This window comes from Passer montanus, unplaced genomic scaffold (genome assembly GCF_014805655.1).
Source record: "Passer montanus isolate IOZ18808 unplaced genomic scaffold, ASM1480565v1 scaffold58, whole genome shotgun sequence".
NCBI lineage: Eukaryota > Metazoa > Chordata > Aves > Passeriformes > Passeridae > Passer > Passer montanus.
This window is the reverse complement of record NW_024370816.1, coordinates 1151057-1270885: the sequence shown is the minus strand read 5'-3', so window position 1 is coordinate 1270885 and position 119829 is coordinate 1151057. Positions and strand designations below refer to the sequence as shown.

The 119829-nt window shown below is 40.7% G+C and overlaps 4 protein-coding genes across 9 annotated transcripts; 2 read left to right on the top strand and 2 right to left on the bottom strand.

Annotated features, from left to right (window-relative positions):
• Positions 1–727: 727 nt before the first annotated feature.
• PRPF38B (pre-mRNA processing factor 38B) lies at positions 728–10050 on the bottom strand. Its single transcript, XM_039726314.1, has 6 exons — positions 9679–10050; positions 6404–6472; positions 5962–6113; positions 5818–5878; positions 3044–3267; positions 728–2794 (listed from the first exon to the last, which is right to left on the bottom strand). The coding sequence occupies exons 1-6, from the start codon at positions 9955–9957 to the stop codon at positions 1939–1941; spliced, it is 1641 nt and encodes a 546-aa protein (XP_039582248.1). The 5' UTR covers positions 9958–10050; the 3' UTR covers positions 728–1938.
• Positions 10051–12570: 2520 nt separating this feature from the next.
• HENMT1 (HEN methyltransferase 1) lies at positions 12571–29500 on the top strand. Of its 3 annotated transcripts, none has more exons than XM_039726337.1 (7): positions 12571–12749; positions 13399–13527; positions 14645–14757; positions 16490–16624; positions 17030–17212; positions 18371–18548; positions 28831–29500. In XM_039726337.1, the coding sequence occupies exons 2-7, from the start codon at positions 13414–13416 to the stop codon at positions 29179–29181; spliced, it is 1074 nt and encodes a 357-aa protein (XP_039582271.1). In that variant the 5' UTR covers positions 12571–12749; positions 13399–13413; the 3' UTR covers positions 29182–29500. The 3 variants fall into 3 exon arrangements, with proteins under 3 accessions (XP_039582271.1, XP_039582269.1, XP_039582270.1); XM_039726335.1 differs by lacking the exon at positions 28831–29500 and adding an exon at positions 19880–21143 and having other exon boundaries at positions 12576–12749; XM_039726336.1 differs by lacking the exons at positions 12571–12749; positions 28831–29500 and adding exons at positions 12870–13005; positions 19880–21143.
• Positions 21286–45249, bottom strand: FAM102B (family with sequence similarity 102 member B). Of its 2 annotated transcripts, none has more exons than XM_039726333.1 (11): positions 44249–45249; positions 32010–32130; positions 31366–31395; positions 30725–30841; positions 29518–29564; positions 27237–27343; positions 26615–26710; positions 25872–26088; positions 25662–25789; positions 25209–25278; positions 21286–23779 (listed from the first exon to the last, which is right to left on the bottom strand). In XM_039726333.1, exons 1-11 carry the CDS (start codon positions 44395–44397, stop codon positions 23737–23739), a joined length of 1125 nt encoding a protein of 374 aa, XP_039582267.1. In that variant the 5' UTR covers positions 44398–45249; the 3' UTR covers positions 21286–23736. The 2 variants fall into 2 exon arrangements, with proteins under 2 accessions (XP_039582267.1, XP_039582268.1); XM_039726334.1 differs by having other exon boundaries at positions 44293–45247.
• A 6174-nt stretch (positions 45250–51423) lies between these two features.
• Positions 51424–73470, top strand: SLC25A24 (solute carrier family 25 member 24). 3 transcript variants are annotated; one of them, XM_039726302.1, is made up of 11 exons: positions 51841–51975; positions 58398–62219; positions 62657–62783; positions 63259–63346; positions 63807–63918; positions 66508–66666; positions 67007–67159; positions 68265–68372; positions 70041–70208; positions 71276–71426; positions 72067–73470. In XM_039726302.1, exons 2-11 carry the CDS (start codon positions 62181–62183, stop codon positions 72243–72245), a joined length of 1284 nt encoding a protein of 427 aa, XP_039582236.1. In that variant the 5' UTR covers positions 51841–51975; positions 58398–62180; the 3' UTR covers positions 72246–73470. The 3 variants fall into 3 exon arrangements, with proteins under 3 accessions (XP_039582237.1, XP_039582235.1, XP_039582236.1); XM_039726301.1 differs by lacking the exon at positions 58398–62219 and having other exon boundaries at positions 51436–51975; XM_039726303.1 differs by lacking the exons at positions 58398–62219; positions 62657–62783; positions 63259–63346 and having other exon boundaries at positions 51424–51975.
• Positions 73471–119829: the final 46359 nt, after the last annotated feature.

Genomic DNA, 119829 nt, shown 5'->3' with positions numbered 1-119829 from the left:
AACATACTTGTTTCAGAGACTGAAGGTTAAAAACAAGGCCAGAAGAAGCCCTCTAGACACAAACAAGATAAATTAAAGTTGCCCTCACTGGACAGAATCCATGCAATCTCTTGGCAGACTGCAGAGACAATTCTAGTTATCTACTAGACAGGGCATTTTTTTTCTTCTCCCATCTTAAATGAAAGCTCAGTATTTTAGTTTGACACTGCAAGGGAATGAATTTGTTGAAGCTTAAGTTTTGTTTCAAGTTCAGACTTAAAATCAGGTAACACAAATACAAGCAGACAACCGTAACAACTTCAATATCAAAATGTTGATTACTAAAGATCATGGTGATAAAGACCATTACAGTTCTGAATACAGGACAAGCAGGAAGAAAAAGGTTGCTCCTTGGAATACTATGGAATGAAGTATACTGTTGGAAGTCAAAACACTCTTTTCGCTGGATGTTTAAAACGAAATATGCCTAATGACCTGCATCACACAGAAGCAAAAAAAAGGCAAAATACTGTATTTCTACCCTCAGGTTAATTAATGATTGATTCCCACTTCATATTCTTCCTATCTTGGGGCATTTATTTTGTTTGCTACATCTTCGTTGTAAGTTACTTATTACATAAAATCCCTTATTCACACAAAGTGTCACTTCATCTGAAAATAAAATGTGGAGGAACTGAAGCACTCTTTAACTGGCAATGAACGTGCAGGGAAAAGCTGACACTCAATACAAAGGAATTAATTGAGAGTTTATTCCAGATGGTTTTCCTCACTTAGTATACAAGTCATCAGAATAATCTATGAAATAGACTTGGACTTTAATGATATGATCTTTTTCTATAATGCATTTTGGTTTCTCCTTCTAACAACCTGTTTAAAAAAAAAGTCTGCCAGATGAAATGTTCAGCACAAACTGTGATCTTTACTATTTGTAGAAAATATGAATTAAAAAAGGACACTATCAGTTAATTCTTATTTTAAATGTTTACACTTATAAAATGCTTTGGAAGCTTGAAACTTAAATCCTTTGTGATATTTTTCTTCTTCCTACCTCCCTCTTCCCATCTTAAATGCCTTTATTAGCCCAGGATTATCATAAATGACAGAGTGCAGCTGCTTAAAAACATTAAAGGACCACAAATGGATAAACTGTGTTTTTTTTAAAAAAAAGGAAGCTTACATGGATTTTCTTCAAACAAATAAAATGCATAGATGGCTACGGTACTCATCCGTCAACCTTTACAGTGTCCGCTTGAGGTAGCCTTTCTACAGAATAACTAAACAAGCCCCAACATAATCTAAATCCTTGCATTAAAACCACTATCTCTGAAAGTCCACTCAATTTAACACCACTGGTGATCAACATAATACATTTTAAAAGCTTTGGACAAAACAGCAGATACAGTGGGCATCAATGTTAGTTCTAAATCTGCAGCCCTCAATGTACATTGTACACACATAAATATCTCAGCTATAATACACATTCCAGATCCATCCCTAAAAGCCATACTATTATGGAAAGCACAGCCATGCTAACTTCAGGATACAAACCATAATTCCACGTCTACAAAAGGAAAGTATAATTAGTGGCAGTTTATTGCCTCATACAAATTTAACCAACATGGCAACCATGCCAAAGGAATTAAAACATTTTCAGGACATATGTACAGACTGTACATTTCAGAAACATCTGAACAATAAAAATGCAAGAACAATCTCGGCATTACAAATTAAACTAAACAAATGGTTTGAAACCGTCAATGCATTGAATGGGTTTACAAAGGCACTTCCCTACCGAAAATAGGAAATGACAATCTGCAGCCTAGAGGGAGGTTGGAGAAGAGTGCTCATCAACTACTGCACAATCTCAACTTTAAGAAAAAATAAGCAGGATTTAATCAAACATTTATAGGATTCAATGTGATCCACTTTTGAAAGAATTCACACAGTCTCATCTTTGTTTTTCTGTTGCTTTTCTTGGCTCTCTCGTTCTGTACTTTGGCTCCTTCGACGATCGTGTTTGTCAGAATGGTCCTTGCTATCACTGTGATCATGTTTGTGGGAACGTTCTTTGCTTCTGCTACGCTTCCTAGATTTTTCTTTGCTTGGACTCTGATCTCGTTTTCTGGACTTCTCAACACTATCTGTTCTTCCTCTGCTTCTGCTTCTACTTCGTTTATTTGACTTCTCCTTATTTTCATTTTTATGTTTACTTGATTTTTCTTTGCTCCTGCTTCTGCTGCGCTTACCTGTGTTCCTGCTTCGGCTCCTACTCCTATGCTTTCTTTCCCGGCTTCGACTTCTACTATGCTTTCTCTCTTTTTTGGAATCCCTCTTGTCGTCGCGGTGTTTCTTCTCATCTTTGTCATCCTTGTGTCTCCTCTCCTCTGTGTCACCCTTACTTTTCCTTTCTTTTGACCTTTCTCTAGATCGATCTTTTTCCCTCTCACTACCTCTTTCCTTATCATAATCTCTCTCTTTTTTCCGACTCCGCTCATTTTCTTTCTCTCGCTCCCTATCCCTGTCTCTTCTATCTCCTTTCCTGTCACGACTTCGACTCCGGCTTCTGTATCTGTCCCTGCTTCTGCTTCTCCTCCGTTCTAGTGAGCGATCGGTACTTCGAGATCTCCGCCTTTCTTTTTCTCTCTCCTTTGCTTCACGTTCTAATCTCTGCCGTTCTCGTTCTCTTTCTAGTTCTCTATCAAAACTAGATGATCCATGGCCTTCCCGATGGTGACTTCTGCTTCTGGATCTTCTGGGAGACCTCCTGGGACTGATGGATCTTGGTCTTGGAGACCTTTTAAAACAGAAAACATTCTATATGAAACACCTCCTTCAATAGTTAAGAAATCCTCTTTCCAATTTATACTTTACAGACAGAGCTTGTCTTTAATCTTAAATACAAAATATCTGATTATTTTAATCCACTAGCATCCACAAACTGTTGCCTTAAAATCTATTTCAGTGAAAAAACAACATATTGCAGGTAATAAGGAGTTAGATATTGAACTTTTAACATTCATTTTTAAAATAATGTTTATGTGACCTTGAACGTCTACGTTCTGCATGCCGGTCTATTTCTTCCATCCCCTCCTTGCCATCTTTCTTGATTTTTCTAGGTCTGCTTTTAATTTGCTGGTCAATGGCTTTCTGGACTGGCACAGGAATTCTTGGAAACAACGTGGAAAACCATTCAAGCTTAGTCAGGAAGGAACGAAGCATCTCCCCAATGGTCATAACGCAACCCCCACCTGCCTTCACATCCAGGTCCTGCAAAATACAAGCAAAGAATATCCTGATGGTCAAAAATATTCTTTACTGATTTAAAAAAATGCTGCTACATTACTGTCCTACTGAAGTCTCATGATTATGAAAGTTTACTTGTCTCATATTCTAATACATTTCCTTAGAGAAATTCAAACTCTGCACCCTTTGGATTTGGCAGAATGTTACAGATAGGGAATGGGACTTAATATATATGCATGCAGGCACATACTAATCCTGCAGCCATCTGGATGGTAAGGGACTGTCGATGAAGAGATTAACACAAAATCCCCTTACACAGTCTGGTTATATGGTATGATCTTGCATCGCACTTAAATGCCACAAAGTTGAGAAGTCCTCTGAAACTACATTTAATACTCCATTTTGTGGATATACAACTGTGTACCATCATACCCAACCCTGTGGCCTAAATCATTTATGAACTACATCATCGCCTATCTAAAAATGATCATAGAAAAACCTCTAGTACAAAATGGCATCCTAACAGAATTGGAAGCAATAGCAAACCAACTGCCATGAAGCAGTGAGGTTTCTAATTTAGAAATATGTAAAAAAAGAAATAAATGAACAAATAATTGGAAACGCATAATCCATGATGACCATTGTCTCTGAAAAGGGTCATTACCGCATGAAGGCCTTCTTGCTATGCCCTCTCACAGCTCAGGACATGTTAGTCAGCTATTGTCAGTCCCAAACCTATAGTGCAAGCACACAAGGAAAGTGAGATTTGTTATCTAAACAGGAAGAGAAAATCTGAACGTAAAACTGCTTGCACTCACACACATTTAAGTGTTCAGATATACAGTTTTTCCAAATATAATCGCTGCAGAGATCTAAAGAAGAAAAAGAGGAGTTAAACGTAGCACCTGGAGAGTACGTACAGTTAAACAAAATAAACATAAGAAGCATTCTGAAAAGTAACTCTGTGTCCTGGGAAGGTTTTCACAGCAGCATGACAAAAGATGAACTGCTTCCAGATTTTTAAGAACTGGAGGGGAAAAAAAATCCTGTAGGTTTAAATAATTCCATATATAAAAATTTGCTTCATCCTATTGAGTTTGACCAGGACTGGTAAGAAACTTAAGCAGCCTCAAGCAGTTTTTCTACATAACACAAAGCTACTGATAGCAGCTGGGAAAGAAACACTAATTCCAAAAATATAGTGGGAGATTTTAAGCAACAAGAAATAAACACATCTTGACACCCAGTATCAGCAAGAACTGAAACGTATAAACTAAAAAATATGCTTTGGATAATGAACCAGTTAAGGCCTGCACAATGCATTGTACTTGCAACTGCTTTACAGTCCTTGGAATTGACTTTGTGGGACACTGAGAATGAAGCCAACCCAACGCTTCTCATAAAGTACAGTCCAATGTTGTGAAAAAGAATTCAGATCAGGCAGCCCCAGCTCGGGGAGAGGGACATTACACTGATTCAAGTCCAATTCGGTTTCATTTTTGCTGCAAATCTACTATAGCATGAGTTTACCTGAAACCACCAGTTGTTTTCTTTGCTCAGTGTTTTTGATACTTAGCATGAAAGAAGCCGTTTAAAATAAATACACTGCACTGCAGTTAGATACAGGTATAATTAACAGTATTTTTAATGCCAGTATTTGGACATCATTTGCAACTACAACATGTGAAATTTCTTCAAGTAGATGCCTAATGTCACACTGAAGATGGCAAGTGATCCTTCCTGTTCTAGTCTTAAATTTAGGATGCAATTTCAAAACTGCTCAATAAATCTTAATTGCAGCAGTATGTAGCAGACCACATATTCAACTTCATAGCCCAAGAAACCTCATCCACCAGCTTCCTACTGTTTCTCCAAACAGTAAATCAGGACTAGGATAACAAAGGTATTCTCCTATCTGACTGCATAATCAACCTTTTTAATGAATTTCTTCAGTTAGCAACTCATCTCTTTATCTACCCCATTAACAAAGACATTAAGATTCCAGAAATAATGCCACCTTATGCAGTATTCAGGCTTTTTGCTTCTCCTTTGAAGAAATCCTGGGTTTAGTTGTTCCAGGACATGAATAATAACCACAGAGATTTCTGGCAGGATTTTCTAAGGTGAATGTTGGTTTCTACCACAAAGCTCCCACTCTCTCTTTTATGTGAGCATCAATTCCCCTATCCCAGTAATAAACAGGTAATACAAATTTAGCACTCGCATTACTTCCTACACCTTACCTAAAAGTAACTATGATTTAAAAAAACACACAGAAGACTCATTCACACAGCCTGCTGTCTGCATTCTGATTCAGTACACCTGTTCCACATGATTTTGAATCTGACACAGTAACATCTTTAACATGAAAAAATCTGTTAGATCTTCAAAATCTAAGAGAAATCACCCAGGTCCCAGCTCAGACCTGTTTCCTGCACTAATTAACATAATGTAAACAAGAACATAACATTGTAACATTCAAACTACAGAAATCTCTATCAAGCAATGCTTAAACCTAAAGTAGTAACATGAAAAGAAACAAAAGAAAATAAATTATTACCCTCGCCGACATACCTCTTCATCATCAAGAAAGGATTCAAACCAGTCCCACAGATCTGTAGGTGGCTGTGTGTACCTTTAAGCACAAAAACAATATACAATTTTAATACAGCTTTCTGCATATTAGATCAGTCATTGGTTGATTATATTGATACTTACCTAATATACATAAATCCAAGAGCCCTAATATATGGGGAGTCTGTATGAGTGATAAGGCCCATCACTTGCTTACGAGTGAGCTTCAGTGTAAATAATTTGTAGAGCAGACAAAAAGCAGTAGACACAATTCCTCCAGTTCCAACACCACGCACCTTTCAAAAGCAGAAAGTTAGGTGAGGATGCAAGAAGTCACAAAGACATTATCCCAAACCTACAAAAGAATAGAAGAACTAACACAGGATAAAATTTAAATCTACAAAGCTATGTGGAGAAAGGAACACTACTTACGTCCACAGCTTTGGAACCAGGAAGAATGTATCTACCCTTTGTAATAAATATTGTATATCTAGAGACTGAGCCAACATACAAGCACATTTTAACTATGCTTTGAAAAGTTATTTACCAGACAGAAAAATTTAAGAAGGCACGTACTTCTACTTACCCCGCCACACATCCCTGTCTGGCCTGCTGTTTTTCTGCTGCCCTTTTCCCATGGTTCAACATGTGTAACCTGAAAGGGTGAGGTGGGGGACAGGAGGAAAGAAAGAAAATGACAATTACAACCTCCATAATGTTTAGGTGACCACACGAGCCTGATTTAACAATGGATATCCTAAACCAATCTTAAAATCTGCCTTTGAACAAATTTAAGATCAAGTCTGCTTTCTCATTCCAGCAAAGCATTTGGCTATTTTAATTACCACATTAAGATATTACAGCCAAAATCTAGAATGAAATTTAAAACAAATCCCATAACCCCAAAGGAAACATCCATGCTTATTCTATACTCCACGAACTTTCAAATACTTTATGACTAAACCCCATGATTATTATTTCCTTGGGTGATTGAACAACTGCCTTTATTTAAACTATCTTACAAGTTTAGTGATAACTGTTGATGACAGCTACAAAAGTCAAAATACACAGTCTCACATTCCTAAGTCTCATTTTTGAAGTAAACTAACTAGAGTGTTATTTTCTGTCACTTACTATTAAGACAAAAGAAATATGTTTATCAAGAGTAGTATTTTAACATGAAGTCAATGTTTCTTCTCTTAGACTGCAGAGATGTAAAACTGCCCAAGACAAATCTTGTGAGATACATTTAGGGATGAGTGCACAAAGTTAATCAACACCATTCATAAAACTCGACACTAAGAGTCATAAACAAGCTCAGAACCACATAACTGCCATTTGAAATTCTGAAATTCAGAGCGGCAGTATCTGGGTCAATAAACAAGTATATTTCCTAAACACATTGACTTAAAATATATGTAAAAGACAAGAAAGGATACAATGGTGTCACAGTGGATTGGGAATAAGAGTTCATGCTGTACGTACTTCACAAATTAAGATTCTTTAACAATACATGAAATAAAACCAATTATGTACACAATCACATGAAATCAGAGACACACTAACAGCAGAAGTTGCTGAACTGTTTATTTGAGTTCTTTATAGTTGCTGTCTTTGCCAAACAGGAAATATGAGAGATGCCAATACTGTAGAATTCAAAATCCACTATGACTTCCTGTACTGTTAGCATGAGAAGTTCATAAATACTACATAAATAATACTGCATATCCTTCTGCTTATATAGTATTGCCTCTCACAGGAATTAAAAGTATTTTTTTTTGTCAAAGGTTGGAGTATAACATTATCACAAATGCTAGTCTTCAACTTTAATTACAGTCAATGTAAACATGCTGGTTTTGACAGGTATCAATTAAAACAAACAACAAAATCCTGAAGACAATATTCATTTCAAAAAGGAGTAATTAAAGTTTTGATCCCAAAAAGACTGCTTTGTATGCTTGTTGGAAATACACAGATGAAATGAAGCTGAGGACATGCATATGGTGTTAAGGTCAGGGATAAAGAAAGAGGAAGTCCTGCACTTCGTAGATACAGAACTGAAACAAGAGCCCAGAATTACAAATTAATTAACTCAAATATCTGCACACAATCCCTATCTCCAAAGATGGTCCTTATCACTAGCTGCCTGTTTGACTTACAATCACCTTTTCTCATAATCCAGTGCCCAGCACTCTAATATTTTCTGGAAGAGCCACTTGTTCTTTAGACAGACAAATACACTTGAAGATACAGCTGCTATGACAGGTCATTAAAAACAACCCAACAACAACTAACAAAAAACAAACAAACAAAAAAAAACCACCCAAAAAACACCAACCCCATAGCAATTACTCAGGAATCTTAAAACATGAAGAGAATTCAGATCTTCTTAATATCAATGAAGCAGCTTTAACCGTCAGGTTATCTTCTCTCTCACAGCCATTACTCATGAGTAAGGGGCTGAGTTTTCTCTTTAACTGTCAAGTTCAGTAAATAGATAAATACACAGGTTTTTAATGGCTTGTCAAAATTCTTCCCAAATTTAAGATAAAACCACTTTTGGAATGAAACAGTAGGTCAAGCGAATGAACTACGTGACCCACTGCTGCTGAGCTCTACCAGTACAAAAATGACGAATTGCACCAAATACTTTTAGTGCATTTGAAGGGTTCACTTGAAAAACAGAGTAAGCTCTCAATTTTTCTGAAAATATGTTTCTTTCATAACTTTTTCAGCTCTAAAAATCAGCTGCATAAGTAAACTCCGCTACTTTCCATTCCAAGTCATGAGTCTCTCACACATGCAGCATGTAGTAAATTAACTGGAGAGATGCTGCCAACAATATATGTTACACTAAGTATTAGGAGAAATACATAATCAGCTCCAAATGACAGAGCACAGGCAGAGAAATGCTATCTTTACATGAAAAAAGAGTAGCATAAGTAAGCACAGACTGCCAAAAATCTCAAAATACTGTGGTGGAATTCTTTTTCACAATTACTGTGCCTTAAGTAACTTGATTTGGCTTGGATAAATGAAACAAAAAGGCTACCTTTACTTTTTATTTTATTTATTTATTTCAAATATACTGGAACCCATCAGCTGACACTATAACATTATCAAGCAAAAAGAATTCACCTGAAAAAATACACCAATTACGACCAAAACACAGGTGACTAAATGAATTATCTAACCTTGAATTATCTAAATTTTGGTCTCGTTATCAGAACAAAGAAAGTGGCTGCGTTGATTAGCATTAATTATGCATACCTCTACCTGGGAGAGTGGCTTGATGGAAGCCTCGGTGCAAAACTGATTCAATCCTGCTAACAAAACAAGAACCGAGACATGGGTGCCCTGATACAGACCATTCATCTCCCCAGCACATCTTACCTAACGCCAAGAGAAGCACTAAAACGAGCTCGTTAAGTCGTAAGCTGAGTTACGGAGGAGGGAACCCTAACGTGGAACTGAGAAGGAAAGGCACACGCAGACACCCAGGGTCACCGCCATCCCTGCGGGGTGTTACGGGCGCGCAGGCGGCTCCGCGCCGCGGGGAGGGCCGGGCTCCGGCGGCCGCGCGGACCGCGCTCTCCGGCCCAAGGCGCAGCCCTCAGACGGCCATTTCGCCCCCACCGCCCCGGCTCACGCTGCCCTCTTCGAAACCTATTTACAGCTCGGCACTTCCAAATCCGACGCGGAACGCGCCTCTGTGGTGAGGCAGAGAAGGCAGAGCCTTGGATTCCCCCAGCTCAGCAACACAAGCGATACTTACTCCCATCCCTCGCCGCAAGATAAGGGGCGAAAAGGCGCGGGCCGCAGCCAAACCGGGCCCGGCGCCAGCGCGGCCCGCGGGCTCACCTTGAAATAGATCTCGTCCACCACTTCGTGGTAGGTCTTGAGTTCGTAGAGCTGCACCTTGAAGTAGGGCGACGACAGGATGTTGGTGAGGATCATAGGGTTCAGATTCATGGTCTTTTCGTTGCCCCACAGCGGTAGCACGTTGCCCTGCTTGCCCGAGGCCGCCGGCTTGGGCCCCCCGCTCTGCAGCGGCTGCTGCACGGGCGGGACGGCGCCGGGCGGGTGCTGGGCCACCTGCTGCCCCTGGCAGTTCGCCACCGCGGGGCTGTTGTTGGCCATGGCGGGTCGGCGCTCGGGGCAGGCGGGCCGCGCACACGGAGCGGGGCCGGCGGGCGCTGCCTCAGCCCCGACAAGATGGCGGCCGGGGAAGTGACGGCGGCGCCTGCCCGCCGCTCGCTGTCCGCCTGCCCGGCCGTTTGCCGCGGCCCTGCCCGCCCTCGCCTCGCCTCGCGGCAGCCCGGGGCCCGGCGGGCGGGACGTCACCGCCAGGGAGGGCGAAGGGACTCTGTGACCCGAAGGGGGACAGCTGCTGACACCGTCGTACGGAGTTCAGTAGATTAAGCCACGCATTTAACGAAGTTGGAAACTGGTCCCCTCGGTCCCTTGTCGTTGGTAACGAGGCCCCGGCACAGCTGGCGCTGGCCGCTTCTGCCTCCACGGCAGTGGAGAAGCAAAGAAGTCACAGAACGCCTTGGGTGGGAAGGGGACCTTGAAGCCCATCTGACTGGTTCCAGCCCACTGCCATGGGCAGGGACACCTTCCATTGGAGCAGGCTGCTTCCAGCCCCATCCAGCCTGGGCTCGAAGGGATGGGGCATCCACAGTATCTCTACTGGGACAGGGGAAAGGAAGAAATGTTGAATATGTTCAGCATGTTGTAGCTGCAGAGGGCAATGATGGCTAGGGCATGGCCCAGCCTGTTCACTTGATGCCAGTGCTGGGTGCGAGGCCTGCTCCTCTGGCCAGGACCTGGCTGAGCAGCTTCTGAGAACCCTGTCAGACACCCAGAAAACAGTAAATGTTCCCTGCTGCTCAGTTCCAGCTCAACAGCTCTTTCTGAAACTCCTAGTCCTACATACAGACTTGGAACAAGCAGAATCAGGTTAAACAGCTAAGAAAGCATCACTGTCTACATATAAATACTCTCAGGAAAGAGAAAATCCCTGGTTTTGCCTGCAAAAGCAAAAAAACCCAAACTCAATATAACTAGCTACATACTTTGGTGTCAGTCTTTAAACCTGAAGTACAAAAGCATGATTTAGAAGAATTGCCAAAATATTCTAAACATCAAATGACTGTGCAAACAATTAACTGACAGTTCAGTGAAATGACTGCAAGCTGTGCCAAAGTATGCTCAGTTGTACACAGAAGGGCTCTCCATTGCTCAGTGCATCAGGAAACAGGTACAGGGAGAAGCTGGTATAAAATCATCCGTGGGAATAGCATCTCTACATGCTTAAACTAGCCCAGATTTTTAATTTAGAAAAGAGCACATAAATACTATCGGAGGTAACATAAAAATACCTTCACTCTTCATTACACATTGAAACATTGAGAAACAGTTCATTTTCATTACCCTGGCCCTTCAAAGTACCTTAGAGCATGTGCTATAGCAGAAAAGTGTTATCAGGGCCCTGGCAGCTAACAGTTTCTCTAAGCTGCCTGTTCTGCTATCGAGGCTTTTCACTCCTCTTTTCTAGAAATAAGCACCAGTCCTCTTTTGGCCTCTCCTCCCCTCTTGGCTGATTTCCAAAGACATTCACAAAATCTTTATTACTTGCATGGCTCTACCATTTTGATGTAAATACTCATTTAACAATCTCAAATCAGAGAACTAATCAGAAAAACTAATTGCAAGAAAGTGATCTTGTTCTGGTGGTAGTAAGCTAGAGTAGTAACTTTTCTTTGATCATTAGTGGTTTTGTTATTGTTGTTTGGAGTACTTCCTTCATTTTTATTGTGCAACCACTTCAAGACAGCCAATACTTCTGTTATAGTTTCTATTGTCCTAATTGTCTTTCCATGCATTTACCTTTTCCTGTTGGAATATTTAGGCAAATACGTTCCAAACCTCAGTATTTTTTGCACTCTATAAGATTGCATTTTTATACTTCTTTCACTCTCTGGTGGTGATGCTGACACCTCTCATATAGTTGCAACCTATAAATCCATTTGCTCCAAATTAGATTTTCTTCCCTCAGGCATCCCAACTGGTTTTTACAGAGTACAGCCAACAAGAAAAACCACTGGGCAGAATTTATAGGATCATCTAGGTGAGAAGTACTAAGTGATAGTTCAGGGTTAAACAATTACACAACAGCCAAAAAGAGTAACTGTGCACTCTGACTAGGCCACAAAACTTAAAATGTTAGCCAAAAGTTGGCATATACATTTCTAGAATATTCTGAAATCTTAATGAACATTGAATTGTCTAACTTGTCTAACTTTATCCTCACTGCCACCAGAGTCCTGCCTCCTTCTAGGTCCCAGGCCTACACTAGATCTTCATTAATAACAGCCCTGCCCTGTGATTAGGAAACCCTTTTCCTTTCTGTTTTCACCATGCAGCTACGCAGCTGCCTGCTCACCGAGAGACAAATTTGTCCTAGCATGGTAAATGCTTAATGAAACGCTGCAAAAGACATCGATTGTTGGATGTTTGTGTTCTCTACCGCACTCACCCAGACAGGGCTAGCTCACTGTATGTGACAACCAGCCCCACCTCTGCTTTCCCTCTGCGGCGGAGCACACACGGCTTTAGACACAGCAGCACCCCATGGGACTTGCCTGAGGAGGGCCGAGATTTTTAGGGTTTAGTTTAAAAAAAGTAGGGACACCGCTCGCCGCCGCCAATCGCCTTTTAATGACACTGAGGGAGGCTGGCACGGATCAGTAGAACAGGTGGGCCCGGGGACGGTCACTGGTGCCCATTTACCCTCTGGCACAGAAGTGCCTTAGGGAACATCCCCCGCACTGGCGCTGTCCACTGCAGCTCCCGGCGCTGCCCGGAGGCGCCGCACCCCCGTAGGGGCGGCCGCTTGTGCCCGGCGGGAGCTCGCCGTGGGAGAGAAGGTGGAGCGGGAAGCGCGGGGGAGCCCCGGCAAGGGCAGGGGCTGTCGGGGGCCGGGAGGCAGTGGCTGTCGGGGGCAGTGGCTGTCGGGGATCGGGAGCCGGGGTGGCTCGGGAGCCGGGGTGGCTCGGAAGCCGGCGGGGGTCAGGCGGGCGGTGCGCGGGCGACCCCTCACGCGAGCGCTGCTGAGGGGAGCCCGGCAGGCCCGCTTAGCTCCGGAGGCGGCGGGGGACTGGCCTGAACACCGAGCCGGCTTTTGTGCGTATATATACACAAAAATATATTTTTATTTGTGTCTAAAAGACGTCGTAGTGCAATCGAGTTGTGTGCAGGCTTGCCCCAGATGCGTTTGGTTGTAGTGTTTGGTTATGGTCTCTGTCCAGGTGTGCTGGATGGAGAGTGAGACTATGAAATTTGCTTTTTTTAGATTTGTATACGATTTATAGTCGTTTACATAAGGTTATTTACATAATTTCACGTAGAGAGAACAGCCTAATCTTTTTTTTGGTCATGTTTTTGTCATTCTTTGAATAGAACTCAGATCAGGTCTGCCCGTGCTTAATTGTTACTCAAACACCACTGAAAACAGCAAACTTTGTAATTAGATTTGTTATGAAGTGCTTCAGAAAATAAGTTAACTTTTTATTCTAGGGTTGCCAGAATACTATGGATAAGAACTATAAAGAAGAGTTTACGCAAATTATTAAATTTGAACCTCCTTTGTACAAACAACGCTACCAGTTTGTTAAAGATTTAGTGGAGAAATACAAACCTAAGAAGGTTGGTATGTTTTTTGTCTTTAGGTTATAAACTTGAAAATAAATTGCCACTTGGCATTTCAGGAACACAAAATGGGTAAATGACCTGTTGTCCTAATTACCAAATAATAGTAATGAAGGAACTGTTAAATCTGAATGGCCTTAGCAGATACCTTGTGATATGTTGTTTTTCAGGTGTGCATAAAATTAATATTACTTGGCAGGAAGAGGTGAATATTTAAACAAAATAAATGCCTTAGACTGTTTTTGAAAGTAATGGGTATTCTGTTTTTAATTTAACACTGTGGAATTTGGTTCAAGTTGCTTTCCTCATAGCTGGGATTATCCAGTCTATGATGCCATGGCAGTGTAATATGCTTTAAAATAGAATGTATTCACCAGTGTTGCATCTGTCTTTAAAGGTTTGAATTTCCTGATTTAGGATGTGGAATGGGTGGGAGGGTAAACTTTCTGTTTACACAGACAGTGGATAAACTAGATACAAGGATACAAACATGTTTTCATGTGGGGAACAGCAGTGTGCTTCAACCTTGACTGAGCCTGAGAAAGAAAGTGGGGGTTGGTTTACATACTCAGCTATCTCTTTAGCTTACAGGAAAGAATATTTATTATTTGCCTTCATGGTCTGAATGTCCCCAGAGTTCCCACTTAAACATTAGACTGAGCCTGTAAACTTGTTTTGTGCAGATTCTTTGCTTCTAACTTGGCTGCTGGTGAGCCTGTTCTCAGTGTTTTGAGGGAGAACAGCCCAGTGAAAAGCAGTGGTGAATGTGGAAATTGTTGCAGCTTTTGTGCTTAAAATCATACTTTACTGTTACTCATGTGGGAGACATTCTCCAGAGTCAGTGGGATGTCCTACATATACTTGTTTGTAGCTGTAGTAACAAAAGGTTAATTATTCTAAAAAAATCTTGCAGCATCTTCATATACATCTTTTAAAAAGAATTTTCAAGTCTGCATCTATCCTGCTTGCTCACAGCTGAATTTTAGTTATGATTCTGAAATGCTGTATCATTAAAAAGTTTTTTTGATAAGTATGGAATTTTAGTTTTATGCAAGTCTCTGAAATTACTTAGACCTATATAGCATTTATATGTTTTTCAATATCTAATTTACAGGTGGCAGATTTAGGCTGTGCTGATTGCAGCCTTCTCTGGATGCTGAAATTCTGCAGCTGCATTGAAGTGTTAGCTGGGCTAGATATCTGTGCAAATGTAATGAAAGAGAAAATGTAAGCTCTTTAATTGTTTTGAGGCTTGTGTTTGTCTTGACCTAGTGGTGTGGTGAGTTGACCCTGGCTGGAGCCAGGAGCTCACCAAAAGCTGCCCTATCATTCCCCCTCCTTGGCTGGACAGAGAGAGAAAATAAAACAAAGTGTTCATGAGTTAAAGGGCAGGGAGAGATCACTCATCAGTTACCATCATGGGCAAACCAGACTTGACTTGGGGAATTAATTGAATTTGTTATCAAAATCAGAGTAGGATAATCAGAGGTAAAGCAAATTTTGAAAACACCTTCTCCCTACCTTTCACTCCTTCATGGGTTTAACTTTATTGTCTATTCTCTACCTCCTCTCCTGCAGTGTTGCAGAGAGATGAGGAATGGGGATTACAGTCAGTTCATTACAGGTTATTTCTGCTGCTGCTTCCCCCTCAGGGATAGAAGTCGTTCCTGTGCTCCAGACCTGGTCTGTCCCCTGGGGGAGACACACTTGCATGAAGTTCTCCAGCACGGGTCCTTCCCACGGGCTGCAGCTCTTCATGAGCTGCTCCAGCCCGGGTCCATTTCCACAGGGTGCAGCCTGCTCCAGCATGGGCACCCCACTGGGTCCTGCCAGGCTGCTCCAGTGTGGGCTCCCTTCTCCAGAGGCTGCTGCCAGGAGCCTGCTCCAGCATGGAGAGGGCTCTTCTATAGCCCCCTGGCCAACTTGCCATGCAAACCAAATACAAGTGGCATGGTGCAGCATTTCTTGTAGAGGCTTTCAAAATTAGGGTAACTGCAGAAATAGCAGCTTGGCAAATGAAGAGTCCTGTCATTGTTAGTCACACTGGATCTGTGCCTGGGGACTCCTGGCCTGCAGGTGCCCATACCATCACCTAGTGTAGCCAGAGGTCTGGGTCATGCAGAGGCCTCAGGGTGTGCACATCTGGGAAATACACTGTTTGTAAAGGCACAATTGCATCGTGTTAGGAATATCTACATATCTTATACATGACATTATTGTCTTTAGAATGATCAGTTTTTATCTTTTTGAAATGTACATAGAACTTTAGTCACCAAGGTAGGGACTTGTTTATCATTTTGAAATAGGAAGGTTAGCTCAGTGTGTGGTGTCTGGTTTAGAACCTCTCTAAAATGTGAGGTTTATGTGATCTTTGAAGCGTTGGTCCAGTGGATGAATGTAGATTTACTGAAAGCAGATCAACACAATTTCAGTGAATATGCAAGATCTGGATATTATCTCCCGCTCTTTCTCAAGAATGAAGAGAAGTAACCTTTTATATGTAATATTTATTGTGTGTTTTGTCTAATGCTGTACTTCAGAATGAAATTTGCACACATACTTTGGTTTCTCAGTGTATTTTACTTGGAAAAAATAGGTAATATGCTTGCCTAAAACTACCCCTAAAACCCTGCAAAGCTTGTCTAAACCAGAGTTACTGTGTGTCTAGAATTGAACTATTATCAGAATTTACAAGTGGCTTTCCAAGTGACTTGAGAGTATAATGGAAATTTTTGTAAACACGAAGGACAGTTTCTGGATTAACTTCTGCACTTTCTGTCCTATTGTAGGTAGTTAGAAGTGTTTGTATTGCATGTGCTTCTTTACATCCATGTAAAATGGTTAACCTTTTTGAAATTCATGAGGTATCTATGCAGGGTGTTCGCTAGTTCATTTTCATGCACTATTTATCTTGTCTTAAGGTCCTTCCTGTAACGTCATATTTTTAATACTTTTGTAGGCATACGTTGTCTCCTCTTCCTGTTGATTATTTGCAGCCATCTGAAAGATCCCTGACTGTTACCTTGCATCATGGCTCAGTTGCCCACAAAGATCCTTGCATGCTTGGTTTTGACTTGGTGACGTGCATTGAACTGTGAGTATTAGGACAATGCAAAATGGTTTTTTTAAGTCCATTAGAGTTCAGTTTGGAATTTTTCCATGCTTCAAACAGGCTTGATCAAACCTTTCGAGCAGAAGAGTAGAATTAGAAAAGTAGAAAGTAGAAGAATGGCTCCTAACTTGTGTTTAAATTAACCATACTGAGTAATTCAGGTAGTGCTTATGGCAGGAAGAGGATACTGATGAAAAAGTACAAAATGCAAGAGGAGATTTGCTCAGACAAAATGCCACATGCTGCCACTTGGCCACAGTGCCTGTGCTCATATTGCAGAGATAGGTGTAATTTCAAGTTACAGATATGAGTTTGGGGTTCTTTTGACTGGTTGTTAAGATTGTAGTAGTGTGTTTTTAAACACAGACATCAACTTATTCTTTTCAGAATAGAACACCTGGAAGAATCAGAGCTGAAGAAGTTTCCTGAAGTGGTGTTTGGTTTCATGGCTCCAAGCATAGTTGTGATCAGCACTCCAAATTCTGAATTTAACTCTTTGCTTCCAAGAGTGATGTCATACAGGCATCCAGACCACAAATTCGAGTGGAGCCAAGCAGAGTTTCAAAGCTGGTAAGGTACTGATCATTGTATGCTGTGTGCATATGATGCTGATCTGAGTGCCCAGTAGTGTGATAAATGAATGGCTGTGCATTTCCAGAGTGGTTCACTTATGTGGTTTTCTGTCAGTGAAGTGTCACCTCCTGCTTGGGTGGTTTCTTTACTCTTGAGAGCAGTTAAGCATATTCTGTGGATTTTGTATTTTATGATGGTTGTTAAATTGGCTTTTACTGTAAGTGCTCAGTAGCCAACTCTTAGTGTATCTATCCTGGAAATTTTGCCCCTTAAACTATAATGTTTCTGCCATACACTTTAAAGTATCCAGTGATTTTTGAGTAAATAGTTTTGCAAAGCTGGAAGCATGTATTTTTCTCTACAAAATGATACTAAAACCTGCCTATAATTAGCTACCTTAGGATATCTTAGAGAAAATTTCTATGACTTCGAGTATATTTAGATTTTGCTTTTAGATATATCTGAATTTAAAATATCAATATCACTGAAGAAATGTGGGGCTTTTTTGAGCTGCAAACATGAGAAAGCCTTTGTGTTGTGAAATAGAAATATTACATTATTCTCTAAAATACATGAGATATTAATTTAGTTTTCTTCTTTGCCATGGGGAATGATACAGGGAGGTAGTGCAGTTTTGGTTCCCTGCCCCATTTGTTCACTGGCTGATGTACTACAAGATACTTTTAATTTAGGTGTTATATACACTGTTGTAACCTTGATTAGGTAGATTTTAGTTTTTCTATATTAACAGCAAATCAGACTTTCTCTATTAAGTGGGCTCTTTTGGTTTAGAGGTGTATATGTTTTTCATGGGTTCTTCTCAAATAATCTTGTTATTGAAAATCAGTTTTTAGCTGACTTCCAGGTTGGTGACTAAGCAACTGTGAGCATTAACATTCTGTGCACATATTGTAGAAAAACCAGTAATATTTGGATGGCTAAATTACTGATACTAAATGATTCAGACTATGATAGGCATCTTACAGCTCTGGTACAACAAGATGTGACAGTGCTTATCTCCAGGCATGGGAGTATTGTCAGAGAAATGATGTTCAAGCCTTTGCAGCCTTAGAGTCTTGATTCTCCTTAAGAATGGATCTTTATCACATGGAAAGATGAATATTTCACATAATTGGGATAATTGGTCTTTCTTAGGGCTCTAGAGACTGCTAGATGCTATGATTACTCAGTGGAATTTACTGGTGTCGGGCACCCACCAACAGGAATGGAGAAGGTTGGGTTTTGTACCCAAATAGGTGTGTTTTTTAGAAAATATCCTCAAACTGGTGAATCTGTTCAGTCTGAGAAACCCATGGAAGCAGTTTACAAAACAGTAAGTATTATTTTCTTCCTTTAGAGGTATGAATAAAGAGTAAAGTGTCTATGACTGCCTGTGAAGTTGTTACCATGAAATACAGCTGACAATCACAGCAAGACAGTCTCATTCTTTGTGTTTCCAGTTATACAAAGACCTTGAACTTTTAGGGTATTTGCTAAATAACAATATGGATAATCATTCTTATCTTAAGATGCTCCTATCCTTGGAATGAATTTTTCTTTTCTGCTAGCTATTTTTCCTCTAGTCATTAAATTTATTTATTATGTGGCTGTTGGCAATGACGCAGATTTTTCAGATACATAAAAAATTTTTAAAAAGCTTTTCTTACTAAATGTGACCTGAACTGAAATGTAAAGTTGTGTTGTAGCTTTATCTTTTATGGTTTCCAAGCTATAAAAACATCTGTAATTTCTGTATTGGAAATTTCTATGCATGTGAAATGTTACCTGCCATCTATTGCCCTTAATAGATTAATGAAGTGCTCTTTAATGCTCACCAGACTAGGAAATACATCTAGGTGATGGTAATTTCTTTCTTTAGCTCCCGTTAGAGGGTCATTTTGGAGAGAGTTTTGACATGGGTGTCCTTTGAGATGAAACAAAAGTGTTAATTTTGTGTGTTTCTTAACAAATTAATTTTTATAAGGTAACTAATTTATAGGAATAATTCAACATTTCAAGATGTAATTGGAAAGTAAGAAATAATTATAGACAGTGGGACTTCATTAGTAGTGTCTTGGTATAAAGCACTTCCTAGTAACCTGGTGGGATTGAGATTGCCTGCTTAGTTTCCTTAATTGCCTTGGGGTATAGCTCAGTATAGAACACACTACACTTTCAGAGATGTTGATGTCACCATTTATTTTCAGCATTCCCTACAGCTGTGAGAGCATATTTAATGTTTTACTCTGAAAACAATAAATGACATGCTGTAGTCTTGGTTTCCAGATGACAATTCAGAAGTAGTTTAGAATCTCCATCACTATAGAACTGTCCCCAGAACTCCATAATGTGAGAAGAGAATTATTAAAAAGAGGTCAAGAATTACAGGGCTTTAACTTGCCTGATCTACAAGTGTTGCTTGCATGTATAGCCTGTTGGGTTTTAGGGTGTTTATTTAAGTTCAGTTAACTGCCAGTGTAGCTGTAATAAAGAAAACCAGCTCAAATTGCCTGGCTTTTGTTACCTGAAACTGTTTAATAATAAAGTTAAACAGGATTTAATAAAAAATGATGTTCACTTTTAGCAGCTTTTTTGGACAGCAAATGTTAAAATCTCAGCTTGTGATAGTGATAAACATTTTATGTATTCTTGTATATTGTAAAGGTCTTCAAAGCAGTGTACCCAAGTCTTAAAGATGAGAAGTACTTGCAGAATGCAGTGATCAATGAAGTTATTTTCACAGCCCAAATCATTAAGTACCGTTTAATGTCAAAACGTGAGGAGTATGGTGATGATCCTGAGAGAAAATCCAAATTCCAACCTTCAATGGACTGTTTTTCTGACTACCTTGGAAAACTGGTTGTTGAAAAAAACATGGAACCATTTGTCAGTGGAAATGAGGTTTACATACCTCTCAAAACAATCTTTTCTTTTCCCAAAGTGAATCGACTTTGTGGTACCTTTGAGAAGTTATGCAAGCTTATTGCAGGCAAGGTCACACTGAGCAGTGATGGTTCTGCTGTGATGTTCAATATTGAACATGAAAATGAAGAGAATTAGATCAGATTTCTCATACAAAGTTCAGTTGAAGTAATGAAAGTGGTTTTTTTAGAAGCTGTCAAATGGTATGTTCTGTATGCTAACTAGACCACCAAATATTTTCTAACCTTCCATCAGTGGTATTTATCTGTCAGCACCTCTCATTGAGTGAAGGTGAATGCTTCTGACAAAGGTAACAGTAATTCATAGGGGTTTCAAGTAGAGTATCAGGGGCTAAAAGCAAATAATTCATTCCCAAGAAGAAAATGAAGTATTTCTGTTTGCTTTTTATTGCTTTTTTGTAGCTGTTGTTACTAGATTATTTCTGGTAGTCTCTTGTTAGCTTCAAAGATAGTTTGTTTTACCATCTACTGTGTATGTGAGTCAGACATAAATTTAGGGCAAGTTTTTTCTTAAGTTCTATAAAATTTATAGATGCCTTTTTCGAGATGAAAACTCAGCCTCGATGAAAACCAAATGTTGTTCCAGCTGAATTGAAATATGAAACTGGCATATTTGTTCTGTTTTTGAAAAAAAAATTAAAGAACGGCAGTAATTGTGAATGCTAACCTATCTCTGGTGTAGCTGAAAAATTTTCTATGTTTTCATGGGCAGCTTTTGTTCAGAACTGTAAAATGCAAATAGAGTAGATGGCAAAAATTTAACAAGAACAAAACCCCACAACACAACCAAAAAAACCCTTCCAACACCAACATCAAGAAAAGAGTGCAGTATCCTGAATGTAAGGGAAATAATGTGGGTATCTATTGTTTGGTAATGGTCAGAATAGTTGAACAGAACACTTCTTATCAGTGTTCTGAATTTAAAATTTTCATTCTAGATTAGAAAAAGAATGGGATCTAAATTACACATTTTCCTGATAATACAGATGTCACTTTGTGTTAACACACAGAAGCAGAGAAAAGCAAAGCATTTTAAAAAGAAGTCGTTAACTGGAAGAGAAATTGAAATAGATTCAAACTTCCAGTTAAGTTTGTAATTTTTTTGCATTTAAAAAAAAAAGACAACTGTTTAGGAACGGATTCCAAGCTGAAGACAGGAGTTTATTCAATGTCTGAGAGATTTGTATTCAAATACAGTTAAAAAAACACATAATCCACCAGTACATCCCGAACAGTTAACAACATGGAAGTCTCCAGTATTCATATAACATATTTTACAAAAAAGAAAATACAGCACCTAAATGTGAAGGTTATGTTCCACTTACATGATGCACAATTAGATTATCACTTCCTGAAGAGTTGTAAGTCAAGTCAGAAGAATAAATGACTAAGATACAGTTTTATGAAAAGCTGGATTTCTATGTCAATTTCCCTATTATTTAAAATATCTGCTCAGGCAAGAAGATAATGTTTCTAGTAAACAAATCATCTAATCTATGACCATCGGCTGTGTTGTTTAACATCAAATGATATGGAAATTTCCTTGAGAATTACATAAGCAGCTGTACAGTGTTTTTGAAAAGTCTGTTTTCCTCAAACTACATGGAGTTTTCCTAGTAAATGTAAGTAAACTACCATTTAGCTACTACTAGTTTTAATGGATACGTCAACAAGTATAGCAGTGTCAAAGACCACTGAAAGCAAAGAATGTGTTCAAATTTCTGGCATCTTTTGCTTGCAATGGGATTTTTTGGTATGAATTAGTTATATAATAGAAAAGGAGACTATAATGTTCTGAGAGAGAGTTGTATACCAGCAGTTGAGTAGTTTCTGTTTAAAATTCCTGTGGAAAACAGAAACTGATAATATCACACTTCTATTAAGAGCAGCTAAAATAGAATCTTTGTATTAATTCTTTTACCTAATTAGATACTCTAAAGAGATCATAATTAACAGTAGAAATACAAGTATGCAAGTACCAAAACTGAGAAATAGCTCATATTCATAATTTTCAATAACAGCATTCTGGCTTTGAAGGCTGAAATTTCATTAAAAATATAAATAAAAATTCAGTAATTCTACTATGGATTTATGGAAAACAAAGTCTGCTTTTGCTTATTTAACCTATAAAATATGGCCTACTTTTACATCAATAAAAAGGTGTCAGACATTGCTCTGAGCAAAATTTGGAGCATTCTGAGCTTTCAAAAGTGACAACACTATTTTTACATATTCCAGGCCTTAACTGATAAGCACTACCACTAAATTAAAAAAAAAATTAAATCATTTGCAGTTTACAATTAATTACACCTATTTGTTACCCAACACATCCCTGTAAAAATGGATTCTTTCATATTCTCAATGAAAATTTAAAGAGCTCTTTCTTGCCTGTCAGGCAATCACTACTTGTGCAAATTTAAATACAGTACATTGACCTAATGTAACAGTGGACAGATAGCAAAAGAAGTGTTCAACAAAGCTGTTGCACACTAAGACTTTTTCAGTGTGCAGAGTATGTCTACAATAAAGTGCTTCTCTTAACAAGTTACATTAATAATAGTATATATAGATGTTTACCTAGTTTTAAAGCTTAAATTCCTTAGTAAATGGTTTAGTCTCCCTGTACACCTCCAATCCTGCAAGGCACATTCAAAACACAAGCAAAGCACTGACTGTGAAGGATTAAACTACAATTTAAAAAATTAAGTGGTAGTAAACTACTGACTAGGTTTGTAAACAGTACCATCCCATTGAATCTCAATGTTCATGCATTATGGAAGTGAGTTTCTGTGGGAGCAGCTGCTGAACTCCAGATGTAACAATCAAGGCAGCTTTCTTAATGAAACGCTATTGTGCCTTAGTGTTTTGGTGTGGAATCCCACCTTTTTCATCACTTGAACAAAAAGAAGTCACATTTGACGCATGTAAACCTGTAGCCTTAATTTCCAGTTAACACAACTGATTAGTGGCTGGTCAGATCTATTTAGTTTTGGGGATTTGTTTTAAATGTACGTGACGTTCACCTCTTCTGTTGAAGTTGTGCTCAGTACTCTTAAGAGAAGATTTTGGTTATGTTAAAACATAGCTGGCCCGTTTTTTGGAGTCCATAACTTTGACCTGATAAAAACTGACTTGATAGGAGTAATTAGCTTCTGTAAAACTAAAATGGCATGTAGGATCAAATTCAGTAATTAGTCTTTTCAGGTTCTTTTAAGACCAACTTTCAAACTTTTTTTTTTAAAAACAGCGTTACGAACAAAGTCCATCACTGCAAATCATCTCTTATATAAAATATTGAAATGGGACATGCTTCCACAGATGTTTCACAGAAATTAAGTAATTCCACCAGCATCAGACAGAGCTTACAAAAATGGTCCAAATGCTCTCACAAGGTACACATAGCTAAACATTGCCTTCATACCACAGAAGATGATGCTCTATGAGCAAGAGGCATTCCACTCCTTTTCAGAAAAAGATCACATTGAGTTCATTTTGTCATTCTTAGCTCTTGCAGCAGAGCAAACAATACCAGAAGTATCAACACCGGAGCGCCAAGTTTTCCTCATTTGATATTCCAGTTTAGCGTTTTATCACCACCTGCTCGTAAGCGCCAGATCCTACTCTGAAAGTTTGAAAAAAGTTAGTTCAGTGTTAATTTAAATGGAAGCTAAATAGCAAGATCACATATTAGCAAGTGTATTTAAACAACCCAACCAACAGCCTTCCCAAAAAAGCCCCAACAAAACCAACCAAACAGTAAATACCAAACCAGCTAAATGTGAAGGGTAGAAAACATTTGTCATTATTACCGTGCCATGGAGTCACCTACTCTTTAATGCACTAAAGAGATTTTGTACTACAGTCAAAATGAACAAAGAGTAATGTTACTGAACAAGAAGTTAATGTTGGACTTCACTAGAATTTCTTAAACATCACATTTAGGGTACCCATCCCCACAGCTGCATCATATGCAGCTAATACTCTTTATATACATTTACACATAAACAGGTCAATGTGTCTAAAAAATCCAGAAACTGATTGTCATCTTACATTAAGATACAAGAAAAACATCTTCAGTCTTTTGTTCACTCTGAATTGCAAACAAAACTCCCTCACCTCCCACATGACAGCCCATAGTGGGTGGTTTTCCATAGAAAATTGCAGTACTATGTAAAAAATTAATAGGGCAAGCTCTGCCTTAGTACAGTGTCTGGACTGTTCTGGCAGCTGCATTAGGACAGATCTCTGCTGCAGGGCTGTGTTCTGGACCCTTTCATGTGATCCTAGACAGGTATTGGTGTGCCCAGTTTGCAGATGAGCCAATTAATTTAACCATTATTATTACATGCACATATAAAACCCAATTATTTTATGACTTTCAATATATTATCAGCTGCCTTTATATCTAAGTCCATAGTAATTGCTGAAATACTGAGGCTGTTCTGATTTCTTCAGCTATAAACATTGAGTTACACAGGACTGCAGAAACAGTATTAGAACATATTCTTGCCTGGTTTTCATGGTTTTTAATCTGAAGATTAACACATTCAGGTCAAGTCATATATCAGGACTGAAGAAGGTTTAGAGAAGAAAAAAAGGTCTCTGGTTCTAAATAATAAGATAACCTGAAGCAGATTATCAAAAGAGTTTAGGGCTGCAAGTAGTTGAAAGATGAACAAGATTGAAACAAGTAATATAACAGGAAACAGGATTTGTGAGAAAAACTAAACTGAAAAAAATGAGGCTTGTTATGAGGAAGACATAACAGTTTGATACTGTAAAGGCAGATGCATAAAACACTTAAAATTTTCTTCCCACTCCAGAGTAACGTAATAAGGCTGTAGAGCTCCCATTTGAAACTGTTTCCTGTGTCCATACTGACACATTGCTCAGATCTGAAAACCTCAGAACTGAGACTCCTCAGAAACTCTGAAAGTTATAATTCTTATGGCTGACACATCAGTTCTGTTTTGGAACTAATCTATGTGTCCTATTTTAAAAACTGACAATCTAGCTCTATTGCCCATGGATTAATTGTTCAGGCTACATACCTGTTAGGTAGATGGTGGCTTCCAAAAGAAGTGCTTCCACCAGGGCCCACAAATAATCTTAAACCTTCTTCTAAAAGGCAAAGGATTAAAATATGTTAGCTTTCTTTAATGTTGTCCTAGCTAAAACTATGTAATTTTAAATCTACCCATTTTGCAGCTGACACTTTCAGATGCAAATACTTTAGGTAATGAAGAACCAACTCCTACATGGTGTAGGTTGGAGGAAGCACCTTTGTCATAGATTTGCACCTGCTCTTTTAGGCTTAAAGTAATCATCTGGGAGAGCTCCCTGAGTCATGTAAAAGTATTTTCAATTTCTGGTGGATAAGATAAAGTAGAAAATGCAGCACAGTCCTTATGAATACAAACAACAGGGACTGTGAAGAGAGTGAGTTTTCCTAAGGCCTGTAATGTACATAAATTTTCCCTAAGCTTCCTTATTTGTTGCCATACCTTCTGCACTTGAGTCTAAACTGAAGTCTTGACTCTGGAGTATTTTTTCAACTATATCATCAGCATCAACTCTGGTAGCATCAACCCTCTTCAGCTGTGACTCCACAGAGTCTTGCTTTACAGGATGTCTGCAAAAATAAATATATTTAGGCTCTTACACATTATAAAGTAATTTACTTGTGCTAGATAAGGCTTTCAGATTAAGTGTACCTGAATTGTTTTTCTGGTGGTGCACCTTCAGTAGATGTCTCAATATCAGCTTCAGTTACTTTTGGCTCAGTCTCTTCACATGGCTCTAGAATACTTCCAGTTCCTGTTGAGGTACTTCCCACTGAGGTGCTCCCCACTGAGGTGCTCCCCACTGAGGTGTTTCTCCTGTGGCAGAGTTCAGACAGACTGGATGATCTAGAGTGACATGTGCTATATCCTGTTGGGAAAATGCAGGAGGGAGGGTTAGGTGTGTTCTTGACAGGCCAGGTCCATCGTGAAAACAGAATTTGTGTTTTGTCTTCGTATAAAGGGACTTTCAAAAGCCCTGTGAATGTATGTGCATACATCAACTAGAAACTGACTTCAGATTTTGTATTCTAGCACTTGCCATTTTCTTTTTGTTCTAAGTAATTCCTGTTGATATCCGAATAGTTAGAATGACAAGCATAGTCCCCTTCAGCTTTTAGAGCTAAGTCTCCATTTTTTTACTCATGGAAGAGGTAAAAATCTCATTCAGATATGTTAATTGGAGGGAACAAGGGCAAAAAGCTATCTTGTATCTGAAGAGATAATCCAGTGAATGCAGTAAATTTTAAGAAGAAAAAAATGTTACCGTTGCCACACTTGAAACTTCTAGGAAAAAGCTTTCAATGCAAACCTTTTTTAAAACATAAACGTATTTTCCCCTGTCTATGCCTGTGAAAGAAAACACAACAACTCATAACAAAATTGTGAACAGCTACCTGACAATTTTGATTGCTGACTTGCATAGCTTGATGTTCTGGAATGTCCACATGCACCAAGTTCATCTGGGACTGAGGCACTCTTTGATGAGACATCTGCAACATGGGCAAGTCACACAGTGTTCCTAAAGCCAACTTTATTGCTACTTTGCCAGTAATCTTGATTAGATTCAAAAGCCACATTTCCCAGAGGGATTAGAGATTTGACACTGATTTTCTACAAACCTTTTGGAGATTCAAGTGCTGCAAAAATACCATGCATGTTAATGGATATACATTCTTTAAAAAATAAAAATTGTAATATGTATCTGAGCAAAACAGTGTTAGACAGGGTTAGATGGATTTGTATGAAATGTAGTTGTAGATTTGTCTAGTGTCAATATTAAGGAGATGATCATTCTTTCTCTAGTATCATAGTAGAACTTTGGGACAGATATTTTCTGTCTGAAAAGCTAATCTGCTTAAAAACTTCAGCCGTGTTTGAAGCAGAAACAAACCATGTAAGAAGGTTCCTTTGCAGGCCAACTGTCAGCATCCCTTTCAGATTTGAAGTATTTTGAACATCTTGAAACTATGAGACCAGTTATAAAAACATTGAAAAATTAAGAGTATTATTTTGTACCTGCTATACCCAGTTGTGCTACTTTTAAGTTTTCTCCACCTTTCCTATCTTCATGCAAAGACTCTGATTCTCCAGCAATTGCTATAGATGTTGCTGTGGAAGGAGGCCTGTAAGAAAAAGGTGGTTAAGATTTGCTGTACTTCTGCTGTAATCCCTCCAAAATGATCAGCACATAGTTTTCCTTTCAAATGTGTTGACATCATTCATACTGTGCATCAAGTTAACAGACCTACAGTTATCTTCTGGAAACATGCTGCCTAGTTCCCCATTAAGGAAAATGAAAAAAAAAGGAAGTTTTTGCTGTTGAGCTTAAGGACATTTTACAGAATCAATCTGATCAGCCTTCAGGCTTCTGGGGATCCTGGGAAAGGCTTTCTTTTTCTGATGATTGGTGAAGTGATATATCTTTAATTTGAAGTTGTTTCTTATTTTTTTTTAAGTGTATGCATCACAGGACAGTTTACAGATAGTTTACATGCTAAAACTATATGTAATTCAGTACTTGAGGTAATACATGAGAAGGTGCTAAGTATAAAAAAAAACAAAAACCAATGTGCACAACACTTGGCCAAGTTGGCCTCTGTGCTGGGACACAATCCTGGCTTTGTTTCATCCCTGTCATAGAGCAGGAAATTATTCTGGGCTGATAACCCTCCCAACTCCTAAAAAAAAGGACCTATGGCACCATTTCCATGTAGTGCACTCTAAATTTTAGCTTCTACGAAATCAAAAAGCATCATGTATGACATGGTTTAAATTTTACTTACTTAAGATGTTACCTACAGGATTTTTTAATGCTTTGGTATTTTCTACATTGGGAACAGACTGTTGGTCTGCATACAAATGGGTATTTGTTGACATTTTTAGATTTGACATAGTCAATAAATTAGTAATTTTCTTCATGTAGAGTAACACAGCCCTTCTTAGGTTATGTTTGAAAGTAAAGAGAGAAAGAAAGAAGCACTTACAGAAATACAATGCCAGTGTGACTTAACTATGTAACATACTTTTGAAAGCAAGAACTGAATGGTTTCAGGGATGTCATCCCAGATCAAACACCAACCCTTCTAGGCTTCTTCATAAAATATGTAGTTGATGCCAGATTGTGAAATTGTTTTAAGGTTTATTTTTCCTTCTACAAAGAACATCTGGATTATATAAATTGTTTGTTCTGTTTGTGTTGAAAGTTTGTGTTCCAGGAAACAGTTATATCACCAGTTTGGAAAAAAATGCCACGTCTGAATAATTTGAGTAAGAGATTTTTTCCTAGGAACCCAGAAAGTTATTTCATGCTAATTTCAACTCCTTCAGTACTAAGCAGTAAAAAACAAATACACTGCTGTGTTAGTATCCAAGACTAATGATTAGTTGCCTTTGAGGAATTGTTTATCAGTTCCAGTGATGTATTTGTTAGTAGGTCTGACTCTAAAGTAAATCTACTAAAGTTGTTCTGAAGTAAGGGGTGCTAAGTAACTTGGGATACAGAAAAGTTTTGCCCAATCGGACAAATTCAGATAATACCCTCTTGCTATTTCTTCAGTAAGCACAAGATGAGATTCTGCAGTTGTTCAGTGTTCTTTTCTTCTCATTAAAGGTTAGTAGAAGAGAAAAGAAAGAACATTTAGTGGTGCAAGGGGACACTGAAGAGTGCTGGGGAAAATCACCTAAGCCAGACTGGTACAAAACCACAGCACAACAATTACACTTCCTTAACTACAGATTAAGGAACAATGAGGCCAAAGGATCCTCAATGTATAGCATGAATTTTCCTAGCTACCTGCCCCTCAGATGTTACCTACTGCATCTTTTACCAAGCTGCATAATGTCTTTGCTAAGTAAATACCTGCAAGTGCTTTCTCTTGTACAAAGTCATATCACACTTCTGTTATTTGTTGGGGTTTTTTTGCAAATGAATATTTCAAAGTCATCTGAGACTTGTGAATAAAAGATATAGCAGTACATTCCCCCTGTACCAAGTACATTTATATAAGGTCACTGCAGGAATAGTTTCCCTGAAGTGTTTTGTTTTTTACAGTACAGATGTACATGTGAATATTCTGTCTTGATACCAAGTACCTAACAGCAAGAACTATGACGCTTCTACTGGCAATTTCACCTTGTTAGTCATTATTCAGCTACCATTCAATTTTCTGTGGCTTTTTTTTTTTAATACTGTTGGCAGATTGGAGAGATGTAAAAACACAAATTAGAAGTGTAATTCTCAACATGGGATGTACACTCAAAGCACCACCCCACAGAGTGGGTTGTTTTACAAACTTACGTTTTAAAGCACGGGTCTCCAGACATCAGCTGCATGTTGATCAAAACCTACACATTAAGAAAACAAAATCCATCATTATAAAAAAAAAAAAAGTTTGTGACTCGTGGTCATGTAAATAAGTTGTATTTGCCACAAATGTTATATTTAATGAAAATAAAATGTCATAATCACACATGCAAATAAACACACAGGCAAAAAATGACATCATTTTTCTTAGGCATAGAAACCACACAAAATACAATTTAAAGTAACATAGTTACACATACAAGATTCTGAAAAAGACAAATAGACAAATATATCAAGGAGAATCTTAGAATTATTAATAATTAAGATGGCTTCAAGGGAAGAACAGAGCCAAGAAACCTAAAACCTGAATGATCAAACAGAACATTGTTTAGATCAGTGGGTGCTGAAGTATGTTCTTTGCTGAGGGTGTTCAGCAAACTGCTGGCTCTCAGTACGGGTTGTGCTAACATCAGAGACTGCAAAAGCACACAGGGTAAATAAGCCATAGGGCACAGTCCATTGAAGCCTTGTTGGGCAGGCCAAAGCCATCCATTACAAGTGTTCTGGACAGTCTGGGACTGTCAGATCAGAAAGTCCATGCACAGACTGTATCCTGAACAATATGGAAAATTTATCCTGGTGTCCCAGTAGGAAAAAAAAAAATTACTTTAAACAATCTCAACATAATTATTTTTAACTCCCTGGACTAAGGGAAGGTTTTTTAACTCCCTGGACTAAGGGAATAGGATGTCAGAGTGGGTGTCTTGCAAGAATTCTCCCCAACTGTTACAGTGATTATCAAATAGAAAACAGGAAAATTCCAGGACTCATCCCAAGTATTGAAGGGGGCTTGTGCATATATAAGCCAATTAATAGATTCACTCTCAGAAAGATGCACAGAAGATTGCCCAGTCTTGAAGATACCATACATTAACTTGTTCATTTTTCAGCTCTTAGACTAGGAATACCTTTTAAAAGCTTTTCTTTTACAGCTATCCAGCTCCATTTCAAGACAGGGCAAATTATATTTTTGACTGTGTGGATTTTAATTATTATCTCTAAACAACACTTTTGGTTTTACTTCAAATAGCTTTCCTTCCAGAAAGTGGTTCAGAAAATAAGTTTTAAATTTCATTAAGTGCTTTTAATAGCACTTTTTCTCTGCTTTATTACTTTAAGTATGATAAAGGAAAGAAATTACTTTGAGAATGGAGTTGTCTTGTCTTGTATTTTTGGTATCATAACCTTCCAGTAAACAGCGACGAGTGGTATTTCCTGATCCAGCAAATTCTGCTAGATTTAGATCTGCAAATCCCAGCTGGTAAGAGAAAATGAAAATTAGTAGTAAGCATTTGGCTAAATGAAGGTACTTGCTAATTACACATTGACTACCACTCAATAGCAGTTTCTTTCAAATATGTGTAAGAGAATGCCTGTTTAAGGGAATGGACTGAGGCAAAAAGCAGAAAACAATCCAGAGTGTAAAAGTCAGCATAGTTGTATTTTCAGTTAAAAATTTAAAGTGCCAAGAGAGAAAAAGAATGAAGAGAGTTTTCTTTATCATTTAATATAAATATTTACTTTTACTAACCCTTTCCGCATACCAACCAGAAAGCAAAAAAAAAAGTTTTGGTGGTATAACATTATTACATACTTACTAAACACACTGATTGAATGTTCCAACAGCTACTGTAATGTACATTATGTACATTACTGTGCTACTGTAATGTACATTATGAAGTCATGGGTATTAAGTACTATTCTGGAATTAGTGTAAAAGGGCATAAAATGGCAAGAAAGAAAAGTTTATCTGTAGGCAAAATTAGCTACATCTCAATTTACCTTTGCATATGCCTTTCCTCCTTTTAATTCCTAAAAAAAAAAGGAAAAAAGATACACCATTAAGCCATTAAATATACTGACACAGGATTTTTCTTTGTTTTTTTTAGAAAAGGAGATATTAATCTTTATTTAAAAATATCTCCCCACACATTTCCTAGACTATGCTGTTGTCATTTAGACCTTAATATTCATAATGCCTTTGGAACAGGCCAGCAAGACACTGTTGTCTTGGAGAGAGGAATGGCAAATGCCTGATGCCAGCTGGCATTGGGCTCACAAGGTCTGGCCCCAAAGGTAGGATTTACTGCATGCAAAATTCTGGTACTTAGCACAGTTCAGGTCTTCTAAGCTTACTGCTGCTTGCTGGAAGTATCAATCAAGAGCTAACTTTATAAATACTGAAGAGAAATTCCTTTGCTGCCTTGCTGGAAAAAGGGTTTTCTTCAATAAAAACATAAACCCCCCATAAATTAGTCAAAGTAAAGTAAGTAATAAGATTACTGCAAAATTCTGAGTGAAGGAACAGCTGATGTGATTTCAGCTAAAATTTGCTTTATGAAGTTTATCAGACATTCAAAAATTAAATCAAAACAAAGGAAGAATGAGCAAGGAAAGAGGAGAGGAGGGGGAAGAAAGCTGCTTACCTTCCGTACAGACACCCTGCAAGTGCAAGTATCCAGAATCCCTGTTGTGGCACTGGCACTGATCTTACACATAAAGAAGAACTTCTTCTTCCAGCGGACACAGTTTGCCTGTACTACTTCCCTGCAAGCAGAGAGCACATGCTCACTGTTAGTTGCACATACAGTCAGAACCACACACTGCAATAAGACAGCTCAAGAACAAACACTGGTTACACTCTTTGTGGAATGGCCACTCCATACAAATTCTGGTCCAAGGTGTGAATAATAACAATAATCCCCCATTCTGCTCTTAACAGTGTAGCATGACTAATAACTGTTTCAAGCCTTGAACACAGACCTCCAGAAGAATTCAACAGCCATGTGTTTTTTCAAATGAATAAAAGTCTAATTTCTGCAGTTTGCCTCATGAGAGTGAAGTCTTCCTGAACATCAGCTCCCAGGCACTGTCTCCCAAGCTGCTGAGCTTTGCAATGTGCTGAAGACAGCATCTTTGACAAGTAGTGTTTCAGTTCAGAGAAAAGGAGCATCATACAAACAAAACTACATAAATTTGAGGCCTGGAAAAGTAGAAAGGAAATGATGTGCAATAACCAGACACAAAGTAATGCACTTGGGGCAAATGAGAATTGCAGCTACATACTGTGAGCTTGCCATTTGAGAGCAAAATAAGCTGACACATCTGAAGGGATCTGTTTCTCACAGGAGAATAACAATCTGACAGTATGATGCAGTGAGAAAAAGGCAAGATGAAGGATGCTTTCAGTTATGGATGTCATTTTATAAGGCTCAGACAGAATACATTCTGTTTGGGTAATTCTGACCAAGAAACAGACTCCAAAATGAAAAGACACAGGGAGGACAACTAGAAAACCCCCGTATCTTAAAACAAAACAAAAATCCTGATAATTTCTTCTATCAGTCCAACCACTGAAGTACCGTCTTCACATATGAACATATTTCTCATTTTTCCTCTTCCATTTTCCTAATACATAAATTCCTGTTTTATATTAACTTCTGACAGCAGCTTATTATTGAAGAAGCAGTTTGAAGTCTTTAGAAGATAGAATCCTATGGTTCTGTAGAAGCTGGAGCCAGAGTTTATCATGTGTGTAGTAAAATGAAGAATTGCAGGATGCTCACAAAAGCTCCCTTTGCTGTGCTGGTGAGATTGCCAGCTCCAGGGCTCACAGGCACTGTGACTTCCTCAGGTGGGAATAAATCAGCCTAAAATGAGTCAGTGTAATGACCACAACAGACTAATAGATTCTGATGATACAACACTGAGTCACATTCAAGCATGTGACCTGGAAGGAACATGCTCTGTAAACACCATGATCTGCTCTATCTGGGATGTTTTACATTGCAAACTTTCCTGTATTGTGGGAAAAAAAGAATCCCATCCTGCTGTCGTGTGAGCTATTTGAATAAACAAAAGAACCGGAATTCAAAAAAGGCAAATTACAAATAGCTCCATCTCTATTGAAACAGGCTCAGACAAGAAGACATCACGTAAAATTCACCCTTAAAAGGGATAACAACTACTAACATTTGTAAGACATATAGAACAGTGCCACTAAATTGAAAGAGTTCACTTGTCATCCTTAAAGGTCAGAAAATCCTTTCTCATTACATCTGTTTGTTGCAGAAGTAGGGCAGCAGCCATCATCATCCTTCCCACCCTTTCCTTGTCACCCAGGACACCACTGGCTCTACCAATAACACTTCTGCTGCTATTCATCATTTCACTAAGTTCTTGGAGTGTTTTTGCTTCTGTAACTTTTCCAGTTAGTAATAATGATACTTTTTTCCACGGAAAAAGTGTTTTTGTAAACTCATAAAGTTGAAGCGATATGTCAAAATCTTTGTACTACTCAGTATAGTGGTTCAAGTTGTTTCTGCTTCTCAGAACAGCCTTCTGTCTCTACAGCAAAGTCAAAGCAGCTGCACATTCTACAGTTACAGTTCCAGACATCACTCACATTGTAGCAAAAGATAATGCAGTGAACATTAAACACATTTTTGCTTGTAAATGCAAGAGAAATTTAAGTAACATCTGCTTGGGAAATGTAAGTATTCTTAAAACCTTCAAGGATTTTGAATTTATTTCAACATACCAATACTACTATATGGCTATAATGGTTCAAGTACGGAAGAGAGCACAAAGCCACTCTGCTTCTGATAGACTCAGTCCACTCTATTACAAGCTAGGATTTGCAAACAAGAAGCAGAAGTGGCAGTAAAAAGGCTTCAATTGTGGATACTGATGGTCTGATTTTTCTAAAAATAAAATCAAAACCAGGAGTCGTGCTTCCTTCTCATAAGAATGTCAGAAAAAAAGTATCATTAGTTTCTTTCCCTGGCATATAAATCACAAGATATTTGAAAAATTTGCACACAATTAAAAAAAAAAAAACAAACCAAAAAACAAAAAAAAAAACCAAAAAAAAACCAACCAACCAACCAAACAAAAAACCCCAAAACCCAACCTACTGCCCCTATTCCCACTAAACAGGTCTTCTAATTCCACTATATAAAATAAAAAATTGATGTATTTTAATTCAGAAATTTTTTTTGTAAAGAGGAGTACCATCTAGCTATTCTCATTGTACTGAAAAAAGGTCAAATAATCAGAACATTTAACTTCAACAGTAACATCTAAGTTTATAAGATTCTTAGTTAAGTGCCAGGCCTTTAGAAAATAAACAGCTGTATTGATTGGCTGCTATGGAAATGAACCCAGATAACTTCTGGCAGCTCTTGCTGTGCTGCAGCACGCTGGGGACAGCTTTCCGTTCTGAGTCAGTTTCCTACGAGCTCCCCGTCACTTTACCACATGCAAAGCAAAACCAGTTGTTTTCTTAATCAAAATGTATCTTGGTTACTAAGATGCACTGGAATACATACTGGGCTGTAGTGCTTTGGTGTAATTGAATAAATGCTGTCAGTAGCATGTAACCAAGAATAAATTCAATAAACAGATACTGTAGGATAAAATTACTCCAAACTATAGTGTGCTACCATCACTGTTTTTTCTTTAGAGGGACAATTGCACATTGTCTCAATTTCAAATGCAAGATTTAAGCTGTAATCAAGTCCCTAATTTGTAGATATTTTGTATACTGTACACAATTGCCCCTTAAAATGTTGAATGAAAGTATTGGATTTTTCTTCTGACACACAACAGAGAAAAAAATAAACTCAAATAATAGACAATAAATCCTAATCCAGTCACCTCCTCATCCTAAAGTGTTAAGAAGTGATGGACTTTTTTTAAGGTGTTTAGTTCATCAGATTGTTTGTTCATTTCCACGTGGATAAAATCTTTGATTAATGGCTTGTTCCAGAAAATAGCTACAAATGCAAAAATAAATCACTTTTAAGGACCTTCAGTGTCATGGGGAAAATCCCTTCTTGCTAAATGGAAAAACTTTAGCATGAGAGGCTCTGAAATAAAGAAGCCAAAACTCCTTGTGGACATTTACTAAAAGACTGTGTTCCATTAATCAGAAAATGTACTCAAGTTCTTATCTAAGTTATTCTAAACAGCCTATTAGTATCTTTAGCCATATGGGGATGATTATGTTAAACTGCTTGTGTTTGTAGTGCAATTATTTTGGATTTATCGGTCACCAAAGAAACAATAAATTGGGATAATTTGTTTTAAGATGCCATTCAGTCTTTATATCACGTGAAAATACTTCCAGAACTACTTTTGGATTCAGCTGGGTCAGTACACTTCTTTATGTCAAGGTGGTGTTTGCTAATGCATCTTACAGTGTGTGAACAGAACATGAGTTATCTACTCGCTGTAAATACTGTGAAAAAACAGCTTTTTCACTACATGAGGTAAATGGGAATATTATTATCTTTCAAAGCCGGTAATTTGATGAGAGAGTCACCTAAGTTTTGCTTGTTTGTTTTAGAAGATCTCTCATGTTGATAAGTGGCCGGGGGAAGTGAGGCTGCAGCAGCTGCACTGTCAGACCCAGCAGCAGCGGGGCTGCGAGGTGTTCCGTGTTCCCGGGAATCCCCGCTCCCAGCACACAGCCAGCCCGCGGGGCTCTCACAGCCAGCCTGTGCTCACAGCCTTCGCCGCCGCTCGGGCTGAGCAGGACAGGTCTGCTGGACATCCATCGATAGAGACCTGGGCATGGCTCCCAGGCTGTCCCACCTGCTCACAGCCCAGCTCCATCCCCGAGTGCTCCAGGTGCAGGCACCACAGGCACGGGCATCTCTGATTGCTGGTCCCACCCCAGTGGCTGGCGTTTGCTGTGACCCATCTGGGCTCTCCAGGTGCTGGCACCCAAGTGCTCTGGCCCACAGTCCCTGGCACAATGGATACACAGGGCCTGTGACCCACAGTCCCACTCCCATGGCATAAGCGTGCTCACTCTGGCCTCTCCTGCTGCTGGCAGCCCTGTGACACTCTTGACTGCAGTTGCTGGCACTCAGACACCCCCTGCCCTGCAATGCACACTGAACAGAGAGCCCTTCCCCAGGAAAGAGTCATAATGTTCTTCAACAGGAAGATACAGCAGACATTACTAATTAGAAACAGATTAGACAAACGTACCAAACAGCAAACTGTTTACCTCCAAGTGGCCCTTTATCCCCTTAACTGCCTGTTTTCCCCCACACTTGTTCCTCCTCAAACTCATGCCTTCCTTTACCTTTAGTTCCTCCCCAAACTGTCCCATGATAAGCCTCTTCCCTTGTATACCATGATGCTTCTCATAGCGAGCAATCCCCTCAGTCCAAAACATGCTTTAGTTTTAGTTCAACGTGATGGGTTTCCTGCCTGGACAATGGGGCTAAAGGTCTCCGGGGAGGGGCCCAGAGAGGGTGTCTCCTTGTGCAAGCCCATAAATTTCCCTTCCCCACCTGCCTGTGTGTTCCTGGACTTGTGTAGATGGGCCTTGATGGGCTGATGGTTCCTCTGACAGGACTGGGAATAGCTGGAGCTGAGTATTATTTTAGGCCCTCCACCCTCCCCTGCCTTGGCTGACTGCAGTCATTTGTGGGTCTGCAAATGGACTTCTATCACCTAAAGCTTCCTTTGATCGATCTCTCTCTGAATAGTTAGTACAGGTAGCTCTGTCCTTCTGATAAAAATACAGTATTTAGTAGCCTGGAGTTACTTTTAGTGTAGAAAATAGTCTTCTAAAATGGGAGCAATATCCCATTCATATAGAGATTATTATATTTTTTAAATATATCTAACATCTTCTGCAGAAATCTGGAACACTTAACAAAGGCCAGTGTCACCTTGCAGACAGGAATTAAGGCATTAACCTACAATCTAACAGTGTAGCCACACTCTCAGTGGGTTCGGGTACTGGAAGATTCAACCTTTCCTAGGCTGTCTTTAGTATAAGGAAGGTATTGTTGGATATAGAGTTCTCATTTGTACTATACGTTAACACAGAAGGCTTTGGCATACAAGAATTGAATGACTTCTTGCACTCCTCCTACCCAAAATCTACTTCTGTGTAATATTCATTCAGTGTCATAGTTGAGGGAAATATACAGGTAATTATTGAAGCAGTACTAAGCTACATTTTAAATTGTTATCCAATAACCAAAATGCTACATTTAGGCTTCATATAGAAAAGTACATCACTTGGAGTGCTCAGAGCACAAGCTCCAAAATATGTGCTGCAGCAATAAGCTTATGCAAAGCTTTAATGTATTTCTCCATTCAGGAACAAATTCAGTTTACTTTTCCTTTAGTATTCTGTTTTCCCCATGCCTGAGGCATATAAGATGATGCCTTTTCTCCAACAAAAACATTTTTTCCTAAGCATTGCTACAAAACCGAACAAAACAAGTAATTTACACGAAGGCTTCAATGGTTCACAAATTTCAGGACTAAGCAAACAGCTGGCTCTGCAGGAAGAGCTCCACTTGTTTACAGTGCACTGCTCCCCAGTTAATTTGCTGCTAGTACATGCAAAATTCGAACAGAGTAATCATTTTCTATTCCACATGTTTTTATTCATAATAAAACAGGTTACATTTTTAACTAGCAGCATTTCATGTCAACAACATCTTATAAAATATGTATAACTTGATTGTGGATGAAAAACTGCTGGTTACAGGCAAATGCAGAGACCTAGAAGGGAACTAGCACTGTGAAGGGTAAACTACCTTAGAAGACTGTAGTCAGCAAGTAAGAGGGAATTGAACATTTGAGACTGTATCTGCAGCAGTGTGCTTGGTTTTGGGGCCTTCTTGGCAGAAGACTGATGAACTGAAGGAAGTCCAAGGGTGTGAGATGAGGGTCTGGAGTCAGGGATGAATTCACTGATGCAGGAGAATTTGGAAACATGGGATTTTTACAATCTGATGATGAGGTGAAGGAAAATCTAATTGCTGTCTACAGCCCTCTCTACTAAGTTAGAAGATGGAGCCAGACATTTCTTAGTGGGGAACAGGGAAAGGAAAAGAGGCAAAACCAAGGTAAGTTCCAGTAAAGTAAGGGAAAAAATGTTCACAGTAAAAGTGAACAGCAGGGCAGGTTGTCTACAACGACTGGCATCACCATTATTGCAGATTTTCTAAAGCTGACAGGACAAAGCTCTGAGCTTCCTGATCCAACTGAAATTAGTCTTGCTTTCAGCAGGCAGCTGGACTGTGTGATCTCTGGTATTATCCTTCACCCTAAATTATTCCGTGAACAGAAATAGTCCTTAAAATATGAAGGCAATCAGGTGCTATGTTACTTGCAAATGGCAAGTTTGTGGCAGAAAAATACTGTACTTCATGTACTGTGCTGAGGTCAGGGGAAAAAAGCCAACAAAGCAACACCAGCTCTTTTAAATCCAAGTGCCAGTTCTGCACTAGGCAGGCACCTTAAGCATGAAAGCTTTTCCCAATGTCTCTCTCTCTCTTTAACAGATGTCTATCATGTATCTCTTCTCAAACATTTTTTGTGACAAGTTAGGTGTTGATGCATTTCTTATCAGTTCTTACAATTACAGTTAGGGAAGTCTCCCAAGACTGAGCCCTTTTTATATCTGCAGTAACCAGTTACACCCCATGCAAAGAGCAGACTATACAAATATTTTCTTTTCCTCTACTGTATCCCAAAGATAAACCCCTTCAAAACAAATATATTCTTTATTCCTCTGATAAATTCTTTGTTTTTTCACAACAATATTTTTAAATCAGTTCACTAAACACATTTTACTGTAACTATTAATGAAAGGAGAAGTACAAAGAAAATACATGTTGAAAAGTTTTACTTTGGATAGAGAACTTCTCACCTTTTCCTCCCTACAGAGGACAGTGTTTGAAAGCTGCTTAACCAGCTATCTCTTCACAACTGAGGAAACATTAAGTGGGCATTTGAGAATTTGAAAAAAGCAACTACAAAACTGTAAGGTAGGACTTTTATCCCACTGCCAATATTCCTCACAGTACTTGGAAACTTATTTTGTTTCAAGTTCCCCAGCTGCAAATCCAGTTACAGCCAAAAAAGCTATTAGAAGTAGCATTATCCAGCTCTGAAGACTGTCAGCAGGATTCATACATCATGCAGGAAGATTAGAGTGATAGGGACAGTGATTCCATGTGACAGGTATGTTTTTCTAACAAGTACTGTAATTTAAAAACAGAATTAGTTAAGCTGTGTTACTATCAGGAGAGTTTCTCTCTTTCAAATGCAATAGCAGCAATCTGGAAAAAAAAAATGGCAAAAAGACAACTTGAAGAATCCAGTGAGGCAGATGGTGTCACAAAAATACAGATGTAGTTTTAGACAGTTGAGAAGGAGTTAGCCATGCATCACTAGAAGAAAGAAGTACTTATCTGGCAGATAAGAAGTCAATTTCTACAGAAAACAATTACATGCTCTAGCCTGTACTTATTAGGAATAGGAATATACTCATGCATGATGTCCCAAGACTTCCCCTCAGGACTCAAGAGAGTACATAAAAAAAGCCCCACATTGCCGAAATCCATTGGAAAATAGAATTATTTTATGAAAAGCTTATAGCTCTTGGCGACCTTGATCTCTGTCTCTCACATATAGCAATCATAATCAGCTTCTTAGTTTAGAATGTTGTGTAAAAGAAAGAAGATAGAAACATCAGCAGTCTAAACTGTCAGAAATCAGATCTGAAAGGAAGGGGAATATGACCAAGCTGAAGGCTGCAGTCAGAAGAACACACCAGCCAGGTCCTTTCCTTGAGTGGCGTGCAACTGGAATCCAAGCTAAAAATGGAACTAGCAGGCTTACAGCTCCTGTAGCCTCAGTTGATAGAGCAGAGCATTGAAAGTACACCCTCAAGAAATCAGATCCAGATTCCCAAAATTTCTTGGATTTCCTCATATTCCATCTGTTCATTTACTGCTGAGCAACAGCTCAGCCTATGAGCCTCAGTTATCTGCTCTAGGGACCTATTAATTTTTGATTCAGCCTTTTAAAATGAGTGCAATTGCAGAAAGCCTATACTTGCTCTATATTTATATCTACATTAGAATGGCCATGAATAAACATGCTTAGAATTCAGTCAAGTCTGTACCTTAAAATATTTTTTTTTCTGTTCAAAATATTAGTAAGTGCAATTTCTGCCCTGAAATAATTTTATGCCCTTTCATGGTTCACTGCCATTATGTGCACACTATTTCATGACCAGGCAGTGTATAGATACACAGTATCCTGGAATCTGCACAAGTGTCATGTATTAACTTATCCAATTTCAAAGAGAGATCTAATGTCATTGGCCCAGGGAAAGGTAGAAAGATGCCTTGCCACACAGGAAACCAGGCTTAAGCTAGGAAGTTTTCTAAATGAAAGTGAGGTTTGTTACCATAACTTTGCATACATCCACAGCCCACTGGCTGAAAGTCCAGCTTTTATTCTAAAACACAATGGTAAAGATCCAGAAATCATGCTAGAAAGCCATTTCAAAAAGGGGAGTGCAGGAATCACAGTGTATGGCTGATTGTGAGTTTGCTGAAACAACCAAACTGAGCCTCCCCCTTTCCACAACACCCTTCAAGGTTTTCCTGGTTTAGAGTTAAAACTTATAACACATTAATTTTTGCCAGAATTCCAAGGTCCTGCTCTTGCAGAAACTCTCAAACATTTTTACCAGTTTAAACACTGCTGCCACTTGGCTTGGTCAGTGTCCTTGGATAAAAATGTTATTTGGCACTACCGGCTTGCTTTATAAGTCAATATTCTTGTGCAGAAATTAAACGTTTAGTGTTATAATCCAGAATTTTATTTTCCCATAGTAAGGATTCACAGATGTGCATAGGAATGTTTCAAACATAAGTTTTCTAATTGGAGTTCTAAAAAAGTATATGCAAACACAAAACTGCAAAGTGATGTGGTTTCTATTTACACACCAGCCAGATCACCGTGTACTGCACTATACATGCTGGTCTCACCTGGTCACAGAATTTCTGTACGCTTCAGGCACACATCTGTGGGAGCCAGAAAAGTAACTGGACTGTGATAAGTCTCCAGTAACATGGCCCTTGTCTCCATAATGTATTTCTTAGGTAGCTCTTTCTCAGCAAAGATCTGAGTAATGAAAAAACCTTATTTTTCAGTAGCTTGAACTTTTATCAGTCTTTTTTCCCTCTCACTTCAGTGATCAGAGGGATGAGGAAGGTACCACATTGCTTGCAGGATCAGGACTTGAATCATTCATGCAGCATGATCCATAGAGGGCTGACAGGACAATCACTTGAAACTTGTTTTCATGACAACTTGCTGCATACACATGGACCCCTATTCCAAGGCAGCTGCTGCCCTGGGATTTTATGACATTCTTCTCTGTGAGGCTTTGGAAATAAAATGCTAATAACGTTAGGGTGGTTTATAGACTATTGATTAGAATTTTTCTTTTTTTTTTTACTTTCTAAGGCAAGAGGCAGCAGGGTATTTGTTTGTATGGGCACCAACTTGAGAAGTTCATAACTTCTCCCAAAATAATTATAGTTTACTAGACCTCAGTGAGTAACAAAAATAAAATAAAGCTATTGAGAAAGCAGAGTCAGTTTCCCCTTGTATTAGAAAATGTTTGGAATGAGTTTGTCTATAACTTTCTGAAACAAGAGAACTCTTTGAATGTCTTTTATAAAGCTAAAAGGATCACTACTCTAGAAATTTAATTGCCAGCTCACAGCAAAACTAACAAATGCATGCAACTAGGAGATTCTGGCCATCAGAAAGTTTGCATCTGATAAGTTTTGAAATACTACCGCTCTGGTGTAAACTCAATTTCCTCCTTATTTATTCAGCCCTTTGCTGAATCACCACTCTGAAAATTCATCTGTTAATTCTTAAGCCAAGAGCAAAGGCACTCCCTAAACTGGCACTGAAGGATCACTGCAGAAGAATTTTTACCTCCCTACCAGCATACTCAAACACTTCTCAGTCCAGCAGGAATGAGTTACACACAGGGACCTTGACATACCAGCACATGTTCCATTGCTGGTAGTTTCTAAGCCATAGCCCCCGAAAAAGAAAATGGAAGAATTTCTAAGCTTCAGCTCCAACACCATTTTTTACATCAGTTTCTCTACACACACTGCATCCTACCACACACATTTTACTCTAATGAACCATTCAGAAAGATATGAATGTAGGCTTTCAAGCATTTTATTTTAGCGCCATAAATAGGCAAGGCAATAAAGACTAAGATCACCACAACATGTCAAAACCATCTGCTCAGCTGAAAGCAAGTCCTTGAAAATAGACATCCTGTCCAGAAGATGTATGTCAGCCTGTGGAAATGACTTCAAGGCAATAAGGGCTGGAGGGGGACAGTAATGGCACATTAGTGCCTGAATCACGATTGTTATCATCATCATCTATTACTTATGAAGTCGCTCACAAGAGAAATGTTGAGGAAAGACATGAAATGAGATCAGAGTACAGACGAGCTGAACAACTTCCAACCATATGGAAGAAAAATTTGTCTTCAATTATACATGCTAGTATAATGGAATGGTTAAATAAGGAGGTTGTAGGCGAAAGTTCCATTTCTAGTCCTTCTCCTTGATTAATTTAATTTACAGAATCAAAAGCAGATAATTTAGAAAGCTCTGTAACGACAGTATTTTAATAAGAAAATAGCTGAATATTCATGGATTTATTACTGTCTTCTCCCATAATTCTATGATACATTTTCCAGTAAATCCTTTTTGCAATAATATTAAAATAATAACTGATACAACAAGAACACGTGTAATGGGAGAGGAATCTCCTCCTTCCCAGACCTGAAGCCACAGCACACACCCTTCCTATTGACAAGGTTCTGCCTCTGCCAGGTACTTGGAAAAAAAATAATACACTGTCCCTCTATTTACCCATTGCTACCCGTGGATCGGGAAGCCACTGCCACAACAGATGGCTGCTCCATTGCTGAGGCACAAGTGAAGGAAAAGAAAGAGGAAAAAAAAGACATCTGCCTTGCACTTGCACTGCAGAACTGAGCATGAACAAAGTCAGTAATACATGACCTGAGCACTTAGAGGAAACACTGAGCACTTAGAGGACTTTTCCATGGATCTTAGGTCTCCGTGTAAATATCCACAGAACGAAACGCAACAAGCCAGTTTTCAATAATTAAACAATAAGGTCGCACGACTCACAGGGGACAGCTCACACTACAGGCTTGGGGACAAGAAATTCTCCCCTCCTGTTACCCATCCGCTCAGCAGCTCCAGCATTATGGTAGAAGAGACCCGTTTCTCTGGGACAACCCTCATCACTCAGGGATTCCTCTCCTCTGTTACTCCGCGTTTAGGAGCCTCAGTATTTATTTTACAGCGTTACGACTCCAGGCAGCGAGCAGCCACGCAGACGAGGAGTTCCAAGTTCTGCCACATGTGTTCTCTTGCCGTTGATGCTGGCAAAGCAGGCGGGACGAGAAGACGGCCAGCCCGCCCGGTGCCACGCCGTGCCACAGGAGCTTCCCCTTCGGGAGGGGAGCGGCGAGCAGCACGGCCGCAGCCGCCAGGAGCCCCCGGGCAGCCGCCCCTCCTCTCCCCGGGCCCCCGCCCGCCTGCCCGCCAGCGCCAACCGGCTGAGCCCCGGGCTCGCCGCGGGAGCCAGCAGCGGGCGAAGGGCTGCGGAGGCGGCCGTGCTTCCCCTGCTCGCGGGGAACGCGGACTCGAGCGCAGCCCGTCGGACGGGGGCGGCCGCGGCCCGCCCGGGGCTCCCTGCGAGGGGCGGGCAGCCCGGCAGCCCCCGGCTGGCGAGTCCCGGAGGCACCTACCGGGAGGACTCCCCGCTGAAGCTGCCCCCGTCCAGCAGCCGCACCTTGCAGAAGAGGATGCCGTTGACGAAGGGCACGGAGGAAAGCTCGTCCAGTTCCAGCTCCACGCGGAACTTGAACTTCTTCTTCTTCATCATGATGAAGGCCATGGGCTAGGGGCTTCCCGGGGGCCGCCCCCACGGCAGCTCCGCTCCGGCCACCCTGCTCCGCTCCGCTCCCATGCCCGGGGCGAGGGCGGCACGGGCCGGAGCGGCGGCCGCTGCCAGCTCAGCCCCTGCCGGCCGCGGCGCTCCCGGCCAGCGCTTACATGGCAGCCGGCGCCTCCCTTTCAAACCCGCCCGCCTCCGCTCCGCCCGCTGCCGGCGGCGCCGGCCGGAGCCATTGGCGAGCGCGGCCGCCAGGGGCTCCCGCGTCGGCGTGCGCTCTCCCGAAGAAGTTGGCCCGGGCGGGGAGACTATTGAACCAGGCTGTTCCATACCGGGAGCTCGGCGTGCCCCACGCCCCGCACGGTGCCCCGAGCAGTGACCGAGCGGGGCTTGTGCAGCCCGGCCCGGCAGCGCAAACCTCCTCACAGCTCCTCGTTCAGACAGCATAACGCAACAAAGCATCGTTTACGCGTCGGCATTTCAACTCTGAATTTAGTTTCCTTCTGCTATAATTTACACCCTATGGGGGTCGCGTGCAGCCGTTCAACCTGTAATTTACAACCAGCGCCGCTTCCGCTACAAGCAACAGATGCTCACGGTCTTGTAGAGGAGAGTGTACACATCTGTGTTTACATTTAAGAACAGTCCTGTGGTGTAGATGATTACGGCAACACACGCGACTCTCTTGTTCAATGTACAGTTCAACACCAGCATATGCTCTCTAGGGATCAGCTTTGTCTTGAAAAACCATTGCAGGAGATTTGAACATAAAGCAAGCTCCGAGCAGCTTCCATCAGCAGATCAGTTTCCTCTTTACAGCGTTGCGTAAGGAACACACAGCGTGTCTTCCCACAGCCAGGCACTTCATCACATGGTAAGAAAAAGAACTTGTAAGACTACGTATGCAGTGTGATCTGCCCCATAATCTTCTTGCGGCTGGAGGAAGTAGTGCTGCCCCTCATTCAGTATAAATACATAGAAATATATTTTTTCATAGAATACATACCTGATCAATCCAGGTAGCACAAATAATATGCAGCTAAGTATGTCAGAATGTTCCCAACTGTCCTGTAGCATAATCCTAGGGGGAAGAAAAAAAGCAGTAGTAAGGAGCAAAAACAAAAAACACAAACAAACATAAAAATGGAGTGTTCTGGAAAATAAATGCTCCTGTTTTTTTCCTGTCCTAAAACATATAGAAAATGAATTTATATACAATTTCCTAGTAAAAAATAAACTACAAGGGTAGTTCTGATGCCATTGTCAGTTTTGCATTCCTAACAAAGAATTCCCTACAAAACTCCTAAATGTCAAGGAATAACTGGCTCTGAAAGAAGTCTTTTTACTGGAGTAAAATTAATAAAGAGATATCTTAGAGAGGAGATCTAGGCATTTGGCCTTGACCTATGGGTTCCCTTTTCAGAACATTTCTTTGATATGCCCTAAAGTAATCCTGAAAGTCTTTTCTGTTTAACAGACCACAAGTGCCTACAATACAGCATACAAAGCAATTGTCTGGGTACTGTACTCATCAGCTCTCTCTGTTCAAAGAAGTGGAAGGTGAAAAGCTTTCAGCACCTAAAGGGACTAAATTAGTACTTAGTTGGTACCAAGTTGTATGAAGAGCCTCCTTTCTTTTTGTGTAAAAGACCCAGTTTTAGAGTTTTTTTTTTAAAAATGGTTGATATACATTACCCTAGAAGGTCCATTGCATTAAGATGTAGAAAGAAAAATAGGGTTACACGCCATAATTTGTCTGTTAAAGTTCAATAAATACAATTGATCCAGCTATTAATCAATATTTTCAAGAAAAACTGGATTATTTCACTCATCAAAGAAGTAGATGGGTAACCCTCATAAATTATAAAAGCCTATGTGTACTTTGAGTATTACCCCATGGAAGCAGCTTCCCGTGTAAGCAATGTCCCCAGGCAGCTGTGAACTTACCCAGGAGCAGCCCTGAGCAGCCTCACCCGCCCCTGCTCAGGGACCTGTTTCAGCTCAGCCACGAGCCAGCAGTCCTTGTCTGAGCCTTGCCTTAGCTCCCTTTGTTGTGTTGCCCGTGCCTTGCTGAGGGCCCTGACCCTGCTTTCTCAGCTTGGTTTCAGAGCTTTCTTCCTGTTGTAGGTGTGCCTGGCTGTGGCTGCTGCTGCTGAGCCTGCGGTGCTTTCCTTCTTTCCCTGCTCCCCCCAAGCCGGGTGGGCTCTGCCTGGGGGCCCTGCCCTGCTCCCTGGGCTCTTGCACCCATCCTGCTGCTCCTGGGGAGAGCTGGCCCTTGCTGTGCCCTGCCTGAAAAAAATACAAGGCTGACTGCTGGAAAGAAATACAAGGGGGATGCCAGATGATTTTAGGAGGTTTGAGTCAAAGACAACCCTTATCTGAAAAAGCCCAATCTATTCAAGGGCTATATTTATGTTCTGAAGAGGTAACTAGAAAAAACTCTCTATATTCAGTATAACCTTATTGACCAAAAGAGTCAAAGTCAATAGTGTCAGAAGTATAGATTTTAAAATATATTTAGAATCTTTAATCAAAAGATTCTCAGAATAGCAGAAGAGTTTTTTAAAAACGGATGAACACTATAGGTGATGTAACAGTCCTGTGTTGTCATTGATAAAAACTTCTGTAAGATTAAAGCACTGGAGGTTTTTTAGGTGAAATTCCTAAATCTTTAAAGAAGTTGGATGTTACAGGTACAAGACTTCAAATATTCAAGAAAAACATGTTTTACAAAATGCCCCAGTTACAGTAGAATAAAACAAATAATTCAAGAGCTGTTTGCTCTCCTGAAGAATGTAAAATTTCAGTTACAAAATTGCAGGAGTTAATAGGCAATGTTCCTTATGGACAGGTGATTCAGTGGACAGCTGAAGCACAGGTCTCTGTGAGGTTTAAATCCTGCAGAGCATCATCATTGTTAGAGGTTGTGCTAATGTGATCTGTATTTATCCACTAGCCCTGTATATTTTCTATGGCACCGGTTTCCTGCTGGGCACTTGATTTCTGACCTGTAGCTCTTTTTCCTGAGAATAGTAGCATCAGAAAAGCTTTGAAATGCCTCTAGGTTTGACATTGGATGTGATGTAAGGCCTGGGCTCCAACCTATACCCAGATCAGTGCTCCCAGCAGCAGCACATTGTAAGCACTTTGTCTTGGTCATGGAAAGATTCATTTGGATACCTGAAATGAAATTAAACCAAAAAGTGAGGTTGGTGGGAGCTAAAAGCAATGTGTGTAGGTGAGCTCTTTAATAATGACATTCCTCATGCTGCTGAAGTCTCAGTCCTCCAAATGTGTTTGCACATGTCTAGCACAGACCCACAGGGCTGTCCCTCTGAGGGATCCCTGCCTTCGTGTGGCCTGGCTGTTAAAGCTGTGCTGTGAACAAAGCTCAAGGAAAAGCCCCTGGCCTGGGCTGTTCAGTGCTCTCCAAAATGGGGATGTGTCACAGGAGAAGTCAGAACCCAGCTGAACCTCCACTGATGGTTTTAAATCATGATTTCTTGATGTAAATTATATTTACCTGAATTACACCACCAATCTGTCTGAATTAATACACAGTACCTTTTTCATGCTAAACCAGTCCAATGCTGTGTGCTAGACAAGAAGCGGTAAAGAAAAATATATGGAAAAAAAATCTAAATTTGCTATAGTTTATTATATGATAATAAGACTCCATATGGCTTTTTTAAGAATTAGTTTATAATATTAGTTTAAAACTGAGCTAATTACATCTATATAATGAAGCAAGTATTCATTTTACATTAAATAAATTAAAACCAATGAACTTTGTTGCCTCTTAAATATTTATTGCATTTATGTTCCTTAATTTTATCCTCCCATGTGTGAAGTGAAGACTGCTCCATCAGGTGACATAAAATTTCTGGATGTATTTAACAGACCATTTTAAATGTGTAGCAGAACTGGATTTGATCTTATAATTTAAATATTACTCAACTTCCCTGCAGTCTTTGGAGCTACACCAGAAATTATTTCTGGCTCATGCAGTAGATGATTTTCAAAATCTTAGGATTATTATGAAGAGCTTCCTTACTCACAGAAAAAGAGCTACAGTATCTAAAGTAGATACCTAATAATGAAATTCAGCTGAGTTATCTTTTAGTCTATTAATAATATATATTGTCTGCTTCCAGTCTCTGAGGTTTTGTGATATCTATAGCACTTCATCTAAGTGGATTGTATTGATGTAATTTAAATATTTATTGTATATGTATTGATATAACATTAATTAAAAGGTTTTTTTTCTGGTAAGTTAAATGCTTTTTTTTTGGCTATGTTTTTGCTCTTCTGATACTAATCAGTTTTGATATCAAAAAGCCATATAATACTAAAATAAATATAAATGTAATGGAATTTAAAAAAACCAAAACAAGCCAACAAAAACAGAATCCCCCATTCTAACATTAAAAATAAGATGTCTTGTGCAAAAGTATTTCTTGATTTTGTCCTTTGCAGGTCCTTTGCAGTTCCTTCAAGCAAGGTGAAGATCAATGTGTAAAGTCATGGACTATTCAAGACTCACTTTTAACAAACAGGGACTTTGTAAATGAAACAGCTCCAAAACATGCCATACAAGGTCCTTTATAGAAGAAATGATAGTTGTGGTAGAGCTAGTTTCCAAATAATAGGGAAGATTCATTTTCTCTTTGATATAAATGAGGCAGATCTCTGGATTTGTGTTTGTGGTCGCTGTCTCAGATGTCCCTGCAGGAGGTTAGCTACACCTAAGGAGTGTCTGTATCTCCCAAGAGCAATGGCTTTCTCAGGAGTGTGCCTAATGGTTCATCTGTCAACACGAGTGAAATTCCTGAGGCTCTCACCTCCCCTTGATTGTCAGCCAGTCATACTGAAGTCAAAGCATTTATGCCTTCTGCACAGCTCTTTGCTACTTACTCCATTTTCAAGGAGATCAGAGCAAACCTGAAGAATGAATTTCACTGTTGTGTCTCATCGTGGATAAACAGTTGGATCAATGATACACAGCTGGTACCTCCGGCTTCTGCTCTGCACACAAGTGAAAGCCGAATCTATTTGCACATGTTCATTGTCAAACCAGCAAGTTATTATCTGCTTTTTATCCATGGCCTCTTCTTTCTTCCTACACAACTCTGAACAGTATGGCACACCATATAAATGATACCTATGCAGGATGCATTTATGAAAGCCAAGCCTGCCACAAGTAGCTTTTTTTCTTCTTCAGGAAGAACAAATACATCTCTTCCTCAATTACCTTGAATTTTGGACTATTGGCACTAACTTTTCACATGTTTTCGTGACAGAGTCTTGATGTCACTTTTTGAGTAGTTCTAATTCATGTTTGTTATTAATATACACATACAGCACTTAGTATGATACATAAGAAAATAGGTGGAATGCTGAGACCTCAGACAGTGACAATGCTGGTTATTATTAGGAACTTACTGGCAGGCAGTGAGAGCTTAGGGTAGCACTGTTTTTTATTCCCATGTATGTCACCTGTCTAGGTATTGTATTCAGTAATGGGTTCAGATACTACTTGCATATTCTGGTTAGGGACAAAAGACAATGTTACTTCATTTGATGAAGATGTAAGGGTGATGGTATGAGGAGAAAAGTGGAATCACGGGCTGTACTACTTAGCAGTATTACATTGCTGGGATGCAGTGACCTTCAGCAGAATTCACTTTCCTTATTCCAGATGGGGTAAAGTATCTTCAGGCTCTGCCTATTCCAGTGTTTTCCTGTATTTCCCACAAACTGTGGAGGACCCCCTGGTGTGCTTGCCATTCAGAGAAGCTGGAGGAATGGGGTGACTGGGACTTTTTGAAATTCAATGACAAACATAAAGTACTGCATATAGGAAGGAACAATCCCTTGCAACCACAGGGAGCAGCTGTGCTGAGAGGACATGGGGGTCCTGGCAGAGAGCAATCTGAGCATGGGCTAGCAGCATCCTGGGCTGTATCAACAGGAGCATGGCCAGGGGATGGGGATTATCACCCTCTACTCTGCACAAGCCAGACTGTATTTATACACTAGTCTTGTTCTGGGCTTCCCAATACCTGAAGATCATGGATAAACCAGGGAGTTTAACAGATGGCCACCATGACGTCTGGGGGCTGGAGCACTTGCTCTGTGAAGAGGGGCTGAGGAAACTGAGCTTGCCAACCAGGAGAAAGTAAGGCTTTGAGGCAACTTAAAAGGAGACCTCTACCTTGATGGTACCTACAGAGAGTTTACAAAGGAAATAGGATCAGGATTCTTGTCATGGAGTATGGTGGGATGACAAAAGACAGCAGACACAAAGTGAAATAAGAACAGCTCAGTGTTTAGAAGAGATCCTCCTCCCTGTGAGAACAGTCAGGCTCTAGGCCAGGCTGCTTGGAGAGATTGTTGTTTCCATCCTTGGAGGTCTTTAAGACTGAAATAAAGACCTGAGTAACCGGGTCGGAGTTCATGGATGAGCCCACTTTGAGCAGGAGGTCCCTTCCCATACCACTTACTCTGCGACACAATGAACTTATAACACAATCCAGCAGTCTTTTTATATGCAAGTACTAGTAGCAGTAGCCCTTTTTCAAACAGTAGTCCATGGTCAGACACTGTGGCACACTAGTTTTGTTAATTACTTGGTGAGCAAGGTTACAGAGTTTCTGCTGTAGTGCTGAAATATGTTTTCCATGGCTGTGTGTTGGCTGAATATGCACCAGGAAACCAAGGCTCAGTTCTGTGGCAGCTGAAATTCCTTTTCACGGCAACTCTCTTGCAGGAAGAGAGACTGTTTGGTGACATTTTCTATCCATTTACTCTTAGACAACCTGTGCACTTTTCCATTAACTCCACTAATTTATTTATGAAACCATTATGAAGAAAAAACCCCTAGAGGCTTCCTCTTCTAATGTTTATTCTGTTAGGCCAAGTAGCCAAGCTCTTTCAGGCTGCACTTAGGTTGGGATGCTCTTCATACACCTTCAACTGAGCTGTGCGCAGCTAGACTCCAATGGGGGGGACTAGAATGAGCCAAGCATCCAAACTGTGTCTTTTGTAGCGTTTGTGGTATTTCTCTGCCCGAGCAGGAGGCGCTGAGCTGCTACAGGCGCGTTGGTGCGGCGGGAGCGCGGTGACGAGCGCGGGGGCTGCGGCCGCTCCCTTTCCTCCGCGCACGCCTCCCGCCCAGCGCGGGGGCGCGGGGAGCGCGGCGCGGGCGGAGCGAGCCCGCCGCTCCCCGCCCTCTCTCCGCCCCTGGCCGCCGGGCGGGCCCGGCCCGGCTCTGCCCTGCTCTCCCCTCCCCTGGCAGCTGCGAGCGCTGGCAGCATCGCGGGCGCTGTCTCGTCCGCGCCCAGCCGGCGGGAGGCGAGGGACGCTGTCCGTCCGTACGCGCTGCACGGCCCCGACATGTTCCAGCTCCTGCGAGGCTTCCTTCTGCCGGCGGCCGCCTGCGACGGGAACAGGGATGGCGAGTCCCGCTACGCCAACCTCTTCCGAAAGCTGGACCTCAACGAAGACGGGAGGGTGGACATTGCCGAGCTCCAGACGGGCCTGCGGGCCATGGGCATCCCTCTGGGGAAGGAGGCGGAGGAGGTAAGCGCGGGCCCGCGGGCGCTGCCGGGCCGCGGGGAGCGCGGGGCGAGGCGGGCCCGGCCGCCCTGCCCGGGGACGGGGCGCGGCCCGGCCGCGGCTGCAGCGCCCGGGAGCCGCTCCTCGGGCGAGGCGGCCTCGGGCCTGGCGTTTTCCCTCCCCGGGCCGCAGTTCCAGCGGCAGGGATCGTGTTGTACAGGCACGCCCCGGGTTGTAGGCGAAGGGTCCCGAGCGCGTACAGCTGTCGGCGCTTCCTCTGCCAAGTGGGTTTACTCATCATGTGTGGACTTTTGACATCCTTTGACTTCTTGTTGAGTGATATTCTGTAGCACCTTCCTCTTCCAGTACTATAAAAGATTGTAATTTACAGCTTTTGTCCGCCACTCCACCCATGCATAATCTAGATCAGAGTAAATGAGGGTTTGCTTTGGGCAGCAGGTAGTGTAAGCCTTTATAGCCGTAGGTTGTAATTTCAGAGCTAGTTATTTAAGCCAAACGCATAGACATGGAAGTTATTATTCTTGACATGGACTGTTGTCAGATATCGAGGCCCTTTATTAGAAAATGCTCACTTGTAACAGGAGCCATCAAACCGTGAAACTGACAGTGCTGAAACTCTTGGTGGTGTGGCTTCTGCAGTGATCAGTTGGACTATTACATTCCTTTGTCCCTTGTATCAGTGTTGTGACCTCAAAAGTCAGTAAAACTTAAGTCATCAAGCATTCCAGTGTGATGCTGATTTACACTAGCAGCTCTGACCTGTTACCTGGAAGAGAAACTTCTCTTTCCTAATTATTTTCAGTAATCCCCAGGGATCAGCATATAAAATCATTTAATACACAAATCTGTGGGAGCAAGTATTTGTGTGGTAAGGCAGGTGTGCTGACAAGACACACATAGGTTTATTTGTGCTGAGCAGGCACACGTGAGAAGTGTGGGGGAAGCTACTGTTGTAACAATTCTGCTTGTTTCAGTTTAAAGAATGATTCCATGGCATTCCGCTGCTGTGCCTGTACTAGCTGTTGCATACTTTCTGAAGGAGGTGCAGGAAAAGGAACTTAAATTTCAACTCCATTGTTAAAAGGTGTATTGGGTCAATAATTCAGTGACCTTATGCTGATTGTGTGACAGTTTTTTCCCTGTGGTCTGGTTATTTCATCTCTGTTTTGCCTCCTTCTCTTATATTTAATTCTCTGTCTCCTATACTTAAGAGAAAAGTATCCAACAGGCCTCTTGAGTTGAATGATGTTTATTCAAGAGTATAAATGAAAGCACACTTTCACTTCAGTGTTGCTGCTGGTCAATATCATCTTTACAATAGGCACCTTTTCTGTTCTTAGGCTTTTGTAATTAAAGGAAGAACAGGTTGGCCTTTTTGGTTATCCATGAGAGTTGTCAGTGTTCAGAGCATGCTAGCTACGAACTCCAGTCACACATTTATACACACATTGTTGTAAACCTGTTGTACCTGTCTGACTGTAACAATTTGGGGGCTTTACTTATATTGAACAATGGGGAAACAGGTGACCAGCTAATTTTGTGGTGTTTAACAAAGGTGGTCTTCCCACACAATTCACTGAAAGCGCTGGTGTGCTGCTGAATATTTCAGCAACTTAGAATTGAAGTTCCAAGTTCTTTCTCAAAATCAGTGATCTTCATTAATAGTGCAATAGGTGTCAGATGATTCTCAGTTGCTTCAGGATAAACTGACAGGGATACCCATGAAACAGACATAATCTAGACATACCTGGATGTAACAGAGAGCAGGAACTGCTGCCTTAGTTGTTAAAGACACACCGAGTAAACAATACAAGCCATGAGTCACCTTCTCATTTGGGAGGAGTGGGAGAATTGTTGGAGTGCAGGGAAACTTCCGTGTGCTGACAGAAGTTGAGCTAACTCTGGTGGGCAGAGTTGGAACCAGACACTAGCGTAGTGCCTTTCCTGCCTTTTGTGGCTAATCTGCTTCCTGTCCTTTCTTGCAGCTCCATGCTGCTTTCTCCCACTTCAGGCTCTAAAGTCATGTTCAATTCATTTTTCTTACTGCTTGGTAAAAAGGTATTTTAATAATGAAGTCAGATATTGAATCATCATATTTGGAGAGACAAAGTAGTCTTATAATTACTAATAACCAATGAGTAAGGAATTGAGATGTAAAAATATTATATGATGGGGCAAAGTGTTTTCTTCTGAACTGCCCAGCCCTGCCAGCATAGTGGCACCATGGCATGGGCAGAGCTTGGGATATCCTGGAGCAGAGTCAGTTTTGCTGCTTCATGGGTGCATCAGAGACTCAAGCCTCATTATGTTGATGCTGGTCTGTGTTAGGTTTTGAAAAACCTCTTGCAAGGCTGCCTTCCAACACATAGAATGAAATCCATATGCCTGGGAGTGTTTGCCATTGTCCTGAGCTGTACAGCTGCTTTCTGGCTAACCCATGGAAAAGGGACTCTGAGTGTTCCTGGGTTTCACTGCAAAGTCAGTTGGTTGATCCAAAGTTGTACCACCTTCCCAGTATAGTGTTTGTGCTGCTAGTACTGTTTTGCTGTTTTGTCTTTAAGTGTGGTTCCTCTCTAGAAGGAATATGCATGTTTTTAAAAGAATAATAGACTACAGGTATGCACCTTCCATCAGCTGTGAACCTGTGTGGTAAGCTTTGGAGGTGGCTTGCATCTCCCTCTAAGGAAGAATCATTTTTCCCCCATAGCTCAACCTGACAGAACCTCCTGACTATGTTCTACTTGACCTGCCTTTTGGCAGTATCTGACAGACAAAAGTAAATGACTGGAAAATCTGGAATGTGTGCTGCTTGCAGGCTGCCAGGGTGACTCCTGTTTGATATTTAGGACATACAATACCTGCCAGGAATGGGTTACTTTGCAAAGCTTTGCAGAAGATTCCTGACACAATGTATCGTTATCTGTAAAGGAGGAATTCGGGGTGGTAACTATCAAATGTTGCTCTACAAGCAATATTAACAGCTATTGTACAGTGACTTTGATAAGCAGGGACACAAAATAGATGCTGGGATCAGATCACAAATGATCTCATGCTGTGTCTTCAGAATGCCGTGAGTCTTGTAGGCGGGAGCACCATAAATGGTGTGAGTGGTTGGATGAAGTACTATTTTTGTTCATCCTTTCCTTCTGCTGCAATCAGTCCTTACAGTAAATCTGTAGGAGGTGAACCTCATATTTCAAGCTTCAGTTTGGGATAGGAACAGCCAAGTATTCAAATTCAGGTGCTGTTTATACATTGAGTTCTGGACTAGGAGTAGGAAGATGTTACTGAAATGAATAACTATATTCTGGAACCAGCCTAATGATCTTATTTGGACTAACTCTCTTAACATTTTGGTATAAGCCTTTGGCTACATTAAAGCTCTTTTGGATTGAAAAAAAGTGTGAAGAGATCCCTCTGTGTGGTGGACACAGGGCCTAGTGAGACTAAATTCACAACAATCACACTGTCGTCTGTTTAGAGTAATTGGCTGTTTCTGAAAATTGAGTCCAATCACTTCTAAAAATACTCGGAACACTTGAAGTACGTTTCTGCATTTAAACCACAGGAAATTGAGAATTCTGCCAAGTGAGGCAGGCCCTGTGCTGTGTTCCAGTGCTGTGTCTCAGCCTGGGGATGGCTGACAATGGCCCAGGTGTGCATTGTTTCCTTCTGCGCTTTTCTCTGGCCTCTAAAACCTGCAGCTAGATAGTGCTCCAGAGCTTGAGCTTTCCCTAGCAGTTCTTAGTCCAGAAAGCACACACTTGTTTAGTGACTGAGCTAAATATGTCCTTAAATATTTCTCCACTGCTTTATTAAGATTTTTGCACTTATTTTAATTTTGGTAACTTCCCCTATATGCAAAATTAGAAGGGTAGTAGACCAAGGTAACTGAAGCCGCCTTAATCGTGTTGTAGCTTGGCTAGAAACAGAAGAAAGTGACTACTTTGGTAACTTGGAGGAAGATACATGGGTATCTTGTATCACACTGTATCTACTCTTAGAATTGTTCATACCTGATATACAGATCCACAGTCTCAAAAGCTTCAATTCTTCCCTGTCTCTGTGTCATTCTGTATATGAATTGAAGCTTTCTCTCACCTTATGAGTTTGCCCAAAACCTGGTATTATAGATTTAGGGTAGTCTGGCATCTTCAACTTTTTATCAAAACAGATGTCATGTCATGTGATTGTAGAAAACTGGAACCATTTAGTTCCTTTAAACTTCCATTTTCTGGTCATAATAGATGTGATGATTATGACTGGTTATGGGGACTTAATTGTGAAATACTGCAAATATCTTCAGTAATGTGTTCAATTAGTAAATTGGAAATTGAATGTATTAAATTTACTTCCATTGCAAGCAAACATCTCAATCATTATTTCATTCCTATGGGTACAGCTTCAGAAGCTTACAACAGATAAGTGCTGTAGTTTCCAAGTCTCCATATGAAAGAGCAAGATGAATCTTAAATTTGTTTTCATAACACTTTAGACATCCAAGGAGATAAAATGAATTATTTTTAATACTAATGTGATAGGTTTTTTTCTTGAACAGTGACAAGGTACAGTGAATGATTAATTCTTCCTCCTGTTGCTGCAAAGTGCAAGAATGCCAAGAATTCCCAAATATGGGAAGCCTCACCTCTGAGACCTCCCTTAACTGCTGTGTTGAAATGCTTTGCTAAATCCCTGTCTTGAGGCAGCAGTGTGTCCCAGGTGAACAAACAAGGGAAACTGTTAAATCTTTTGAAATTACTATGGCTGGGATGCCTCAGTCGCAGAGTTGTCCTATTTAATGGGAAAACTCAGTCTACCAAGTATGCTCAAAGTCAAAAATACTAGTGTAACTTGCAAAGAATGCTGAATGAAAGTTCAAGGGATAGTTTGCATCTTCCATGTATGCTGTTTCAGATTCTTGAAATTTAATTCATAGCTATGAGTTGAGAGAGTTTATCCAGGTCCTGAAGGAGCAGCCTCTGCGAGGCATTTTGGGAGAGCACACTCACACTTGCATCTTGTCCTTTTTTGTCTCGTTTCTAGAGATTCTGTTAGCTGAAATGGACCAGGGAGAAGATCTCTGCCAGTGCTGCCCTGTTGCAGGGGAGAGCGGTGCTCAGGACAGGGAACAGGAAGGGGAAGCTGTGCAGCTGATAGCAACATCTGCTGTGACAAGGGTGCAAGTCTGCTCTGCTGGGGTGGGGGCTCCTAATGTCTGTCTGGAGCAGGCTTAAAGAGCCTGCTTGGATACTCTTTACATGTCAGTAGTGTCCTTGGGGAGGCAAGAGAGCAAAAATGAATGCTGAATTTGGGCAAGTTGGGAGGCCTTTAGAGGCAGTGCGAATTCTGGTTTTACCCAGTGTTGTGCAGGATTGCTGGAGGTGAAGTGTCAGTCTGGTTCCTGTGCTGTGGGGCTCACTGGGCTGTAATGCTGTGTGAACACATCCTCAGGCCCTTTTCCTTTATGCTGGATTTATCTCCCAAGTGATGTAGTTTGACAAGGCTGACTTTAAGAATCTTTGCTAGAGATTTTGGGTTATCATAGTCTGCATAAATTTGTGTAGTCTTAGCAGATATAAATAGGAAAAAGACTGTCTGCTATGTGTCCAGTAAAGGAAGAAGTGTTGTGTATACTTCAGCTGTGACTGAATTTGGCAGCCAGTAATATTACACCTGAATAATTTAAAACTGTAGACTGCAGAGCTATGTGAATGGTTAAAAAGTACTTAAGATGAAAAGAATTGAAAAAGGGAAAAAAACAATATCATGATTGGTTTTATGTATAGTAACTCTGATTTTAAAAGCAAATGTGAAATTTCCTTTAAAAGGAAATGTGAATGTCTAAAGACATGATGATGTTCTTACTGTGGTGCTGGAGTTCTTTGTGTGCAGCATTTGTATCTGTGCCCTTTAGAACTCTGGTTGCAGATTGCAGAACACATAATTGCTACTTGCACCAGTGATGTGTCTTGAAGTGCTGTTTTATGCTTGTGTCTTGTAGATAGCATGATAGGAAGCAAGTAACTTCTTGATGAATCACTTCCTATTAAATATTCTTTACATTATATTAATTAGCTGAAATAACAAGCTAATGAATAGATTGGCAATCCTTTCTACTCAGCAGCCCCACCTTCTATGCACAGTTCAGTTTTGTAAACAGAATGTGAAGACTCATGCACAATGCACAAATAATGATACTAAATAATATAAAAATTAGACTGTGAATTTGAAAGAAAAGTCTGCATAAAACCATCAAGATTTCTAGTGTACTGCATTCATTGTCTTTACGTTGTAGCCATGAATGTGTTAAAGTTCATAACTTTGGCATAGAGCAATCTAATAATTCATCAGGACACTTACTGAGAAGGGTAGGGAGTTTTTGATGTGTATATAAAGACTGTCTGTAATTCTTTTTTTTTCAACAGACCTGCCGACTGACTTACATTTCCACACCAAATACAGAGGTCTTCTGATGGAGTAGGAATTCAACACTGCAACATGATTTATATAATGGAGGAATTTTTTTAAAAATACCTTCAGTGTTTCAGTCTGCTCATGGCCTCTTGTGTTGGTTGTGCAGGACTTGGAAAGTAGCCGTATTAATGAAATATGCAACAGAAAAAGAACAAAAATAGTAGAATTATGAAGAAAAGAAAAGAGGAAGAAAGACAAAGGTGACAGTGTCATGACCAAATAGGTCAGCACAGGAGCATTTTAGTCTGTTTGTGTGAAGGCTTGTAGCATTAAAAAGAAAGATCACAGAATCCTAGCATTGTTTGGATTGGTAGTGATTTCTAAAAGATCTTGTAGTCCAATTCCCCTGCAATATAGCAAGGTTGCTGTATCAGGTTGCTCAGAACCCCACCCAGCCTCACCTCAAATGTTCCCAGGGGTGGAGCATCTGCCAGGCTCCGGGCAACCTGTGCCAGTGTTTTACCACCCTCGTCGTAAAAAACTTCTTCCTTATATGTAATCTAAATCAACACTCATTGCATTTAAAACCATTCTCCCTGTCCTATTGATAAATAAAATATTTGTCTCTTTTATAAAACCCTTCAAGTACCAACAGGCTGCAACTGAGGAGCCTTCTCATCCTCAGTCTGAAAAATTCCAGCCTTTCCTCACAAGCATCTCACAGGAGAGGTGCTCCTGCTCTCTGATCATCTTTGGGGCCTCCTCAGGTCCTGCTGTACCAGGTCTGTGTCTTTCCTGTGCTGAGAACCCCAGAGCTGGATACACTGCTCCAGGTGGGATCTCATGAGGGCAGAGTAGGGGAATGGAAGCTCCCTTGAGCTGCTGGTCATGCTTCTTTTTCCACAGCCCAGGATATGATTTGCTTTGTGGTCTGCAAGCACACATTGCTATAGCTCATGCCATCATCTAAACTGTGTTCCTATATCTGTCAGTAATTAACAATTCTTTATGTGGTCACCATTTCATTTTACCCAGTGAATTATCCTTACTGCTTGGGATTACAGTTTTTAGACAATGAGAAAAAAATTGGTGTGCCTTGAAAAATAAACATTTGGATCTGAGCCTTTGTGAAGGTGAGGTGATCCCACAGTAAGGCAGTAACAAGAAATGGCAGGTTTTATGTGGCAGGCATGCCAAACATTGTTTCCCAGGGCTTGTAAGCGAGTGTTGGCACCTTGGTTCCTGCTCTATTGTAAGCATGCCTATTTTAAAATGCATCCAGTCCTCCTCCATCTGAGAAGCTGGTGACCCAGGCACTGGGAGAGTGACAAGTGGCTGTAATTATACAAAATCTGGTGGTATATTAAATGCAGAAGAGCAGAGTTGGATTCAGTGTTGAGCTGAAGTGGGGAGTGATTGACTGATGGAGTAGTTTGTGTGTGGAGGCTGTGGAATCTCCTTCCTTGAAGATGTCCAAGACTCAGTTGGATGTGGTCCCACACAACCTAATCTAATTAGATCTAATTAGACATGCTTTCAGCTGGGGTTAGTTCAATGGACTCCAGAGGTTCCTTCCAACTTGAATTACTATTTGATGCTGTGAAGGGGCAGTTTGTACCGAGGACTCAGTGTGCCAGGCTCCCCACAGAATCCAGAGGTGTCTTGCTGCTGGCTATGCCGAGAGTATGGAACCCCCCCCAGGAGGAAGTTTCTGCCTGCCAAGTAGAAGACAAGCTTCTTTCGGTGTTCCTGTTAGTTTCACAAACTTGCAAATTACTGATTTTAATCTGAAACCCTAACACCCACATGATTAGTTCACCTCACAGACAGCAAGAGGCTTTTGTTTGCATGAGCTTTTAGATTTGTACTGAGAGAAAAACACATGTGCCATATGTTTTTGTTCCCTGTCATTTGTGTCCTGCTTTGCTGAGAGTGGCTGAGACTGACTCGAAGTCTGGAAAATGACTGTCACAACAAAAGTAGGAAATGGAGAGTATGTTTGTGCTTACCATTTTCTCATTGTTGCAATATGGATTGCATTTCTTTGGCAGATGAACTGAAAGGTGTCACCCTTCACATACAGAAATTACCAGCTCTCAACATAGGAGTTTCTGTTTTCTTTGGTTCACATCATCCTCAGCAGTGGAGATTTTACTATAATTATAATTTAGTTCAAGTTTTGTTCTCACAGATATGTGACACAGAAAACCACTTTCCTTGTTCTGCATTTTGGTTTGTGTAGTTCAGCTAGCAATTGGGAACAGTAACAATTGGTGTGGAGTAGAACTCACACAAAGTGATTGCAAGTGTCACATATGTCACCTCTTCTCAGGAGGGTGTGGGAACCCAGCAGGACACTCAGACCCTGCAGCATGAAGTGCCGTGAGTGGAGTAATTGACTTGATTTTTACAGTGCACAACTTGCTGTATTATGGAAGGTAAATAAGTTGCTCATTTCACTGGCGTACCATGTCAGTTTGCTCCATTTCATTGAGAAATCCTTGATAATCTTATACATTTTGATTTTTTGAGATGAAACTTTGAAGTACATTACTTTTTGTAAAGGGATAGGGAAGATGAAGGAGGCAACATAAATTGTGTAGATGCCCTCAGTCTTTTTCAGACTCCTGCAACAAATACCAATACGACCAATTTTCTGCTTCCTTTGTGTTTAGTTTCTGTAGCCTAGAACTTGTTGGACTTTGGTCTTTTGAGTCCTCTACTAATTAAAGAGGAATAAACAAAATTAAAACCAGATTTAGCAGATTAGAACAGCCATTCAAATCTTGTTGAGGGTTACTTTATTCAGAAATTACTGTTGCACAAGGCAGTCTGCTGAATAGAAGATATGTGGAAGAATTTTTGGTGCTTGAAATTGGGAAGAATTTCAGCTGCAGAAAAGAAGGACACCGGTGAATTTTTCAATTCAGTTTTTCAATTTCAATTTTTCAGGATCAGGAGCATACACAGCTGCCTGTGCTTGTGAATGAGCAGCTGCTGGATTTCTGCAATTCCCTTCACTGTGCACAAAAGCCCGGTGCTCTGCTGCTTCATTCTTGGCCTTCTGTGATCTGCACAGGACTGAAGCTGAGCGAGGCTATTCTCATTTGCTGCTTTTCAGCATCTCTGCTACACGTAAGCTGCAGTGCTGTGGAGCTGCAGTTAGTGAGGAGGTCGTGCTGTCAGCTCGGTCTCCTGTCTGCTACTGAGTGCTCCCCCCTAGGATTTTGCACATTGAGGGGACCCACAGGGACCAATGTCCAAAGGAGGGGATAAGACATAATTTTCCCTTAAATCTTGTGTTCTGGAGCAGGGTTCTGGGCTGGTTTCCCTGCTGCCTGACAGGACAGCAGTGCTGCAGCAGCACGAGGAGTGATGGCAGTGGCTCTGGCCCTGCTGTGGCCGTGGCTCTCCGTGCCCAGAGCTGCCCTTGCTGGGCTGTGAAGCCCAAGCTCCTAAACCCTGCAGAGCTTCCCTGGGCTTTGCCTTGAGCACAAGACTCAGTAATTACAGGCTGCTGCTTGCAGGGCTGTTACAATTGCCCTTCTCTGACAAGTAAGTTTTCTCACATGGAGATGGTGAAGTCTCCTGGCCTGTTGTTGGTGAAGAAATGTCTGCCTGTGTTTTCCTGCAGTCCTGGCAATTGCATACCATGCATTCAATGCATAGTTAATTTTACATGAAGTGTTTCTATCTGCAGGACAGTTCCTAGGAAGCACACACAAGGAAGGAAGATAAGTGTGTTTGTGTTTGTTTAAAAATGTAGTCAGGGCTTCAGTTTGGAGCAGAAAGCCATGTTCTCTCAAATGCTGCGGGCTGCAAGTGCCAGTGAGGCAAGTCTTTGTCATTTTTGGTCAGCATTTAAACAGTTAATTGCTGTTTGCATTTTTTATCTTTATAATTCATAATTAATAGACCACTTTATTAAGATGATAGTCAAGGTTCTGCTTATTTTGTTGACAGATTTCATGTACAGGAAACACACAGGCTTAAGCTTGTTCTCTCTCAGGTTTTTCTCTTGTCCCCCACCTCTTCCTCCAAAATTATTTGATACCTGTAGGTGTGACTTGCCAGTGCTGGTAAGAAACATTAAAATTTCTGCACAGTAAAGTTATGTAAATAATAAATAATGCTTTCTTAAATATATATTTACTGCCAAGTGTTTTCTCTCCCTATGCAAATATTGAGTGTGTTAAATTATGAAAACAAAATGGTGCTTTGTGACCTGCTGTAATTTGGACAAATAAAATATTAATTTTTCTCTCAATAGAAAATTTTTAAAGCTGGGGATACTAACCAGGATGGACAGCTGGATTTTGAAGAATTTATGCAGTATCTTAAAGAACATGAGAAAAAGATGAAACTGGCATTTAAGAGCCTGGACAAAAACAATGATGGTATACCTTGATTTATTTTATTTGTTCAAACATTGTCTGAAGAAACTGCATTAAAAGTAGTGTAACCTATATTTGTCTGACTGGAAAAAAAAGCTGTGACTGTGGAGTCCTTCTTTTCCTTAACATGATCATAATTAGAGTTTGCTATAGATAAAAAAAATTAAATATAGTCTTTAATATTTTTGTTTTCTCCGATACACTGAACTGGGGCTCCTTGTTCCCCAAATGGAGAAACTGTGAGAAAATTTCTGGCTATTTCTAGCTATTAAAGATAAACCAGTTTTCACTAACTGTATATATGCATCCTATTTGCTTCATCATTGTAGTAGAAAATCAAAACACATCATCTGTGCTAAGTTGATTTCTTTAGATCATCTTTGCAATTATTCAGCTGTTGCAATGAGCTCCAGGATGCTAAGTTGATTAAGATCCACATTTTAAATATGTATCATCTTTGTTTTTTTAATGTTTCAAGGAAAAATTGAAGCCTCAGAAGTTGTCCAGTCTCTCAAGATATTGGGTATAAACATTTCAGAAAAACAGGCAGAAAAGATCCTGCAAAGGTCAGGAATTATTATTTTTTGAGGTAGCTTAATCTTCCTTGTATTGTTAATTTCTATATTTTTCTATTTCTGAAAGGGGGATAAATGGGATTATGACTTTGAAAGGTGTTGGTAGTGACTATGGGAGCATCTGGTTCTGGGAGGAGATTTCTCTGTAAATGTTGTTGATAGAAAGAAGCACTGTATTAAGTTTTTTAATGGAATAGGACAGATGCACTTGAATAAGAGAAGCATAGTATTGAAAGGCCATGGCAGATTCAGCCTTGAAGTCACCATATGGGATTTACAGTCAGTTTGGAATTTACAGTTGTTATTTGAAGAAGCATGCACCACAACAGTTATTGATGTGATAACCTAGGTTTAAAAAAAAGGTGGGTGGAGGGGGAAGAAAAAGCAAAAAACCAGAACAAAACCCTACCATTACTATTTCCTTATATAGTTTTGTTCAATTTCTTTTCAGTATTGATGCTGATGGGACAATGACAGTAGACTGGAATGAGTGGAGAGATCATTTTATGTTTAATCCAGCTACAGACATTGAAGAAATAATTCGATACTGGAAACATTCCACTGTAAGTTCAACTTCCCTTTTAACCTAGTGCAGCTCTTAAGTTCATCTCTGATGTGTTAATTTGTGATATTGAGTATAACAGCTTCACGCTTGTTGTATTTCAAGCATATCTGTATTGTTTGGTTTTCCTTTTCACTTCATGCTCTCCCATTTACGAGCAGGATTGTGTCAGATGAGTTCCTTCTGAACGAACAACGTCATCTAAACTTTGCAAATAATTATCAGTAATTCTTAGGACAGAATCTTTTTCCTCTTTTGGAGATATTTCACAGAAAAATAATAACCACAATATTAAATATTTTTCTTTGCAGGTTACAGTACAATTTGATTTGTTGAAACAACTTATATAGATATTTTAACTGTTTGTTATGCTGAAATTTGTATTTACAGCTATATAGTATCATTGTAATTATCATACAACCACTGGTGTCTTGACAGGTGATTTTGTCTGCACATTGTGCTCTTTTGTGCCATAGAATTTAATTTAAGCATACAGAATATACAGCAATAGGTTATTTATTTGCAGACAAATTTTTTAAAGTTTTTATTGCATGGAGCTGTTAACACCTCAGTGACTGATTTTTAAGAACAATGGTAAAGTAAGTAAACCAACAGTAATTCTGTTTGCTAGATATCCTTCCTGTAGATTATTGGAGGAAATAAAGCAAGGTTGGATGCCTTTGAATATAGTGAGACCATTTATATCTCCAGGGATTAGTCAGCATTTCCATAATAAAAAACATTTTATGAGATCTGAGAGCTTTGAGTGTTTGACACTGTACAAGGTCAGCTCAGGAATGCTTGCCAAAAGGCAGTTAGCTCCCTGTTTGCTGAAGAGAGCACTTGAAGCACTGCTATGAGATCAAACAGTCCTGGTCCCAGCTTACTTAGTGGAAAAAAACTTTGCTTTAATAAAATGCTCCTTATTATTATTATTATTAAACATAAGATCTGCATTTTTTGGTTTTTTATTATGGAATGTCATTAGTTGCCCCCAAGGAACAACTGAGGGAGTCTCCTGTGATCTTAGTGTTGCAGTCAGCTGATGACCCAGTTATCACAGCAGGCAAAATCCAGCAACACAGCTGGTCTTTGAGATAAGAGCAGATGTGAAACCTCCCAGCCTGGCTGGTGTTTACATACAGCTCTTACAATTCTGTTTTTATAATATAATTGCTACCAGACCCTTCCAGGCAGATAGCTACATTGGCATAGAATTATTATGGTAGCTGTGGCCTTTGTGTTATAAACACCCTCAAATTTATCACATTTATTTATTTATTTATTTATTTATTTCCTTAGTTGTATTTCGGTCTCGGTACACACAAAGTTTAAACCCAGGTAGATACACATATTATCTCTTAGAACACTGAATTTGTGTTTTGAAAGTTTTGATTGATTGTTCGATGTTTCCGTGGTTGAGCAACTGATGACACCTTACTTTGAAACCTCAAATGCAAGAAAGATGAAAGCATTTTCCAATTAATCTCTTCTGTGTTCAATATCCAGAATAGGTGGTGCTTATTCTTTTTCTTCAGTGGCTATATTTACACTCTGCATTCTGCAGGTTGTGTCCCAAATGACCAGGACAGTGTTTTGTCTACTGACAGAGAGAGAATGCAGCATAAATTAGGGATATAATGTCTACAGTTAAAATCAGTGGTAGTTCAAAAGTTTATCAGTTACCACACTTTCTGGTCAGTACTTATCAGTTATTAATATATTTTTGTTCTTTTTATAAATATAATTTATGTGTAATAGCAGATTTGCATTATCTACAGTATATTTTTCTCATGTGTGATGATTATAGGTTACACTTAAAAGCAAAAGTGACGTGAATTTTCATAGTGCCTGTCTTGGTTTTATCATTAAAACCTATATTAATGTTGTTCTTTGATCAAATCCAATGGCAATACAAAAGTGCCCCCCTTAGTGAAATGTCAAACTCTTATAGCTGAAAAAAGTAATTAAATGTGTCTTTGAGTATAACTGATGATAAGAAAATCTATAAGGCATCTGTCAAACTATTCATTTGGTAGGATAATACACAGCAGTCACTGGAAATAGAATTTTCTGATACATCAGCTGTTAAAACTCTGCTTTAAAATGTTGGGGAGTGTGGGAGAAGGAGACATCCCACATGTGTGAATAAATTACCGTGAGAGAAATCTCTTGTTAGCAACCTTAGGAGATTACCAAAGTAATCCCACAAGACTGTCTGGTGAAAGGTTAGCTGCAACATATAAGCATTTGGAGCACTGCTGATCATGACAGAATGTCTTTGCTTGGGCCATACTCAAGGAGGAAGCCTGTGGTAATTTTTAATGATGATGGTGCAGTCTTTGAAATGGTGGGTCTGTGGTGTTATTGCTCAATATCTATGTAGACGTCACTTAAAGTTCATTTTCATTGAATAGCAATGCAGAGCAAGTTAATTATATAATGCAAGTTAGAGACATTTTTTATATGTAACTAGCACTTTGTTTGCACATTCTTAGGTAGTATATTCATTTGGAGTTAGAACTGTGGGTAAAACTGAGGTGATGGAACGAGATAGTCACTTGCACATCTTTGCTTTGCATTCATACAGGTATTGGATATAGGAGACAGTTTGACTGTTCCAGATGAGTTCACGGAGGAAGAGAAGAAGACTGGGCAGTGGTGGAAGCAGCTGCTGGCAGGAGGAGTGGCTGGTGCTGTCTCTCGAACAGGTACAGCACCCTTAGATCGCCTTAAAGTCATGATGCAGGTAGGTGCAATGTTCAAGAATTTCTGGGTTTCCAGTGCATCACTTCAGTTTCTAGAGATCTGTTGGGAAAAAATGGGGGGCCAAGGTCAGTGTTTAAATTGTAGAGGTCTGGCTATGTTTTGACAATTTCCATTTTTTGTGTTTATAAAAATGGTATTTTATAGATGTGTGAAAAAAATGTAAGCACATTGTTACAGTACTTCTGCTACTAAAATTAGATTTTTTTCAATAGTGATACAGTTTTTCCAGTTGGTATATTTAATCAATTTAATACTGATGAGTTTTATAATCTAATCAGAGCCATGTTCTGTACTGTGACTTTGGTTTTGGTTTTTTTTAGGTTCATGGTTCAAAGTCAAACAAAATGAATATAGCCAGTGGTTTTAAGCAAATGTTGAAAGAAGGTGGTGTCCGATCCCTTTGGAGGGGAAATGGTGTGAATGTTGTGAAAATAGCTCCTGAAACAGCTATTAAGTTCTGGGCTTATGAACAGGTAGGATGATAAATCAACAATGAAAATAATGCTAACTGAAGTCCTAAGTCACTCTCAATGTTCATTATTGGCACTGTTGTATTATATAGGATTGTTGTCATCTTGTCCCCTTGTCCCAAATTGTCCCCTTGTTGGGGATTTTGTCATAGTAATTTGAGTGACTTTCAGATTTAAAATAGCCTGTAGAATACTTACTATTAGGCAGATTTTACTGTTGCATTATAAGCAGTGCAAATGAATTATATCTGTTACATGTTGCATGGCTTTGTGTGGAGTACTGCATTCATATCTAGATTGTTGCTGCAAAGTGAGAGCAGGCAAGAACTTGGCACATTATGCTAGCTGAATTCACAGGGGATTCATTTGAAGTCAAATATCACAGTGCTATGTATGATGCCCTCATCCTGGATTTCAGAGTTATATTTACCTCTGAATCAGCTTTAAGCATCATGTTAAGGCCTAATCCTCCTTTGGAAAATGAACTCCCATTCTGGTGTATTTAAATGAGCTTTATTTTTGCTCTGTGAGGCATACTAGTGCCTCAAGTAAAGCCAAATGAGCACACTGCACATCTCTATAAGGAGGAGATAAAACCAACAAAATACCAAATAAATTTGGGATGTTGCAAGACTGAACAGCAGATTTTGGTGCCACAGAATAACTTCGGGCACGTTATTCTTTTACTCATGGAATGACAGTGTGTACAGTACTCAAATGCTTCTGTGAAATTGAATCTGTGCTTCTGTGAAATCTTTCATTCTTTGATTGGACAGCTGGATCTGCAAGGGGATTTGGTTCCTCTTTGTTTTCTGGAGTTCTTAGTGTAGGTACTCTTGAGTTGGCTGTTTGCAGAACACTGATGATACTGTGGGTGACTGAGGTATTTAATCTAAGAATTCTTGCAGGCTGGAATGTTTTTTATTGTGTTCTGGAGAATCTTTTTGGGTTAGGAAATGTGACTGTAAATACATGGAAAACTAAGAACAGGCATGTTCTTATGCTCTTATGTTCTTATGCTTGAAAAGACATTTTGTACTATACTCTTACCTTTTATAACAACTCTTACCACTCCTAAAAAACGTGTGTTTGTGTTTTAATTATACAGTATAAGAAGATACTCACTAGGGATGATGGAAAGTTAGGCACTGTTGAAAGATTTGTATCTGGTTCTTTGGCTGGAGCAACAGCACAAACTTCTATTTATCCCATGGAGGTAAGAGAATCTGCTTCCACTGGAACCTGGAAAATGTTTGGTTTGTTTCCTAAATAAACCTCATTTTGCTCTTGAAAATATTGTAAAAATTCCTCTCTTATCTGGTACCCTAATTTTTTTTGCTTTGGACTTCCTTTCAGACTTTCAGTGCTAGGCATTTTAGAATGTACTAAGTTCTAACTGATTCTTGTGTTGTTTTGCTTTATAATATTTTTAAAAACAATATTTAAATAAAACCTAGTGAAGGAAGAAAGATCATCCAAGAACATTTAAAATTCAGTATGTATTCAAGCATTTTGTAAATTGGTCATAAATCCTTTTCCTGCTATATGTAAGGAATAGTGTCTGGTCAGAACTGAAGTTCTTTTGTGTTAGGATGGGAAGCTGGGTCTGATAAGGAGAAGAGTGTGGGGGAAGGATGTAACAGCTGCAGCTCAGGCTGGGTGGATTGGCTGCTCTTTCCCCTGTAGGTGGTACTACACACTGCAATTTAACTAGTGTTAATATAATAACTGCTCCAGTGTAACTGTAACACACCATTTCACAGAAACAGCGTGTATTTTCTATACTGCTGGTTCCCCAGAAGGTTTATCACTTGTGCAGAACCTTGTTGGAATAGATGTTGGGGCTGGGACTAAACTAATACCAACATCAAGTTGGGTAGAAATGGCAAATCAAATGTAACCTAAATAGCTTTTTTCATGGATGGGGATTTCATTAGGAATGGAACAGCTTTCATTGCTGAAATAATAATGATCTCTTTAAAGAGCATCCTTGTTGTTCCAGAGGGTGAATCCCAGCTGAGCTGAGTACAGAGATGGGTTAAGTTAGGGAAGAACTGAAACATGATGTAGATTGTCTGGATTACACAGATCAGTGGAGATAAGGGAACTGTTCTACAGTGTCTTCTGGTCTTCCTCACAAAGATAGGGAACTGTTCTACAGTGTCTTCTGGTCTTCCTCACAAAGATATGGTACTGTCCTGGAAGTGTTTTTAGGATGTTTCTAAGTAAGAGAGAAAAGCCAAGTGTCAGGAAATTCCTGAGGAAGATGCAGTCTTATGAGGCTTTAAAGTAGACCAAATTGTTGCTCAGGAAACTTCCTCTGTGGTTTCTTTTGGATGCTGTTACTAATTTCTTTGTTCTAAGATACAGTACAGACTTGCTTGCATTATTAATCAGGTGCTGGGTTTCAGTAGTGAGACACAATTATTCCTTGTATTCCTCAACTACCTCTGTAAGTGTCATACTTTTTGAAATATTATTTTCTTAATAGGCTTTAGTGTTCCCAGATCAGCAGTATCATCTGCTAGCATGTTAGTACTCTCACTTGAGCCTTAGCTAATACTTGTATGGAATATTGCCTATGCTGTTGCCCTCAAGTTCATCAAATAACTGCCTGTTTTAATCAAGAAAATAAAGCTAAAATGCAATTTTAAAAGGCTAAGAATTTGTAAGCTAGTGTATAGTAATGTGTGGTGCCCTGCACTAAGGACAGAACTTGAAGAAGCCTGCTGCTAACAATGCCTTGCCAGTTATCAAAAGAGATTTGCAGCACCAAAGTGGAAAGCAGTTCAAGAGAATTCAATAAACAGAAATATACTGTGTATCTAAACTAGATTAATAAATAGGTATGTAATTAGGACTGCTATTTTTTTTTTCCTTTTAGGTTTTAAAGACCAGATTGGCTGTGGGTAAAACAGGGCAATATTCTGGGATGTTTGACTGTGCTAAGAAGATTTTAAAAAGAGAAGGTCCAAAGGCCTTCTACAAAGGCTATATTCCTAATATTCTGGGTATAATTCCTTATGCTGGCATTGACCTTGCTGTTTATGAGGTGAGTTTAAATCAGTGAATGCATGTAGCTGTCATTAATTAATTTACAAAAATCATCAATATTTTTAGAAAGTTTGTACTATTGCACTATTACAGCTGGTTCAATTTTAAAAAGACAAGTGAGTGAGACTTTCCACTGATGTTACTAGACCTCAGTGTTTCTGTTTGCCCCTCTTGAAGAGGCAGATGGGCCCTTCCACGCAAGAGTACCAAGCAGGAAATGTGCAATGAGAGGACTATACAGACCTTGGCAGTAACACAAGCTTTCATACTTACCTAACCCTGTTAGGCTGGAACATACCCATTTTATAGGAAATATGTGCCTTTAAAAGGATATTCATATTATGATAGTTTATACATTTTTTGCCAGTTGTTAGGTTTATGAGTGGGTTATATTAACCTGAATTCCTTCTGTGTCTGTGCATGTTACCAGAATTCTTTCTGGCTGACACAGCTTTTCTGAGGAGCTTGAAACACTGCTGTCTTTCCTTTCCAGAGAAACTGGCACCTATTTCACCACCAGCAATGCTGCAAGTCTTTCTCTACCTTAGATAATGTGTGTTGCTTCAAAGTATCTTAAATAACTCAGACACACACACTAATTTTTTTCTAGTCTAGACAAATCTTTTTTTGACACTGCATTAGCCATCACCAGAACTGTCTGAACAAACATTTTCAAAGCTGTGTGGAATTTCTTTTCTACAGTTTGCATCCTTGTTTCTGCATTGGATGATGTGCACAGATGTGTGAGCTTTCATTGCACTCTGTGGGGTGCTGGGTTGTTTCCCACATCCTCTCCCCAAAGTATTACAGGTGCATGGGCCCCTTCCTACTGCTGGATCTTTTAAGGATTTCTCCTCTAGGTACTAACTGTTGTAGTCTGGTTGAAGTCCTTCCCTGTGTGCTAAGGTGTTTACCTGTGCACTTCAAGCATGTAGTGAAATTGGTCCAGTGAAATTGGTGCTTTTCAGGATTGAGCCCTTAGGATTCGTTATGAATAAAGAAGCACTTGTTTAACTTTTTGAATGCAGATCTCTTGTCTTACTGTTCAATTTTATACCTTGGCAGCTCTTAAAGAGTACGTGGCTAGAGCACTACGCATCGAGCTCTGCGAACCCAGGTGTTTTTGTACTCCTGGGCTGTGGCACCATTTCCAGCACGTGTGGGCAGTTAGCCAGTTACCCTCTGGCTCTCGTCAGAACACGCATGCAGGCCCAAGGTGAGTTCTCTTTCCTGAAAGTGCTTCTGTGTGGTCACGTGAAAATTGCATCATGGGGATAGCTCTAGCAGAGACGTAGGAATAAAAAAATAAAAATTGGAAAAACTAAGGATGTATCTGGAAAACTCTTCTTAATGTTGGTCTCTTCTCCCTCTTACCCCCAACACTGTTGTTCTTCATACTCAATTTAAAAAGTAACATTTCAAGCACTGGTGCTTTATGTATTCTGAGAGCCACATTCCATACAAGACTACCAGACACAGCCACTGTCATAGTCTGGAAGCACTCTTCTAAACTCTACAATGTTTTCTAAATTTTAGAGATTAAATGACAGGGCTTGAATTGTCCTGTGAGGGTAGACAGCAGTGTTTGCTCTGTAGGGCATTTCATTAGGATAGTTTCATAGTTGAGATTTTTGTTTGATAGGTTTCTGCATAGACTTAAGGATGGGAGCCTAGATTTCCAAGGAACATAGGTGGATAATGCTTTCCACTGGGATTAAGACAGATGGATATCTCTCAAATGTGTGGGATTAAAACTGGACCTGAGATAGTAGGCTCATGATCCAGGTGTTTGAGACTTGCTCAAGATTTTGAATATTACCAGAACTGTTTTATAACACATTATCTTTTTGTTCTAGCTTCAGTGGAAGGAGCTCCACAGCTCAGCATGGTTGGTCTCTTTCAAAGAATTGTTGCTACAGAGGGACTCCGAGGACTTTATAGGGGCATAGCCCCTAATTTTATGAAAGTGCTTCCAGCTGTCAGCATCAGCTATGTTGTATATGAAAAAATGAAACAGAATTTGGGAATAGCATGAAATGAAGGAAAAAGGTGAGATGCTTCTAATGCTGTTGGAAACACCAGAACAATAATGTTTTCTCAAGTAATCTGCTCTCACAATTAGAGACAGATCTTTATAGAGAGATGCTGCAACTTCCACATTTGCCCTTAAGTGGGAAGAAACTTTCTTAAATTTTAGTTCACCATTTTTAAACAGATACTTATACTGCACTTTAAAATGTCACTGAGTTGAAAAAAAAAATCAAGAAACTGTCTTTAAATCAGCAGTATGTTTTTATTTTTAGGAAATCATGCATATTTTACTCATTGGGGTTTTTTTAATTTGTCCTTTCTAAATGTGTATTTGTCTTCGATGAAACCAAAGGTAGGAGAAGTTTATACTGCCTTGATCCTGAATATATGAAAGTGACTTTGTGTTTTGTCATGCTGCCTACACTCAAGCAATTCACAGGCGACATTCTGCATGCCTAGAAGTGAGCACTTTTGTTATTTTGGAAGACTTAATATTAAGTTCATAAGAAATTGCATCTTGGATACACACAATGATGGAATAACACATTAAAATATAGCCCATCACCTTTGTCTTCAGGCAAACCTTTTTTATTTGTCATTATTTAAGGAGCCTGAGAAACTGCTGTTCTGCAGTATCAGAATACCTCAAATGGATTTACACGGTATTTTTGTAATACAATCAGCAATTTTGATAACTTGCTTCACTGGACCTGCTTTTCATTGCACTTGTAAATGTCAGCACCATTAACCATGGCAAAATTTGGATTACAGCTGCTCCATGTTTTATAGGATCATAATACAAAGGAACAGAAAAGCTTGGATGTTAGGTCCATTCCATACAAGTGCAAGTAGCTATTTAAAAACAGGATGGAGGATCCAGTATGAAGCTGGTAGTAATTGTAGTACAGCCAATGGCAGAGCTGTCCATAGCTCTGGGAACAGGAATGCTTGTCATTTTGGACTCTCCATTCTTTCCCTTATTCAGAGGGCTACATCCACTCTGTGCTTTTAGAGGATTGCATTATTATGTAAAGGATTTTTACAGTTTTGTCATGCAAGATCAGTCTTCCGTGCACATTGGCTGCGGGTGTGAAATTGGGATAATAAAATACTGAAGTGTTTTGTCCAGGTGACCAAGTGGCAGTGCTGACCTCAGGTGCCCATCAGATTGGTGTTAATGTAGCATGCAAAGCATGCATGCAGATCAGCTAGTGCTTGAGAAACAGCTCCTCCTCAAAAAACAAAGCAGCCCTTCCTCAATGCACATTAGGTATTTCCCTGTACAAGTCCTTCCAAAGTGACTTCCTTTTTTTTTCTTTTGGTGTGTGTGGAGGGGCACACAGTTGCCTTCAGGCCTGAACACTGAAATAGATTAACAGTTGTTAGCAGACTCATTTGTTAGGCTTTTTCTGCTTTCTGTAATGTGTAGTGTCTTAATCTTGGTAAATTCGAGATTATACTTACCTTGACCTTCTAAAAGCAACTGCTCTTAGACCACTTTCTGCAATTGGATTACTGAAGGAAGAACTTTATTCTGTTAAGGTCATTAAGGGTCTTCTTTTTAATTCTTTCTTTTTTTGGGTGGACATGAGGGCTGTGTGAGTTTTTTTGTTTGTTCTTGGTTTTTTTTAAACAGAAAAATAAGCAAGAAGCAAAAATAACTGCCTGAATCTCCCTTGTTCTACATATGCTTTGGGCTATATTTCTCAAACAGCAATCACATGTAAATTTGTGTTCAGTGCTTCCATGGCTGGTGTTTATTCTCCATAAACTGATACATAGCAATTCTGTAAAATCTGTATTATAAAGTTTTTTATCACATTTCAGAAAATGGCAGCTCTAGCTGTATTTTGGCCTACCCTTTAGGGAAATCTTGGACTTTGCACTTTAAAAAAAAAAAAAAAGTCATTCTATCCAAATCATTTATATGTATAATGCCTTTCTGATCTGAGTTTTCCTTGGTTTTGCCAATAACTTTGTACCTTTGTGGGATTTGTGAGATCAGTTGCTGGTAATTTTGTTTGACTGTGACCAATGAGCAAATGTATTATGTGTATGATGTAAAGATGACTTTAGCATTTCTATCTTCCAGACTTGTTCCATTTTGTTTATAGTGTGCAAGTGCCATTATGAGTATTGAAATCATGGTGACCTTTTCAAATGTTGGAAAGATGAGCTGTTGCAGATTTGATTTTTCATTACGTGCCTTGATGATGACTGTGTTCAATTGTGTATTTTTTGTCTCTTAAATGTATGTTTACCTTTGTAGCTCTATAAAACTACCAATTTGTAATAAATCTTTGTTTCCTTATCTGACTGGAGTGTGCTGAGCGTGTTTTTTTTTCAAGGTCTAATAGATGTCACTTCTTTATTGCACCATATGCATAATACCCAATGTAAAAAATGAAGGCAATTGATCTAAAAGTAGGTTTCAGACTAGACTATGCTTTGCTATTAAACTGATACTTGAAAACAGTTGGAGATAAGTCAATTATCATCCTATTTACAGCTGTCTCATTGCTTAATGGAAGACCACATGTTGAATATTTTTGCTTTTCATTGAACAGTATTAGCCAATAATTTGCTTCTGTGTGCGTTGCGTGACAGAACTCTTCATAATCAGGGACAAACATTCTTGCTTGTATTACTGCTGATCTTGCTTTGTTGTTAATCTTAGTTGTTAGTCAAAGGATCAATATAAAATCTTTTCAAGGTAATTGACTTAATTTACTCTGCATGTGTGGTATGGCTATGCTGCTAAAAGCTTGTTAGTAGCCAGCTTTGACAACTCCTTTTGAGGTTTTCGCACCAATCCTTCAAATGTTAAAGATAATTGTAAACAAATTAGGGGAAGCTTTTCTTGTCTCTGCTGCAAATACAGTTCTTGTAACATAAGATTTAGAAGAATTATTTTAAGGAACGGAAGAGGTAGAGGCACAGTGTATGATTCCTGACTAAGTGAACAATTTGATCTTCAATTTGACTTGAGGCAAGAATGCTTTTAATGGCAAATGCTCTGCAAGAAGAGCCCAGAAGGGAAAGGGAAAGATTATTTGTTCTCCCTTCAAGATCTGTGTGGAGTGTGACAGCAATTCAGTACCATTAACACTAGAAAACACTGCAGAAACGGCATGAAATCTAAAATAGTGCTGCCAGTGTGTGTCTTTCCCTCTTGCTTGTGGTTGGCTGCCTGGCAGGGTATGCCTGCTGCAGCAGGGGCATTCCTTACAGTGGCAGCAGCCAGGCCTGAGCTGCCTGGCACACCTGCCCATGGAAAGGTGAACTCTGTGTGCTGAAAGCCCCTTGGCAGCTTTTCCTTCTGCTGAAGAATGCCTGGTGCCCAAATTAGCCTTCAGAGGCCCAGGCTGAGGCAACTTCTGTCCTTTCCTGCCTTGCTTCACAGCTCTGAGCTGGCTGCACTCGCCGGTACAGGCAGGATACGTTGGCAGCTTTTTCTTTGTGACTTTCTGATTTTAAACTGTTTGATAAGGTGTACAGCAAGAAGTGTGTTGCAGTAAGTGGTATTGCCATGTGTATTTATATAAAATATGATGTCTCAACCTGCAGGCTATTTGCTGTGCAAGGAAGTGTGGTTTTTAAATGCTTCCCCTTCTGATGTCAGAGTTGTCCTGGGAATGGCTTTTAGGACTCGAATTGAAACAAGATACTGATCCAAAACTGTACATTGTGGAGAACATAATTGATAAGAACTGGATATTTAACACAGAGTGATTTGGGAATATTGACAGTTTTGGTGTGTAACTTAGGAGCAGCTTCTAAGCCCTCTTGGTATCTGAAAATGTGTAGAAGTATTACCTTTTTTGTTATTTGTCCAGGGTAAAAATTGTCTGTGTCTTGGCAACTAAATAAATGCTTGAGTATTGTGCACCTAAACTCTTATACGTTGCATCTGCTTTGCTAAAGGGCCAGCAAAGAAGTTTGTTATGTATTGTGTAAGTTTCAGAAAACACCCATAGTGTGTATACACATGCATTTACATCTATTTAAGTGTATACATGTATAAAACCTTCTCTTTGCACCAACTTTGTGCATCTCCTTTGTGCAGCAGCTGAAACAGCTTCCAGAATGGCCTTTTAAAAACTTCAACACTCTTGGAGCCCTGAAACTGCTGTCGCTGCAGAGCTTTCCCCTGCCAGCTCAAAGGAGGAGATTGAGAAGTAAGCTCTCCTAAATAATGTGGCAGTGGTACTTTTGCTAAAATCCAGAACGGTTTGTCCCCCCATGGCTCATGTGAACTGGAATATCTAGTGCCCATCCCCTTGAAGGAGGTGCTGGCAAAAGCCTTGGCTTGCAAGGTGGGAGTGCAGTAGGTGACCTTTTGGATGGGTTCTCGTGCCATTTTCAGCTAAGCCTTTTGTTAACATACTTGCCCTGTAGTTTAGCTCTTGCTGAGGCTCTGATGCAGAAGGACTCGCGTTTTCCCTAAAGCAAATGCCACGGATTTTAAGTGTTACAAACTTGTGAATGAGCCCCTCTCTCCCTGAGGCTCTGATGCAGAAGGACTCGCGTTTTCCCTAAAGCAAATGCCACGGGTTTTAAGTGTTACAACTTGTGACTGAGCCACTCTCTCTTCCAGCCTAAGCAGCCCTCTCTGGGCTCTTTGCAGCATGGTGCAGGCTTGGATTGCATTCCAGCAGTGCCATCTGCTGTCGTGTTGGGGCACCCATTTCTGAGGGACGGCTGTCGGGCTCAACGCTGGAGCTCACTCCCTGCAGTTACTATCTTCACAGCGGAGGAAAAGCACTTCATAACGGTGCAGGATAGGCCCAGCTAAGCCATGTTTTTATCACAGAACCATGGAATCCTGGAGCTCACTCCCTGCAGTTACTATCTTCACAGCGGAGGAAAAGCATAACAGTGCAGGATAGGCCCAGCTAAGCCATGTTTTTATCGCAGAACCATGGAATCTGTTGGCTCGGAAGGGAACTACTGCTTTGCTGTTGGCCCTGGTGTGGGTCTCTGTGATGGCATGTCCCTGCAGCCTCCCCCATGCCTTCCTACCCTGTGTGTTGCAGTTTGGTAATGGGGCCATTATGCTTTCCCTAATTAAACAAATTCCTTAACTTTAACTGGCTTGCTGTGTAGTTAAACAGCCTCTGCCTCTTCCAGCAGTTCCATTCATTGCATTGATACCACTTTTACAGGGGATTTGTGTATGTTTGCTCCATCTAACCCTACTAGGTTAAACGTAACATAGCTTCATGGATTTTTAAGCCCACACTCTTACCTCCTTTTATGGCCTCTTCTGATAACTGCAGGCCAGTTAGCTTAATTAAATTACTTCAGTGTGTGTCTGTATCTGTCACATTCATTCCTTCCAGTGTAAAAAACCTTTCAAACAGCTGAGGCTGTGAAATAACTGTCTAAAGGAGGAGAGGTTCAGAGGCTGGGGTGTTTTAATAGGACTTGGTTTACAAATAGGATTTCTGAGTAATCTTGGTGGCACAGATTACTGTCTCAATCCTGGCAGTAGCTCTGATGCCATCGTTCTGAAAGTAGATGTGTATAAAATGTCATCTTTGCACAATAAATTCTAAAGCTGGCAATTCAGATTCTGTGTGTATCTCAAATGTAAAGATTTTTACTGTCAGCTCAAAGATTGCTTGCAGTATACAGCAAAGAGCTACATTTTGGAATCCCTTTCCCAAGATTGTTGCTTCTTTTTTCTCACTAGCTGGATGGATTTTGCAAAGGTTTTAGTCGGTAAAAAGGACTGAGATATAATTGCAAATTTTGATGGTGATGAGGAAGGATCTAAAATTCTGACTTATGCATTACCACAGTGATCTTGTTTGTAAATTTCAGAATTTCATAAGTTCTGAAATTACTCTCCATGGCTTAGGGAAAGGTTGTGCTGTGTGCATGGAAAACTCCTGGACTCCCCAAAGCTCCGTGACTTGCTCATACAAAGCCTTCTTGGCTGGGGTGGCAGCAATATGTAACCTATCCTCGTTAATTGTCTGTACTAATGAATGACTGACAGTGCACACATCTGATCCATCTGCCACATAAATGTTTAATTTTTCTTTTGCCAATCAGCCAGAGTCTGGCAGATGCTGTGCAGCAGAGAAAAATCTGCAAGTGTGGTGTTGCATTACTCCACAGGGAATTGGTGCTGAAGTAGGAGCATTTCTGAATCAGTCATGACACTGCCATATTCTTGAAGTTAATTTGGCTTAGACATCAAATATTACTCACTGGTCCCTGAAGGAATATCTGATTTCAGTTTGCTTCTCCAGTTGCTTTCTCTATCCTAGAGAAAAAACAATAAAGGAAGAGTTTTACTCTCACTTGTGTGTGCAGAAGAGTATTCTCACTTGCTCCTGCAGACTGGTACTCAATGTCCATACCTTGCTGTGAGGCATTTGCTGGGCTGTTATCTAATGGCACTCATTTCCACAGTAGGCATTTGGATGGAAAACAGTGTGATGCTGTAGATAAGAGTGTCTTGCAGATGGAGATTTTCATTTCAGTTCTGCTACTGATCTTATATATGTCCTTCCCCAGCATCTCTGGTCCTTGTATTTTCTTGTCTTATAGGTGTTAAGCTCCCTGGGACTACCATCATACTGTGATGGTTCAGTGTGTCTTCTCAGGCTGTGCTATGATACAAATAATATTCTGATTAAAAATTGAGCCCTTGGCCTACATCAGTGCTTGTTAAAGCATCATGCACTTTATTGGCAGAGGTTTTTCTTTTGGTTTGATGATTAAGATAATACCACAGTGTGAGAAGAAACCTAATGGAAGCAGGAAATCAATCATATCCTAAAAAAAGTTGATTGCCAAAGCTGCCTGCTGAGATAAATTAATATTAATCTTACAGATAGTCTTTGATCTCTAAAAAGAAATTTGGCTTCCTTCTTGATTATTGTTTTTAGCCTTTTCTCCTAGTTTATTTTTAATTGGCAGTAGCGTCTTGCACCCTAATAAAGCAATCTCTAACATTGCCATGTAAGGGGAGTATCTCTCTCGGAGAACACTGAGAACCCACTGAATTGGTGTGGTAAATTCTGGTTTTCAAGAAGAAAGAAAGTGCCAAACTCCGGGGCCCAGTGTTTGAACTGCCCTCCTCACTGGAAGTACCCTCGGCCCTTGGAGAATACACGTGGATGGAGGGGGTCTTGTGCTCTCTGAAATGATAATGATAATTGTAATAATGATAATAATAATAGTAGTAGTAGTAGTAGTAGTAGTGTAAGGGTTTTGTGCAGGTCTTTCCACGCCGGAGACTGTCAGAGCTGCGGCGGGGAGGGCAGTGCCGCCAGCGGCTGCTTCCCGGCTCCTTTCCCTCGATTTTCCCTTGGTTTTCCCTCGCTTTTTCCCTTGGTTTTCCCTTGCCTTTTCCCTTGGTTTTCCCTTGCTTTTTCCCTTGGTTTTCCTTGGTTTTTGCTCGGTTTTCCCTTGGTTTTCTCTTGGTTTTCCCTTGGTTTTTACTCGGTTTTCCCTTGGTTTTTCCTTGGTTTTCTCTTGGTTTTCCTTGGTTTTCGCTCGGTTTTCCCTTGGTTTTTGCTCGGTTTTGGCTAGGTTTTGCCTTGGTTTTTGCTCAGTTTTCTCTTGGTTTTCTCTCGGTTTTCCCTTGGTTTTCGCTCGGTTTTCCCTTGGTTTTCGCTCGGTTTTCCCTTGGTTTTCGCTCGGTTTTCCCTTGGTTTTCTCTCGGTGTTCCCTGGCGGCGCGGCTGGAGGTCCCGCCCGGCGCGGCTGGAGGTCCCGCCGCTCGGTTTTCCCTTGGTTTTCTCTCGGTTTTCCCTTGGTTTTCGCTCGGTTTTCCCTTGGTTTTCTCTCGGTTTTCCCTTGGTTTTCGCTCGGTTTTCCCTTGGTTTTCTCTCGGTGTTCCTTGGTTCTCACTCGGCTCTCGCCGCCCGGCGCGGCTGGAGGTCCCGCGCGGTCCGGCAGGGGGCGCACCCGCGGCCGCCCGGCCCGAGCCCTCAGGGCGGGAGCTGGGAATGGCGGCGGCCCGGGGGCATGGCGGCCCGGGGGCATGGCGGCCCGGGGCCCCCGGGGGATCCGCGGAGAGAAATGGAGCTGCCACCTGTCCCACCCTGCGTTTGTCCACTTCCTCAGGCTCTGGGCGAGCGGAGGGCTTCCCACCGCTGAGGTGGGATCGAAGTGAGCGATGAAACCCGAGGCTGAAGGTCAACGTTTTTTTTCCTGACAGGGCAGTAGAAATCTCCCCAAGGAGTCCTATTGCTTGAGACACTAATTAAAAATTGAATAATTCAAATCTATGGCAACATGCATCACAGTCAACCCTTTACTGCTATAGGTCACTTAGGGCTGCCACCCCACAAAGACAAAAGTTTTTTGATTCTCTTTTAGCAGTCAGCAGGACTGCCTGTTTCATCCCCAGAATCTCGATTCCATTAACATTTTCTGCTGGAGTTTGAGGACCTGGGATGCCTCAGCTAAAGAGTCTCCAGCCTAAATGAAGTATGTAGGCAAATGCAAAGGCTTAAATAAGCATTCTGGGCTGAAATCTGATGCTCTCTCTGACCACACTAATTTCTCATGAGAAACTTGGAACAAATAATTGGATATTTCATTCTTGCTAGTTGCATTAATCCTCTTGAGTCATTCTGTATGTCCATCTCCTTTAATTTCCCATTGTGCTGTAAGAAAAAGGTCAATATCTAAGATCCCCAAGGTTCTGAAGGTTTCCCAGGTGTCAGAAGTTGACTTTTAGGTGATTTACTCTATGCAAAGGTACAAGGGCTGGAGTTTGCCATGACAGCTGGTTGGTAAACAGCCAATGCTCAAAGCATCTATCTGTGTCCTCACAAGTTGTTATTCTGTGGAACTACTTGAAACTTGTAATTACAGGCTCTTTGTTTAACTTTCAAGTACACCTTATTCATAGTTGAAGTATAAACACAGGAATGCGTGTGTGGAGAATGGGCCTTAAAAAATGACCCAAATTCAACAAAAGCTTTTCTGTGGTTCTCTCTATAAGGTGCTTTGTAATAGGGGAAGCTACCTCTCATGAGGTAGCTAAGTGAGCTTCAAGTAAGTTCTTAGTGACTTGATGGCTTTCAACTTCTTGTATGAAAATCATTCAAGTGCCTCCTTAGAGAGAGGATGTCATGGAAAGAGCATTCCTGCATGCATGGGACTCTCCACAGGAGCGCTGTCCAGAGCCTCAGCAGGGCATCAGGGTTGGAACAGGTCTGGAGCATGAGCTGCTTCCTCACAGCTAGCATTGTTTTCCACAGGTTGAAGTTCAAGGACCTTCTTAGAGGCTTCAGTAACCAGCATGGAAATAAAGGTCATTAACTTGTATTCTTCAAGCACTTTGTTCCCCATTGCAAGCTCCCACTCTGCCTTTTTTTTTGAGGCATTTGTGAATATATGGGATTAAAGTGGTCTGTGTGTATTTGAGATCTTATCAGAACGGATCAGTGCTTAATGTACATAAACAGTGATCAATTGAGTACAAAATAACAAAAACACTTTGTAAGGGGATTTTACTTTTTGTCAGTTATACCTTTAAAGCTATTGATCTGCCAGAGAGTGTTTTGGAGGTTTTTTCCATTTTTAGGGATTGCATATTTTGATGTGTCACCAGATGATTATAGAATTAAGACACAAATGTAGCTCAGCTTTAAGAGCTGAAATCAGTAATAAATATTTCATTAAGTTGTCTTAAACTGTCAGGGTGAGGAAATATACAATGTTCTTTATTAAACTTATGGATCATGTTGTTGAACCTCAGTTTACAGTTGTATATCAACAGCTAAATATAAAGTGTAAGGTCTTAAAGTCCTATTAGAAAAACTAGAAGCATGAGATGGAGACATTAAGAAGACATGTAAAAAGTTGGGGCATTTTGACTAACATCTTATGCTGAATTTCTGTTTGGTTCTGTAGGCAGTCTCCTTTCAGAAATGCTCATTTTAAGAGACAGAAAATTAACATCTGCCAGAAGATATCAAAACTGAGAGGATAAAACAGCCTTTCTCTGGTATCTGTGTACATAGAGACATTTCAATGTCTTTATTTAAACAGCATATCTCCTGATGATTTCTCACAGCTCCTTTCCTAAGAACATGTCAGATGTTTTCCCTTTCTAGTGAAACAGGCAGTTTTTATTCACCTTTTGTTTAAAATCTTACTAGGGACCTTGGGAAAAGATGTTACACTAAAGCTGAATGTGTTCAGCAGCAGGTTTGTCCTTCAGTAGGCACTGGCCTCATGAATCAATGTAACCTAAACCAACTAAAACCCCTTTTCCCTCGTGTGCTCTCTCTGGGGGTGAGTCCAAGGGCTGAAAAGTGCTTTCTTTTCTGACTGGCTCTAGTCAGATCGAGTCACTTGGGGAGAGTCTGGATGGCATTTGCATGCAGATTGTTTTCATGTATGAAAAATGCATGAATATTCCCTCGGGTGTTAATTAATGCAATTTTTAGTTATTGAGAACTTCAAGCAAAAAATCAGTGTGTTCTTAGACTGTATTCAAATGTGCTCCCTACACCCAATTATTTGGACACACTCCTTAGGAATGTGTGGCAGACAAACTTCTCCTTCCTTCTATATTCCTGTGACTAACTGTGTCTTTGTAAGAGGGAGAATGTTGGGTTTTATTTTTTTCAGTTTTCCTTAGCTAGTTGTAAAGTAGGAGAATTTATTGTCCATTTCTGTTCACAATAATTGAGTTTATGGGTTTTAACTTGTTGGGTTTTATTAGCTGTAGTATCCCTACTAAGTAAAGAGGAGGAGCTTGAACAACCTTTGATCAGACTTTAAATACTGCATTTTATAGTTGATTTAATCAGTAAACAGTAGGAGATTATTATATTTCTTGGGAATTTTTTCAAATTATAAAAATAACTGGACAAATGATAAAAATAGAACTCTTTCCCTCAGGACAGTGTTAATGAGGCTAGAGTTTGGGTGGGATAAAGACACATGCAGCAGGTTTGTATGTTCATGCTCTGTGTAGGATATGTGACCCTCTGGAGTGAAGATTCCTTGTTGTTGACAAGGAATTTAATGCATGTGGAGGAGAAAGATTAATTGCTACTGGTTCTGATTTTCAACTTCACCTCCACAAAAGGAAGGTCCCTGTAACATCTCAAACTGTGTCATGAAAACAACTCAACTCCTTCATTAATGGTGGTAGCTCGTACTGCTGCATTGAAATCAGCTCTGAAAGCTTAGTTTCTCTTGTAGTCTCCATGTTGGCTCTTGGAGCTTCTGGGGGCTAAGACAATGAAAATTAACAGCTTGATCCCATTAACAGCTTCCCTTTTTTTTTTTTTTCTGCACAGAGCCATCCCTTTAGACATAGATGCTGCAGGAAAAATATCAAATGGGTTCTGAACAAACCAGTTTTCACTGGAGGACGTGGCTAACTTGAAAGCAGTGCTGTTAGTACCAGTCTGGGTGAGAAAGAACTTCATTTTTTCACAATGCATATTTTCAGTCAAGCAACAGGACAGTTTGACTTCCAGTTCCTGTCACAGTATGAAAGGAGAACACAAAACTGTGTGCACCCTTGACTATTGCTTAGTGAAATACCAACCAACACAACAATGTTGTAACTGTGTTACAATTGCAGAGAAGCAGATCTGAGTACTTGGGGATGCACCATAATTGCATCAATATTTAGTGATGGCAATGTGGAGCACAAAACCTATTGACCTCCTCCTGCACACCCTCACAGTGCACAAGGCATTTCCAGATAATTCTGTGCACAGTGGCCTTGCAGGAGCAAAACTTCTGCACAGGAGCTCCATGAACAAAACTAGAATTAGTATTTCTGCAGTAAACCTGGTATCATTGCAGTAGAAAGTTGTGAATAATACAAGGCAGCAGAATGTTTTAGATGGCAATTTCACTTTGCTTCTATCTGAGAAATTAAAAGGTCTTTTCAAGACACCTAAAATCCAGTGCTCAATAGCTTAATTTAATATGAACTATTTTTGAAAGTGAATGGAAAATCATAGGTAATGGTGATCGATACATTACTTTTGATGAAAAAAAAGATTCCCTAGAATGACATCACTTCTTGCATTGTTATAGCAGCCCTTAAGCTAGGCAGTCCCAGGGCTGAAGAGAAAATGTACAGAAAAGAAATTATGTCTCCAACTTTTTTTTTTACCTCTGTTTCACACTGAGTTTATTTCAGTCTCTGTGTTCAGATGATCCACCTGAAATTTGTTTTGTTAAGTTGAGAACATAAGCTCTGAAATTAATGGTAAGTTCCAGTTCAAGGTTGTCTGGTTATTTAAATAAGGTAACATTTTTTTTCTTTAATGTCAAGATTGAAGAAATTTATTTACTCCAGGTTCACAAACAGCTGCCTTCAGCTTTAATTCAAATATATAGTGTTTGAAATCTGTCAGTGGAAGCCTCCCTGATGCCTCTGTCTATTTGTGGAATTCAAACTTTTTTGAAAGCAATAGTTTCTAAGAAAATATTTTAGAATGTGGCTAGTGTGCCACCTCCTTGTGTGTCATCTTTCCAACCAGCTTTGCAGGGGAGCAGCATCACAAAGGTCTTGCACATTGTTTGGTTTCGTGTCAAAATCTGTGTTAGCACTGAGAATTAAGAGTAAAAGGATGTGTACAAATGTAGCTGCTCCTTCCTTTGAGCCATGTGAGTTGTGTCACTCAGATGGACACCTGTTACACTGGACAGCAGCACGGTGAAAATGATGAAATACATCTAATTACAATTAAATGAGGTAGACATTGAAAACTTTCAGTAATTGTTTGATGTGGAATATTGATCTGATAGCAGTTGCCTGGGGAGGGATTTACAAGAATTACATATAAACAGTATTGCTGTTGAAAATTACCGTAACTATGAAGGTGGAGTGAGTTCAAGATGTTCTTGCTTTGGTTGTACTTGCCGCATTCCTCCCTCAGGTGCAGAAAGGTAGGTATATTTAAATAGTTACCTCTCTGTGCCTTGACACTGTAGATAATATTCAGAGATAATGAAACTATATATCTGATAAAAATTTTACTCAGTGAGAGCTGAAATGCTACTAAATAATGGCACCATGAAATAACAATATTTTTAACTCTTACACTGCTTCCCATCCATGCCAAACTATTAAATTTTCCAAAGGTATTTCTTTCTATTAAAGAGCGAAATTAAATTGTTGTGTTGTGTAGCAGACAGACACTTTGGTGAGTGGAGAAGTTTGATAATTTTCCCAAAGTCACAAGAGAAGTTGGTGACCACCAGGAATAGAAGGCACAATGCTGACAGCCAAGTCTGTGTGAGCCACAAGACTGTCCTTCCTCCTGCACACAGAGAAGCACTGGCACGAAAGGGAAGTAATTTCTGTGGGTTTGGAGAGGCCTTTCTGGTGATTCTGGCAGTGTCAGCAGAAGGACACACGGTTTGGATGGGAAGGACTGTGTGGCTCAAATTGTTTTGTAATGTTTCCAGCTTTCAAACTGATCTCATTTTATGAAGGTTGGCCAAATATTCCCCATGCAGGTAGAAGAACAAAGATGAAGCTACCATTTTTGTTGAAGATGTTAGTGAGTGGGGGATAAAAAAAGCCATATAATGCTTGTAAAGCCCTTTGGTCTGTGCTGTAGCAGGCACATGTGCCAAGGAAGAAACTTGTAAAACTGGTAAGAAGAATTGTTCTTTAGTGCTAGCTTTTAGATCTAGCTCTGGCATAAATAATGGAAAATATGTATAAATTATATTCAGCTACCTATTTTACTAACAGTTCTCATATACTCCCATATTTTCAATGATTAACACCACTCCCCAGTTTTCAGTAGTCAAATGTCAAGACATTTTGTGTCCCTCCACTCTGTTTTCAGGCTGTAATTCCAGCAGGAACCGACAGTGTGAGTACTAACACTATGTAAAGCGAGACCAGAGAGATAGCAGCCCTCAAGAGAGTAGTCAGACAGGCAGCTGCTGGCTGGCCTGGGTCACACTCCATGGATGCAGCTGAACTGTTTGTGATGGGGAGGGAGCCGGCAGGGAACACAGCCCTTCCTGCCCACACCATGGGATGGGTGCTGCCTTGAGGGCTGGTTATGTGTGGAGAAATATATTTTCCTTCCTCTGATATTTTGACCCAGAAGAATGGGTTAGTAGTGCAGAAGCATCAGGATGGCTTTCACAGAGCTTACCCCTGCCCATATGCTAGGTTTTGTCAGTATTAAAAATTGTTTAGTCCATATTTCTGTAATTACTGGAAAGACAACAGTAAAATAGTTTTCTTCTGAAGTCTTTGTTTATCCTCATAAATGTTTTTGCAAATGAAGGAGGTAAGTTCTTGTAGTACATTAAATAAACAGTGTGATTCTGCAGTTACTTTATACTGTCATCTTGGAATGGGTTGGGGATAATAAAAATAAGTGGTATTTAGTCATCTGACATCTGGCAATTAATATGAATACACTTTTCCATAGGCAACAGAAAGCAAAAGGATTATAAATGTAAAGTAATTATGTAATGTTAATGTTGCAGTAGTGGCCAAAGACCTTAGATTGGCAGTCCCATACCTTTAGGTGTTGTGCAAACAGTGAGTAAATATTTCTGCCTTAAAAAGCTTACAAATCCTGACAGCCTTTTTTTAGACAAGACTTGCTGTGTGTGCAGAGGGCGTTCTTGTTTAGTCACGACTAGAGCAGTCATCTTGAAATTGTGAAGGAAGCACAAGGTAGAGAATGTACAAATGAAAGTTGTAGAAATGGAAGAGAAAATGCATTTGTGGAATGAAAAAGTATTGATCACAGCTTGTTTCAGTGGAAATTTATTTTATGTAGCAGCTGGTAAGATTCAGAGACATTTGGATTCCCGAAGGTACGTCATGCTCTGGTTGGCACTGCAACTTCAGATGTGGGAGTCCACCACATTGTCCTTGACACAGGCTGAGCACTAAGGTACATAACTCCCCCCTGAGCTCCACTGTGGCTTTATTGCAATGAGAGAGAAGAAACTCTTCTAAGTACTCAGGCCCAGATTTTTGGTGCGTTAGATTCCTGACTCTAAATTCTGCAGTCTTTTAATAGTGAGTTTTCAATATCTTACTACATTTAAAGAAAAAAAGTAGTCAGTGCTTTACTGCATCCAGTTGGATTGATATTTACGTATGCTGCCTTCTGGCAGCTTTCCTTCTGTTAATGTTGCTCTGATTAGCTGTAAAAGACTGAGGAGATATTCTTGAAATAGGTTGTTCCTAAGGGCCACTCTGATGTTTATCCTCTTATAGTATGGCACAGCTGGGAATGGCAATTTGCTCTTGTAACAGGTTGACCAAGGATCAGCTGCAGTATTAACAGATTAGTACCCAATAATTTCCAGCGAGCTGTTCTGTAATAAACTCAGCATGTTGATGTGGATTTTCAATGTTTAAATGTCTGTCTCCTTTATGTAACATTTCAAGTCAGCAAAAAACCCCAAAACCCCCAAAAAAACCCTGCCAAACAAAACTCCCCAAAAACCACCACCACCACCAACCCACCCCCCATATTCTATTCTATGAATTTACACTTTGATGTTAACAAACACTTTGATTTTAGACTTGTAAATTATGTAATGATATATGTATTTAGACATCTGGACAACAGCTCTGACAAAGCAAACAGGCCACTCTTAACCAATAGGTTGCTATGCTGCCAGCCAGAACAAATGAGAAGTATGTGGACTCAGTAGGAAGAAAACCAACCAGTTAATTTGTTTTCAAGGTTTATTATCATAGTTGAATCTTACTTATCAATGACCTCTGTACATACAAAAATGAATACATCTGTTACAACAGTGTTTTATTTATCTCACCACCCTGCTGTAAGCAGCTATCACTGTAGCATTACATATCCACTTATATCTCATTTTCCAAAGTGCATAGCTGCTATACGATGAAACCACAAAACAGCATTACAATTGTTAGCATTGAGAGGTGTAGCAGCACTCTTATTCCTTGCTGCCCTCTTAATTCTTCAGAGTTAGAGATGAGGACTTGTGTGGATCTTACAACAAAATTTCTGCACGGGAATTGGTAGGCAGGAGCTTTGGCAGTCTGGTGTCCTGAATGCTGATGGATCTTTTTCCAGTGCCCTGGATACAAGAGCGCTTTGATGTTACTTTGGATTTTAGCCATGGGAGATGCTACAACTCTTTTTCTCCAGAGAAAACATGGTGTTCTCTCGCCAGTTTTAGTCAGATGTTTAATGTTAACTTTTATATGTAAAATCAGCTATGCAAGAAAATGGAAAAAGCCTTTGCCCTCAGAGTGACACTGTGTTTCTTTAGCCTCTGAGCAACACAAGTTGGAATTACAGTGTTTGGCTCTTGGCCTTTGGAGCTGTCATAATGTCAACGAGAGTTATGACATGCTTGCCCTGACATTGTGCTGTGTTCACAGCATCTCTGTGCCCAGGACGCTGGAGTGAGCGATTGCAGATCTTCTATGGATGCTGTGGCAGGTTCTTTTGAACTGCAAAAGAGTTGTGCCAGATCTGCTGAAAATAATTTAAAGCCTTCTGGATCTGCTCGCTTGAGCTGTGTGTGATGAAGCTGAGTGTGTGCCTTTGTTACACAACGTAAAAGATGTGTTTTAGCAGGTTTTGAAGCACTGGATGTTGTGCTCATGAGAGCCAATTTTTTCATTCCTTAAACTGCAGCATCTCTGGTTCACATATGATAAGACGTAATGCTATTTGTAACAATGTGCATTTGCTTGTTTTCCTATGGGTTGTTTTAAAAAAATCTGCTCCTGAAGGGTTGTTTTCCTTGTTTGCATGGCTGGCTTGTGAGGGCTTTAGTCACTTGGTTCAGGTTTGCTGCTGCTCCACTTAGCATCTAAAACATCTTGGCAAGGAGCATGAAGTGTTTTTCCTCTTCCCGGAGGCTCTGCAGAAGCTTCTGCACTGGCTGAGCCTGCCCCTTCACTGCGTGTTTCAAAAAGAAAAGGCAATTTCCCCTGTTGTCAGGCAGCCTGCGAGAAATGTGCCTCCTTGCCTCAAGAAGGATCCCAGCCCCTCTGATTCTCCACGTGTAAGGAAGAGGAGCTCATAATACTGCAAAATAAAATCCAGGATGATGCTGTCAGCCTGTGATTGCTTTGGAGGTTGAAAAAGCAGGGAATTTGACAGAAGCTCTGAAGCCAATAAAGGACTCTGTTTTGCCCTTGCTAGACTTGGCTTGAGATAAAAGTAACTGTGGGTGACGTATTTGATTGGTAGGAATCACACACAGTGGAAAACACATTAGCATTTCAGATCTATGGTATTTTGAGTCTAACATTATATGTCAAACAATAGCCAGCAATTTCAGCAGCAATAGTAAAACCCGTGTGAAAATTGATTAAGCAACAATATGTCCAGAGGGCAAGATATTTAGAGTGGGTATTTGGCCTTTGTTCATGCTTAAATGTTTTTAACCTTTCCAGTTATAAGTGGATTGTAGGTATATTTGTAATATGCATTGGTGTTTGCAGTCAAGCAGAAATCTTGAGCTAATGTTAGAGCTTAGTAAATAAGATGCAGGAAGAAGTATGTCACAATGGATATATTTTTAACATGCAAAATAGTGTTTGTTCACTATATTTTAGAAGGGAATATTGCTAAGATAAATAGATCAAATTCAGGGTTGAGTTATATAAAGCTTAACTTCAAATCAATACTCTTTAGTCATGTAGTAAATACCTGAAAACAGACCTTGATCATCAGAAGACTAGTAACATGCCAAGCATCCTTGACAGTCACCACTACTTTGAGCCTTGCGCTGAGATGTGAAATTCAACCTCTCTATCTCCTGTGTTGAGATGCAGTTGTTGAAGATATTTGCTGTATTTAAGTTTTACAGTAACTCCATGTAGCTAATGGTTGATTACATTTTGTCATCCTGCTGTCCAAGGCCTTGTAACTGAATGTCAGGCTTCAGCAGCTTTTGCTTGGCTCTGCCGAAACTCTTCTCCCACCCTGTTTTAGTAGCAGCAGCTGCTTCTCTTCTGACAAAAGTGTTGCTGAGAGGATGGATTTACAAAAGCATTTCTCCCACCCTCCCCAGGAGGAGAGTACCTGGGAAACTGAGCGCAAGGTAGAGATCCCCAAAGGACTTAGCACATTGTAATGCAGAAAGAAATGAGACTTCTCAAGCTGGTGTCAAAGCTGTACCTCTGAGAATTACATTGTGCCTCTGAGCTGTGTAATCTGGAAGTGAGCATAGAGGAATTGCCTCTTTTCTCTCAACTGGGTCAAATAAGTGCAGCAGAGCCTGGCTGTGTTGCTTCCTTAAACATCCATCTGTCTGGGAGCTGCTGTCTTCAGTCTAAAGGAGTCTGTGGGTATCTTAGGTCATCTTTGCCTCACAATGAATCTTGTGTCTGCCAACAGACATTCCCAGCACCAGGGCTTAAGGTGTTTCTGTAACACTGAAAAAAGTTTTGCAGATTTTGGAGATAAATAGAATCCTTCTCTCTTCTCAGCTTTTTCAACTTCTGTGTTGTTCGGTCTCATAATCTTTCTTTTTTACAACCATATTGTGAGATAATAGAAGTTGAAAATTTTGTCCAGGATGAGAATTGTTGTATGAAGACTTACTAAAAAATAGGTTTATGGAGTGTTATCTTTTTTCCTTCCTAAAATCATAGTGTGTTTACACACCTCTGCTACCCCTTAAATAATTAAAAAAATAAAGAACCAAAACTAATTTCGCTAGCTCAGGCAGAGAAGTGAAAAAAAGAGAGTGAGAAAATGCTGCCTTGTGCACCTGGAACTACAGTATTGAGAATCATGCAAGATAATAAGATAGAAATAAATACTGTTATGTACTTGAATTGTAAATTTTTTGCACATATCAACCAAATGCTTGACTGTAATTGAAATGGAGGAATTCCTGGTCTTTCTGTATAAGCAGCAAGTGATTTAGGTCCACAGGTGGAAGCCACTGATGGCTCTTGGGAGCTGCACCTGGCTTCCTCAGTGGAGCTATGTGGACAGCTGCTCTGAGGAAGCATCTTCCGAAGTTATTTTAGTTGCTGTCTCAACTTTCCAGGCTGTGTCTCCACCATCTTTCTTTGCTAGAGTTATAACAGTAGCATAAGGCAGAGGTGCACACTGCTCCAGAGCAGCCAGCCCTCACAAACCCCAGGCTGTCCCTTCCTTCAGATCAGATGTGTCTGAATGCAAAACCAACCTTCTCACTCAGCTGCACCAGAACTGTCCAGATTTCTCACAGAAGTTTCATAGAAATTAGTGCCAAGAAAATTGTTGTGAAATTTTAGTATGTAAGGCCTGCATGTTGGACTTGATTCTTGCCTGCCTTAAGCTGTGTGCCACTATTTTCACAGGTGCAGGGCAAGATATAGGAGTGGAAATTGCCACTAACTCAAAACCATAACAATTTGCATGTTGGAAATGACTAATCAAGGCGCAAAGCAACAGCTTTCAGAATGTGGTCTTGAGTTACTACTAGAGACAGGGTTTTGCTAGGTCAGGAATTGCACAGCTGTTTGGTTGGGTTTTTTTTGTTGTTTTTTGGGTTTTTTTTAATGTTTCAGTGGAAATAAATTAACTATTTTTTAATATTTCTCATAACCTTGTTAATTTTTCACTAGCTAGCATACATCTCAGTGCTGACTCCTGGGCTCTGCTTTGATACAGATAATGAAAAAATTGCCACTCCTCTCTGCATCATTAGCTTAATGTTAGTTAATAATACTTAGTATTTTGCAGAGTCACTTGTATCTTCAAAGCTCTTAACAGTTATTAACTAATTAATCCTCACAAGATGCCTGTGAGTTGGAAGGTAAATAAATATTAACATTCCCCTTTTAGCAAAGGAGTAACCAAATAGGAAGATTAAGTGATTTGCATGGACTTAGTGGCAGAGCTGGCAAGAGAACTCCTGTGCTTTAATGCTTGTGCTTATCCTTCCAGCCATACTGGCTCAGTGTGAATTAAACCCTTCACCATTACCCTGTGTAGCCTTTCTAAATACTTCAGTACTTTTTCAGATCTAAAGTTTATGTCTCTGGTCATAGCCTATCATACTGAAGGATGGCTGCTGCCCAGGGGTGCAGATCTTCCCATGTCCCATTACACAAAGTGTGGGCAATATTAGAGAGGAGGCAACAACTCCCTTGTGCTTCCCCCATAAAATCCATGCCAGGCCTGTATTTAGAATGTTCAGAACAAAAATACTGAGCCTTCTCATCAGGCCTGATTAAAATATATGTAATATCTGGCCATTGCTTTTACATAACAATATTAATTAATTATGCTGCTGTTTCACTCAGTGCTGAATCAAAGCTGGAGCACCTGAAAATGGTCTGTGGAGACCATGTTGTCAATCACAGTCTTCAAGAAGCATTTGTGAAACTATGGGAATTCTGTCTGATATGCCTAAATATAGTGAATATTTTAAAATTATGTAAATTTTAAAATTATGTAAATTTTTAACCAAGGCCCCCTGCTTTCCTCAAACCTTCTGTGTTCTGTGAGATCATATGCTGAATCAAAGCTGGAGCACCTGAAAATGGTCTGTGGAGACCATGTTGTCAATCACAGTCTTCAAGAAGCATTTGTGAAACTATGGGAATTCTGTCTGATATGCCTAAATATAGTGAATATTTTAAAATTATGTAAATAATTTTAACCAAGGCCCCCTGCTTTCCTCAAACCTTCTGTGTTCTGTGAGATCATATCCTAAGTGAGTCCAGAAGTCTCTGAGTAAGTTTTTTGCATTGACAAAGCCTTCAAACAAAAATGTGGTCTAAATACCCGAAAAATGTTTATGTAAGTGAACACAGAGGATGTAATTTTTAATAGATATGTGGGTCAAAGCTCAGCTTCCACCTTGTCAGCCTCCCCTGTGGGAAAAATAATTTCCATTCTTCTACCAGAAGGGGGTCACAGTAAGGGGAAATGCCTTGGCAATAGCTTTGGCACCAAAGGTGGAGCATGAGTTTGTGCCCTGGGATCCACTCCAGCAGTGGCCTCACATGGCTCAGTCGTGGCCCTTCCTACCCTGAGGATCCTGCTCTGCATTCCCTACACTACAGCTTGGAGGTGGGGAAAGCTCAGCGGTGTCACCCCCAGGCACCCAGGGACAGGCTGCTGGGGAAGAGCTGGGGCTGGATGCCCTTTGCTGGCAGTCAGCTAACGTGGGTGCACCCAATGAGGAAACATGGCCATGCCAACCTCCACGCCTTTCTCTGTGACAGCATTTGAGCTTTTTTATCCGCTCTTAGACATATCTGGGGGCTCTTCCACAGCTGAGGGAATTAATGCCTTAATGCTGCTGATCTTCTAAACCTGGTGGCTGAGATATTTGTGTCTTCTGTTCCCCGCAGCCTCACTGTTCCTGCTGGTCTGTAGTGTGCATGCTGAATTGTTAACAGTTGCCATGATGTAGGAGGACAGCAAGCTGTGGGACAGGGATGTGCCAGGGAGCAGATTCTTGTGTCCTTCTGTGTCAGCTTCTCCTGATGACCACAACCTGTCTTTATCCAAATTGCTCCTGCTTGTCAATCTGACATCTGTCAAAATGGGTCAGAACTGAGCTCAATGTTTTGTTGAGCTATCCCTTGAGTTGTCCCAACAGGAGTTGCTGAGTTATTCCTGTTTCATGTTTGTTAATTGTCCATTAGAGCTGGGTGATCTGCCAGAGAATAGGTTACAGAAACTGGAAGCCTAAGTAACTTTAACTTGAATTTAGTAAAAGCTTTCAGACAGAGACAAAAAGTGGAATTAGGATACTTGGAAAATGGTTTAGTGTTTTCTAAATTCCTTCTGCTTGTAGTTGGCACTGGTGAGGTTGCACCTTGAATCCTGTATCCACTTCTGGGCCCTCACTATTTTATTATAAAAAAACAACAGAAAAACTGGGTTTTATGAAACACCAAATTTAAAACTTATTGAACAGCATAGTTGCTTTAACACAAAATGGCAACTTGGCTATTTTTTTTGTTGTTCTGATGGTAAGAATACTTCACATTGAAATATAATGTTTTGGATCTTGTTTTGATTCCAAGCTTTTTGGTAGGTCAGTCACCAGTCCAAAAACTATGGTTTATCAGATGCTAGGTTTATTATCCTGTGCATCTAGGTGGAATTATTCCTATTTTTTCCTCCTAATGGTTGCATTGCTGATGAATTTCTTTTATAGAGCAGTAAAATACCTCTTGCAAGTGCCAGTTTGCTTCTATATGGTGGCTGGCATCTCCTTGCCCTGCTTGTTTGGAGATACCCACCAAGAGCAGCCTGAGTAGGAGAAGTATGTGGCTCCCTGCTGCTGGTCATGCCTGTAACAGGGTGCACCCAGGAACTTCTCTGTGGGGTTTCACTCACACTCAGAGCTGGCTACAGCCCAATACTGCTCACACAACCACTTGGAGAGCTAACAAATCCTACAAAGGGAAGTGGTACCTGTGTTCCTCTGTACAACACAGAGCCATTTCAGGGGATATTCACCTCTCACTGTTTAGACCATAGTGTGCATTCTAAAACTGCCCTTCAGTTCCCAGGACTCCTGCTGGCACCCTACTAGCCAGTTAAATGGGCTCTGCTGCCAGAGGCAGAGGGACAGGGTGTAGAGAAAACACAATGGCTTTTTATAAAATGTTCTCCTGATTTCCCACCCACTTAACATCAGGGAAGGCTTTTCTGATTCAAATACATATATTAATATTCTATACTTAAAAATCCTCCCTGCTCTCTTAAGCCAATGTCAAATCTCAATGGAAGCAGCTTTGTGTTGCTTTTTAAGAGTCCACACAGCTTCACTTAAGAACGACCAATTTTTCATGAGAGTAGGTGCTGCCAGCAGGATCCTCAGAAAGTGTGGGCTGAACAGTTTTATTTTCAACTCTTGCTGTAACTAATAAATTGGTTCTTGTGGATTTTCAGAGAAGCAAAATGATCCCAGTTATCTTTCTTAGCAAAAAATAAGCCACATCTTCCTTTGCCTTAGTGAAGTAGGACAAGTGTTTGGCAGGGGCAGCTACAGAGCTGCCAGCAGGCTCCGGGTCAGAGCTGGAGCTGTGGACTGTTGCAACACTGCCTGAGGCAAGATGAAAAATTTGATTAAAAGGAATTTTCAAACACAGGCTTTTGTTCTGCAGATTTCTAGGTATGAGAAAGAGGGTGGGAAGGAAGTGAGCCTTGTGACAGACAGGATGGCTGTGGTGTTCAGGTACCTCCTCACTTTCTGGGATGTTCTGTGTGTTCTTGTTTTTCAATTTCACATAAATGTGAAGTCCTGCTTTGGCTGCCTCAGCACCAGTTATGGGTAATATAAAATGGTAGTAAATTTAGCAAGGGTGCCATTTGTGTTCAGCATGACACACTGAGTCGTGCATCCTGTTTGCTATAGGCATTGAAAAACTGTATTTAAAATGTCAGCTGGAGAAAGTGGGGTTTCCAAATTGTTTTTTACACTTTTTCTGCTTTGATCTCTGGCTGCTTCCAGAATGGGGGCTGGGAAGATGGCCTCAACGTGTTGTGCCTGCTTCCCAGGTGTTGCACCTGAAACTGTGACTGCAGCTAATGCTCTCCTACTGTTTTCCGCACACAGCAATGGCTGGGACCATGGTAGTCTTTCCTTCCCTCTGTCCAAACCCAACTGTTTTCCTTGTGCAGGCACATGCTGCTTGGCCAGTTCTCTGCAGCCATTCATCCAGCTTTCCCCAGTTTCTGGTATGTTTTTAACAAACACAGATGAGGGGAAGTATGAGACACCACGTTAAAATGCTTCCTGCACAGTCTCCCAAAGAAAGGTCCTTCTACAAATGCTTGACATACAGATCATATTCGACCTTTGATCATCTGTCATTTTATTGTAAAAGAGCATGCCATCATTTGCCACCGTTTAAAATAGACCCAGAGGAAGTCAGGGCTTAATCTTAACCTCAAACACATTGAGCCCTGTATTTCCTATCCAGCCATACACTGTGCTATCTGGTTTCCTACACCTCAGGCCTGCTAAGTTTAGTTCCTCTCAGCCAGCTGCTAAGAAGGAAGGGAAACTGTGTTCACTGTGGATAAAGCATTTGCTGTCCACAGCTCTCCCAGCTTTATGGACTAAGTGGTAGACACCAGTACAATTTTGAGGTTTCTCAATTTAAAAAAAAAAAGTATTTTGAATTATTTTCTCTCTTAATTTGTCTGTGGGTTCATACATTTAAATTTTCAATGCCGTGCTTTCTTGGGCTTCTCTATTCCATGCTTAGGAATAATCATTTAGAATTTATGACTATCATGTGGTTAGACCATTGCTAAATTATACACTGGAGTGTTATACATTAATTAATATTCTTTCAAACCCAGGGCAGTCACTCAGGTCTTTCATCTTAGAAAGTAGATGAATTGTGGAATATATAATATACCATACAGAAATTGAGATTTCCTCAATAGAAATCTTTATTTATCATAGAAAGTAGCTGCATAAAATAGCTGAGATAAAACTGACCTATTTTTCCTCTATATCAGTATCATTCCTTGTCCATTTGCTTCAGGCAAGCAGATTGGAGGAATTGACTGATTTCCTTCTTGGGGGTATTCTCAGGCCCTGCTGTGGAAGCCATGGACCTGTTTCAGCAATGTATTTTCTAAGGACCTTAAATATTTATTAACGTTATTGCTTTCTTTTTCTCCCTAATGTTTAGTAGAATTATGATAATTTTGACACTGCTGGGTTATTGTGCCACATCTGGCAGCCACACACCACAATGCACACACAGGTGCTTCAGCATCCACAAGCTGGAGCTGGCTTTTTGGGGAGGATTTGGGAAGCCTGTATCCCTGCTGCACAGCAATGTATTTTCTCAGTGTAGTACACACTTCCTGGCAGAATTTTGGGTTTGGATTATTTCCAAAGCAAAACTCTTAGCAGCATTGATATCTCTGTGAAACCTACAAGACTGGGAAAACTCACTCTTTGTCCCTCATGATTGTACTAAACCTTGGTTAAATTCCTTCCTTCTGTTGTGTCACACATCTCCAGCATTTCAAATCATGAAAGGGGAAAGTTGTCCTGATGGAAAAGGTTTATACCACCATTACAAGAGACAGAAGGGGCTGAGGGCCTTATTTCAGTGTTTCTATAAAGCTGCTGTTTTGCTTTCCTACAGTTGCACCTAGTTTTGTCTGAGTTGTTTTGATGTTTCCATAACCTTATATCCTCCACCCCTGTTTGGTCCTTGCTTTTGAGTGGCAGCACTCATAAATTCAGTTTTGAATTTGGTATCAGGATCCACTTCTCTTAATGGCAGGGTGAATAAAAACATCCAGTTGGACCTAAAATACAGTAGACTTAGGTGGAATGTTGATATAGGACAAAAAAGAATGGTTAACTTCATCAAATGTAAAAAGGGTAGGAAATGCTACCCTGCATTTTTATTTTAATACATGGATGTATCTTATTTCTCCCCATCACATAATTACATAATTTCAAAACCGCATAATTTGTGAGCTTCAACATTCTCATTTTTAGTTAGAGGCAGATTGATCCTGATGCCTGCATACATTTTAAAAATTAATTATTTAAATGTGTGAAGGAAAAAGCAAACCACTAAGTTAGTACAGAGCATTGTCCTGCAGATAAGGACATAAAATGCACAGAATGGGGATGTAAAGCAAATGCTTTAAAAAAAAATTGTCTGGACCATGTAATTGAATTTATGTAATCCAGTCATGGAGACAGAAGAACCTGTCGGTACTGCTGTATTAGTCTGCTCACAGATGGCTGAAAACATATTGTGAAAATACTTAGATGCTAATGGCTCCAGAAAACTCCTGTAACACATCTTGGACCAGTCAGGACTGGTTAATGCAAAATTCAAAGCTGAAGGCCAAAGGACACTTTTGTGATGAGGAAGCTCCTAATACACTGAATAACCTTGGCAAATAGTTGCCAAACTTACTTACTATGACACCAAATGAGGGTGGGGATATTTTTGTCTAATTATTCTTGCAAGTGTGGAGATTCACAATCTTCCATCTCTCCTTCAGCTGGTGTGTGTATATAGCTCATCTGGCTGGCTTTAACACAAAGTGCAGGAACACTCAGCCTCAGTAAGGATGGCTAAGTAGCCCAGATTAAGGAGCTTTAATAAATGCTTGCTCCAGGCCCAGCTGTGTTGGTAGAAGCATTTCAGTGATGCTTCCCAATTACAGATGACTAAGAGAGCCATTTATTATACTTATGCAATTATTAAGGTTTTGTGTTGTAGGTTTGCAGTAACAACTTTGGTTTATATCAGTGATCTTAACACTTCACCTGTATTTCTCTTAATAGATTCAGGAGCAGACACCTCCATTCTCTGGGAAAAAAAAGATCAGCAGGAAAGCCTAAACCCATCCTTTTGTTTGTCATGTGTTGAGCAAATGCTGCTGACACCAGGAAATGTGCAGCACTTGACACGTGCATTCTGTAAGTGCTTGGATGCAGCTAGCAGGCATGTGTGCCGTCAGCGCTTCACGGTGCTGACAGCACCCTGGCAGCTCATCATGCTGGACTGAAAAGAGGATAAACGACTATATAAAGCATATAATTACATTTTTATGTGCATAAATATGTACATTAGTGAAGACTTCAAAAAATTAGCACAGACTAATGTATTATTTAAGCTACTTTTTGAGGTGTAAATATATTTTAAACTATTTTAAGAATACAGTATTTTTTTTAGGATGCTAGTTCAGACTTTGAAGATACCTGTGGTGGTCAGAGGAGCTGTGCAGGTTGACTGGCAAGTTATTGTTCTTGTAACTGCTATTCCCTTTGTAACAGGAGATGAACATGGTGTAGAGGGGCAAACTGGAGCAGCAAGAGCGAGGAGTTAAGTGATTGCCTGAAGAGGTGGAGTGAGGTGAGAGAGTAAAGGAGGGAAGAGGCTGGTGGTTCCCAGCCCTCTAAGGAGACATACTGATGGCAGACAAGTCTTGGAGGGAAATGCTTGGAGTAGTGACATAACATTGCAAGCTTAGCCTTATCCAGCTCAAGTGTGGATGCACAGCCAGGCTGCGCACACCCTCGGCAGTCAGAACCAGGCTCTATTTGCACAAATGTGCTGCTCAGCTTCTGCTGTAGTGAAAATACAGGCAGAGACTGTAAATCCCCAGCACAGTGTCCTGCAGCCACCTGTGAGGCAGAGCAGCCTGACCAGCTGGTGACCCCAGTGCTGGCAAAGCCCCGTCTCAGTCTGAAGGAAGCTGGTAAAACTACAGCTCTGACTGGCAGGCTCTGGATGAGAGGACAGATTTCCAAAACAGAGTTTAAGAAAAATCCCTGTGTATAAATCAGTTCCTTCCGGAGCATTAGGAGAATGCTGAACATGGGGTTTATAGGGGCATCAGCTCCTGCCTCTGCTCTTCTGCTCATAGCCCAGTTCTCACTCTTCTACCCAGGTTCTTCAGCCATTGCTTAACGGTATGAGTAGAAGAAAATGTCAAGTCAAGATGCCTTAACCATCATCCCACTATTTACACCTTCCTTGGAACTTGCACTGATTGTTTAATGCAGCTGCAAGCAGGCCACAGCAAGCCAGGGCCTCTGCCCCACTATGCCCCCTTCCAGTTTAACCTCTTCCTGAGACATTTGTGTTTCGGCTTGGTTGCACCCTGCCTGCAGGGCAGCAGCCAGTTCACTGATCTGGATGGTGTGAGGATTACCTTGGGGACTCTGGCACTCAAGGGAGTCCTCTCAGAGATTGCAAAGGGCAACCCTCAGAGCTGAAAAAAACTTGCTCAAAGGTTTTTGAGACCTCCATAGGTAGTGATGCAGAGCATTTATGTGTGTACAGCATCTAGCTATCCATTAGGAGAAAAACTGAATGAAATTGGAAGCAGGGAAATATTCCTGACATTACACTACTGAGTTCCTGTGCACATTGCATGACATCTGTGCAGAGCCTTGAGTAATGAATGACTAAGTATCATCTGATTCTCTGTTAATAAAAAGGAGGTGAATATGCGTGTTTCACTGAGGAAGGAAATTATGAAACTGGGGCAAAATACTTGGAAAGGACTGCATTTCAAAACCTCTTTTTGCTTCCCAGGACAAAGTAGATGCTGCTAGCAACTTTAGGGGGCAGTTGGGAAAAGCCAAAATTATAAGAATTATATAGAAAATTAAGGAAGTGGTCTTATGCTTTTAAGTCTTTTTGAGTTACAATAGTGAGTAATAGAAATTTCATTGTATATGTTTCCAGTGTAAAGCTATGGTGTGGGCAGATTTCCTTCTGCCTTTAATAAGAATTGGGTAATTCAGACACATGCCCAGCTGTGCTCTGAATTTAGAAATCAAGCACAGCTTTCAGCAATGACTTTTTGAAAAATTGATTTTCTTAATATAAATCATCTTCTAAGGTGACCTTGGGTAAGGCAAATCAATACAGGATTGCTGAGCATCACTTGCTCTCAGCAGAACTGCCGACACCAGAGTTGGGCAGCCCCAGCCAGCCCCTGCCCCATGGCAGCCCTCCCACACCTGGCCTGGCCTCTTGTCCTGGCCCTGGGGAGCCCCCAGCACCCTCACATGCAAGAGAAGGTAATGTGGAGGGTGGCTCGAACTCATGGAGGTCCTTGCATTGTAGCAAAGCAGCAGGCTGTCAGGGAGACACTGGGTCTTCAGCTTGTTGTGCTGGTCTGTGAGATGGGCTCACTGGGGTCCTCTGAGCAGGAATTATGTTCTTCAGTTTGTTGCATCCCTGGGATCCAAGGTAATGCAGACTGAGCAATCTGGCTGTGGCAATGGAGTGACCATGATGCACAGTCCTCACTCACTAAAGGTTTCTATTATTTTAAAGAAGTGCAGGGAGAAGTTACCACTCTAATGCTATCATGTACATATATGCAGGCTTGTCTTCCTTATGGCTTCAGATATTCCTGTGAAAAACACAGGAAATAACAGAAATGCAAAAGAACACAAGAAACCCAAATAGCCTATGCATCACTGTAGTTTCCATTATTTCCTGGATTTGACTAGCTCAGAAATACTGCAGGAAGTGCTTTTTCTTGTGGTATTTTTGCTTCCTCTCCCAGAAGAGTGGAAGCATTACACAACGACATGTGAAAATGAGAGAGGAATCCATGGTGCCGGTGGGCTGGGTCATGGGAGCGCTGGATTTCTGCTTTCTGTGGCTGTTCCCATCCCTGCACTGGAGGGCTGAGGCCCGAGGGCCGGGCTGGCAGCTCTCACCAGCTCTGAGCACCCAGGAATGCATGGTCCTCTTTGGGAAGGGGGGGCTGTGTGCTGCCACACAGAGCTGCTGTGAGGGCACTGGGATCACTACTCTCTCCTCATTATTCTATGCTTGCATAGAAGTTGATCAGCCTGAGGCGCTTCTTTGCAGCTTTAGGCAAATTTTTATTCTCAGTGAATCTGCCTAACACTCACATACAGCTTAATAAACACCCAGGAGGTTGAGCCAGTTCCTTGTGTGTACTTCATTGTTTTGACACATTTTGAGATCTCGTTTGGAGATGTGAAATGCCTGTGATGTTCCTCCATCCAGGCTGTGCCCTGGCCAGTCAGCATTCACTCTGGTGAGCCAGTGCAAATGCATTAAATCCTGCATTAAAGCTCTGCTGATAACATTGTGCTTATTAAATAATACAACCATTTTTCCTGTTTGCCAACCAGTGGGGATCCCTAGTACACACTGGGGAAGCATGAACTATAAAAGCCTCTATTCTTTTTTAATTAGGCCGTATCTAATTAAAATTATTGCCTGCCAGTACTAGCATTTATAAAGTATTTTCCAACCCAGCATGACTCATGGGGCTATATGGAGACAGATTGCACTGCAGTCTATTTGGGATGTGTTTGCTGTGCAATTGTCCTTTATCATCACAGGCAGGCAGTGTTTGTTCAAATTATTATTCGGTGTGTACTGCCAGCCATCTAGGCCTCCACAGTTCTTTTTATAAATTCACTGATTAGCCTATTTTGAATATGAAATATGGGTTTGAGATCCAGCTTGGGGCTCTGAACAGACAAATCATTTGGAGGACTGTCCCTGGAAGTCACTGATGGGGAATTTAACAGCTCAAGATGCCAGGCTAGTTTGGGATTCAGCTATTGCAAATGATGTTGAAACACCAGCAGTCTTTCTATTAACCTGTGTGGCAATGGGAGCCATCACATGTGCTCCAAGCAGCCTGCTCAGGCTCAGCCCATGAGGACTGACTGCTTTGTAGGGAAGCAAAGACCCTGCCATGGCATGGTTTAGGCTGCCATAGGCAACCCCAGTAAAACCAGACTTAGCCAGCAACACCCACTGGAGTGGAGCCAGGTGTTCCTCCAAAGAGAGACCAACCAAGAGCCTGCATGGAGAGATGGGAAGAGGCTGTGGCAGGCAGATGCTTTGCCTACATTTGCCTGAAGAATAAAAGTGTGTCTGATGAGGGCATGGGGTGTGGTTGAGCATGGATGAAGGGAAATGGATTGGGAGGGAACTGCATCCAGAGGCAGCTGAGCCAGTTGGTTTGTGCAGGGCAGGAGCAGACAGCAGGCAGTGGTGCTGGCTCAGTGGTGAGGGATGGGTGCTGTTGTGGGGCAAGGGGACACTTGGGGCTCAGAGAAGTGCAGGGAGCTGCCCATGGAGCTGAGAGCAGCTGCTTCAGGCCAGGCAGTAGTGCTTGGAGAATTCATGCTGGTTTGGCAGGATCTTGGCTGGAAGCATGCAAAGTAATGTGTGACACGTGAAACCCCCAGGTTTACAGGCTGAGTGCTGATTCCCAGGCATGGAGGAGGACTGTGGGTATGTAGGCTACAGGGTTTAGAGCAGCAGCTCGAAGGGGTCAGACACCCTCCACTCAGGAGCTGTGTCTGCACTGGAAGGATGCAAGGAGTGGAACAGAGTAACCCCCACTAGAGCCCACGTTCCTGAAGGGAGGCAGGCAGGAAGCAATGCTTCTGCTGGGGGATGTGCAGGGCTGCTTTCCTTCCCTGCCTGCACAGCCCCTGCTGCATGCCCCCCACCCCACCCTCCAGCTGCCTCAGGTTGGGTGCCAGTGGTGGTGCAGATGTGAGGGGTGAGAAGCAGCCGAGGAGGGGGCAGCAGGTGCTGAGTGAGAGGACACAATGGGAGTGGCAGCCAGTGGTGGAGCAACTGAAAGTAAAAGGCTCAGCTCCACATTTACAGTGTATACAGGTGAGCTGAAGCCATTGCTGTGTTAGTGCAAGGTTTGCAGTCATATCTCCTTTTTCATTTTTTGTGGTACATTTTTCTTCCAAGGGTTATTACAGTGCATGAAACAGGTGTGATGCTATTATTGTCTTTCCTTTAAGTTCATCCCAAGTAAGACATGACAAAACATGGAATTAGGTTAAAATTAAAATCTTACCATATAAATGTAAGTTTTTAGTATAGGCTTACCCATCTGAGATTATACCAGCTTTATTCTTAATGCTGTACCCAACACAAAATAAGATGTAATACCTGCTCTGTGAGCTGATAATCTAAAAGGCAGGGCCTTTAAAAAGAAAAGGCAGTATTTTTAGCTATAGGTGAGGAACTGGGACACACAGAATCAAATTACTCCCATGTGATGCAGACTAGGAATTAACATGTGTTTTGAATTTCCAGTTTCATCTTAACCACAAAAAAAATTTCTCTTTGAGTAAGGATAGTATATTTTGGATTTTAAAGCATTTCTTATATAGAGTGCTGAAATAATTTATAGTTCTTGCTATGCTTCGGTTGCTCCCTTGATGCTTGGACAGCTACTTTTATGTCTGCAGCATTTTCTTCTCCCACTGTGGATCAAAATACAAATTTTCTTACCTTGTGCAAGACAGTCTTTGCTACAAGTACTTGTTTTCTTCACTGTACCTTGAAGAACAGTTGCATGCATCATCCAGTACAAGCTTTGCAGTATTTCTGGTGTTAAAAAAACAACAATAAAACCTCCTGGTGCTCTTTCCCACAGCTAAAGAGCGTGGTAATTAATGAGAATACAGTTATTCGTAAACTGCCACTCAATTGGCTTTTATGGGTCATTCTTTTATTTCTCTTTAATTACATGGTAGAGAAAGAAGAGGCTGAGGTTGTGCACGGGACAGGGCTGGTTGTTGCCATCTAACAGGAATGAGCTTTGCACTCATGGTTTCCTGCTGTAGAACACAAAAAGAGTCAGTGAGCTAACACCCAGGTTAGGTGCTGCCGTGACTGGCAGGTTGATTTTCACCTCCACGTTGCTGCCAGAGCTGAGTTTTTTCTGAGCTGCTGCTGTGCTGAAGCTGCTGCTGAGCCATTTAGATTGCTGTGATCATGTTCTGCTGGGAGCCTGATTTGCCTTCAAATTTAGGCCTTGCACCTCGAGAATTGAAGGCAGCATCTTGGGCAGAATTTCTTAGGGGCAGCTGTTTTTGCCAGCAGAAGGCTCTGAGTTAGACTGCCTGAATCCCAGTGCCCTTCAGCAATTTGTTTCTCATTTCTTAATGCAGCAGTGTTATTCCAGATGCCTGAACTTCTCACAGGAAAAACAGTGGGAGGAGGATGCTAAAATTAAGTTAGGGGGATAACAAGTTTATACTTGTTTCTTCTGCTCTTTCCCCTGCATGGCTGTAAGAGGCAGGAAATTGAGGGAGACCAACCTTCAGGCTGGGCTACAAAGGTCACTCACCACTTTACATCTCACAAAACCAACTTCCCCACACCCCAAGCAACACTCACCCTCCATTGCTCGCTTGTGTGGTGTCTGGGTTTGCTTTCCTTCCTGAGCTGAACATGTGAGTTCAACGAGAGCTCACACACCAAAGCGCAGGAGAGAACGGGAAACCTGCCTGTTCGGTTGCATCTGGTTTCACCGGTTTGCAGCCACACCGAAAAAAAAATTCAGCGTGAAACAGCACCTTATGGCAGAGGAGTTGCTTTTCAGTGCCATTGAACACAAAATGGTTGCAGGTCTTCAGTATCACATCTACTCCAGCTTCAGAATCACATCTCCTCCAGCCCTGGTCTTCCCTGGCACCACTGGAAAGATGGACCTGCTTTAGATCTCCTGGGCTTTGGACAAAACGATCTGTGTCTGAAAGGAAAACACTGCCAGAACAGTTAAATTTAGCCTTATTAAGTATTCCTGGCAGCCCATGCAGCGCCAATTAAACAAGGATTTAAATTCCCCAATGATTTTTTGCAAAATTTTCACTTTCAATCTGTCTTAAGTCCTAAATATGCAATCTGTCTGTTAGAAAGTGGTCACTTCCCTAAATAGTTTAAATTAATGTTATTTCATGAATGAAAAGAAAGGGTTTCTTTACTGTCAGAAATCACTAGTGTATGTGCTTTCAGCTTGTCCTTTTTATTAGCTCTACCATCCTACTTCTTGCTTGGTTGCTTTTGTTTACCTACTCTCAAATTCTAGAGACTCATTAACCCTAGATTTCTATTTGTAAGACTTAGTGTAACAAAAAATGTGGGGGGTTTGTGGGGGTTTCTTCATTTGCTTTCTAAAGAGTACAACCAGACCACAGGCAGGTAGTGTTGTGTAACTACTCATTAGAATGGCACCAGGAGCAGGACAGCAATTTGAATGCCTGTAAGGTAACAGGAGCTTATCCCCAGGTGCAGGGCTGCCCTGGCAGGCCCTGAACCCTGCCAGGAGGTGTGTGGGAAGAGTATAGCCATGCAAACCTGCTCAGCAGCAGAGCTGTGTTGTCACCCTGTCCTACTGTGTGCTGTGTGCCAGCCTGACACCCTGGGCGAGGGCAGGAGCTGCCCCAGCCACATGTCCAGGCACAAGGGCTCTTCTGGGGGTGAAAAATGGATGAGTGGCATTTCTGTGGTGGACTTTTCTATTATCCCTGCTATCCAGGGATCTGCTGGCTGTGATGGTGGGACATGCAAACATGCTCTGGAGACATTAAACATATGGGGTATTACAGGCACCCAATACATTGGTGGTTAAGGAAACTGCTCCTCCCTGCACTAAGGTTTATATCATAATTGCTTTAATTGTTGTCATAGTTTGGTGGGTGTATTTGTGAATTTCATATAAACTTGTGTGTCCTGTGAATAGGTAAAGCATGGAGTGTATGTTGGAAGACAGAAGCAGATGTTTCACATTGCTTGATAAATAATTGTCACTTCATCTTCTACATGGATCACAAGAGAAAGTAAAACATCTGCTTGCAAACATCATCAGGTATGAGTCAGTAAAAGGAAAGGAGTGCAGTATGAAATGATAAATTTTGCATGTTTATATGCTCATCTATCATAATACAGTAGGGCCTGGGAAGAATTTTAGCAAAAAAAAAAAAATAATCACAGTATCTTACAAAGGAGCATCACATTACAAGGATCTCATGCTAATAGTGTTACTAAACATGAGCTGTGGTCACTGCAAGGATTCAAATAATCCTTATTTTCAACATGAATTTTGTTTCATAAGCAAGCTGTGACAACTCCATAAAGCCAAAGAAGCCTTGCTGTGAGCTCATGTGATAAAAGCCAGGATCATTGCAGAATCATACACAAAGAGCAGTGCAGAGAGACCATGTTAGCTCCCAGTGTAATTCCAGCCTCTTCAGCTTGGTCTGGAGAAAAACTTGGCTTGACCTTGTATTCGTTCATTCCTGAGTATCCAAGTTTATTCCTGAGATCTAGGACCTGGCCGGTCATGCCTGTCCCAGGGATGGTGCAAGAGCCTTCAGGCAAAGTGCAGCAGAGAATCTGCCTAGGGAAAACAGATGCTTAGAAACATTGTCTTTAAATAGAGAATCTTCTGTAAAGTTGCAGCAGCATTACATTAGCTTCTAGTCCTTGTTGGAAAGTTGAAGGCAAACTACCTATGAGAAGTAGCTCAGGGTTTCTGCAAGACTGATACAGCTGGTTTACAGCAGCATTCGTCAGAGTCATCTGTATCAGATGTCTTTTGTTTGCCTGCCTGTGTTTTACAAGGGGCTGCAGATTGTCAGCTATGGGATTGCTCTTGAAAGAATTTGCTGTGATCGTAGGGCATCAGAAAACCTCTCTTTTTCTGTAGAAAGATGAGGGGATTTGGCAAATACTGAATAGCATGATCAAATAATTTACAAATGTGACTTAGAGTTTGTTTCCTTTCCCTGAGCTATTTATGCAGCACACGTTTGAAGGCAAGCTGTGAGTATTATACAAAGAAATCTGCTAGCATGCAATCTCCAAGAGGAGATTTAAGATTTAATTTCAGGCAGGATCTGGATCACAGGAGCTAATAGGAAGAGCTGTTTACACTACTCTGACAACCATACTAAAAATTTAGTGTGTTTAATGCTTGTATTTCTGCACTCCATGTCTGCTGTGGTGAAGGGCATTTGCATGCATGGACTGAATGAATGAAATACCCTCTGATGTGAAATCATGTTTTGTCATTAACTGCAGAAGCCAAGGTGAATGTTAGAGGGAGCGTGGAAGCTTCATCTCACCCACCAGTGTTTGTTGCCATAAACCAGTGATGGGTGCTCTGCTCGTGAGCTCAGGTGAGCTGGCTGCTCTCCTGTGGCACCAATGCCTCAGGACTCTGGAGTCTTGCCCCAGAGCTGAGAGGCAGCAGAGAGAGGAGCAAAGGTCTGGTTTCCATCTGCGCTCCCTGTGTGAACATGAATTAATTAACTCCTCTTTCTCTAGTTATAAACCTTTAATGTAGCAAGAGCATGAGCTCAGTGCAGTATCCTGGGCTACACCACTGAGTTCAGGTCGTCCAGCCAGAAGTGAACAATTGTGGCTCTTGCCTTCTTTTCTGTTTTTGCACTGTAAATGGTGCCTTTCCTCCAGCTACCAGAGCCATCCCTTACTGGTAAGGAAAAGCAGTAATGCCCTGTTTTAAAAAAATTATAACTTTGGACTGAAACACCCCTTAGTTGTGATCTCAGCGTGGTAAGGAAATGCAAATAGTCCATACCACTCCATCCTCACCAGCAATTTCATCCTTTCCCAGAAAACAGCCAGATTCCCTGAGATCCTGGGGACTGTAGCTGACAGGGATGCAAGCTCTGGCAGGGTGGGAGAGCCAGAGGTTGAGATTCAAAGTATTACAGAGGCTCTGCTGAGCTGGCAGCTCCTTGCTGTCTGCATCATGTGGTTGTAAGGGTTTGCCTTCCTTGCCTGTGGAGACAGAGGTAACTTTTGGGTCTTAAATGTCTGAATACATACAGAATTTGACAACTGCTTTGAGTTCCTACTAGCTCTGGGTTTGCACAAACCCAGTACTTTGTGACAAATACTGCAGCTAAATGCATTAATTAAGAGAAAATATGAAGCGGCTGCTTTCTCCTCTGCTCATGCTCTGCTTGGGCTGGCACTACAGTCAAGCATTAACCTGCTGGCTTCCAATGTCCTTTCATGCCCCACCACTTTGTCCACATCAGAGATTTCATCTTTTAGTAAGTTAAGGCATAATCTCTCTAGGGCCTTTCTCTGACCACTTCCTTTTTCACTCATTTTTATCCCTTTTTATCTTACTTTCTCCATTTTCCCCCCTGTTGTCGTAGGCTCCCAGATCCTCCTTCTGTTATGAAACACATGCAAGAATATAATGGCAATAGTTCATAGCAGTTGGTATTGTAAGAAGCTCTAAATATTAGGATACTATCCCTGAAATTAGAGCTGGTTGCATTATCAATTTTTTTTAGTTCAGGTGTATTTGAACATTTCTAGTGAATGTATTGAAATACTTGAAAATAGGATTCTTTCTGAGAAAATGACTCTTTTTCCTGGTGTAAACCAGCAGAAGGATACAATTCATTGAAGAGGAGGGACTCAGCACATGGCATGTCTGCTTGGCTCAAGTCAATGTCAAGGCTTCAGCTGCCTTCAGTGGAGTCAGGATTTCTCTGATAAAAGGAGCCTGTACTGCTAAATCAAACTGTCTTGATTACTGTCACTGGAAGGTCTGCTTGATTAGACACAACAGAATTTGTCTTGTGGAAGAGGTTCATGAGAGAGAGAGAGAGCACAATGGATATCAGCCCTGGAAAAAAGTCTGGTTTTAAGAGGTGACTTGAGCTCATACAGGAGGCCTTATTAAATGGAGACCATTTGGTCCCACAGTTACAATGGATGTAGGGGAAAAGGAGATTTTCATTAATTATTCAACAGAAGGGAAGTCTATATTTTGCCTCAAACTGACACTTTTTACCATCTGCTTCAAAGATAACTGTCTCCTAACAACTATTATCCACATGGGCTTCCTCTTTTTTAGAGTAATCATTATGCTGAACTTCCAGATTGTTTAAGGTATCTGAGGTCCAAGTATGAGCATGCTGTTACAAATAGCTGATACTTAAAATTGCTCTTCTTTTTCATACGTTTGGCTGGCAGCTCATTAGTACATTTGTTTTTCTCAGTTGTAATTGTGATCCAGCAGTGGCCTTGATCTTGCTAACTGCTATATCTGAGTTTAACTGCAGTCCTGTAATCCCAACAGGCTCATTTTGAAAGGACATAGTGACTCAAATTCATGCCTAGTATAACTATTGAAATTAGCATTTTTCACCAGGGATACATTTATCTCAGTATGTACAAGTGCTGTGGGCACATACAGAGGGTTGTTAGCTGTGGGCCCTGAACATGGAATGAGCAACCAGACCCTAACTGCTTGCTTTGAAGATGTCATTTAGATAAGATTTTCTGTGTGCTCCCCCAGGTGTCCCACCTTCACTCCTAGGAAAAAAAACCAAATCAAACCCCTCCAAAAACCTACATGTGCTGCCTAGGGTCTTCGAAGGGAAACTGAGATTTATGCTGAACTCCATGAGAAAAGCATCCTGAAAATGAAAAGGAAATTCAGATGTTTTCTTTCAGGGGTACCCGAATTCCAAAACAAATGTAAGCTAACACCTCTTATATGCCACGAAATATTTAAAAAGTAATTAATGGTAAATTGAACAGAAATTTGTGGCTCTTGTGTGGTGAGTGTTGCTGCAGAGGACTGTCATCTTCAATCCTGCATTTTAGCATGTTTTTGAGAAATGTGACATCCAAAGGGCCACTATGGCTCTGCAGGTGGCTAATCCTTCCTCACTCGGAATGCCATCCCACAGTGGGAAGCCAAGACAAGTCGAGGCTGTCTTCAGAATACAATCCAGCACAAGTGGAGGCTGACTCCTGCTGCACCCTGTCCCTGGAAGCTGTGCTGGAGCTGGCACAGTGGTGATGAGCTGTGCCCTGCAGGGCGCATGAGCAGGTGGCTGCGGGCTGTGCCCTGCACAGCTTACCCGAGAGTGCCACAGGACACCTCCTCAAGAAGGGGTGAAAGGCCATGCCAAACAGTTCCAGTGTTGTTCTTATCTAGAAGGGGAGCTTGCTTAGATCTGTACAACTTAATGTTTGCCACACTGTCCTTTTGGAGAAAATGGTGGTAGATGGGTCATACTATTGGAAACATTTATTTAATTTTTAATTGTAGAGCAAAAGGACACTGTAAGCATCTCATTGTGCATTTACTTTTGTATCCTTTAAAATCCATTTTGCATTCTTTCCTGTTATGCTAGTGCATTTGTAAATTCTCTCTCATCCTTGCAGACTGGGCTGGAATTCTGAGCTATGGGTTGGGACCTCATTATCAGACATTGCCATGCAAGGCAGTGCTTACTCAGCCAGCCAAACAGCAGCTGAATTGCACCTTATCAGCTGTGCTCAAACACAGCGCATTTCACCACCCGGGTGGCTGAAACGTGCTTCTGTTCAGATGTCTTTTCAGATTCATGGCAGACTCTTTGCATATGCACCACCTGCAAGCGAGGGCTCCCGAGCGACTGCTGTCCATAGTTCTGCTGTCTCCAGCGGCAGGGAATGAATGTCACAGCTGGTGGAATTAAAGGCATCGATTATCACTGTAGTACCTATCATTCTCCATGGTTCTGGATCACTCATTCTCCATGGTTCTGGATCACTACAAATCCTTGCATTATTACATTTATAACACATAAAATGTTTGAGGAAAAAACCAAACCCCTTTATATCCATATGAGGATGACGCTGACAAACTAGCAGGGCAGATAAATTTGTAGGAAACCTGCAAATGACAAAACACTTCAAGAACAGCTTTCAGACAAGTTTAACCTATCTTGTATTCACTTAGACACCCAACAGAGCCTTCGGTATGGCCACATTAATTGTGTTCGAGGAGGTTTGGTTTAGCACAACTGGGTGCCCCAGCAGTTAAGCTCTGGCTGAGACACCTGGGAGCCATTAGTTTCCCGGGAGACTAAAGACTGGTTTTTGGGAATGGCTATTGATTTGCCTTGCATCACTTCCTCAGGTGTTCTGCATACCCCCGGGGCTTCTTAGTGGCCAGCCTGGGGCTCGGCCCTCCTGCCTGCTCAGCGTTGTTCCTGCTCCAGGGACTGCATGCCAGGATAGCTTCTCTGCTGCCAGGCTTTTGTCTGGTCCTTGCCCACGCTTCATCTGCCCTTCGGTACCCCCTGGGAACAAGAGAAGTAAGAGCCAACAAATCAAAATCTGTAATTCCGCCTGCATGCATTTATACATCCTATTTGTAAACCCAGTGAAGGAGGCACTATAACACAGCAATTTGGGAACTGGATTGGTAGGAACACCTCTCCCTTGGAGCAAGGGAAAGTATCTTTTTTGTGATTGCAGCATCAGATTCTGCTCCAGTTCATGCTGAGAGGATTTGCTTGGATTGAATTTGTGCTGGTCATACTTGTGTCTTTCTGTTACTGGCAAGTTTTTATTCCTCAAAAAAACCATACTTTGCATTAGTTTATCTAATTTGGACCTGAAGCCTTCCGATGTCGTGTAAGCCTTTATTGTCATTAAAATTGTGTCTGGGATATCGACATTTTCAGGCTGTTTTGTCAAATAGCCTTTAACACGGGGTGGGGGAAGTGCTGCAATGTGGTACATAGGTGGTTTAATTTCAGCTTTGTTTCCTTTGGTTGAACCCTGTGTGCAAGTTGCAGTGGCTTACGAAGGTTTGACTGCAGGAAACATGGAAGAATAAAAATGAGAGGCAAGTTAAGTGATGTTTGGACACTGAATTTTCTCTCAGTTTTGCCTGTTTGATCAGTCTTTTACCAGACACCTGTGCTATTATCTGGGGCTTGCTCAACTGAAGTCCATATTACCTTCACAAGCTCTTTAAGGCTAGCTGTGTTTGTGTTCACTGTGCCTTTAATACAACCTGCATCCTAGCAGAGTATTGCTTCTTAGCTGTTCCATTCCAGAAGTACATTTTTACTTTTAGTCCTTGGTACAGCTTTTTAAGAACAACAGGGAGAGGGTGAAATAGTTTTACAACTTGGTTTTGCCATATGGACCACTGACCTCAGCTCACAGAAACCTAAGAAGCTATAAATGTACCTTGCTACCAAAGTAACTTCTTTCTTCTCTACAGCAGTTTTATGATCTTTTAAGGTATAACATACTTGAAAATGAACCCCTGAGAAGCTTCTCAGTGTGGCTCTTTGTTTTTAGTCACATATTGTGAAGTCCACTTTCCAGTGTAGCAGGAAGAGGGGCAGTTAATGAGAGGCATACTTCTCATGCCCCTCTGCTTGGTATTTTCATAGGATGGGTGAATCTCAAGTGCCTTAAATAGACACACTTCTGCCACAATTTCTAATATAGTGAAAGCAGGGTAATTAATCTCTAACATGAATCTATACAGTAGATCTGAATTTCAATAATTTTGTTTCTAAAGAATTATTTCACTCTGATAGTTTTATCTCAAGAGCAATATTTCTCAACCAGGACTGGGGAAGTTCTGGTATCAGCATAGTGGATGGGAGGTGACATCTTAAGACAGAGGATAATTTTTGTCTGTGGTTGATTTAGGACACTACTGGCCATATTAACATGGTCTCTGATTTGGATATACAGCTTTATAACCCAGGTAACTGGCAGTTATAGATACCACTGACTCAACTGAGGTGGGGATTCTAGGCAGTAAAATTCAAGACTTAGGATGAGATGTGTTTGGTTTTTTTCAGAATAAATGTTCTTGGTACCTGGGAGAGTGGGGTTTCACACCGTGTCTAAAACTGAGCCTGCAGAAATGGAAATATGCAACATTCAGAGGACATCTGAGGATTCCTGTCCTGAGCTTGTGATGGTTTATTTTTCTGAAGGTGAAGGTTCCTTGGCCCATAAGACTCTTGTTTAGCATGGCTGTGCGTGTTGCTGCAAATTCAATCCCAATGGCCTGAACAAAGAGCCCCTTATCTCTTAAATCTTGCAGTCTGGTGTTGGCCCAGTCTCATTAGACAAACAATAACCAGGTACACTCATTTATAAAAGGTGGGGAAAAAGTAGGTAGCAGAATGTTCTGAAATATTTATGTTCTTTATTCTTGAGGTGAGACAAGTATGGGTAACTTTAGAGATTAAGCTTCACTCCCTACTGAGTGTTTAGAAATATTTTGCCTGCTGAGTTCTCTAAAAATAAATTTGAATGTTCTGTTGTTAAAAATTATTAATATTTTTGACTGTAAGGATAAAAGGATACTTTTATTTACTGAACTTAGATAAGTATGTAAATACAGATTTAACATTGTAAATGGAAAACTGGAACAGTGTCTCAGATATTCTGTGTGACTGCCCTATTTATTCTAGCAGTTAACACAGCATGAGACTAGAGGCTGCTAGTAAATTGTGCCTTCAGGATATGAAAAATTCAATTGCCTAATAGCAGTAATTTAAAATAAATATTCTAATAGTAATAGAGTTAGAAACATGACTCCACATATATTTTCACTGTTTGAGTAGGTATTTCATGAATAGGACTTTTCAGTTTTTCCAAACTTTAGGTAGATAGAGACTCTTTATTTTAATGTGAAGATTTTTCTTGGTTTTCTATATATTCAGACCTCATCCAGTGCACAGCGTTTCCTGTAAGTGTCACACTTTCAGCAATTGATCTCTTTTTTTGTGGGGGAAAGCCTTTCTGGATTCTTGGGTTTGGGTACTGAGTAGACTATGAAATATATTCAGACCTCATCCAGTGCACAGCGTTTCCTGTAAGTGTCACACTTTCATCAATTGATCTCTTTTTTTGTAGGGGAAAGCCTTTCTGGATTCTTGGTTTTTTAGGGTTTACTTGTGCCAGTTTCTAGCTTTTCATATCTTGGTTATATGCACTTGAACACCTTGACTTCTGATAAAAATACCACTTGTCAGCTGAGACCACAAAACTATTTTTGTCAGCATCTATTTTCCTTCTGCCTTGAGCAAAGAGGGGAATTTTTTCTATCCTGTAATCCCATAATCTGATTGGGTTTGCCTTGAAATCTTCATCTGACTGTTGAAAACAACCTGTGGAAGATGAGAAGTGGAGATGAAATGGGGAAAGGGGTAAAAAACAGGAGCAAGGCTACTAATTTATTTACTATATCAAGTTGCTTGGAATCTTAGGAAGTCTTTTTGATATTGTGATTAAAATACATAAAGTCATACAGCACAATTTCTTTTTTTTGCCTGCCCATAACTGCTTTCCTTATCATAAATGCTATGGCTTCCCTCTGGCAGGAGGTGAGTGGCTGCCTGAGTCTGGCTTCCCTGTTTTTCAGCACAAAGAGGTGGCACATCAACAGCTTTCTCCTTTTCTATGAGTGGTTTTTACAAAGCTGAAAGTTGGCCTTCTGGAAGTCAAATATCCTGTTTTAGGAATTCAGCACAGGATCCTGCGCAGTAAAATGGGACAAATTTCTGTTAAGTTCAATAAAAAGCAGTTTTTGTCAGGAGAGGTGAGCCAATGCCTTCAACTCTTAACATGATTATTTGGTAGTTAGTTGTTAGAGATAGGCAGGCTCTTTGACTGCTTTAATGTCTTATTTTCACATTGACTGGTCTGGGTGGATCTTCCCTTGCAGCAATACTGATTCTTCAAATGCTCAGATGCACTTTGTGTTCAGGCAATTTTTTGCTGAGAACAGTATCTTAGTATTCATTTGGTTTGTTAGTGTTTAGAATTCCTTTCAGTTTATAACTACCTATACATTGATATATCAAGTGATTTCTCTGCATCTTCCAGGTTTTTGCTGAAAACTAAATTTAATACTGAGCTCCACACATTATCTTACTTTATTATTTCCTTTTTATAATTTTTCTTTTGTTTTCAGTGCTTCATTTAGATTTCAGGTCAGTTGTTTTACTTCTTACATGCTAACTTGAAACACTAATTTCAAGCAAAGCATAATGCTGTGCTGAAATTCAGGTGGTATTGCAGTATAAGACAATAACAGAAACAAATTATTAAGAAGAATCAAATAGTGCTGCTTTTTCACTTTCTGCAGCAAAGTTCCCAAAGTAATTCTGAAACTGGGGCCTGTAGCTATAGGATGCAGCCAGATGCATCTGGGAGATCTTGATCTATGCTGATACTCATGTGCAGCAGCCAGAAATTACTGAAGAATTCTGGTCAGCCCTCTTATCCTCATTTACTTGCACTGCAAGATAAGCTGGCTCCTTATGAAATCCTGGGCTATGGCCACCTGCCTGTTATTCCCATCCAGGAGCCAAAGGAGCTTGAGCCTCTTTCCTTTTGGCAGGAACCGAAAGGAGTGAGGCTCAAGGGAGGCTTCTGGCCAGGAGCAGTGGTATCCCAATGTGAGAAAGATAGAAATGGCCAAGACACAAGACTACATGTTTTCATTTGCAGATGAGGTAACTGAGTGGGTCTAACTGGGATGTGAGCCCTGAGCATGGCTGGCTCAGCCAAGGCTTCAGTGGGCCTTTGCTACCCACAAATGAGGACAATTCTCTGCTTGTGCTTGTCCCTCTTTCTGTAGCATTTACAAATGCAACCATCACAAGGCAGGAAAACTTCCAGCACCAAAACTGATGAATGCATTGGTGAAGGGAGTAGGGGAAGGGAAGTGAGGAGTTTCTCTTTGGGAAGAGATCTACCATTTTGTTATCTTTGTTTGGTACCTTGCACAAACTGGGTTTGTGCCTAGGGCTCATGGCCACTATTTTATCTGCAAGAGTAACTGAAGGAAAGGGAATGTGTGTATATGTTGTTGATTTCTTATTAGTTGTATTTCATTTATTCATTTTCCCCAAGATGAGAAACACAAGTAGTTTTTAAATACAGTAACTGTGGTGACACCAGGAAGTGATTATTTCAGGAAGCTTGCAAAAGCTTATTAAACAAATTGAGGTAGGTTGGTTTTGTTTGTTTTAAGTAAAACAACAAGAAAAGAATTGGAGAAGTGCCACCTTCATAGGATGCAGTACAGGATACAAGTAAAGAAACAAAATTATTATGTCCCCAGTAGGGAGACAGTTGTCTCCTGGAAGAAGAAAAAAACCATGAAAAACCTAGGGGTTTTGTGCCCCTTTTGGGGAAAAAATTCTCCTTCAAGCTTGCTATTCTTTTAAGAAGATTTTTTTGTTTGTTTTTATGTTGCTACTTTACAGTGTTTTGAAAGGGGGAATATATATATGAAAGGTTTTCTTTATAGAAGATCCAAAGAAAATACTGCATCAGCAAATGGCTTATTTATGTGTTAAAAATCAAGTATGTGATCTACATTGAAAATTGTGAAAACCTAAGCTGAGATGAAGCCTATGCCAGATGAAGCCTAGTGGAAGGAAGATGGACTGAGGTGGCTGTAAATCAGCCCCTCTTTCAATCCAGATCCATCTGTGCAGGATGGGGAGAAGAACAGGATGGAAAGAGGACGAACTTCCAGCATATCTTCCAGTACATCTTCCTTTAAGGTACAGGATGGAAAGAGGACAAACTTTCAGCATATCTTCCAGTACATCTTCCTTTAAAGTACTTCATATTTGAGGTATAGACTTTTTTCTTTTTGATCTTTTTCCCCCCTTCCTCCCTCCTTCCTTCTTTCCCCATTTTTTTAAAAAAGGCCCATGTAAAAGAAGCTTTTGAACACAAACAAATTTTAGGATTGAAAGAAAAGTTCAACCCCTTCCAGTAAATGACTGAGGACAATGGAGGAGGCTGAAGAAGGTTGTTAAAGAGTACTTTGAGACTAGGAAAGTGAATGTGCAAATATTTCTGCCTTCTACTGTAGCAAGACTGTGCTGATCATGAATTTTGGCTTTGAATCCATTTGCCTCTTCTCTTCAAGGATGTAATTCCTTGTAGATAACTATTTTTCTGGAATTTTTATGGTTATATGGATTCTTCTCTATTTGGAAGCATGTTGCTCAGTTAATTACATGATATACTGTAGAGAAACCAGTGTATTTTCAGTGAAATTTAGTTCTAATAGTCTGCTATAGCATCCTATGACTTAGGAACAATTTAAAACTGCACTGTATGTTTTTCAGCTATTTAGAACTTCAATCATCACCTTTAAAGCATACTTATTGTTTGCATGAAATTTTTGTATTGAGTGTTGGATTGCTCCTATTAACCATGTAAAAAAAGATTAGATCAATTTGAGCAACCAGCCTGAAGTGTTTCTTGCTATTTATGAATCAGAGCAGTGCTTGTTTTTCTGTATTCTCTGCAAAGGCATCCCAGCTGTTTGTGTTCCTTTCAGGGTGCTGTACCACCAGTCCTGGCTGGAGGCGGCTGAAGTGGGAATGTGGATAATGTAGTGAAGATGGTTTTCTGTTTCTTTTATCTATTTTGCTTTTCTGCTTTCTTCATTTGCTTCAGTGTTATGGTTGTTGTCAGCCTGAGAGTGGATAGCTTGTGGGCACACAATTCTACTCACTTATTTTTATCTATTTTGCTTTTCTGCTTTCTTCATTTGCTTCAGTGTTATGGTTGTTGTCAGCCTGAGTGGATAGCTTGTGGGCACACAGTTCTACTCACTTACCTGAGTTCAGTCACAGATAAAAACATCTTTCTATGAGAACGTGTTTATTGTAGTCTTGATCAAACTGCTCTATGTTCATTTTGAGGGATGCTGATATACAAATGATCACAGTGCAAACTGTTAGTTTCAATCCCTTTTGATTTAAATTAGGAATGAAATTCTCTCTAATTCTGCCTGGTTGCAAGCAGTCTGATACTTTGATAGCATGCTTGTGTTGCAACCTGCCCTCTCCTCCAGCTGTTCAGGCATAAAACAACCAAATGTTGGTCGGAGGAGGCAGACGTACCTGTTACTGGCGGTCCAGCGTTTGGGTTGAGGTTGTTTAACAGCAAGTTCACCTTTCCTGAGAAATGGGAGCTGTGTGGCTGTGACTGCCCAGGTGGCCACGGAGCAGGAGGGGCCTGTTGGGAAGGAGGCACTACTGCAGCAACTCAACCTAATGTCACACTCTCCCATGTAAGATTATTTTAAAGATTTAAAGCTCAGATGCACGGTCACCAGTCCTTTGGAATGAGGATCTCTGTTTTGATTCATTCAGAACTGCTTGCTGGTAACTGGAGTTTGCATTCTGTTAAAATGTCTTTGACACATCAGCTCCTTCTGCACTGATCAGACTCGGGAGCCTCTTTGGTTTTCCAGCCCAGATAATGAATCCAGAGGGCTGAAAACTAAGCCAGGCGTTTGCAACTTTGTGCTTCTTTAAGAGTGGGAACAAATGCCATTCCCAGATGACCTTGAGCAGCACTTGTGCCTGCTAACGAGGTCTCATCCCATCCCTGCTGGGCAGTGGCACAGGTGTTACAGATTATGGAGCGGGATCCTACATTTTGGGCCATGATTCTCTTTGTCTTTTTCGGTTCATGCAATGCAGAATGGTGAGCTGTCCTATGGCGTGTTCTGCAGCCAGTGGCTGCTCAGGAAAATGTCTGGAATAGCAGACATACTGCCTATTTAGAGAAAGAAAAAAGTGAATTAGCATATTGACCTTACTGGAACATGCAAATCACTTGCTAGGACTCAGTTTCTGAAATGAATTCCCATAACATGTGTATTAATTCTTACAGAGATTATTAAAAGGATTTGTGAGATTATTCTGAGCTCAGACAGCAATAAATGTCAAGGTTTTAACTGAGGAGTTGTGGAAACCAGCAATAGTTGTGGACTATCTTGAATAACCATGTTAGTGTTGAGCTCTTGGAAGACTTTCTCACCCTGGACTGTGTTGTGTTAATAGTATAAATGTTAATAGTACTTTTAAGAGTTCTCTGGTTTAAAAAAAAAAAAAACAAAACAACAAAAAACCCACAAAAACCCCCGACATGTTTTAATAGAGAAAAAAACCCAATTTTTGTATCCTTTCATGTGATTTTTTTTGTTAGGTGTTTGTGTTGTCTGGTTATGGAGTTGGTCACACTCAGTAACTTTAAACCACTTGTATTTTTTAATTTTAAGTTGTCTAAATGCTTGTTGAAAGTTATTACACATTTGTAAACATTATTTAAAGTGCAAATTAAATTGAAGTCATTGCGAAGTACTTTAGGGGAGAACAGATGGGAAAACAATGCCATGCCATGATGTGTTTTCTATCGTTTCTAGAAGTCGCTGAGAGCATTCTGCTTGAACCTCTTCTGAGCGCTCCGCTTAGCGAAAGGACAAAGGACTGACATGAAGACAGAAGATGCCGCTGCGCCGCTGCCTACACCTGCCTGTCAGAGCTGCCTTGCGTGCCGCCGGTGCTGTTTGTGCCATCACCGGGCGGGCACACGACACGAGCAGCCTCACGGGCCGCCCGCAGCAGCTGCCCGGCTGGGTGACGGCGGCTCCCCCTCCAGCGGGGCCGTGCCGTGCTGGGCCGTGCCGTGCCGTGCGGGGCGGGCGCGGGGCGGCGGGAGCTGCCGGAGCCGCCTCC

Excerpts from the sequence above, each read along its gene's own strand:
- PRPF38B (XM_039726314.1), bottom strand. The coding sequence starts at position 9,957 with ATGGCCAACAACAGCCCCGCGGTGGCGAACTGCCAGGGGCAGCAGGTG. Across the intron at positions 6,473-9,678 it reads TGGACGAGATCTATTTCAAG|GTTACACATGTTGAACCATG; the intron begins GTGAGCCCGCGG and ends TCACCCTTTCAG. Across the intron at positions 3,268-5,817 it reads CCTTTCTTGATGATGAAGAG|GACCTGGATGTGAAGGCAGG; the intron begins GTATGTCGGCGA and ends TGTATTTTGCAG.
- HENMT1 (XM_039726335.1), top strand. The coding sequence starts at position 13,414 with ATGGATAAGAACTATAAAGAAGAGTTTACGCAAATTATTAAATTTGAA. Across the intron at positions 14,758-16,489 it reads AATGTAATGAAAGAGAAAAT|GCATACGTTGTCTCCTCTTC; the intron begins GTAAGCTCTTTA and ends ATACTTTTGTAG. Across the intron at positions 16,625-17,029 it reads TTGGTGACGTGCATTGAACT|AATAGAACACCTGGAAGAAT; the intron begins GTGAGTATTAGG and ends TATTCTTTTCAG.
- FAM102B (XM_039726333.1), bottom strand. The coding sequence starts at position 44,397 with ATGGCCTTCATCATGATGAAGAAGAAGAAGTTCAAGTTCCGCGTGGAG. Across the intron at positions 26,711-27,236 it reads AGCACAACTGGGTATAGCAG|ATGTCTCATCAAAGAGTGCC; the intron begins GTACAAAATAAT and ends CCCATGTTGCAG. Across the intron at positions 26,089-26,614 it reads TCAGCAATCAAAATTGTCAG|GATATAGCACATGTCACTCT; the intron begins GTAGCTGTTCAC and ends TTTTCCCAACAG.
- SLC25A24 (XM_039726301.1), top strand. The coding sequence starts at position 51,790 with ATGTTCCAGCTCCTGCGAGGCTTCCTTCTGCCGGCGGCCGCCTGCGAC. Across the intron at positions 63,347-63,806 it reads GCAGAAAAGATCCTGCAAAG|TATTGATGCTGATGGGACAA; the intron begins GTCAGGAATTAT and ends ATTTCTTTTCAG. Across the intron at positions 63,919-66,507 it reads GATACTGGAAACATTCCACT|GTATTGGATATAGGAGACAG; the intron begins GTAAGTTCAACT and ends GCATTCATACAG.